A 144,179-nucleotide genomic window follows, 5' to 3' on the forward strand; every position below is an offset into this window, starting at 1 on the left:
GTTCTGGAATGGTTTCTAATAATTATCGATCATGGGTTATTTGGTGAATATATTTTAAAGTGAGTTATGAGTCAGGTTACTTATTGGTTTAATTTTATTATAAAGGACTCGAGCGTGTGCACTTGGATTAGAACAAATGATCGGAAGTCGGAAACGAAGCTAAGTTTGGGCAAGCACTCCATTTCCAGGTAGGGTGAGATGTCCCTTCCTTGTTAGAGGCTTTTCGATATACGTGGAATGGTCTAGTAGTATATTATGTTGCCTGCAAGTATGTTTTGGTTGTTCATTAGCCGATGTCTCGTGATACCTGTGTTTTCATAATTGATAATTATTGATTGCTAAAACCGAGGCTAGACTTGTATGTTGAGATACTGTACCCTTTGTATGTTTGTACTTGTGACCTGAAATGTGAATGAGAGCTAGACACGTAGATTCCTAGGGATCCCACGGTGTCAATAATCGTGAACCTCCGGAGAGGGCCGTGCTCCTATGTTTGTCGAGGAAGAGTGAGTACAGACAGTGAACCAGTCATAGAAGACTCAGGGCCAGGAAATTGACACTTTCGCTACTTGTAGTTACAAGGACTACAGAGTAGTTGGTCAGTTCTCGAAGGATGACGAACCAGGTCGGTCACCTATTTGTTTGAGTTTAGCCGGCATGTAAGTATCTCGGAGCTCCAAGTTGTGTGAAGCATGCTGCATATGTTTTATAAAAGTGAATAAATGTTTGTGGTTGCCTCTTTTTAAAATATTTTCGATAAAATGTGCACAATATTATGTAGTAAATATTTTCAAGTATATTATCTTTTAAACCTAGCATGGTTGGGTCGGCTCCTATTGGGCATTCGAGGACGAAAGCTCACCCCTACAATAGTGTGCAGGTTTCGAGCATGTTGTCGGGAAGCGTACAAGGGAGGCACATGGCCCGGCTTGGCGTATTTCTCTTTGACTTTATAAATTAAGGTCTTAGTCCTTTATTGGGTTTTTAAGTCTCTTATTTATTTACTTTTATTTGTTTTCTACTCGTTTATTTATAAAATCTCGGGAGACCCGCAACCCTGGGGCGCGTCTCTCATACTTGTATTTACTTAGTGATTTGTCATTTTCCGAATTGGGCTCCTATTGCAAGCCCAAAACTCTTAGCCCACTTTAAATTCTGCTTTTGAAAATGTGTTGTTTGGTTGCTAGAATGACTTGTCCAAGAAAGTGTTTTGTAAACCAACAGTTTGAACCCAAAAGGCCTTACGATTTCGGGTTGATGAGTTATCGGGATGTCATTCGTGACATGTCGGTTTCTCATTGGCTCAGGGTCGCGGCGCTGTGGGACCCCTCTCTCGGGTCACCACAGTCGATGGTATTGATGCGGCCCATTTGTTTGATGCTATCGACCACGGGTGGCGGTTGGCGTATCTTGAATTACTCCATCTTACCATCGCGGTACAAAGTCTCAACAGCTGTCTTAAGAGCGTTGCAATTGTTGGTGTTGTGGCTGCTGTCCTCATGGTATTTGCACCATTTGCCGGTGTTCCTGGGCTTTCCTACCCTTGGGTATTTTCTTGGGGGTGGTGGCGGAATCTGGTCCTTGCACTGGTCGTATATTTCTTCATACGAGGCTGTGAGGACTGTGAACACTGCATACCGCTGTGAGGACTGTTTATTACGGCTATCCCCATGAGATGAGCGGTTGCCCTTATTGTAATGCTGGTCCTTCTGCCGCTTGTTCTGGTAGGTGCCATGTTGTCATTCTCTCTTCTTATCAGTTGGCGGGGTAGCAGAGGTTTTGCTAGCGGTCTCCTGATGGCTGGCGGAAGGTTGAATGGACTTGGTAGGCATTGGCGGCGGCGGCGGCGGCGGGGTTTCTCCATATGTGATGAATTCTGCATGTGCATGGATCACAGCCTCGCTCATGACATCCTCATATGCGGCATTTGGATGATTGTAATTGAGATGATAGAGAAATGGTCAATTGAGGAGTCCTTGCTTGAAGGCTGCCAGCGCCATTGTCTTGTCGAGATCGTGGCACTGAGATGCTGCCGCACGCCACCTGGTGACGAACACCTTCAACGTTTCCGCTACCCATTGCTTGAGGTTGAACAGCTGAGTTGTGTTGTGATGTCTGGCGGCCAACAAGATGAACCGCGAGAGGAAAGTGTTTGATAGTGTGTGGAATGAGTCGATGGAGCCTGGTGGGCATTCGAAGAACCAGCTCATTGCCTCGCTGTCCAACGTTTCGCTGAACAAGTGGCAGAGGGTGGCGTCGTCAAATCCCATATTGTTAGTGACTTTTTTGAAGGTGTCCATGTGGACGAAGGGGTCAGACATGCTACTGTAATGTGACATCTTTGGTGTCTTTGCGTGTGCTGGTCTGACGGCCTGCAGGATCCTGGCGGTGAATGGTCCTGGTCTGGATGTAAAGAGCGGCGGATTTAGGGTTGGCGCTGGGGTGCCTGCCTCCGCCCAGATTAGCCTTTGCTCTAATTGTTGCATCCTTTCCAGGATTAGGGCGGTTGTGTCGCCAGCGGGTCTCGCTTGGAGGTTCCGCTGAACTAGCTCCCGCCTGGGGATAAGTGGATTATCTTAAGTTCTGGCCCTGGCAGCCGGGCAGTTGGTGTTTGGCTGTGATTCTGCCTCCTGCTCCATCATTAGGCTGGCCCATCACTTCTAGTAGGTTCAGCGATACATGCATCTGTATGACTGGTACGGGTACCATTCCGCCTGTATTGGGTCGACTGCTTCTGGTGCTCCGCGATTGCTCGCTCTGTGCTATGTTAGCGTTTGCGTCCAACGCCTTTTTTAACTCGTCGAACTTTGACATCAGTGTGGCCACCTGCTCTTGGGCCTCGGCCTTCTCTATGCGCTCCTGTTAGAGCTCCTTGTTTGCCTTGTGGAGGTCCGCCAATGCCAGCTCATACATAGCGGCGAGGTCTTGGACCGGTGGACGACTACTGCCCTGCTGGGTCTCTGCCGCGAGGTTTGATGGGGTATTGAATAGTGCACGGTTAACGTTTACCACTGGGTCAACGTTAGCTGCTAGGTTTGTGGGGGTGGGGGTCGGCGGACTGGTCCGCTTGCTGCTGAGCGTTTACCCCGCTATCGCTAGTCATGGTAGTTGTGGTTGATCACCTTTTGTTCAAGGATTCCCACAGAAGGCGCCAATGTTAATGTCTAAAAGTTCAGCGGTAGCTGAACCTCGGTCAACGCTGGTCCGATGGGCGGACCGCTACTTGTGATATTCAGAGCTTTCGTTTACCTGTCAAGTAAAATACAAAGGGTGTCAGAGGGAGACCGCGTTAGGCGGTCTTCTCTTCTCTGATGCCTAAGTTAGTCAATGTATTTATGTTGACAAAGTAACAGTAGGTAAGTAGTAAATGCGTAATTAATGAGGAGAGAGGAGAGGACCTTTTATGGGTGAGGAGGGAGCTGATCTTCTCCATGTTTTCAATGTGGGACTGATATGCTTCAGTTCCCAGCTTCTGGAGCTTCTAATGCTATCTTGGCTTGGCGCTTTAGTAGTGATCTGCGGGTACGCCGGGGCTCACGAGGTACCCTATTTGGCTGTGTTTCCGTAGGTCACCCCTTTGGAGGGTTTTGGTACCGCTTGCGGTGGCATGAGCATGGCTCATTATAGCTAATTATGCTTGCAAATGCCTATGTAAGTACAGTCATAAAAAAGGTTCCAATCAAGAACAAACTATGAACACTTGCATAATTTTGATTACTTCCCTAAATTACTTAAACAAGATGAATGCACCATTATTAAGTCTTTAGAATAAACAATCAAGGTATAGAATACTATCTTTTTAATGAATTATCCTAAGCATTAAGCACATGTGGAAGTTTGATCAAAACAAGAATGGAACGCCTACCTAGCATGCAGTCATTTTTATTGTTTGGTTTCACCTATTGTCCTATAGATTTTACAACCATTGAAATAAGCATTATTAACCGTTTAGGAGATTAAACCACCTATTTCTAGCTGCACTTCCAAGTTCATAATCACTACAACAAAAAATGATATCGATTGTCGCAAAAAGCCTAAATTTCTCGCTTAATTGAAAATACAATGATTTTGGATTGTCGCAATCAGTTGTAGCTTAATGTGTTTTAATGATTGTCAAAAGTGACAAAATTACATGGTTGTTGCTTTTTCAATAAGCAACGCAATTGATTCCTCACATATAACATCTTGCGAGACATGTAAATGTGTTACCAAAAATTATATGTGACATTTTATATTTGTTACTATTTGTAATATACGACGCTTCGTTTACGTCTCATAATTCATCTGTGAGGCTTGTATCTTTGTCCCATTTTGAATATGCAATGCAATTTGTTCATTGCATATGACATCTTGCGGGACACGTAAGTGTGTTACAAAACGCTATATGTGAGATTTTATGTTTGTTGTAATTTTCAATATACGAGGCTTCGTTTATGTTGCATATTCCTTCTGCGACTCTTATATGTTTGATCAAAAATTTATATGCGAGACTTATTTTTGTGGCAAAAAATAATTGTGATGTTTCATTTTTGTTGTATATATTAATGTGACACATGTGAATTTGTTGTAGAAAATTATATGCGAGACTTCTTGTTTGTCTCGTATAATTTCGTTGAGCAACTAACTGACTCGCATATTGAAAAAGCGACAACCTTGTAATTTCATCGCTTTTGACAATTAGTAAAACACATAAATTGACAACTACTTGCGACAACCCAAACTCGTCGCAGTTTCAATGAAGTGAGAAATTTAGACTCTTTAGAACAACTTTTTCAAGATATGCAACATCGACATAGTTGTCAAAAATATAAAATGCAAGATTAAATATTTGTTGTAGAAAATTATCTGTGAGACATCTTGTTTGTCGCATAATACGTATCCTCTCAAGGCATCAAGGAGGCTTAAATAAATGAAGCAGTGAGTACAGAGATGCGCATATGCAATCTTGGATGTCCAAATAAAAAAATACCAACTTCAAGCAAATTTTTCAAAGAGCTTTATACAAAGAGACCAGTCTGCAAAATAGAAGCTCAAAATCTTGAATATCGTAAACTAGCGAGACTAGACGAACATTGAAAAGACGAGATACAAAAATATAAAGAGATAGATAGACCATACAAAGTCAAAGGCATACCTAACTTCTCGAAGCCCATCTTAATCTGAAATTTAACATGAATAAATTATATTAAACTCAATAGTGTTATAAAGTAGAGAGAAGATAGAGAGAATAGTTGGGAGGAAGTAGAAGTGTTCTCAATCAGTCTCATTAGCTTCCTTTATATAGAGGTAGGGTTTACATCAAAGTACATAACTAATGAGTATTTACGTGGACAGCCACTTAGATAATAATATCTACAACACTCCCCCTTGGATGTCCACTAATGAATGATGGTATTTGACTCGCTTATTGTTACCTCGTTAAAAACCTTGCCAGGTAACAAAAATCCAGTGGGACAAAAATAACCCTGGTCGAAGGACAAAAAGAGTACAACGTGCATATGTCCTAGGTAGCATACTTCTGGATACTCCCCCTGATGAGACTCTCCCCTGATTGTTGCAAGCCTCAATTATGTATGCGATAAGCTACATGTACCATGTATAGTGGTTTGATGTGTCTATCACTGAGGTGAGACCATGTGTGCTTTGCATATAGGGGCTCATCACAAATTTTCATACCTGCAAAGTTAAAGCAATACTAATAAATTTATTAGTATTCACTACTACAAAAATCAAAACACACAACACTCATCACACAACAGAACTAAAATATGATGTTGTGTGTTAACAAGCACTCTATCATACAACGTACAATTATGTTTCTGTTGTGTGAATATAAGGAAATTGAAAACTTTTTTTTTTAAGAAGATATTGCACAACTGAGTTAAGAAGTTTCCGTTGTGTGAATGTGAGGCCTAGATGGAGGGAAATGGGCACATAATTCCCTCCCAGAAGGAGCTCAATTTGAATTATTCACACAAGAGTTTTTTTAATATCTGTTGTCTAATGAAATGTTGCATGAACTTTGAAAAATCCTCTAGGTATACCTAGTGCAAGTTGCACAAATTTGTACAACAGATTGTGATAGTGCTGGTGTCTGAGCATGGAAACAAATTGCACAGCGCGGCAAAATTTCACTCAAATGAAACCTATAATCACAGGCGGAAAATTTTCCCTCTTAGCCTGCTTTGTAATCATATGCTCATACAACGGTGCTTTAATTTTCTGTTGTTGGAGAAACTTGGAAGTCCCCCACGTACTAAACAACTTAAGTAGTCTTTATTGAAATCAATAGTCTCGATTGGGGTTTACTCCCCATTTCTTCTGCCAGCTCCCGTTCTTCTTCTTCTTTACTACTACCTTTCTTCCATTCCCAATATCCCTCTCTCTGTCTCTCTCCCTCTCTGTCTCTCTGTCTCTCTCCAAATCTCCCCCAAATTTTCGATCTTTGGCCCTAAAGCTTCGACCTGTCTTGAATCAACCATGGATCTGGTCCCGGAAGAACTTCAGTTTCTCTAAATCCCAGACATTCTTCGAGAATCAACCTCTTCCCCCAAACAGTCCCCCAAGGCCTTCTACCTCATAACCCTAACCCTAATTTTCCCTCTCTCCTTCGCAAACCTAGCCCACTCTCTCTGAAGGTAGTGTTCAGTTGGAGGGTTTTTCCCTGGAGGTTTAGCAATGGTGTATTCTCATTAATCTGATACATGTTTTCATGTTAATGGTGGGTTTTTTCCAATTCCACACTTAATTTCAACCCCAACCTCCCATCATCATGGACCCCCTAAATCCCTAAATCCTGCACCTTCACGGGGAACCAACTACGATGGCCTCGCTTCTCAAGCCGTCTAAGTGGGTGATTCTCAATCCCTAAACCTCGCTTCTTCTATGTCAATCTCGTCAACTCGATCTCTCTCTCGCTCTCGTTCTCGCTCTTTGCTAGTCTGAGTTGCAACAGGAGCTAATACGCAACATCTATGGAGGTTCTTTCATTCTCATAAGTAGCTTTTTGTTTTATGCAGAATCAATTTGGCTCAAGCTGATTTTGCTTCTATGTTCACTGTTCAATTTCTACTACAAATTAAGTTTTGAATTTTTATTTTTGTTGCTGCAGTTTTGAGAAGTAGAGCTGAGAAGGCAGGCAATTTTCTGGATACAGAGTCTATTTTTGGTCCGGTGTTTAATTTAACTAATTTTTCCCCTTAATTTCTTCCCTTTGTTATATTTCTGGGTGATATAAATTGAAACAGTTGTTCACGTAGTGAAGAAAGCTCTGTATCCAATCGGCAATTTCCCTTAAAGTTTTGATCTTTATCATTCTCATTAGGCAAAGCATTCTTCTTTGATAATTTTCAGGTACAATTGACCCTGGAGAATAGTGTACAAGAAATGAAGATTCCACTCTCACATATTCTTCATCTCCAGTTTCGATGGAGGCTTAAGGTTTTTTGTTTTTTTTTTTCCTAGTTATTTAGTCATATTCATATTTATACTTATACTATTGGTGTTTATTGTTGTGGTTGGGTTTTAAGATTCATTGACTTTGTATTTGATGTGAATTAATGACAGATGAGTAAAATGCCAGATGATGTTCTTTGCTTTCAGGTCAAGAGAGGTTGCTATTCTGTACATATTCTTAAACACCTTTGTGAAGAGGAGACCTCACGGATTCCAAATGATGAAGAACCCAGTTGTGATGGCGTAAGCAAACTTGCAAACCATACATTCAACCATATGGTGAGAAATCGATTATAATCTAAACTCTGAAACTTATTTTTGACACACTCAGAAGGAGAGGTTTGGTTTTGAAGTTCATTGAGCTTTTTTGTTGTATAGTGTACTTACATAAGCATTCACAAGCATAATTAGCTACAATGAGCCACACTCATACTACCACTAGCGGTACCAACTCCCGCCAAAGGAGTGACCCATAGAAACACAGCCAAACAAGCTATTGCCTGAGCCCCGGCTAGCCTCTAGATCGCTGCTGACGCGTCGCCACGCACTACGCCAAGTCGGTATTAGTAGCTTTAGAAGCTGGGGACTGAAGCACATTAGTCCTACATCGAAAACATGGAGAAGATCAGTTCCCTCCCCACCTATAAAAGGTTCTCTCCTCTCTTCTCATTGATTACGCAATTAATACTTACCTACTGTTACTTTGTCAACATAAATACATTGACTAACTTAGGCATCAGAGAAGAGAAGACTGCCCAGCGCGGTCTCCCTCTGACGCCCCCTTGTATTTTACTTGACAGGTAGCGGGAACTCTGAGTATCGTTGATAGCGGTCCGCCCATCGGACCAGCGTTAGTAAAGATTTAGCTACCGCTGAACTTTAAACATTAACATATGGTATTAAAAAAAAAAAATCCTTTTTCCTCCGAGTTTGATGAGTTTTTTATCTCTGCTTCTTATTACTCACTTACTCTGCTTTTCACTAGCTGATCGTTCATGTATATGGGGCTTATTAGTTCTTAACTCAACATGTCTTATTAAGTTTTAAGGGACAATTTGTTTTCTCAAATTAGCATGACAGATTAAAAAGTAAAATCTACATCCTAAATTTGAAACTTCTGACTATCAATAGCTACATCTTCTTCCTTCAGTTGACACCTATAGTTATTTGATCTATAACTTCTTATGTCATACTGAGATTTGGTATATCAGTGAGAGATTCTATCTTTGTGAAGGACAGTGTTATTGACCTACATGTAGTTATTATTTTATAGTAATAAGCAGTTACATAAACTTTTTTTTTTATAGAAATCAGTGTGTTAAATTCTTCCCTTCTGTTTTGGTATAGAGTATAAGTTTGCTCTTGCTCCTATATGTTTTTTTCTGGAGAAATGGTTTTGAATTGCTTCGAGGTATAGAAATGATGCAATAACTCATGAAAGCTATGTATGATTCCAAAGCAACTTTCAACTGTATAAAAATCTCAAGTTGTTTTAAATTTGGGAAAACTACAAACTTCCTTCTGCCATGAAATTACAGTAGAGATCGAAAGTTATTGTGAAATGGTTTTTTTATTTTTCCGCTGTGTTTACTTTGCACCTGAAGGGATTCGCTGCCATTTGATATTTTGCAGGGCAAGCATTACCCCTGGAGCTGTATTGATCGTTATGGCTGGAAGATTCAAGGGTAATAGGGTTGTCTTTTTGAAGCATCATTCTTCTTGCTTGCTTTTGGTCACTGTTAAGTTATTGTTTTTCTTAACTATGTGAGAAATTGTTTTTACTTTTGGTTACCAAGTAGTGCCTTTCGATGAATGTTACATGTAGTCTGCTATGTTTGAGTGTCATTGTGGATGTATAATGTATGTAATGTTTGCAAATGTAGTATTATTAAGCTGACCACCAGCAGCATCGGGCGGGCCACAATACCTAGTTTGTTATTATATATATATATATATATCTCTCTCTCTCTCTCTCTCTCTCCCTCCCTCCCTCCCTCTCTCCTGGCCACTATTGATATATTCCAAGTTTGTTTGTACTTGTTTAGTTGTACACCTGCTAGTATTTAATAGTTGAACTGGTTGGTTGTGTGTGCAATGTGCAATGTGCAGTGATCCTGCGCAATCAAAGACTGCATTTGTTACGTTCAAGGATGCCAAAGCTCTTGAAATCGCACTCTTGTTATCGGTATGTACTCAAATTGCTCTCCTCTCTCTTGGAATTGAAGTCAGTGTGCCTAGTAATTCTATTCTCTTCATAACAATGTTTATGTCTTTACTCTTATTTAATTTTTTTAAAAGTTTTTTCTGGGGTTTTGATTTTGTGTTTGGGAGTCATCATGCGTCTTCTTCTGTTTGGCTGTAGGTACAAAAGAGGAGCTCGACAAATCAAATTGCCCTGCAAACATCTTTACCATAGTGAATGCATCAACAATTTTTTTCCCTTTTTTTTACATTGTTTAGATATGCCTAGTCTGGAACGTTGGCTAGTTCACACAATTTAGTTCCTTATATTGATTAGGAAAAGTACTATGCTATCCTCATATAGATCGATTAGGATAAGCACTCTGCTACTCTATTTGTTTAATTTCTTTTTATCAATCTTGTTATAAGAGGTAATTGACTGTACAATGCTATATATTAGGCTTGTGAATTGTGACAAATACAAGTTCTGCATTGTTTACTTCTATCATAGTTTGTTTTTGTTACTGATCGATCAGTCTTCATATAGTAACATTCGTCTAGATCAATTTTATCGTGAATATGGCTTTCCTTTCCAGCTGGGTGGGTTGGTTTTGGGATCTTTGTTGTTTCAGACTGAGTTTGTGTATATGTAATCAGCAACATAAAGAAGTGGTAATAGCTTAGGCTGATAGCAATCTGTCCATTAGGAAAAGAATCTCTAAATCAGGACTTCTCTACATAAAACTGTCGAACCTGAAAATTTTGGTTGTGCTTGTCAAGTTCATTGAGTATGAAGTACATTACCTTTTTTACAGAGAAAATAATTACCCACACCCCATCTACATCTATCCGAAACTTTATATTATGGGGGTACAGTTACTGCTGGCAATGCTTTTATCATAAGATTATCTATATATGTGTCTGTGTTTAGGTACTTCTCATAAATCATAATGGTCTCTCATTTTTAACAGTGCACAATGGGTTATGCTTTTCTCTTGAGCACTGATGGTGCAGCTTCATTGGTGCTAGTGAGTGGGGAAAAGACACTTGAACTTGGGTTACATGCTCTTGTTCTTCATTCCTCTGGAAAACCAACCCCTTTGGTACTATATCATGCTCTTCTGCTACAATATGTGCTAACTCGTGAAGCTTCACAATAAGCTTGGAGGTGATGCAAATGAGAGTATATATAGTGCACATGATGCTTGATAAAATGGCACAAGAAGGTTTTGTTGAAGAGAAAAGATATTATTTCAGCTTTTGATTCATGTGTAGCTAGCTAGGAATGCTTTCTTGTTTGGTACATTACCTAGTCACTTGAATGTATGGATGTTTGAAAAATGGTAATGGAATGATATGGATTTGAGTACTTTTTATGTGGTAATTACTGTCCAATATTTAGTCTTACAACACAATGCAAATCAATGTGTTGTCTAAATGTAAAAGAGTTCAAAATTGAGGCTTTTCCTACAACAGTCACTGGTTTGTTACCCAATTTGGTTACAATATTCATACCACGTACAGCTAACCAAATAGAGTAGTTGTGTGAACTAACAACCAACAACAAAAGAAAACAAAGTTCTGTTGTGTGAGATTCCTAACACACAACAGAAACCAAATAGGGTAGTTGTGTGAACTAACAACCAACAACAAAAGAAAACAAAGTTCTATTGTGTGAGATTCATAACACACAACAGAAATGAAATCATCTCCGTTGTCTGAGTAATTAACAGACAAGGGATATAATTTCACTTCAGTTGTGTGTTATTAATCTCAGACAACAAAGAATGAGTAATATCTGTTGTGTGTTATGAATCTCAGACAACAAAGAATGAGTTATATCTATTGTGTGTTATGAATCTCACACAACAATGAATTCTTTCTTCTGTTGTCTGAATGTACCAACACATCCGCGCGCATGCCATGCCAGGCACATGCTTGCGCAGAATTCACACAACGGAAACATATATTCTGTTGAGTAAAGTATTGTCACACAACGGTGAAATCACCGTTCTCTGATTTTTCAATCACACAACACTCATTTAGACCACAGTTAGTTTGGTCATTACACAACAAAAAATCACCGTCGTCTGATGACCTTTTTGTAGTAGTGAAAGCTAGACAATATAATGAAATTGACACATTTAATTTTGAATAGTTTAAAACATTGAAAAATCATCATGACATACCTAGCCATACATATCAATATCTTTATGCATTGATACGTCTCATCTAAGCTCTTCAAGAGCTCTAAATAATTCATAACTTTGCGAAAGTTAGAATATGTTGCAACATTATAATCATAATTCGAATTAGAATTCGAATTCGATTTCGTAGTCTTGTCATAGTACTCATCGAGGCAATTTGGATCGCGTTAACTATAACGCAATGAGTACATATAAGCTAGCATAAGACTCTTCGATTCCATGAATGAGCTTCAGGCTCTTTCAACCTGTCATGGACTTGCATTAGCCATTTTAGTACTTCCGTCAATTAATTCGTTAAAGTATGGGTAAAATCGTAAAACACCTATTTTTCATATTTCTTTTACAAATTTTTTATTAAACTAAATTAAAATAAATTAGACTAGGTTAAAAGAAAGACCTAGAATTGAATTTAGTGAATATCTAGATTTACCTACCATCTCTATTGATTAATCCTATTAATTGTTCGAGAAAAAAGTTATCTCCAAATTAGTATATATTAACTTTTCATAAAAAAAAATTAAAAAAAAACTAAACAAAAATAAAAGTACTTAAATAAATTGACCCAAGTATCTTGATAACGGTGAAGAATAAATTGGGTATTATTTATCTTTTTTTTATGTGTCAAAATATTTTTTAATTATAAATATTCAATATATTAAATTCCATAATTCTAATTATAACTGAAAAAACTATTTTACCCTTATTATTTTACTCACATGAGTGTCACATGACCGCCACGTAAGCATTTTAACGGAATAATGGACGGAGGTACTATAAGAGCTAACGGAGGGATAGTACAAGTACCACTAGACTCCCTGAAAATTTGTAGGTACCAAAAAGTGCATTTCGTGATAGTTCGGGTACTATATGAGGATTTTACCCTTTAAATATTCAATTTCATTGGAAATGTCTCTTTCCAATTTGGCCAATAAAATACTTTGTCGACATTCATAATGAAACGTGGTATAGCATAAATACAATCTTATGATTTTTGATATATAGCCACCATATGTAAATTATCATCAATGATCATTAATCATAGATCCCACACATTCTTATATGCATGCATTAGCTGTAAGAAGCTTATTGATACTGGGTACCCATGCCACTTCTGGGGCATATATTGTCACTTCTAGGACAATCATCTCTCATAGATGAATTATGTAGAGAATGTAGATCTTGTTACTTATAATCTCTTGTAGAGTGTTATAGGGCTTGTATGTTCTTCCCTCTTTGAAAGCTTAAAACTTTAAACCTAGTGGATACATTCCACATAAATTCACGCCGTTATTTAAATGACAGTAGTCTTGCCTCCCCCTAACGGCGGGAAGACTGTCTTATTTTGACCATGCTCAAAAGATACATTCAAAAATCTATCGCTTTCTTTGGATTGAAGATGTTCATTGGCTGGTGGTGAACCCAAACCAAGTTTTAGGTCAAAAATGTTTTGTCCATTAGCATCAACCATATTGATTTATTATTGTATCACTAAGACATCATTTCCTAATGGCGTACTTACACCCTTTGTATGTGTAGCCATTTAGGAGCTGTGATATTGTTTAATGACATTCTCTTCAGGAGAACCATGTCAATTGGATACACTTGCATCCCACCAATCAAATGGAGTTTACATTGTTTGTATTAATATGTTTGGTCTCAGAGACTTTAATCCAAGCAGATGGTTTTTGCATTTAACATATAATTTTATCACTATCTTTAATCAAATCACTAGCTAGCTTAGATATTTCCCAAAATCAAAATGAGACAGTGATAAATATCTCACACCAATTCATGTTGTTCTTCTGGAACAATCTTTCTCCCCCTCATGGCGGGAGGATTGTCTCATTAACGTGACAATTCGCAAATATGCAGTAAATAAATAATTTGCTTATGAGTAAGGTTAGCAGTCATTAGAACTTGTAAGTGATTCCATGCAACATGGTAGACAAAGATGACATAACCGATAAAGCTAAAATAGTGTATTTGCTTTAATGAACTTCTGGTTCATGACATTATATGCCTCAATTTACTGTAGAAATTTGATACAGCATATATGAGATAGCAAAAAGTCTTCTCCAACTATATAGAAGGCACTTAGTGCAACAATATTTCAAATTCAGTAACATGATAGTAGTTCATTTGGAGCCATAAATCAAGATCTACAACTCTTGATATGAATGTTACTTTACCTTTAGTAAACATCAATTGTGAAATATTGAGAATTGCAATAGACCAAATTCATTTTGAACTATTGACAAAATGTATACTCAAAATTTCGAGTTAAAGACTACAATCCATAATAAAAAAATAACTTTATCACGTGGAGAACCTCAAGTTCTGTGTCACATATAAATGTGTAATCATAAAGAAGAGGGACTTCAGGCCCTCATATAATTGGATATCCAAGAAACTTGAGATTTCAAATTTTTTTTTAATTTATAACCTCTTAAGGAACATCAGGTTCCTAGATAATTGGATTTAGAAACATTTTGTTTCAATGAAAACTCAAGAGGGTACAATAAATCTGTGGAATAACACAATAGTGCTTTCAATTTGCTTATTGTAAGCAAAAGACGTCAGGCATGTGAGATGAATCTTAATGTTCTGATTAGTCAATGAATTTTAATTTGACTAGTGCCATTTTGAAAATGGCTTGATAAACACCCACCATATAGTGCACCATTGATAAGAGCATATTTATGTGATGTTAATAGCGTTAATCTCCATACTTTCTTTGTTAGTTTAGTGTATTTTCTGGTTATTTACTTTGTTTATTTGTTTTATAGGTATCTTGGAGTAAAGAAGAAGAAAAGAAGTAAAAGAGGGATTGAAAAGCAAAATCGGGAAATCTACCTGTGCAGATCAGTTAACTTCGACAGAGCACTGACACCAGCTCAGAACGATCCAGAGAATTATCTTTATATTGATGGATAGCCTCGGATGTCTAGTTTCCGAATCTTTTTACGGCTCATCAATATCATTTTTCTAGAGAAAGTTATAGCCGATTTAGTACAAGAGGTCAGGCTGCGCGTGAATCTGAGGTTGGACGGGAATTTATGTTTCGAGGCCCAAATCACACCAAGAAGCCCGAGGACGAGTTTGTGCTTCATATTCCGACTCATCATGGACAAATGGCACGATGTGAATGGTTAGAATAAGTCATCAAGTTCAAGAGCCAATAGGAAAACTCCACCTAAGCACGTGAACCCTAATTCTTTTAGGTTTTGGATTTCCTAACCTCTAAGCATATAAAAGGAGATCAATCTGCAGCAGCTCTCTCTCTCTTCTTCTTCCTCCCTTTTTCATTATTTTGTGTTTTTGATTCCAATTATGTGTAACTAAATTTCCAGTAGTTAGGGGGCAGTTGAAGCCCCTAGACATGATCCATAACATACTTTGACATTCAATTTGTTTCCTAATTAATAAAGTTGAGGTTTTGTTTACCGTATTTCTCATTGATGAATTCTATGTTTGTATGCTTTGGAGGCCTACTTAGTATGCATGCTAGGGTTCTAATACTTTGATTGTTTGATGCCTGGATCAATAGTTGGATTCCTCAAATTGTCTAGAGAAGTAATTGGTAGTTTTCATTAGCAAGTAAACAAAACCCTAGGTTTAGCAAGGCTCTAAGTTATTTGTGATGCCTAGTGATTGCTCAAACTCTTTTCAAACTTAATGATCTCTACATGTTTAACTAATAAGCGTACCTTTAGGTTGCATTGCTTGGGAATAGTCTAGGTGTAGAGCACTTCCTGCCTAGCGTACAAGGTAAGAAAGGGTAATAGGTTGTGTTCAAGCGTACCGAGCCAATCTGAGCGTCTTCAACTAAGTTATTTGGAAGTAAATTGGACAAAGAGTGTTGTGTGTGATTGTTGGGGGTGGATACTTCCTTCCTAGCTAGTTTCATCATCTTGATATCAACCAATCTCAAATCTGTCTCAGTTTCGTTTCTCCTTCTGTCCTCTGTTTTCACGTATTTTACTTTCACAGTAAACGAAATCCAAAAATTCCCAAATTTTGTGCTGGACGCCTTGGGTGTCTAGTACGTCTCTATAAATTTTCATATTTTTCTGGGTTGTTTTGGTTAGGTTTTTAGTTTGTTTTTCGACTGCTGTTCAGTAGGAGCTACAGTCACGTTTTTGTGACTTTTATTGAAGCATTTAGTTTAACTTAATCCTCTGCGGGAGACCCTTATTTCCCTATATTACAATTGACATATTTGCAGGAGAATAAGGAAAATCAATAGCTTATAAATTTAGCTATCAACCATAGGTGACACACACCTAATTTTTAATTTCCTCACATGTGTGGATATTAGGGCAGTATTTATATTGACTCCTGATTTCTCTCTTGCCATGATCCACTTCTGGTGGCATTTCATGGTGTAGCCATGTCAATCGGCTTTCTTACTATACAATTAGATCCATGAGACGGAGAGATTATACATCTCTGGTAATATTGGAGGCATAGAATGCAAAGAGACAATAATGTGTGCTCTTCTGGAGCCATCAATCAGATATGTAAGATCTTAGATGATTAGCTTCATGATCATACCTTATAAGTGAGGGACTTTAGATTGTCATCTAGTGAGTATGATCATTGAGGAACTTCAAGTCCTCATGTAATTAGGATCAAGAAACTACAGGTTCTGATCTCTTATAATTACAAAATTCTCGATCACGAATTTGGGTTTAATGGATCACTTTCTCAAAACTTATGATAAGGAAAAAATTGATACTGACATAATTAAATTAAAGAATTGACATACCTGAATTCAAAGGGTATATTCATACTCATTCATCATAAACCAACGGTTAAATATCTGCTTACTTTTAAATTGGTGTCAATATAATTCCCTCAAAACTTCAGGTTTGAGGTTGACCGAGATTAAAGCTATTTGATAAATTATCCATGTATCCACTCGAAACTTAAGGCTCGAGTCTGCACAATTAGAACTTTAGGTTCTAAGGTGGAATGCTTTAAGCCAGCATAAAGAAGAATGTATCAATCGACATATGAAAATTTACTCGAAACTACTAGTTCGAGTTGACATAAAGTCAAATAAACTATGAATGAATTATATGTGTAATCGAAACTTCAAGTTCGATTTTTTTTTTCTATGAATTGCAAGTTCTAAGATTTCGTAATAATTCGAAATTCAAATAAATTTAGTGCTCGAAACTTCAAGCTCGAGGTAAATAAATTTTGTACTTGAAACTTCAGGTTCAAGTTTTTACTGTTAGAACTTCGGGTTCTACTGTGGAGTTTTGAACTTCTGGTTCAAAAATGTTACACTCGAAATTCATATGTTCGAGATATAGGGCTGTCGGCCCATATGAATAACAAATTTTTTTTTAAAGGATAGGTACTGTTATGAAATTACATAACAGAATAGGAAAATTGCAGGGAAGAAAAATAAATAATGGAATATATTTTACAATGGAAACTTCTGGTTCCATGAATGAAGAAAATACATAGAACTTCTGGTCTGGTCAACTTCACAAATATGATAATCTTGTTTCTCTCCTCTAATTGCACAAGAACATAATTTTAGCTTATGGAGAACGTAGCTTCCAGCTTTAGCCAAGTGTTCAAAATTGAACTTCAAATTCATATTGTCGTATGGAGGAGGGAACCCCAATACCAAAAATTTTGAGAAACTTCCGGCCCTCTTATAATTACTGGGGATCAAAAATATGTGAGTTCATATACTCGATTATATAACTCTGAGGATCTTCTGGCCCTCGTAATTGTATAAACTCTGGGAAACTTCATGTCGCAATATTTCACAATATAATCCTTAAGGAGCTTCAAGTCCTCTTGTAATCAGATCAAGAGACTTTAGGTCTCGATCAATTTTGATTACCAAAATAAGGTGGTCAGATCAAACAACAAATCAATAAAATAGAGGCCAAAATAAAAATTACCTTGTTCGATCAGTTAAGTTCACCCATACGGTTTGTAGACCAAAGGAAATCAATTACTTTGATACAGACCAAACAAATTTATTTCCTCACTGCAAGTCTTGCATATGTGAACGGTGGTCTAACCGTAACAAAGCATATATCCATGATACAGAAAAAAAAAATCAAATCTGTTTCGAATCGGTATCCATATGTATCCATATATATATTATCTATAAACAATCAGATCTGTAAAACATGAGCCATGAAATTTCATTAAAAAAATTGGTAAAGCACGCAACGTAAGTGCTAATACCATCATCAATATACATTTAAACTATAATTGAATTAGCACTACTAGAATTCTGTTCATTTACATCAGTCCAGAACCGATGTAAAACTAAATTCTGACCGATGTCTTTGTGGCTGATGTAAAAGATATAGACATCAGTATAAGCGCGTTTTTAACCGATGTCCTAGACAACAATCAACATCGATTCTTAAAAACAAATTGATGTATAATCATTATAATCATCATAATCTTATATGTTAACTATATTTAATTCTTCATATTTTCACATTTTATGCTTAATAAAGTATATCTCGAACAATACCTAAGTGAACATTTAAATCGATTACAATTTTAGAAATGATGTCTAATACACTAGTAGACATCAGTCTCCAAAAAATTTTGTTTGTTCGTGTCCATTTTTAAGTGCATCTTGCCGCTTTATTCTCCTAAGAACGATGTATGTACCTTTAGGCAACATCAGTTAATCTATTAAGAATGATGTTTTATGTTACTAGGAACATCGCTTTTCGTTAGTTGAAACGATGTCTAGTAGTTTTGTAGACATCATATTTGGGTGACATTTCGTTATGTTCATAATCATGAGACATCAGTCCAGTTTTAGGTACTGATTTGTAATCTCTGAATTGACATCGTTTTCTTTGACATTAGTGTTTCGTTTCCCATTTATATACATCAGTTCATACATATAAGAATGTTGTGTAAATAATTATGTAGCTACTGGTGGTGGGAAAAGGCTAGTCCAATGATGTGCAAAAATACATTTCTCATCATCCAAAAATTGGAGCTTTCTATTAATTTTCTCATCTTCATTCATGATTCTACATAATTCACAAAATAAAACCCCAAAAACATATTAGCAACCAACTACATCAGTTCTACATACACCAAACTTTCCTTCAAAGCAAAAACTAGCCTTACTCAAAATCATGTTAGTAGCCTAAAGTCTTACACCAAACTCTGCATATAATCAACCACTTCAATGCGCATCTCGTCAATTTCCGCTTTGCTATATGATTCGCGTGTCTTGACCGCCCACGTACTAGAACTGTATAGACCAACATATAAGTCACAATCATTGGGTAAACAAGTTAATATTTAATTAACCCAAAAACAAAACCAAAAAATCAAATAAACTGCAGCACTTGAACTAAAGATGGATCTGCACAACTACAAGTCACATCCAATACTAATATACCAAATGTAAACACACATAAATTAATGACAAGAAAATTATAGATCCACCTATACTGAATGGCAAAAGACCGAACTAGTATAACATGAGTATTCGTGATTTTGAATCTAGTATAACATGAGTATTCATGATTTTGAATCTGCAAATGGAACAACTGAAAACATAATCCTGAAGAAAAAGTCAATAGGGGAAGTGCAAAGAAAGAATCAATCAAGTAAAATAGGAATAAAGACAAGCCTCTTGGACTATTTCATTGACAAAATTCAAGCCTCTGGGTCCAATGGCAGATCCTGCTAGTAAGTATCCAGTAATGGACCTTAAAACATTCGAAAGTAAAAGAAGATAATTTTTTTTTTTTGAAAAGAAGCAGATCTAGAAGCAAAGGAAAAAACTCTGTACAAATGCCAAGGCCTAACTCTTGAGTTTAAACTCTGGAGCTTTGACACTATCGCTGCTGTTCTGCTTTAAACCTACACAAAAGAGTTCAGTTAGCCCCAGTTTTTGGTACTTTGTATGGTTACGTTCACAAACAAATCAAAAGCATTTTGTGAACTAAATGTTTCCAGGGGAGTCGACAGAGTACCAATTCAAAAAAAACAAAAAAGAAAAGAAAAGCACAACCAATGCAAAGAAACTAAAAGAAATAAATAGGGAACTCACCCTCAATTTAAAACTCAGAACTATGGCATTTTCTGACACTGCAGTTGCTGTCCTTGTTTGGAGCCTGCAAAGCAAACAAGTTTGTCAAGATTAAATACAACTGAGTAGCAGCCAACTCCAAGATAAACAGATGGTCTAAAAGAATGACAAGTAAATTTCTTGGTTGCAATGTGTCATGATGCAAATGAAATGCAGAACCAAAAAAGAAGAAGTTGAAAGTCACACCATCTTGAAACAAGCCCTTCGATCCACTGTTTAAAACAGAGAATGTTCCTAGGGACGGAACCAGGCAAAAGAAAAAAAAAAAGGGTTTTTAGTACCCATGTCTCATATTTTTCAATGGCAGTCATCTCAATGTAATGAGACTAAGTCAACAAGCACTTATTAGAGACAAACAACTTCACCTTTAGATAAGCATTTTTCGCGCAGGACTGAATGGTCTCCATATGCAGCCAACGACTGATCCAAGGGATGTCTCGAAGTTCTTGCATGAGCTGGGTACTCCATCCATCTGTAATCCCAGTCACAATCTGTAATCCTTGTACTGTTCAAGAAACGCAATATTAGTGCGACAAAAATGTACATGTAGGACAAGGGAGACATAAACTAAAAAATAAAGATGCATGCACCCACATCCCCACACCACAAGAACACACAAGCAGGCACACAAATTAACTTGAGATATGTGAACTGCGTGCTTTCTTATGGCATAAACACTAGTAGACAAAAATTATAATAGAAATATAACATATATATATATATATAGTGTGTGTGTATTTGTTACCGAGAAAAGAAAAAATAGTTTCCACCATGCTTATAATAACAACATGACAAGCTTAATCTTACAAATGATCCCCCTTCCCACTTCACCACATGTTTTTCCATCATAGAAAGACAAGCATGAAGCCTTCTTACTGACCTTGTTGTTCTTGGCCCAAATTTTAAAATTTGATTCCAAAATACAAAACAATGGGAGGGTAAACCGAAACAACGCCCTTATAGGCAAGGTTAATTGTCTGATCCCGAAAAGAGCAAATTCTTTCAAAAATAAACAAAAAATTTGCTTTATTTTGGCTGCAGAAAACACTACAGAAAATAGAATGTTATTGAGTTATGAACTTTGCAAGTTGCATCTTTTTCAGCTATAAAAAACTCAGCCCCACAAATCCAATTCATTAGTCCTTTTTGCGTTGGTGTGTGTTTTTGAGGTTTATACCATACCAAATTTCAAGACCAAAAACCCTGATCTCATTTGGGTTCCTAACCTTCTCATAAATCAAACACAAATTTCTACAAGAATCACAAGTATCACCATCATAAAGAGACTCCCTAATTTGGTAATTGTAAAAGTTTCAACACTAAAATCTCATCTTTCCCTGAAGTTTCTCACAAACAAAAACAGAAAGCCCAAAAAAAAAAAATTTGAATCAAAAAGAAGAAGAAGAAAGCATACCTCTAAGAACAGCACCACACTGATACATAGAGTAATCAGCTAGCTGAGGAAGAAGATTCTCACACTTTGGGCATTGAACCAACCTCACTTTTCCACCTGAGTCCCCCATTGCTCATAACAAAAGCAACCCAACAAAACCCATAAACCCAAAACAAACAAAATCCCACTGTTGACAGTCAAAGTTAGCAGAGAAAAAACCCAAAACAAAAACAAATGCAGAAAAAATGATTCAAGGGGTTTGAAATTTGGAATTTGGCGTCAAACATTGATTTAAAATTGAAGCAACTCTTGCAACAAGCATTACATTCAATAAGCATGCAAGAGTATAACACTTCAGTGACTACAATGAGAAATGCAGTTCTAGAAAGATTCAAAAGAGTACCAACAGTTTAGAGATAGTAACAGTTCTGGCTTTCTGTATCTAATCTTTATAAGTAATGGGCATCACCCTTACCTTACAGAGTTTCATTGAGTGCGAGTGAGTGTATATAGCTAACTATACACAGATGTGTACACAAACATACAATCATCCACAACTCCGATGCAAAATAAACCAATCGTAAAGGGAAATTGAAGAGCATATAGTGAATAAGGATAAAAAAGGGACCTGTTTGACGGACTCGGCAATCTCGGGGCCATACCGTCGCCGGGGAAGATTGAATTCAATAGTATACCTTCAAAAGGATGCTCAAATATTGAGTCCACAATCGGGCGTACAAGCTCCAGCCTTAAAAGGATATCTCTGAATCCTGAGATGTGAATTCCAACATATCCCCTGCAGAAAACCAATAATAAACAAATTAGACTCACAGATCACTCATACAATCAGATATTATGATCAAATTTCCAATTCAAAATCAACCAGCCAGAAATAGTTGAAGAATCTTGGGATCAGAAACTTACTTCTTGGCTAATTCGCCTTTGACTTTAGCAGCAGAGTCAGGGGCCTTCTTGTCATCCTACTCCTAAACCCAAATCCAAGTAAAACTGCAACATAAATAGAGATGAATCTCACTTTATTTACTCTATAACACAGTGCCAGCAATTTCAATAGACAAGGAACAACAGAATCTGCATATTAATAAACAAAAAATTGCAAATAACATGTGTAAGCAAGATAACTAGCTTAACATGCACACAAGCGACAGAGACCACAGTTATGAACCTTATACAACACAAGGCTACGAATAAACTTGACTTCTTCTTCACTACAATGTCCCTCTTCTTATTTATCATCAGGGAACTCTTTCACAGAAATAGGAAGACATATTCGATCTTCTAAGTTCATCAAGTCTTTAGCCCCCACCTTCACGAAAATCGAAATCAGAAACAAAACTACCCCATATAATTGCAACAAAAGCTCTGAGCTCTACCCATTAGTCCATTACAGAACAAAACAAAAGTTAATACAAATTTCAGATACCCTTAACACATTGATCCATGTCAGATCCTTCTCTTCGAACCTGTGATAAATAATCAAAGAAAACCACTTTCCAATCACCATTCAAGAACCCATTTCCAAAATGTAATGAAACTTCAAAAGACTTCAACCTGTCTTAAGCGAAAGAGCTTCTGAACAAGGCTTCTGGGAATCTCGGGGCAGCACCTGGTGACCCATTTAAGCGCCGTCGTAGCTGAGGAGGTGGAGGGTTTAGTATACACATCTCTGAGAGCTCTCGTCCCAAAGCGGCGCCGTTTACGGTGGCAGTGAACGGAGGTAGAATGAACCACTTTTTGCGGCCCTTTTTTTTGTCTTCGTGAAATGTTTGGGTGGTGGCGTAAGATCGGGAGTAGTGGAAAGGTGAGATGAAGAGCCTATCGCCGACGGATTCGGCGGAGGAGGAGAGTGGAGCAGAGGGCGGAGAAGACCAGAGCGAGCCTCTTCAATTTCTTCGACTCTGCCAATCTCAGATCGAGGCCGGCTCAGGATTCAAAGCTGTTACTTCAATTTCAGATCGAGGTCGGGCTTTCGGCTCTTCAGATTCCGGCGTAGAATGGAGGAGGAATTTTCGTGAAGTTGATAAGGAGCTCGAGTTTGGGAAGGAGGAGCTCGAGTTTGTGATGCTGGGGTTGAGAATGGATATTAGGGCTTGAGGCAAAGTGAGAAAGTTTTGGGGTTGGGCCGAGTGCTTTTTTTTTGAAGTGTGAAAATTTTAAGTTTTCGTCCCCACGTCCTTGAATTCATTAAAACACTTAGCGCGTTCACGAAAATGAGGTTCCCGCAAATTTTCAAATAAAACTTTTAACACCGGTCATTTTAAGAACTGATGTTAATGGTATACATTTAAATCGGTATTTTTCTAAAACGATGTTAACTTACTTTTTTATATCATGTGCAAGTCTAACCGATTTAAATGATGTGATGTAAATGAACAGATTTCTAGTAGTGTAGACTGCATATGAAGATCATATTTTATATGATAACGACTTCTGGAGTCAAATAAGTAATAAAAGAATTTATTTGATGAAGGCTGCATGGATAGAATCATCGGGTTGATCATACCATGATCCTTTAAATCTTGAGCAATCTGAAATATAGCTGATGAAAACGATAATCATTCAATTGTATTGAAAATCATTTTACTTCAAAAAGATATCATAGTGCTGATGATAAATATCAATCAAACAAAACTCATAGATCAAGAGTTATAGTCAAGCAACAACGTTGCACCATATGACTCATGGATCATCATAGAGTTAAAAATAAATAAATAAAGCACTCAAGAAAATAGAACAAAACGTGTTGATAACATGTTATAAAGTAGAGAAAAGATAGAGAGAATAGTTGGGAGGAAGTAGAAGTGTTCTCATTCAGTCTCATTAGCCTCCTTTATATAGAAGTAGGGTTTACATCATAGTACATAACTAATGAGTATTTACGTGGACAGCCACATAGATAATAATATTTACAACAAATAGGGCTTTTCTTAGGATTGTTTCAGGGATTTTAATACCCAAAAAATTAAATTAAACCTATAAATCCAAATAGTCAAAATTATAGCTCCCAATTCTTTTCAAGAATGAAAAAGAACGAAACCTATTTTGCCCCAGAAACTAAGCTAGCACCACACCAAAAATAACATAGTGTTATAAAGTAGAGAGAATAGTTGGGAGAAAGTAGAAGTGTTCTCATTCAATCTCATTAGCCTCTTTTAAATAAAGGTAGAGTTTCCATCAAAGTACACAACTAATGAGTATTTACGTGGACAGCCATATAGATAATAATATTTACAACACTCCCCCTTGGACGTCTACCAATGAATGATGATATTGGACGCGCTTATTGTTGCCTCGTTAAAAACCTTGCCAGGTAACAAAAACCCAGTGGGACAAAAATAACCATGATCGAAGGACAAAAAGAGCACAACGCGCATATGTCCTAGGTAGCATACTTCTGGATGCTCCCCCTGATGAGAATCTCTCCCTGATTGTTGCAAGCCTTAATTATGTATGCGATAAGCTACATGTACCATGTATAGTGGTTTGATGTGTCTATCACTGAAGTGAGACCATGTGTGCTTTGCATATAAGGGCTCATCACAAATTTTCATACCTGCAAAGGTTAAGCAATACCAACAAAGCTAGACGATTTTCAATAAGCTTTACCTCATATAATAAGATTAGAAACAATCTCATATGTTCAAATTCATACACAAAGTAATAGCTAAACAATATAAATAAATTGACACATTTAACTTTGTATAGTTTAAAACATTGAAAAATCATCATGGCATACCTAGCTACACATCAATATCTTTGTGTATTGATATGTCTCAGATAGGCTCTTCAAGAGCTCTAAGTAATTCATAACTTCGCGAAGTTAAAATATGTTGCAACACAATAATCATAATTCAAATTCGATAGTAGTCTCGTCATAGTACTCATTAAGGCAATTTAGATCTCGTTGACTAAAACGAAATGAGTACATATAAGCTAGCTTTGGACTCTTTGATTCCATGAGTGAGCTTTAGGCTCTTTCAACCTTTCATTGACTTGCATTTGAATCATTCATGTATTTGAATCCCTTGAGGATCGATAAGCAATACGCTTATAATGACACCTTACTTTTGAGATTTTGCTTTTAACAATGTGTCTTTAAGATCTTCATAATATACGATGACAATGTGCCATAAATCTCTCGTCAATATAACAACTATATGTAACACTGTACTTATAGAAAAGTGTCATTCGTATAAGGGAAGATATTCATAATCTCATGTCTTGATAAATAGACATTTTGTCATAGTGATTTATCTTCAGTTTTGATAAATACCCTTTTGTACCATGTAGGGTTAAAGGTCTAAGTATTTCATCACGTTTCAAATATTCAATTTCATTGGAATTGCTTCTTTCTAATTTGGCCAATAATATACTTTGTCGACATTCATAATGAAACGTGGTATGACATAAATACAGCCCTTAGTGATTTTTGGTAGCTACCATATGTAAATTATTATCGATGATCTTCAATCATAGATCCCACACATTCATATATGCATGCATTAGCTATAATAAGCTTATTGATATTGGGTACCCATGCCACTTCTAGGGCATACATTGTCACTTCTCGAACAATCATCTCTCATAGATGAGTCATGTAGCGAATGTGGATCTTTTTACTTATAATCTCATGTAGAGCATTATAGGGCTTGTATAATCTTCCTTTTTTGGGAGCTTAAAACTTTAGACCGGGTGGATACATTCCACACAAATTTACACCGTTATTTAAATGACAGTAGTCTTTTCTCCCCCTAACGGCGGGAGGACTGTCTTATTATAACCATGCTCAAAAGATGCATTCAAAAATCTCTATCACTTTCCTTGGAGTGAATATGTTCATTGGCTGGTGGCGAACCCAAACCAAGTTTTAAGTCAAAAATGTTTTGTTCATTAGCATCAACCATATTGATTTATTATTGTATCACCACTACACCAATTTTTCAATCAGACGACAGTTTTTCACTGTCGTCTGATTATATACTTTGCTGTTGTCTATCTCAATGCTATCTGATACATGGATCAGACAATACCAAAAAACTGTCGTCTGATAAAGTTTACTACAACAGCGACTACTATGCTGTCTGTTGTCTGAACACCAAGAAAAACAACAGCGGCTTATATACTTACAGTTGTCTGAATGCTGTGCCAGACAACAGGGGCTTATATGCTTGCTGTTGTCTGAAGGCTATGCCAGACAACAGGGGCTTATATGCTTGCTGTTGTTTGAATGCTGTGCCAGACAACAGGGGCTTATATGCTTGCTATTGTCTGAAGGCTTAGTCAGACAATATGTACTTGCAAATCCCATTGTCCATCCATTACTGATACTATAGATTTCTCCAAAAAACTGTTGTTTGTTGTTTTGCTGGACAATGACTTTCTCACTCTTTTAGTCCTTATAGTATTATAGTTAGATGGCTCATACAACAGTTTTTGTTAGGCATTTTGTGATGATCAATTATTGGACAATAGTTTTTAGCTGGATTGAACGGTCTGATAAACATTCAAAATGACATCACATCCAAAACACATTCATTTATGTTAAAATCCGATACATTCATCCATATATCCAACAAAGTCATTACATCAACAGAACTAGTTTTCTAACAAAATTTAGTAAAATGTTGAAACCAACCAAGTCTTGAAGAACACACTTTGTGATGACAATGAAGATGCCAGCAGAAGTTGCATCAACAACAGCCTTTACTTTCGCTGTCACTCCCCTATGCCTTGATGCCTCTCCTTTATGTATGTATGAATGATGAGAAGTTAGATAAACACTTTTTTCACCCAATGCCACCTGGTTGACTAAAAGTTCATTTTAAAACAAGCTAACAGAAAACTAATACAAATCTCTTAACAAGGCATGAAATGATCCAACAGGTATATGAACATCAGAATTCTAGTTTGATCTCACAATTTATTATAGCGTCAATTTCAGAATCATCAACTCCCATGCATCAGTTTAGTGAATTTTGGAGACAGAGAAATGTATATAAGCCTCTAAACAATTTTAACGTCATACCTGAAGCCTGTCAGATTTGCGAAAGTGACGGCTAAGGCGGCTACAATTTGGCATCCGAACAAGAAGAGTCATAGCATTCTCATCATCTGGTGCTGGTTCACAAGGAAGTGAAGCACTTTTTGCATCTAGCCTTCTCTCAAATTCCTGTTATCTTATCTCGTGAGACAATAGATCATAGACCAAAAAAACAAAACATCTAGCAAGTGAAAACTAAAATGGTAAATCACTCCATCATAATGGCACAGCCTATATTTAACTATTACCTACAATCTGGAAATCATATCTTAACTACGTGATAGAGGAAACCTACCAATAACCAAACATCCAATAAAACTTCACATATTGGTTGACTGAAGTAATACCAGCACTCAAGAGATCATATCAAGCAGTCGAGTTACAGCTTCGTATCTGCAGATGCAAACAGCATTTTAACTAAGTTATCGTAGACAGTGTGGTAAACTAAATCCAAATGACCTCGGATCTTTCACACATTTGACATATCCAAAACCTCCACTGACATCAATAATTCCACCGTCAGTTCTAAACTATATGGATCTTACGAGCATTAACATTCATTTTTATTTTTTGGTTATGAGTTCTTAGCATCTGACACAAATAAACCACATTTGTAATTGCCATTGGGATAAACATGAATCCCTATAATTACATATGTTTTATAAGACAAATTATTCTCACTTGTATTGTATATTAGCATTACATTCAAAAGCTTCCTGAGCCACATAAGGACATCAAGGACACACGACAGAATCAAGAATGCAACTGTTTCCCTGTATCCTCGTAATATTTAAGATTTTGGCCTTCTTATCTACCAAAATGTAAAAAACGAACTTAAGCAATTTACCAAATTTCAGTAATGTGAATCCAAAATCAATTGTAAATAGATTATTACTCTGAAAACAATATGGTAAAATACTGAATATAATCAGCAGTAAACTACCATTGTACACTACCATTGGCTCGATTCTTTTGTTGACATCTCCCTTCAACTGACAAGTTGCAGCTTCATGGACAACATTCATTTCTTTCTCTTTATCAGCTAAGTGGGATGCAAGATACTCATCATCCTGCAAGTAAATATTTAACAATCAAGTGCTGGACAATACAGTCACAAACTCATGATGGTGATTGCAAGTAGGAGATTAGAACCTGTTGTTCTCTGAGCAATTGCCTTGCTGATAGAGAGGATGAGGAAGAGGCATGTATAGGCAGATTATTAGGTGTATGGAGATTTACCAAAAAGTGCAGTCTCAAGCATAATTGCTTCGTCAAGCTCTTTTGGAGATAAGCTTCCCAACTACAAGTATATATGTGATAAATTTGACTAGTCTAGCAGTCAACTTTCTTTTACATGGGCTAAATATATAAAAAGTAAGAACAGAGATTATACCACATCACTGTGAGCTACCAGTTTTCCCTGTTGAAGATGACTACCACCATCACGCTTAGACTCTTCACTAACTAATTGCTGCTCTACAACTTCAGCTCCATTTTGCTGTGATGACCTTCCTTGCTAGAATCCACAATTATTTTTCATTAGCAAGGGGAGTCTCAATAGATTGTTTCACTAAAGTTTCATAATGTACTTCGTTTGATAGATGTATAAGCAGAATTTATACCTGACATGCTTTTTAAGACAGATAGATAAGTAAGAAAAGCTAAAACAGTTACATGCAGCCTAAAATATTAATTGAGACAATGTCTGCCAAAAATTAGAGAATGTTTCTTCTTATTTGTATAACATGAGACCTAAACCCTCCATTCTGCAGTGCATACAACCTGAAATGAAACTGTTTGAATGAAATTCTGATATAGTTATTATTACAAATATCTTTTCTACTATTTCTAATATTTGTATATGCAACTGAGCAACTCTACCATAAATAGAAGGTATACCTTCCGTGTACTATAAACTCCTGGATCTTGATTCTTGTCGTTCAGCTGCATCTCACGTATTGCTTTCTCTTGTTCTGCTGTCTGAACTCACTTCAAATTACAAAAAATCAAGGACCTCAAAATAAGGAAGCACCCACCTCCCAGAAAAAGAAAGACAGATTAAGAACCTTCAAGGACAACGAAACTGCACGATCAAAATCTGAATTTTCTTCAAGAATTTTCTCAACCGAAAGCCCATTACCAGGAGATTCCTGAATGAAAAAAATCTAATAAGAGTCATAACTTTAGAAAAAACAGAAGATATAGGCCAAGACAATTAGATTGGCAGGAGCATACATTGGGAGTACTGTTTCGCACATTCGGAGAACCCATTTCAGCTTCTCATTTTGAAGCTTCAAATTTAGCAACTATAGGGATAGCGCAGAAGGTAGACAACTGGATTAGTGTGCAAATTAACATGGTATTTGTCTAAGGAGACCTTGCCTAAGGAGAACATGTCTCATAGCTGCGTCAATGTACTCATTGACTGGCTGACCAGAAGAAATCATGTAATTATATAAACAAAAACAGTATTCAACATTCAACAACCATTCACAGAGGCCAAAACAGATGCAAATGGAATTCAATTAATCAATCGATTCAATTCCCATTAACAAAGGCCAAAACAGATGCAAATATGCAATTCAATCGTTTTGATTTTGAACCCAAGAACGAAAAAAAAAATTCTTCAATTTTCTTGGTATGTCTAAGCCACACAAATGTGCATAAAATCTTCACAGTGCTCTTAAGATTTTGATTCATCACATACAGGGATATTACATATATGTTTATTAAGCTATAGTTTACTCTGGGAAGCTCAAATCATTTATGCCTTCAGTGTAACAAATAATCATAGTTACAAGAGAAGTGAATATATGAAAACAAACAAACCTTGATCCGGTCATTGCTACTAAAGCCATCAAGTTGATTAAGCAATTCAGGCATTGTAAGCCATCAAGTTGATAAGGCAAAGGAAATCTGTAGAACAAACATTTAAATCTAAGAAACATCACAAACAAATAATTCAATTTTTCACAATGCAAGGACATTATAACTTTAAGAAACAGATTGTACAAAACTATATGTCTAGCTAGCTAGCTAGAACATTAGCTAGCCCTTGGGACTTGGGAGCAGGGACGGAGCTAGTAAACACAGACACAAATAGTTTAAAAGGGCATCTCTGCAGCAGCCTTATATAAAGATCAAAGAATATCTTTACTATTTCAAGTTTGAATTGTGCATTCCAATCTTGAAACCTTTCAAACCTCAGCACAAAGTGTTACAATTAAGTTAAATGTTTGTGACGAACTCCCATAACAAACTTGCTTCAAGTATACCTCATCATCAAAACATTATTTGTTTATAGTTGGGTTAAAGACAAGAACTGGCCGGAGTCCCTTTTCTCATTTGTTACGTTACAAAATCTATAAAATTGCACATCTCAAACTTAGTTCTTACCTGAGGGACTCATGACACCATTGTCAAAATAATACATTGTAAAAATGTACGTTTCCTACCGTTCAGTTAAAAACTATTTGTATTTTACTCCAAGTATATATGCAGTACTGAGAGAGCAACATATATAGAGACATCAGCAAAGAGTGTAAAACCTAAGATTTGTTTCTCTTCATGTTCATTATTGCCTAGACCGATATAGCTCAAGAAATCACACACACTCTTCATCACTTACCGTAGAAAATAATGAAAAGTGAAGAATCTGCTTGATAATGGGTTCCAAACTCATAAGCTATCTGAAGCATTTCTTAATTATATTTAATTTTAGTTCATTTTCTAGTTTTATACAAAACTTTATCGAAGCTTGTCAGAGTTCTTCAAGGCTCCTCAAAGAGCCGGTATTGTTGTCCTAGCCTAATTGTATGCGATTCCAATTGTTATTCATGAGTCTAAACTCTAAAGCCATATCTTGTGAAAAGAAAAATGTGATAAAGACTGAACACATCACACATGGTAAGTAAGAAAGCTGGTTTTAATCACCAGCTAGCATTACAGTAAAAGGTACTGATCATTTTTCATCAGCTAATCTGCAGTTGATACTTTAAAAGCTAAACAGCATATCTGGCACATAAATTAGGCTAGGCTAGCAAAGCAAATTGGACACTTTTCCATTTACATCCCCGATATTCAAAACCACAATAACTATGCTTAAAGCAAGAAACACCGAGACTAAAAAACCTAAATCCCACAGAGAAAAAGGAGCATACCTCAACAATGTTGCCGACCAAGCAGGGCAACTGCTTATTGAGCTTAATCTTTTCCTGATTCTCCTTTATCTTTTCCTTGTATGAATCCAGCTCCAAGTTTGTTCTTTGCAATTCTTCCTTCAATCCCACAGCAAAAAGTCAGACAAATATACACACAAAGAATCCTAAAATTACTTCACAAAAAATACTACATGCTTATCCTTTTACAACTCAATAAATAACAAAACAAAATTTCACAAAAACCCACAAATTCCAGGGTAGAACAAAATCAAATTCGAGGGCTTTTCACCCTAATTCTCCGAACTGAATCAATAATTAAGGAAACCCTAACTCCCACTAGTTGTAACCCTAGACTAGTAGAAGCGCAAGTACAGAGAGAGTTAGAGAGAGAGAGAGAAGGGGCCTTGAGAATTCGGATCTCGTTGTCCAGAAGATGGGTGGCCCTGACAATGTCGTCGGTGGTCATCGCGGCCAGCTGATCATCCTCGAAGCTCATATCCTCAACCACCATATTGGTCGCCATAATCGGATTTTCAGATTTGCTTGAACGAGAGTGAGAGAAGAGTTTTCAGAGAGGTAGTTTTGTTGAGTGGAAGAGAGAGAAAGCTGAGAGGGAGAGTGGGAGAGATAGATCACTGGTGAGATCGGGGAGATGAAGAGTGATTTTGAGAGAGAGCACGAGCTCGGGTTTTGGCCTAATGGTGGTGGGAAGTGAAAAATTGAAAATTTGGCCAAGTCAATTAAGAAGGGCGCCAAGCATTGAACCCTAAAACTCAGACAACAGCAATTTCAGTATATTGTCTGAAAGAGAGTCGCACAATAGACAACTGAAAAACTGTTGTGTGAATCAATACAATCAGACGACATCTTTTTCGATCATTGTATAAATGGTAATTGCACAACAGAGAAATAATAACTGTTGTCTGATTAAAAACAATCAGACAACATCTTTTATCAACCATTGTATAAATGAACCTTGGACAACATCACGTAATAACTGTTGTCTGAATTGACTCATTCAGACAACATCAAAAAAATCAACCATTGTCTGAAATGCTTTTGCACAAGAGCCAAGAAAAAACTATTGTTGGATTCGAAAACTTAGACGACAGAATATTTCTTGCTGTCGTCTGATTATTTCAGACGACAGTTAAAATGTTTGCTGTCGTCTGATATGTGTTGTCTGATTCCGAAATTGGTGTAGTGCACTAAGACACCATTTCCTAATGGCGTACCTACACCCTCTGTATGTGTAGCCATATTAGGAGATGTGATATTGTTTAATGACATTCTCTTCAGGAGCACCATGTCAATTGGATACACTTGCATCCCACAAATCAAATGGAGTCTACATTATTTGTATTAATATGGTCGGTCTCAAGGACTTTAACCCAAGCAGATGCTTTTGCATTTAGCATATAATTTTGTCACTTTCTTTTATCAATTTACTAGTTTTGATATTTCTCGAAGTCAAAATGAGACGGTGGATAAATATCTCACCCCAATTCATATCGTTCTTCTAGAACAATCTTTCTCCCCCTCATGGCAGGAGGATTGTCTCATTAAAGTGACAACTCGCAAATATGTGGTAAATAAACAATTTGCTTGTATATAAGGTTAGCAGTCACATCAAAACTTGTAAGTGATTCCATGCAACATGGTAGACAAAAGATAATGTAACTGGTCATGCCAAAATAGTGTATTTGGTTCAAGGAACTTCAGGTTCATGACATCATATGCCTTAGTTTACTGCAGAAAATTCGATACAGTATATATCTGATGGCATAAAGTCTTATCCAACCATATAGGAGTTAATTAATGCAACAATATTTCAAATTTGGTAACATGATAATAGCTCATTCGGAGCCATATATCAAGATCTATAACTCTTTATATGAGTGTTACCTTAGCTTGAGTAAATATTAATTGTGGAATACTAAAAATTGGAATGGACCAACTTCATTTTGAACAGCTGGCCAAAATGATATACTCGAAATTTCCAATTAAGTTGAAAACTATAATCCATAATAATAGAGTGACTTTATCATGTGGAGAACATCAAGTTCTGTGTCACATATAAATGTGTAGTCATAAAGAAGAGGGACTTCAAGTCGTCATATAATTGGAGATCCAAGAAACTTGAGGTTTTAATTTTTTCAATTTATAACAACCTCTTATGTAACATCAAGTTCCCAGATAACCGGAATTTAATTTCAATAGAAACTCAAGAGGCTACAATAAATATGTGGAATAACACACAATAGTGCTCTCAAGTTGCTTATTATACAATGAGATCCATGAGAGGGAGAGGTTATACATCTCTGGTAATATTGGAGGCACAGGATGCAAAGAGACAATAATATGTACTCTTCTGGAGCCATCAATCAGATATGTAAGATCTAAGATGATTGTTATATTAGCCCCATAAGCCTAAGCCTCAGTAATGTTTTTTGGACACCATGGATAAAATTGCATTGCCTGAAAGTCACTCAAAACATAAAGTTTGAAGATGACACAAATCAAATTTGCAAGAATTGAATAGTGGATCTCATAGGATATACACGAAGCTTCTGGTTCGTGTTATATAGGTAAAACATGTCGTTCAATTATTGTATTGTTTTTTTATGTAGATTAACATCAAATGCATTTTGAACTTCTGGCCAAAATGATTATTCGAAATATCGAGTTTAAACTTTATGACCATAACTTATGAGTGAAGGACTTTAGATGGTCATCTAGTTAGTTTGATCATTGAGGAACTTCAAGTCCTCATGTAATTAAGGATCAAAGAACTACAGGTTCTGATCTCTTTTAATTACAAAATCCACGATCACAAATTTGGGGTATACTCATACTCATTCGTCATAAACCAACGGTTAAATGTCTACTTACTTTTAAATTGGTGTCAATATAATTCCCTCAAAACTTCAGGTTTGAGGTTGACCAAGATTAAAACTCTTCGATAAATTGTCCATATATCCACTCAAAACTTAAGGCTCGAGTTTGCACAATTAGAACTTCAGGTTCTAAGGTGGAATGCTTTAAGCAGGCATAAAGAAGAATGTATCAATCGACATATGAAAATTTACTCGAAACTTCTAGTTCGAGTTGACATAAAGTCAAATAAACTATGAATGAATTATATGTGTAATCGAATCTTCAGGTTCGAATATTTTTTTCTATGAACTGCAAGTTCTAAAATTTCGTAATTTGAACTTCGGGTTCAAATAAATTTGATGCTCGAAACTTCAGGCTCGAGATGACTAAAGTGAAGCTTCAAGTTCACTTTTAACTAATTTATATTTTGTACTCAAAGCTTCGAGTTTGAGTTTTACTGTTAGAACTTCAGGTTCTACTATGAAATTTTGAACTTCTGGTTCAAAAATATTACACTCAAAATTCATATGTTCGAGGTATAGGACTGCTGGTCCATATGAGTAACAAAAAAATTAATTTAAAAGATAATTACTGTAATGAAAGTACATAACAAAATAGAAAAATTGCAGAGAAGAAAAATAAATAGATAAACTATGCAATAAAATTAACTGTGGAAACTTCTGGTTCCATTAATGAAGAAATTATACAGAACTTCTGGTCTGCTTAACTTCACAAAATGATCATTTTTTTTCTCTCCTCTAATCACATGCACAAGAACATAATTTTATCTTGTGGAGAACGTGGCTTCTAGTTTTAGCCAAGTACGTTCAAAATTGAACTTCAAATTCACATTGTGGTACGGAGGAGGGAAACCCAATACCAAAAAAAAAAAATTAAAGGAACTTCAGGCCCTCTGATAATTGGGGATTAAGAAACATTTGAGTTGATATACTTGATTATATAGCTCTGAGGATCTTCTGGCCCTCATAATTGCATAAGTTCTGAAGAGCTTCATGTCAAATTTTCCAATTTACATTTCATGATATTAGAGGAACTTCAGGTCCCCATATGATCAAGGATCAAGCAACATGCGATTTTGATCATTGTATAATTCTAAGGAACTTCTGACCCTTGTGAAGCTTTGAGAAAATTTCATGTCACAATTTTGAATATGTAACTCTTGAGGAACTTCAGGCCCTCTATAATCGAATCAAGAGACGTCAGGTCTCAATCTACTTTGATTAGAAAATTCACAAGTAGATATAGGTGTGAGTTCACCATATAAATTTTCTAAATTGAATGAAAGAAGAAGGTGAATCAAATGGTCAAAAATAGATAAATACATATCTGAAATTATTTCAATTGAAAGACTGGATTTTTGGAAATTCTTATAGCCTGGATTACCCAAAGTTTATACTTGGTGAAAAACAATCGAAAAAATTGGCATCAACAGAGATAAGCCTAAAGTTATAGTGCATATCCAAAAAAAAATTCACTGGCATAAGTGTGTGTACAGTCACAGACTTGAGATTAACATCAACTGCGAAAATCAATTATGCCCAGACATGCGTGAGCTTCTGGGGCTTATGATAAGAGGAAACCTAATCTCAAAATGAATTTGTAAGTTACATGATTATGTAACTATGGTATAGCTATTAATGAAACAAACAAATAGAATAATAAATAAATAATATTTAATTGGAAATTGTATATAAATATGAATCATTCAACTTGCATGTATTATCAAACATGCTTGGCAACGAAAGCGTTGTATGAACAAGGTATATGGAATAGTAGAAAAAATGGATTATAGGTGCAGCATATAAAGGGATCCGAATCGATAAAAATGAATAATTGAGGTATTTGACGGAATGTCATCAACTCATCATATAGAACCTTAATTTTAACTCGTAGATTATGAGTTATGGTAAAAAACAACACAGTTGCACCAAAAACTCATAAATCATCATGGAGTTTATAAGGAAAAAAATAAATAAATAAGAGCAAGCATGCTGATAACGTGTTATAAAGAAGAGAGAATAGTTGGGAGAAAGTAGAAGTGTTCTCATTTAGTCTCATTAGCCTCCTTTAAATAGAGGTAGGGTGTAGGTACAACTCTTGTACCTGTCGGATTGGCATTCCCATACAAAGAGTCTCTTTACTGATCTCGGAGAATCAGGTATACATGCATTTACATCTGAGTCAGTTTTTCGTGGAGTCAGTTTTTAGGAAGTTGGTTTGGGCTTTATGGAATTACATTCTTAAAAGATTTTCTCTGATAAATAAATGGGTAGTTTTTAAGTCCTAGGTATTCTAAGATTTTGTGGATATCTTGGAATAAAAACTCTTTCCTAATTCAAGTCGAATTAGGGTAGAATCTTTGTTTGATTGAGTAGTTGCCGCATATAAGAGCTAAAGAAATACACGGTCTGTAGTACACATTTAGAAACGCAAGAATTTGTGATAGGGTCTTGCATGTTTGTTTGAGTTGGTGTCTTCACGAAGAGTCAAAACACTTGGTCCATGTATAAGTGTCTATGATCTTGGTTTCATATGGATAATACTCTCTCGAGATCAGTAGAGAGACTGTGAGGAAAGAAGAACAAGATTTGAAGATCATTCAAGGGAAGGAGTTTTAGAAGGAGGACAAACTTAGAGTTAGCTTTTGTCTAAATCTTATAGCCGAGCAAGTGCTATACAAGTTTGTACAAGAACATATCCTTTTGAATAAGATGATTATTATTTTGGGTTCTCAAGAGTAAGAACTCCGCAGTGTTTTTAATATCATATTTGAGGTTTTCACTGCGTAACCAAAAATCTGTGTTCTGTTCGTTATTTTTTGGTTTCTGCCTAGTAGGGATTGATCCGTGCACTCTAATCCCCATTCTCTAGAAAATCACATTTTGTCCTTGTATTTTCATAGGATTTACATCAAAGTACACAACTAATGAGTATTTACGTGGACAACCATATAGATAATAATATTTACAACACATAGAATATTTTGTAAAGTCCCTTACCATCACATAGACGACCAAGTCTAGAGAAGGAAGTCTGGAAGCATGATACTTTCTTTTCCTTTAAACATGAAACTCATATCAGTAGTAACAACAGTAATAGATAAAACTTTCAAGATCTCTTTGACAAAATTAACAAATAAAAAGCTTGAAAGGGAGAAAAGACAAGTCGACGAATGAAGAATAAGAGCCTCTCTTTCTACTGGGCAATTGAAACCGCCGAGGATATTGGCCTGTTGCAACTCATACTCGATGATGATCGTGGTCTAGGCTTGATCAGGAACGTGGTTCCAAAGATCTACGGCATTTTCCAAGCTCTTTGTCTTCTACACGATCGCTGACTCTGACATTAGCCCCTGTTCCTCCTTGTCGTTTCGCAGAGGCACTCGCCTTCTACCTTGAGACGCCTTCTCTGATGATCTATGCCTTTGTTTATTAGGAACTCTAAATGAGTTGTTGTACACTTGTGCGAGCAAGAACCAAGTCGGCGTATCTTTCTTTTTCTTTTCTTTTTAATCGGTTTTCATTTGGGTATGTAAAGAATTTGGGTTTTAGGGTTTCAAGCCACGGTTTCACTTTTGATCCCGCTCACCTTCTCCATGAAATATACAGTTTTTACATTTTAAACATTCAAAAATTATTTATCTTACAGTAATTGAAAAAAAAAAAAATTCTATCTCAAAATTGGTTTTATAACTACTTTATGTACTGCCCAGTACCGTTTAGTCTAGTGGCATAAGTCTTCCCTTTATAATTGGGAGGTCGTGAGTTCGACTCACATTAGACTAGTTGTTATATATGAGTTACGTTGTTCATTTAATCCAAAAAAAAAAAATGTACTCTATGTACTCCTTGATTATATGTTTGTCGTTATGGAATTTGCTCTTTCATGGTATAAGTACGTCATATTTTAAAACATAATGTGAAGATAATTTAAGTAAATAACAAACAGAATTTGGGGTGGTCACAATGAGTTTCCTTGCTTTGCTAGTTCCTCTTGTAGTGGAGACTCGTGCTATTGCTGGTGTGTGCATGCACTCATGGGCTGCTGGTGGTGGGATGGCCTGTGCCATATCCGTGTGACTTCATGGTGAGTGGACTGTCCTTGATATGGAGGTAGATCACTACAAGAGGAATTGATATCGGTGACAACAACCCAAAGTTGTTATAAATAGTGTTGGTGAAATTATAATAAAAATTATAATTTCTATATGAAAAACTCGTTGACAATAGGCTGAAGCGCGGGTATCTCGCTCTATTTAAGGAGATTCAAGCCCTCTGCGGAACAATGCCGGTGCACCAGAAATCTCTTGACTTGTCCCCTCCAGGATACAATAGCCCAACAATAATTGTACGGTCTCACACCAATCTGCACAAATTGGAGGAACCCAAAGCTCCACCAAAAGAACACCTTTCTTTGGCCAAAAGAACAAAAAACACTTTTGAGGTTTTTTGAGAGAAAGTTGATGGGTGAATAACAGAGTAAGAGTTTGAAATATTTTAGCATGCAACAAATGGTGCTATTTATAGGCTCTTAGGACACTCCTTACAATTAATAGGGTAGTAACCAAATGCCATAGGTTACAAAAATTAAAAACCCAAAATAAATCAAAATAAATCACCATGAGTTACAAAATAAAATTCAAAATAAATTCAGAATTTAAACACACAAATAAATTCATAATTTAAACACAAAATAAATTCACCCAAATTTAATTTCAATAATAAATAAAATATTAAAATGTTACAACATTCCCCCATTCATTTTAATATTTAAAAAAAAAATATAAACCAAAGTTACCGGACAAAGACGAACCATTATGCGTCATGAAGGTGTGCTCTGCATTGAACCTTCACTTAGTGAAACAGCAATCCCTACTCCAGAGTTGATAGTGGTCTCAGACTTGAACTACAGCTGCTTAAGGGAAAATAAGAACTACTGCTCACACATAATAATTCAGGTGTTAATATGAGCTTTAAAAGCTAGCACGTTAAAGGCTTTGTGCTTATCCCGGTTTTCATGAGTGCATTTCAAGAATAAGCCCAATTCTCACAGAGATCAGCCCCACTCTCACACTCATATAGGTAAAATCTGTCAAGGATGCTCTTGTAACTATGGCATCCCACTCATATGAGCTACATATTTTATTAAGAGTTTTAAGCGAACTCAACCTTCATATACATTACAAGATTAATGCACTTACATCATAAGGATGAGTAATAAAATATAGTGTATTTTTCTTACGGCCACCTTATGATTCGTTTTTCCCATTGAACCCAGTTTTTAGGATCTCTAATCACCGTGTTGGGTGTCCTCATATATGGTTCATGATGATACGGACTTCAATCCCATCCCCCTCGATGTACTCCAGACCTTTTCTCTTGCCAAGCCCTTAGTTAAAGGATCTGCAAGATTATCACATGATTTAACATACTTCACATTAATAATTCCATCACTCAAATATGATCTCACAGTACTGTTCTTTCTTCTTATCAGTCTGAATTTACCATTATAATAACGGTTATTTACTCTACCAATAGCTGCAGTGCTATCACAATGAATCAATATAGGTGGTATAGGTTTTTCCCACAAGGGAATCTCATGCAATAAATTTCTCAACCAATTTGCTTCTTCACTTGCTGAAGCTAGAGCAATAAGTTCAGCTTCCATGGTTGAATTAGATATTATTGTTTGCTTCTTTGATTTCCAACAAATAGCACAGCCACCTAATGTAAAGATATAACCAATGGTAGAGAGAGAATCACCTGACAGAGTATTCCAATCGGCATCACAAAAGCCTTCAAGTACAGCAGGATATTCTGTATAAAATAATCCATAATTTTTAGTACCAAGCAAATATTTCATAACATCCTCAATAGAATGTCAATGTTCTTTACTTGGTTTACTTGTGAACCTGCTAAGTACTCCAACTGCATTTGCAATGTCAGGTCTAATGCAGTTAGTTGCATAGCGCAAAACTGCCAATTATGCTAGCATATTCCTTTTGATTAATCACATCATTTTCACTCTCAACAGGAAATAAGTGAACACTAAAATCAAAAGGAGTAGACACATGCTTATGGCCAACATAATCATATTTTTTCAAAATTTTCTCAACATAATGTGACTAATCAAAAAAAATACCATCACATGTTTTTGTTATTTTCATGCCCAAAATAACATTAGCCTCACCAAGATCTTTCATATCAAAATTGCTCTTAAGCATAGTTTTTGTCTCATCAATTACATGCAAATTTGAGCCAAAAATTAATAGATCATCCACATAGAGGCTAAAAATAACATGTGAATTTTTCTAAGATTTATAATATATGCACTTGTCACATTCATTTGATTTATAACCATTTTCAATCATGCATGAATCAAATTTTTCATGCCACTGTTTAGGAGCCTGCTTTAAACCATAAAGGGATTTAGATAACTTACATACCTTGTGCTCTTGACCAGGTTCTATAAAACCTTCTGGTTGGTCCATATAGATCTCTTCATCTAAATCACCATTTAGAAAAGCTGTTTTCACATCCATTTGATGAATAATCAAATCATGAATTGCAGCAATAGCAATCAATAATCTAATAGATGTAATCCTTGTAACTGTTACCTCCATGAGTTAAAACTCCCTCAAATTCCCACAAGTCTGTATAAATTAATTCCAATAGCTCGGTATGCCTTTTAACATTTTTGTGAGGCCTTCTAGTAATTATTGCTTTGCTGCAAGTCTCACATTTTTCAAAATCTTTTTGCATTGAAGGAATTAAACCCAAGCTACTCATAATTCCCACATATCTACTATTTATATGACATAAACGTGCATGCCAAAAATTCAAAGAAGAGAGCATATAAACTGAAGTAGATGCTTTATTATTATTCTCAACATTCAATTTGAACATGTCATCACAAGCATAACCTTTGCCCACAAATACACCTTTTTTGGTGATTACATATTGGTCAGATTCCATAGTTTGTTTAAAACCAGCCTTATTAAGAAGATAACTAAACATCAAATTTTTCTCATGGAGGGTGTATGCAACACATATTTCAAAGTTAGCACCATACCAGAAGTAAATTTGAGTTCCACCTCACCAGTTCCAAGCACATGAGTAGTATGTGAATCTCCAAGCATAACTATTTTGGGCTCCTTAAAAGGAGTGTATTTCTTGAACCAATCTTTATCATAACAGATGTGCCCATTAGCATCACAATCTGCCCACCATCCTTCAACACTTTGAACCATATTTACATTAGTTATCATTGCCACATATGGTTCTTCAATGACGTGAGCTTGAGGAACAGCCTCACGTTTTCGATAATTGCAATTTCGAGCAATATGCCCACTTTTGCCACAAACATAACAACAAGTATATTATTGCTTATTTTCTGAAGGAGGATATTGGTTCTTATTCACATAGCTTGGTTTGCCTTTATTTTGTTGGTGAGGTTTACCAACTTTTTTCATATTTTTCTTCTTTAGCTGCATATGGGAATTTTTATGAAAATGACCAATGGGCAGATTATTATTGGAAGATACTAAATTTACCTTGGAGGTGTCATTGTTTGTATCTTGCATAAGAACATCTTGACCTCTTGCTTCCTCCTCAACGTGGATGCGAGTCGTCAAGGTCTCCAAGGAAATCTCCTTTTGTTTATGACACATGGATTTTTGAAACTCTTTCCATGAAGGTGGAAGTTTATCAATGATACCAGCCACCACTAGATTTTCACCAATTTTGACACCCTCAGATGTAACTTCTGCTACAATCATTTGGAAGTCTTGGACTTGCTCCGCAACCGATTTGCCATCCACCATTTGATAGCGGAAAAAAAGGCTTGCAGCATATTTTTTCGCACCAGCTTCTTCGGTGTCATATTTGCTCTGTAATGCTTTCTAAATTTTCTTGACAGAAGAATTTGTTGTATCATAATAATCATAAAAATGATCAACAAGACAGTTCAAGAGATAGTACCGACAATTATACTCATCTTTTTGAAAATTTTCAACTTTTTCATCATGAGCAAGGAGTTTATCATCCCTCATGCCTTCGGTACTCTTCTTTGATGGATTCTTCTCCGTTAGCACATAGGCAACTTTGAGAAGATTAAGGCAGAAGAGAACTTTTCCCTTCCATCTCTTGAAAATGTGCACCTTTAAAGTGGAAAGGCTTGTTGAGATCTCCCATATTGTCAAATGGCTTCTCTTGAGTACGCTCCATCTTTACTGAATCTCCTTAAAATTGTTGGTGAAATTATAATAAAAATTATAATTTCTATATGCGAAACTCGTTGACAATAGGCTGAGGCGCGGGTATCTCGCTCTTTTTAAGGAGATTCAAGCTCTCTGCGGAACAATGCCGGTGCACCAAAAATCTCTTGACTTGTCCCCTCTAGGATACAACAGCCCAACAATAATTGTACGGTCTCACACCAATCTGCACAAATTGCAGGAACCCAAGGCTCCACCAAAAGAACACCTTTCTTTGGCCAAAAGAACAAAAAACACTTTGGAGGTTTTTTGAGAGAAAGTTGATGGGTGAATGACAGAATAAGAGTTTGATATATTTTAGCATGTAGCAAATGGTGCTATTTATAGGCTCTTAGAACACTCCCTACAATCAATAGGGTAGTAACCAAATGCCATAGGTTACAAAAATTAAAAACCCAAAATAAATCACCATGAGTTACAAAATAAAATTCAAAATAAATTCAGAATTTAAACACAAAATAAATTCAGCCAAATTTAATTTCAATAATAAATAAAATATTAAAATGTTACAACAAATAGTCTAAAGTTGTTGTAACAATAAATGGCAATTCATATAAGTAGTCACCTAATGTGTTTTTGGGGAGAAAGTTCTAGTTGTCACATAATCATTAAGCGACAACCCGCAAAAGTCGTCGCCTAATTGGTTTTCAGCGAGGCAGTTTAAGTTGCCACATAAACATTAAAGTGACATCCCTTAAAAGTTGTCGCCCAATTGATTTTCAGAGAGAAAGTTAAAGTTGTGAGATAAACATTTACCGACAACTCACAAAAGTCATCTCTTAATTGGTTGTCAGCGACAAAAATCTAGTTGTCTCATAAACATTTAGCGACAACCGGCATAAGTCATCGCCTAATTAATCTTTTCCAATGAAGTTAAAGCCGTCACATAAACATTAACCGACAACTCACAGAAGTCGTTGTCTTATCACTCTTCAGCGAGGAAGTTTCATTTTTCACTTAAACATTAACCAACAACCTGTAAAAGTTGTTGCCTATTTGGTCTTTTGTGAGGAAATTAAAATTGTCACATAAACATTAACCGACAACTCAAAGAAGTCATTGCCTAATTGATTTTCGGCGAGGAAATTCAAGTGTCACATAAACATTAACCAACAATTGGTAGGAAAAAAATCATCACCCAATTGATTTTCGGCGAGGAAATTCAAGTTGTCACATAAACATTAACTGACAATTGGTAGAAATCGTCGCTCAATTGATTTTTTGGGAGGAAGTTCAAGTTGTCATATAATCATTAAGCGACAACCCATAGAAGCCGTCGCACAATTGTTTTTTTGCGAGAAAATTAAAGTTTTCATATGGAGATTAACCGACAACTCACAAAAGTCGTCGCTTAATTGGTCTTTGGCGAGAAAGTTCTAATTGCCACATAAACATTAAGTGACAACCCGTAAAAGTTGTCCCCCAATTGATTTTCAACGAGGAAGTTATGGTTGTCACATAAACATTAACTGACAACTCACATAAGTCATTGCTAAATCAGTCTTTAGTGACGAAATCTAATTGTCACATAAACATTAACCAATAACCCTCAAAATTCGTCGCCTAATTCATCTTTTGTGAGGAAGTTAAAGTTGTGACATAAACATTAACCGATAATTAATAGAAATCGTTGCCTAATTGACATTTTACCAGGAATTGGTGTCCCATAATGTTATATAGGCGACAGTTGTCAATTTCACACAAATACCTACTTTATGCGACGAATTGGTTGTTGCTGACGAGTGCGTGTGCGACAACTGAAATTTCCTCTTATTTGCCTAGCTTTTGCGACGAATTTCAGGTTGTCATAATGAAACATTAATGTTCTATGCATGCGTTCATAAACATAAACAAGTAAGAGATATCCATAAACCAAAATCAAATAAACTATTTCACAACAAAGTAGTTTCGAAACTAAGAATCAAAATATTGTCAAAAACATATCTTAGGACTTCAATCCTCAGCCCTAACAAAAGTAAATTAGCTATACATTGTCTTAAAAATCACAAGCATAAAACATAAAAATAGAAAAAAAGAAACAGATGGTGGCGGAGGAATAAGAAAGAGTCAAAGAAGAGAAGCTGAAGGGTGTAGTGGTCTTGAACATATTGCAGAGGCTCTTTATATAGGAGATACACAGCCCTAGTTTCCTTCTCCAATTTTGCTTTGCAAACCTTCCTTAGTTGCTTGAGGTTTCCTTTGATTGGTGCACAATTGAATTACTTTCAAACCTTTGTAATCTTGCCATAATCTTGTGGAATTCTTCTATGACTCTCCTTGATAATTTTAGCATCATAGACCTTCCAAAAAGGCACAAGAAATCAGTCCAAAGAAGATCGATTCTTGTCAATCTGCCCTGTTTTGACTAGGATTCGTTTTTTGTCTCTGAAGCTTCCTTCTTGAACTAGGTTTGCCTTGCTATTGCCATGTTTATGGATGGTTCTCAACTTCTCTATGCTCTATGGCATCATGTCATCTAGAATGATCAATTATTTTTGAGAAAAACTCCAATTAAGTCGCTGGAAAACATCTCCCAAGAAGCTTCGTGAAAAGCTAACAGTTTATGCCTTATCTGGAAGCCTAATTTGCACCTCGTTTCCTACTATCTCGTTGATGATTCTGACCAGTTATTTGTCTCTAGTTGTAGTAAAACATCATATCTTGAAGGAATGCTGGCATTTTCTTCAAAGGTGCGCTTGAAAGAATGCAAGAAACGCTCTTCAAAATTGTTCCCAAAAAGCTGATTCTGAAATTGCAGTTTTTTGCTTTGCGGCAACTGTTTTGCACAACAAATTTTGGGGACTTTTCTTGTAATTTCCGACCAAAGGACTGATAAAAATGAGTCCTCTGCATCAGTACTTCATGGTTCGTGGCTTCATTGCTCCATTTAGGCTCCTCTTTCTCTTTAATTGCTTCACAAACTACTGAAAAAGAAAACAGAGTTAAAATAAACTTTTTAAAGGAAATAGCTAAGAAAAATGTAAAGGTTTGCACATTATATTTTGTCAAATTTTATGGTCCTATCAAAAGTACAAAGGCATTTAAGTTCGAACACGTGAACTATAACCCGAAGACTACGTCAATCAAGACGAAACTTTATCAGAAACCACCCAAGTCTCTAGAACACTTTTAGGATCAAATCACCCAAATAAAAGGACGATCCAATGGTTGGAGCCTCACGAATCGAACATCCTATGAACCGAAACCGAAAATAATCCAACTCTTCCAAATGATCGATAAATGGTAACACAACATATATCCACATGTTCATATCGATGAACACAAGATAACAATGCAAAGATCAGCTCCTGGGGAGGTCAGACGCACCGCCAACCAACTTCACATAATGCAAAATCCACTCCAACCAACTTGTAGATCGCATCAAGGGGAGCAATTTTCATACCTGACACTAAGGCTGATTCGGCCTAGATCGGCTGGGATTAAGCTCGAAAGCTTTTGGCTGTCAACTTTCAACCATCGATTCTACCGTCTACGGTGAGAATCGGGCTGAGCCACCACACGAGAACCTTTGTTGGAGAAGAGGGCTACAAACTCAAGTGGTTTCGAGCCTTGTCGCCACCAGAGAACGGAGATAGAACCAAGTCGGGTTCTGTCATTCTGTCGTGCTTTGATCCACCATCTGTGGCGAGAATCAATAGGAGAAACTGCCACAGATGGGTAGAGGAAGTCGAGATGAATCCAACGGTGCCGGTGGCGAGGCTGGAAGATGCCAGAAAAGCAAAATGGGTCTGGTTCTGGTCAATTGTTTCCGATCGGGTCAAAGGGTTTCCGAGGAAGAGAGACAATGGAGAAAACTTTCTGATATTTTGGGAAAGTTTCCGAAATGAGAAATTGTGAAGATTTTTTTGGAAAGTTTCTATTTATAGCAATTTCTCAAAATAATAAAAATTTCCGCTGATCATAACTTCTTCAACACCATGGTGGAACAAGACTCCATATAAGGCCTTCATGGATGTAATTAACTAATTTAATACAGTTTTGGTATTTTCATACAATCATCTTGCCCTCTCACGTTATGTCTGTGCTTGAAGATGAGTGCACGGTAGCTATGGATGAAGAATTGAATCCGGAAGAGCTTGATTCGGTTTCTCGTGCTGCCAAAGGACTCGAGGAGACTAATATTACCACCATCAATACTATTCCTGATGAAGCTCAGATGAAGCCCTCTCCTGATAATGTGCTTTTTGTGGGTAATCTGAATCCACGCTTTACTGACGATGAGTTGTTGCACCATGTTTTCTCATATTTTGGAGGAAGGGCAACTGTGAAATCGACAGCTACAATCCATGACGGCAACACTGAAAAAAGATCATGCCATGCCTTCATAGAATTTGAAACCAAACAGGCATGTGAACAATCATATTTACGGATAAGAGAAAGAAACACCGAGATTGATGGCTATAAAATGTCTGGAATATAATGCATTTAGTCCCGGTGTTGCAAAGCTTTGGCCCAACTACAATCAGCAAAAGGGCAGGAGCTCTGATGCCTCCCTAAATAGTGAAGCCAAAATAGAGGAATAAGAGTTTTGAAATGCTCGCTGGTTTAACAGAGTAGATCTGTCATGTTGGTTGTTGCTGCTTTCTTTTTTTTATTGTTGAAAACTTTTACTAGTGGTTTGAGGTTTCTGGGATCAAATAGAGAGTCGGAATATGTTCTGGGATTTGTTCATTTATGATGGTTCTCGAGTTTTACAATTTGCTTCATCAATGTATGCTTTTATATATATTAACTGCTTTAAAGTATCTTATAAAAGTATGAAAACCCGATAAAGGCTTGCGGGTTACCCGGTGAAGAAGGGTGGAGAATAATTAAGTTGAAATACATTGATTAATTGATAGCAAGGATCGTGTACATTTGAAAGTGAACAAAAGCACAACACAAGCAAGCAAAGAAAATTCAGCCTTGCACTCAAGAAATAATGGAGAGGCATCAAAGCTATCAGCTATGCAATAGAGAGTAAAACCATATAATATATATACAGACATATATTGTTCAAGGATAGGCCATTCCCTCAGTTGCTACCAAACCAGCTCTATCAACAATCAATATTAGTTGACAAGTTTGGGTCCTATAAACAATACATAGTCGTGATGTATATATATGTCCTTCCAACTTTAAACAAAACCAGCTTAACTTGAGCTTTAGTCAAACAATTCCCAATCTTGAGTTATCTTGGTAAAAGATTTCAATGGGGTTGAGGCATGCAGGCTTCCAACCCCCAATTCAAAACTCTCCCAATTTGTAGTCACTGAGACAGAGTTGCTACTCTTGCTGAATGGATTAGAGTTTCTTGCTTTTAGGTTGTCGAGTGTATCAACGAAACTTTGTACACGACGAACCTATCACAAAAATATACATTGTGATTCTCCATTAATCTATATAAAATCGTAGCAACTTTTGAAATGAAATCTCAACTAGTCACTTCTAAGGCTTATGCAGACAATCTTCAAGATATATCTGAAGTATACTCCAATTTTCCAGTTCTAGACCACCTGTGTCATGAGCTAACTATATTGCTAATTTCATACACTAGGAATCTATTAATAACATGATGCTAATATTTTCAAAGAATAAATGATCACAAACCTCTACCCGCCTCTGTACTTTTGCTTCTCCATCTGCCTCAATGGAATCCAATTTGAGCAACTCCACCATGAGCAACTCTGTTAAGACCACAATCTCCGTATCTGCGACCTTGGTACCATTGCATAGTGTTGTCTCCATATCCACAATCTAAAGTTATTGACAAATTAATTAGCTTATAAGATGCCATACACAAAACGAACTTAGTCAAACAGCAGATTGCAACCTTTTGAGAGAGCTTGTCAACTTGTGCTCTAACTTTGGCAACCTCTTCATAGGCTTTCAGTATACCTTGATTTTTGTTCATTTCTTCAAGCTTCTTCTCTTTGCTAGCTGGGTCTTCCAATAACATAATCTTAGACATATCTTTTACACCTGCGATGTGCAAGCATTCAACATCATCCTTCTCTTTTCCTCTATACAACAACCTCTGCGCCTCTGGCTCTAATCCAGTCTCATTTGCAAGAATTCTCTTCAGATCGCCTTTCATTTAACCAAAATTGAATATAAGTACCGGAATGCTCAATGATAAACTACAAGTATATATCATAGTCTATCCAATTACATAACATCCAAAATGCCAAGTCCAACACAAAAATGGTAAAGCAAAAGACCAAAATGAGAAGTAAAATGTGTATCAGAATTCAGAAATGATACATGTTTTTAAAAGAAAAAAGCAAAAAAAAACCATGATTAGCAAAATTCAAGAACCAAACTTTAAATAACCCAATTCCTACAGTGGAATGTATATACATATTTTTCAAAACTAACCATGCATGCACACAGATTCTTGATAAAAGAACTTCAGTTTTACCTTTTATCACTTTATCAAGTACAGCAATTCTCGTACCAAGAAACGTTCAGACATTTAAACGATAAAAGCAACCATATTGGCATCAGATTTTCCATCAATGAAACAAAAAGAACCCAATTTGAATACAGGGATTAATTGATCCCAAAAATCAGGAAATGCCTACAACTATGAATGAGATGATTACCAAAAGTTGATCGACAATGTACAGTGACATCGTGGTAATAAGAATCATGAGAAACCTTGATCTTGATCATAGGCCCAGAAGAGGCATCCCCAGTGTCTCGTTTTTGGACAAGCATGCCACCGGGTCTGAGCTCCCAATCTATCTGCCTTATATACCCATCTTTTTCCACACCGCGTTTTGATATTTTTTTCATTCTCTACCAAATATAATTATATCTGAAAATCATAAAAGAAAAGGAACTGGGAAATCGGAAAAGGTGGAGTTGGTTGAGAGAAAAGGATCTGCGTGACTCTGTGATGGGTTTGAGGGTTGAGTAAGCAAAAGAAAAGCGAGTTCAGGACAGGGACATCTCTGTGCAGACACCAGAGGTAGCGGTTGGTCGGTACAACTCAAAAGTTGGTAAGAGAGAGAGAAAGAGACTACAGCTCGAACTTGCACACTCGTGCGATTACGTGGTGCCCGGAGACGAATAACTGGGCTAAGTTATGGGTTGCATGGACCTTTTCAAAGAGCTTCTAACGGCTTTGGGCTTGGCATGTCAAGTTAGTTCTGGGCTCTCTAGTCTTCGGGGTAGGGAATATTTCCTTTTTGTTTTATTTTTCTACAAGTGACATGCCCACATTTCTTACCGGTGATATCTTGAGGTTAATGAAAAATTGATCGATTAAAAAAAATAGTGGTTTTTTTTTTTTTTTGAGGGGGCATAGAATTGTGGTAGTTGGTTACTTTTTCAATTTTACACTTTTGTTTATTCATATTTTATTGGCTTAATTTGATAATTATATTTTGTAACGGTATTACGAACACTTCAAAATTTAGTGAAGTCTTTAAAAAAGGCCTCCATTCATATTAGAAGAGATTTACTTGTTTGTAATTTTTTTTTTTTTTGCTTCTTACTATATTACTATAATAACTCTTAATGCAGTTTAAAATTTGATGAAGCTTCGCTTTATAGTGGAGAGATAAGAGGATTTTGCTAATTTATCGGTAAATGTGTGTCCATTTTATTTTTTTATATTTCTATGAGAGGCTTGTGGCCTGCAGCTTATTCAATGCAATTTTATCTTACTTTACAAGGATTATTTTTTTTTTCCAAGGAAGTTTAAACTGAGAAATAATTTGTTGGAAAATATCTGTTTTTTTTTTTTTTTTATCACATCAACAACTCATATAAAATAACTAGTGTATCGTGATTCAAACTCACGACCCGAAATGGAGACTTATGCAGTTATGCCACTGGACCAAATGGTACTGGGCAAAGTTTGTCTATTTTAATTTTACATTTTTATGAGAAAAATCTATGGAAAAGGTGTCCCTATTTTTATTTATGAATAAAAATTATAAATGGTTCCTGTGATATGGGATCTTGTGGTTTAAAAATGTTCAATTTCACCTTGTAGTTTGTCAATTTAATCAATGTTGATCCCAATGCTACTTTTGACAAAAACTCCCTCATGTGCATGTGCAAGGATAAGTTTGTCATTTCAATTTAAAAAATATATATAAGAAATTAAATTAAATTAAATAGAATCTGAAAAGTGAAACTAAAGAAAAAAATCAAATGAATCCCGTTCTGGAATTCTTTTTTTTTTTTTTTTCATTTTCCATAGCTATTTAATTTATTTTCTCTAGTTCTATTTTTTTTATTTGAGATAACAAATTTATCCTCACACATGACTTGCACATGAGAAATTAATATTTTGGACCAACTTTGATCAATCTCCAATCACAAGGGCAAATTTAAACATTTTAAAACCACAATGTTAATATTGAGCATCACCCCAAATAAAAGGTACTATTTATAATTTTTAAGCTTTATTTTTTAATTTTTATGAGACAGATATTACTCACATATTTAACAACCAATGCAGAACTTTAATTTAGTCCAGTGGCACAAGTTTGCTTTTTATAAGATCATGAGTTCGACTTTTGTTCTGATAGACCAAAGCTAATGTTGCACACTACATTTGTCAGTATATGCTCAACTTCTTGTCGAGGTTGGCGCCATATGGTGGTGTGTAGCCAATTGAGTCTGTGCTTTATCTACACTTGGCTTATGGGTGAAGATCACTAGAATTACACTGGCATTTCAAACGGACAAATGCATTCGTCTGATTGTTGAAGGTAGAATTACACTGAATGTGGTCTTCGCTTTGAGAACCTGGTTGGACGGTGCTTGAGTTGTGGTCTGATTGCACATGTCGGGCTGCCCTATTCAAGACTTCTATTGCCGAAGGAGTTACGGCTTCGACCATGTGCAATGCTTCCTCCTACTGCGTGTTGGAATCTAGCGCAAGCCCTCATTAGGGCCGCAACTCTTTCTGAGACTGCTCCGGTGTAGATATGCCAGAGATTGGTCCACAGCTTGTTTTCAAGGAGCATATTTATTTGGTTTCAAGTTACTCTAGCGTCAACATCTGCTGTACCTAAACCTAGGAAGAAAGATGTGATTATGGATCTTAAAGCCGCAAGCCCTAGCCCTAGCGCTACACTTTAAGAAGAGTGCATGAGAAGGTGATCAAATCCTCTCTGAAAAAGGCAAACCCTGCTGAACCCAAAACCTGGTGCAATTATTAAGTTTGTTATTTTATATAATTGTTTATTTTTTCACTTTCTTGACATGGTACTCTATACATCCTTCAACACACCCTCCTACATCATAAATTGACAGCTACCTTCTACCTAAGTCGTATTCAATATGAAAGGAGAAATCAACAACTGTCAACGAGCTAGGTTATTACAAAATCATAACTTTGTACTAAAAATATTCACACGCCCGTTGGAATTTTTATTATTATTATTTTTTATTTGCAGGAGAACGCCTGATGGAAGTTGAGGTGCCAGAATTTGGGTGGTTAAGCTTATTTTTTATTTTTTTCTTCTGTTTTTATCATTTTGTTCAAGTATATCTGGATTGTGTGTCTAGCCTAAACTCTAGTTTATTCTCAAAGATATCTTATTCAATGTATGATTCAATTTCCTTGTAAGACTCTTAATTATTCTCTGGTTGTAAATCCTCTATATAAAAATGCCTCTATTATTAATAAAAGACACAGCTTACAATTTTGATTCCCTAAAACACGTTATTAGCACGAAACCTTAACACTGAACCCTAAACTCGTAGCCTTCAAATCCTAAACTCGTAACCTTAACACCTCAAAGCCCTTGATCCCAGGAGTCTAGAACCACTTGCGAATCCCCCAGAACTAGCCGAAAAAGCCCCAAACCAGCTTTCAGAAAACCTGAACCGTTCAGGTTAGCCTCGCTCCTCTAGCCTTGCCTGCCTTCACGCGCGCCCATGCGCCCTTCTGCCCTTCCGATTAGCCACCCCCACCCCCACTCCCTGCCTCTGCTAGCCTCGCCTACCGCATACCCTTGTTCCTGCAAGTTAGCCTCTCTGCCGACATCCCCACGCACCCCTATGCTTAGCATTAGCCTCACCAGCTACAGCCCCGCACACCTTTGTGCCGTCAGTTAGCCTCACCACTGGCAGCACCCTTGCAGCAGCCCTCGTGCTCTAAGGCATCTAGTTAGCCTCACCAGCTAGAAGCCTCCGTGCACTCAAGCACGAAGCAGCCCCTGCATAGCTGACTCCTCGTTGACCCTCACCTCTGGTCACAAACGATTTCTTCCCGCCACCTCCTACGACCGTTTTCCTGCCAATTTTCCGACTACTTCAAAACAAGGTAATTTTTAGTAAACGTTCCCCCTTTCAGTACTTTCAATTCATCTTCTTTTTCTCGGTGGACTTGCAACCTTCCTTCTTCTACCCCCCTTTCTTTTTCATAGGGGAGACCTAGGCAGAACTGTGGGGATGCTTACTATCTCCAAGTTTGGAGCTTGTTGAGGCTTCCAAACTTAGAGTTTGTTGAGAAGATACAAACACATCATTGTTTCGATCTAATCCAATACCTCTTAGAATCGAATTTCTTGAAAGCGACAATGCTCATAAATTCCTAATTTCTTAGGAGCGACTATACGCTCAGAAATTTTTATTGTTTTCGTGGTGGCTTTTTTCGCTCTGAAACTAACCCTCTTTTCTTGTTGTTTTTTCAGGATGAGTAACCTGAATAAGTTGGACTTTGCTTCACTGGAGACAACAGGCTCTGAATATCACAAGTGGGTTAGTGATGTCCACCAGCATCTTAAGACTCAAGGAATTCTGGATACGATTCTTGAGCCTAGTCAAAACGTGCCTACTCCTAGAGAAGCTGCCACTTTGGAAGCGAATAAAGCTAATATGGAGGCAAACAAAGCAAAACCCATTATTCTCATGACACGTCACATGAATGACTCGCTCCAAAATGAGTGCCTGAATGAGGAGGACCCCAGAAAGCTGTGGGTCGAACTTGAAGAATGATTTGGCAACGTTCATGACTCTTTTCTTCCTAATTTAGAAGTGAGATGGAACAATCTCCTCTTCTGTGATTTTAAGTCTATACTTGACTATAACTTGGAAGCCCTTCGCATCAAGTCTTTGATGGAATTCTGTGGAAAGAATATCACTGATGCGATGGTGATCGAGAGGCCTCTCTCTACCTTCCATGTCTCTATAATGATAGTTGCCAAGAACTATCAGATTGATGTCAATGCAGGATGCATCACAAGATTTTATAAGCTAATTGGAGCAATGAATGTAGCTAAGAAGCATGACAACATTTTTATGAAGAACTATAACTCTAGACCCGTGGGAACCAAGTCTATTCCGGAGTCTAATTATAGTCGTGCCCCTAAAGGAGGGAGCAAGGAGCGAAACCCTAAATCTATAGATAATTCTGGACGTTCTGGTCTATATTCTCGCCCTAAAGAGAAAGGTAACCACCAAGATAGGCGAGCACGGAAACGTGGAGGACAACATGTGAAAAGAGAGGGAGGCAAAGCCTCTAGTTATGGTGGTGAAGCCACCAAGGGTAATAACCATCCTAAACGCACCCCAAAGGCGCATCAATCAAGGGAACCAGACTATAAAGATGCTTATCTTCGATGTGGAGCGTCTGGATATTGGGCAAAAGCTTTTAATGCATCCTAGAATGTTGTAAACACTTATAGGATGTATCGTGAAGCAAGGGAAGAAAATTACATGGAACAAGAAGATCAAGATGGTGATCTCGATCTGAGGGTACGTGGAAGACTTCAAAGGTCATGCCAAGATCATCAAGAGATTGGCGATTTTGTTTTAAGTCTTTTAATTTTTTTCCAAGAGATGTAATAGGCACTTGCCATATAGTTTTTGTAGTAAATGCCAATGGTTAAGTTTTTCTTCAACTAGGCTCATCCAAAGTAAGTGTGATGTCCAGGAAGGTTTTGAGATTAGTGGTACTTAAGCGAGCCTTTCTCTACCGATATCTCTCTACTCACCTGGTCACATTTATTTTGGAGTTACCGAAAGAAGTCATACGACTACCATTGTTTTGCATTAGCTAGTACTTGGATTAGAATTTCTTTGGTAAAAGAAATAATGATGTAATTTCATTGGCTTATGAATAAAATTTTGAGTTCATTTCATTATGACTCCATTTTAATTCTGAGCGTTTCTTTTTTTAGGAATGGACTATGGAGAATTGCAATGTCTTGCGGATAGTGAGATTACGCACACCATTCTCTGCCATAGGCAATTACTTTTGGAGATGTTGCCTACATATTCCTTTGTGACTATAATGGCTGGGCAATTAGGATTGGTTCAAGGACATGGAATGACCCAATTCCTCTTGCCAAATGGCACATTGATTACTGTCGCAGAAGTTCTCTACGCTCCTAAGGCAAATCGAACCTTATTGAGTTTTAAAGATATTAGAGCCATCAAATTCCATGCAAAAACTCATAGAGAGAACAGAAAAAAGTTCATTTGCATTACCTCTAATGATTACAGATAGAAGCGCATCTTAGAGAAGCTCATGTGCCAATCTAGTGGACTTTATGTCACTACAATTCACCCTATTGAATATAATAATGTGATAAGAGAAGATCTCCTGGATTCTGACATATATTGGCTTTGGCATGACCAACTAGGACATCCTGGTTGTGATATGATGATTCGTATACTAAAAACTTCACACAGACATCCATTCTTTCAAGTGAAATGAAGCCAGAATCAAAGATTGATTCCTGGACTGAGTGTGACCACCGCAGCCACTGCCGTCCACCGTCAGCCTAGGGCAGCTATTGTTCTCCCTAATGATGCCATGGTTGGCGTCTCCCATGGCCATGACACCATCGATTATATTTCTCATGGTTATGATGCCATGGTAAGTGATGTAGTCACCAATTTTGATTCTAATAGTGCTTAAGATGCTTAGGCCCAATCAAAATCCACATTGGTCGCTTCAAAAACTCCTCGCTCATTTTGCAAAGCATGTTCCTAGCCTTAGGAAAATTAGGACCGAGACCGTTCTACGCAAAGGATCTAAAAATACTCATTCCATTCCTGCAGAGAATCCAAGGGGATATCTGTGGACCAATTCAACCACCTTGCGAACCTTTCAAATATTTTATGGTATTGGTTTATGCGTCGACACGCTGATCACATGACGCGCTTTTGTCCACTAGAAATGCTGCATATGCTAAACTCCTAGCCCAAACTATCCGTCACTACCCAAACCACCCTATTAAGTCGATTCGTCTTGATAATGCTGGGGAGTTTACATCGAAAACGTTTGATGACTATTGCATGTCACTAGGGATTGATGTTGAGCATCCAGTTCCTCATGTACACACCCAAAATATCTCGCGGAAGCTGTCATTAATCGCCTACAAATGATAGCTCGGATATTGGTTATGCGCACCAATCTCTCTGTTTCCGCTTGGAGATATGCAATACTGCATGTAGCTACGGTAATTTGTCTACAACACACTACCACCCAACCTTATTCTGCATTACAGCTAGTGACTGGGTACGAGCCTGATATCTCGCACTTACGCATCTTCGGGTGTGCCATTTATGTGCCTCTTATGCCGCCACAACCTACTAAGATGGGTCCACAGAGACGAATGGTCATATATGTTGGATATGAAGCTCCAACTATCGTCCGCTACCTGGAACCCTTGATAGGCGATCTCTTTATCGCTATATTTATGAATTGTCACTTTGATGAGACAGTTTTCCCTTTGATGAGATAGTTTTCCCATCGTTAGGGAGAGATAAGAATACGAATATTCAGCAGGAACGACAGGAATTATCGTGGTCTATCCCCACTAGAAATAATCGCAGGAAATGTTTTGATAACATGGATTCCTATTTCTCAATGATATCCCATGATCAAGACAATTGGCTGAATCCCATGAAACCCTTGTCCAAACTTGTTGAAGTGTGAAGAATTATTGAGCTTCAGAGTATAGCAAATACTCTGCCTGCTGCATTTTCTAATATTGCCAAAGTGACGAGATCACATATATCTGCTGCAAATGTGCTTGCAATGATTGATGTCCCAAATACTAGACGTAACGCTGCTACTGAGGTACCAAGAGATGGTGCCACTACCCATAGTGGTAGTGATGTGGCACCTATGGCTGCAGGTCCCGCTAGGAATAGCGGTAGACCAATTGATTCGAAGGATACTCGTCTTAGAAAGAGAGCGAATGAGGCACAAACAAGTCCTTTGATCATCAACACTCAAAATCCATCCCATGAGAATGTTCTAGATTATGGTTATGTCCAAGAGACATCGTTTAGGGACGTCTTAACATTAGAACCTATCCCTGAGAACGTAGAGATCTTTGTGAATTACACTAGTGTACATGGGACGTGAGAAAGAAACTTCATCATCATTGATTATGTATTTGTGTATTCTGTAGCATGTGACATTATTGAGACCGATGACATCAAACCACGCTCCATTTATGAATGCCAACGTAGAGCTGATTGGCCAAAATGGAAAGATGAGATCCAGACAGAACTAAATTCTCTAGCGAAAAGAAAGGTATTTGGGCCAATCGTGCTGATACCGCCCAATACCAAGCCAATTGGCTATAAATGGGTATTTGTTAGAAAGCGTAATAAGAGAAATGAGGTTCTAAGATGCAAAGCTCGCCTTATGGAGCAAGGCTTCTCACAACGCCCTGGAATCGACTATGAGGAGACATAAACTCTGGTAATAGATGTCATTATGTTCTGCTACCTTGTCAGTGTTTCTGAAAAACTGAACATGCAGCTCATGGATGTGGTTACTGCGTATCTATATGGGGATTTAGATACAGAGATATACATGAAGGTCCAGGATAGACTTTAGTTACCCAAGTCCAGTGGCTCTAAACCACGGACCACATTTGCAATAATGTTGAACGCTCGCTATATGGATTGAAGCAATCCGGACAGATGTGGTACAACTATCTAAGTGAATACTTGTTTGGGAAGGGATATGTTAATAATGAACCATGCCCATGTGTTATCATAAAGAGAATAGGTTCCGAATTCGCTATAGTAGCGGTTTATGTTGATGACATGAACATATGACACCCTTAAAGAGTTAAGGGAAACCGTTGAGCATTTGAAATCCAAGTTTGAGATGAAGGACCTTGGGAGAACACAGTTTTGTCTCGATTTAGAACTTGACCACCATGAAGATGGTATCTTGATTCATCAATCAGCCTATACCCAAAAGATGCTTAGGTGTTTCAATACTAACAAAGTTAAGCCTTCAAGCACCCCAAGGGTCGTTCGTAGTCTTGTTCCAAAGAATGATCAATTCTGTCCAAAAGATGATGACGAAGATGTGCTAGAGGCAGAAGTGCCCTACTTAAGTGCAATAGGCACATTATTGTATTTTGCTCAATGCACAAGACTGGCCATCTGATTTTTCGTGAACTTGTTAGCTAGATATAGTTCCGCCCCAACACGACGCCATTAGACTGGTGTTAAAGATATCTTTCGATACCTAAATGGTACGATTGATATGAGCTTGTTCTATCCCTACAGAAAGATGATAGATTCGGACCCATCACATATTAGGGACGCCACTAACTTTGGCATGCTTTGCCTATCCCCATTACAAAACAACATTAGTGTTTTGGAAGGTTTGTTGATGCTGGGTACCTCTCTGACCCACACAAAGATCGTTCCCAAACTGGTTATGTATTCACCATGGGTAAGATCGCAATATCTTGGAGGTCTACAAAACCGACCCTAGTCACTACTTCTTCAAATCATGCAGAGATTATTGCTCTTCACGAAGCGGTTCATGAATGTATATGGCTTAGATCCATAATTATGCATGTTCGAAGCAATTGTGGTTTGAAGTCTACCACAGATGAGCCTACAAGTATTTATGAGGATAATGCTGCTTGTATAGAACAAATGAAACAAGGCTACATCAAAGGCGATAACACCAAGCATATATCGCCCAAATTCTTTTATAATCAGCAACAACAGAAGCTTCTCAAGATCAGAGTGAACCAGGTTCGATCTGAGAACAATGTGGCAGACTTGTTGACTAAGTCACTGCCTAAATCCACTTTTGAGAAACATGTTGCAAGCATCGGTTTACGGAAGTTATCTGAACACCCATGATTGTAGTCATCAGGGGGAGATGTCTACATGTTTCTCAAAACGTGAATGGTGAGTTGTACTCTTTTTCTCTTTCGACTAAGGTTATTTTTGTCCCACTAGGATTTTGTCACTTAGCAAGGTTTTTGACTAGGCAACGAGAGGAGCACCGTATTTGGGCGACACAAAGGGAGTGTGTAAGTATATCTGGATTGTGTATCTGGCTCAAACTCTCTGAGTTGTAATATGGTTAGTCTTACAGATATTCTCATAAATATCTTATTCAATGTATGATTCAATTTTCTTGTAAGACTCTTATTCTCTGGTTGTAATCATCTATATAAAGAGGTCCCTATTATCAATGAATGACAGAGTTTATTCTCTCATAATTTTGATTCCCTAAAGCACATTTGATATTTTTACTCTTTTTGATTAATTTAGTTTTGAAAAGTAATTTAATAATAAATATATGAAAGGTATTTACATAAAAAAATAAATTTATTATGGTTTATCACAGAAGCGCTTTTATAGTATAGGAGACTAGGACTCTAGGGGAAAGCACTATCTGGTAATCAGTTTTTGAGTTGTCAGCAATGTTTGGATATCATTAGCTATGTAAATTTTTGGTGCAATTATATTCACATACTTAGCCGTCTTTGCTAGGGTTTCTCGGTGTTCTCAACATCGATAAATTGCCAAAACCTAGTTGATCTTGCATCGATTTTTTTTCTTCTTTCTTGATGGCAGAAGGCATGAACGGGGTTCACGCACCGCTCATCAACTCGAATTCAACTTTGGTTTCGTTGGGCGAGGCGGGGACTACAGAGTTCCAGGATGGTTTTTGGTATATGGCTGGCAGACTGTTGGCCCCAAAAGCCAAGTTCCCAGGATTCAAAGGAACGATTGCTACTATTTGGCGTATCAGATCGGGGCTCATTATCTAAGATGCAGGTGAGAGGTTTGTCTTCCAATTTGACAGTGAAGCGCTGCGTAATCGCATCCTACATGGGGGTCCTTGGTTTTACCACAACACTATGTTGGTGGTAGGAAAGTATGATGGACTCAATCCAGTGGAGGAGGTGTCGCTGAATATGATGGAAACTTAGGTTGCGGTGAAGGGCCTCCCTTTTGGTCTGAGAAACAAGACTGCGCTCGAGTTGGTTGGGGCGTCCATTGGGACAATGGTTCGAGTGGATCAGAATGCCGTGAAGAGGAAGGAAGAGGAACAGAGGATCAAGGTTGTGTTCGACATCCGGCTTCGTATCCGCATACGGAAGGTGATCGAGTTCTCTCCTGTGGTGAAACCGGAGCTTTCCTTAATCTATGAGAAGGTCAAAGGTTTTTGCCATGACTGTGGGCTGTTTATCCATGATGCCCAAGGGTGTGATAAGCAGTTGATCAAAGAGAAGGAGGAGGTTAAGGCTATTCCACCGGCGTCTGCTATGGCTGGTTTGTCTATTACCTCAGGGTCAGAGGCTGTTCGTTCATCATCACCGCATGGTTGAGCTTTAGAAGATGAGAACTGGACTCAAAGAAGCAATGCCGCTCTAATTGTTATGGAGCAAGGGTCGGGCTCTGGCGGCATCGTTGCTGAGGTTACTAATGTTGGGTTGGGAAGTCCTGCGTCCCTGCGATCTCTTGGACCTTTTGGTTCCAAGATGATGGGAAATCCCATTGTTTTGGATAACGTTTTGACTGAGATCAAAGCTGTGGATATTTGCAGTTGTCCAGTTTCGGGGGTGAGTCTCATGAGGCATCATTGGATTTGGGTCGGCTTCTGAATTGCCTCGGACAGAGGCTGACCATGTGAAATTTTCCTCTCTGCAAATGGGACCAATGGGGAGGAAAAGAAAGGTTGTTACCAAGTTGGATCGGTTTGGGAAAAAATACTTGGCTTTTCCTACTTCTACACTTGAGGTTGAAGATAATGTCTCGCTGATTCTACAATACAAGAATGGTAGGATGTTGGTTTCACCAAAGAAGAAGAAGATAGGGCGTCCTAAGGGGAGCAAGAATAGAGTGAATTCCACTGAGGAACAGGATGAGAAAATTATACGTAAGTATAAACATCGGGGAAAAGCTTTGAGTTTTGATCAAAACATTGAAGAGTCTTTCCCTGAAAAGGTTGATTCACAGGTGGCTGTGATGGAGGGGGCGCATGAGACTGCTCAAGTGTTAAAGTCTACTATTATGAAGGGATCAGTGGAATGTGATGGCTCACATTCCGCCAACTTTATTGTTTAATTCAGTTTGGGGTCGCAAAAACCAATGCCTTATTTGAATCATTTTATGTCTGCTTCGAGGTTTCTAGATTTTTGTTAGAATAAAAGTGCTTGAATTTACCAAAAGGTGGGTGTACTTGGGATTTTTGGGATTTTATTCTTCTAGATTAGGGTTTCTTGAGGTTCTAAGGAGCGATTCTTTCTAACGACCTCATAGGGGTGTTTCGTTTTTGTACTGCCTGCTGAATTATAATGAAATGGCTGACCTATTTGCATCAAAAAAAAAATATATTCACATACTTCATGAATTCTCGATTTAGTTGTGCTCAACTACAATTGGATCTAAATCACATGGTGGATAACAATAAGGTAGATGAAATTTTTTTTTTATTTTCATCACCCTTTGGATTTAGTTCCAAGAACATTTGAGCAAAACTAGTAAAAATTTCATTGAGGTAATGAATAGGACTCATCATAGATGTTATTCTACAACATATTCTACCTTAGATTTGGTTTCAAATTACTCTTGGAGTATTGTTTTGTGTCTCCTCCCGAGCTCCACCACTACAATTTTGGAAATTTAATATTTCTTACTCAAAATACTCATGTTATTAGGGCAACTCCAACCCTTTAGTCAAAAGCCAAAATGGCTACCCCAGCTATTTTTTAGTTGCTCCAACCCAGAGAATTGTAGAGTCAAAACTCGAGTCATTTTGACTAAGAAATGGAGGACGAAAGCCATATTGGCTCTGTGGGACACGTGGTGGGCCTCAAATGACAACTACCCAAAAGGAGATGCAAGCTCTTAGGCGCCAGGTGGAGAAGACTTCAGCCAGTCGCGCTACGCGACAAAAAAATGGTCCAAATCTTCACACGCACAGGAGACACGTGATAAATGTGGCCAACACTGGGCCCCGCTAGGGCAAAAGCAATTGTGGGCTTCCAAGGGTCAAAAAACGAGTGGCTGAGATTTACTCTGCATTGATTCAATTCAAAATCCTCCCAAATTAATTGGTACAGAAATCAAAAAATTAGATATATAATTACTTAATTTCTAATTTGATAGTCAGAAAAATGCGATGGATTAAATTCAACGGCTAATAATAAAGTAACAAATTTTTAAACGAAAACAATATGCAAAAATAAAAGAAAATTTTCTGAAAAATCAGAAAAATATTTTATTATGACGATATATTATATAAAATAATTATATATGATATTCAAATTCATATTGTAGTTAATTGATTATCTGAAATGATAAAAATTCTGAAATAGTTATGACTTTTAACTAAAGGGGGTTGGATATGCAAAATCTGAATGAATAGTAATGACACTAGATGTGTCAAATTCTGGAATGGATATGACTTCTGACTAGAGGGGGATACGAGAAATATTGAAAAATACCCTCTCATCATTTTAAGTTGTACATGTGGAGTTGCGGTCCACTAACTTCTATAAGTTTTTATTTTATTTTTCATTATAGATAGACCCTCTAAAGTGGTAGTGAAGACAGTTTAGAGGTGAACTTTAACTTACAAAAGAAGTTATCGAAGACTTTTTTCTACTACTTTCTTTTTTGATAAGCTTTTTTCAACTACTTTCTTTTTTGATAAGCTATTTTCTACTACTTACTTTCTTTTTTGATAAGCTTTTGTTTACTACTTTCTGTTTTGATAAGCTTTTTTCTACTACTTTCTTTTTTGATAAGCTTTTTTCTACCACTTTCTGTTATCATTATTTTTATGTTAGCTAACTTGATTGTAATTTGCCAAAATCACCTATAAAGCTAGGAATTTACTTTTGACTCATGATTTTCATGTTTGAAATTAAGAATGGGCTTTAAATTAGCCAATTTGCTCACAAAGTATTTTTGATCAGCAAATATAACCCATTTATTGATGATAAAAAAAGTTACGAACACTTAAATCGTTATTAATCAATTCCATAAGCTCAATAGAAGTAAAGAGAGATTTTTTCTTTTCTTTTTTTACCTGAGAAGGAAACAGAGATTGCTCACTTAATGCAAACTTAGCAACATAATGAGCTGCGAAGTTGCATTCACGGGGTTGGAAGAGTATTGTGTCTCCACCAGTTGCCCATGAGCACTATAATGTCTTCAGTGTTTGCTCATAAGTTTACCATCATGCTACAACAATCAAATTTTAGGACCAAACCAAGTGAATTTGAAACCAAGAAATGCAAGGCTTGAGCTCACTCTAAATTACCCTAAATCAGACAATAACTTACCCTCCAATTTCAGCTTTACTCTAATTTCAAACCTCACACTTATCCTCCAACTACTCTAAGTTATAGTAAAGTTTGGATTGTTTGGGCAATTTAGAATTTAGGGGTAAGTGCGAGGCTTGGACTTTGCCTAAAATCCTTAAAATCATAGACTTAGTAGACATCATGTTGTCATCCATGGCAATTGGCAAACCATGCTGAACCCAAAACCTGATGCAATTAGTAATAAATTTGATATTTTATATAATTGTTTGTTTGTCACTTTCTCGACATGGTACTCTATATATCACCTCAACGGATCCGGCTCCTCTAAAGTGAGCAAATCATAAATTTTGTAAAGTTCATAAAATCTCCAACCTCAATGTAATCTAATGGCTAGAAAGATATCCACGTCACTTAGAATTCTTTGACTTTTTTTTGGAAGAAATTTTGTTTTTTACGTTAATCTTATTTAATTAATTTTTATTTTTGGGCCAATTCAATATTCATCTTTTGCTCCCTGCGTTTCTTTATCTACGCATCAATGGATTTCTCAAAACAGAAAAACTAGGGAGATCCATGGTCATGGGTGGATAAAAACTAAATAACAATTGCAATTGTCTTCTCAAACCAGTATATATACTCCACACATTAAGACTCTTGCATGCAGCCAACAGATGACACACAAAAATATAAATTAGGGATCAAATTTTTCCCCAAAACCAACAATTATACATGGCAATTAGAAACCCACTATCGATAAAAAAATAAAAATAAAAAAAAATAAAAAGTAGGGATGCAAAGCACAAATCGTAATGAGAGTGATAAGAAAGTAGGTTCAACATTCATTCACTCTCTTTTCTGGGGTTGGATTCACGAACTGGTAGGCCAAAATCAATGACTGCAGTTTATTTTCTAAAAGAAAAAACATAGAATTTTTACGTTAATGTAAAACATAATTTGTTTTGGAAAGAAAATGTGAAAAAAGAATTTGATATTAATGTTAACTGACGTGGATATCTTTCTAACCATTAGATTACATCGAGGTTGAAGATTTTATGAACTTTACGAAATTCATGATTTGCTCACTTTAGAGGAGCTGGATCCCACTTCGACACTCTCTCCTACATCAGAAATTGGTGATTAACTTCTACATAAATCACGGATTCGATATGAAATGAGCAACTCTCATTGAGTGGTAAAAGTGACTAATTATTTGTTGGGCTAAATACCTAGATTATTACAAAGTCAGAGATGTAAGATTTTGACTTTGTAGTCAAACGCTCAATGGGTGTGGAAGTTGAGGTGGAGAAGCTGGATGGTTAGCTGTTTTTTTTTTTTTTTTGGGTCATTTGATATGTTTACTATTTTTGATTTATTTGGTTTGTAAAGTAGTTTTTTTTACACCCTCTTTTCAGATTGTTTGCTGTATCTCAAAGGCTTTCTACACTCAGAGATTAATCTGCTGAAGGCCCAGACGGTCAACAGGGCATTGCAGCCCCTCCCCTAACCAAGTTTATAATCAATAACACTAAACCAACTCAACGTTTGAACGCATGATGCAGAGGTTTCACAACTTAAACGTTCCCGTGAGAGGACTTAGGCTAGTTTGAGATTGTTGTGACTTTAAAAAAAAAACTGTTGCTGTTGTGTTGTGAGAATAATCAGCTGTGAATTAAAACAGTTTCGTGTTTGGTAAATAATATTTTTAAAAGTGCTGTAAGTACATAAAATAACTGTAGAGTGTGTTTTGATCCACAGCAGCTTCTAAAAACAACCTCTATGCTGCTTCTAAAATCTGCTGCTAGACTGCTAGTGACATATAACTTTCAATTAAAGCTGTTTTTTATTTATTTACCAAACACAATAAAATCTAAAATTTTGAATAAAAGCCAATTTTTTTTAAAAACGAAGCAATCCTAAACAGGGTCTTAATAAATACACCAAACCGCTTAAAGTTTGCTGTGATTTTTTAAAATAATTTTTTTTGACACCCTCATTTCAGATTCTTCACGGTTTGTAAAGTAATTTGATAATTAATTAATATATGAAAGGTATTTACGTTTTAAAAAAAAGTTTATTATGGTCTGACAAAAGCTATAAAAGCGTAGGAAGCAGAGTAACGCTGCAGAGACTGGGAGGGGAAAGTGTTTGTGGAAGAGTGATCGATCATCCCCAATCTTCGCCATGGTAAACCCAGAACCCCAAACCCCATACAGACTCGACTACAACGCCAACTTCCGCGACTGGAGAACCAAGCTCGACTCTGTCCTCGACCAGAACCAAGTCAAGTACGTCCTCACCGAACCAAAACCCCCCGAGCCCACAGGCGCAACCCCTCAGAACGACGTCGCCCGCCACCAGAAATGGCTCCTCGACGACTTCACCGCCCGCCACGTCATCCTCGGAGCCCTGCACGAAAGGGTTTACGTGTCTTATCACCGCCACAAAACCGCCAGCTCCCTCCTGGAAGCTCTGACGGCCCACTTCACGAAGCCCTCCATGTCCCGGAGACTGGTCAAGTTCCGGCGCTACATGGAGCACAGATTGGCCGAGGGCAAATCGGTATATGAGCACGTGTCGGAGATGGGTTCCATGGCTGCTGCGCTAGAGAGTGAGGGAGTGAGAGTTTCGGAGGAGTTGCAGGTTTTGATGCTGATGAATAGCTTGCCGGACAGGTGGGATGAGACGGTTGGTGGGCTTATAGTGAACATGGATGTAGATGGTCCAGATGAAATGGGTCTCGACAAGGTGAGCAAGAGGCTCATAGACTTGGTTTTGAAGAAAGACCAAGAAGACAATCCACACCTGTATGCTACTATAAAGGTTCCAACTTTCTCTTACTAACCCTCCTGACTAAATTTCAAAGCTTCATACTTTACTCACGAGTTTTGTAATTAGTGTAGGTTGCCCGGGAGGAGGATCTGGTGGAGCAGATTGGAAAAGACTTTTATTTTGACCTTGTGGATCATGAAAAAGTCAGAAGTTTTTGTATTCTGAAGGAGACGCCATTTTACCGATTTAAGGTCCATTAGTATTATTTACATTTTGAAGATTTATTCCTCTTCTATCTACATTGTCATCGATTCTCAATATGATCTGGATTTCATTGTTGTTTCTGCCATCTTTTGCTCTGCAAGATATCAGCATAGAGTTACAATGCAATTTCATTCAATTTCTCTCTGAAGTCATTTTTGTTCGAGGAAATTTGATAAAAGGTCTTACACTTTAACTAAGATTTCAAAGTACCAGCTAAAGCTCTCATTTCATGTAATGTAGCCTTTGTTACATGATAACATTTTATTACGAGCATTATTTTTCGATTAGGATAATGTTTCTATGGCATAAACACTGAGTAAGAGGTCAGCTGAACAACTGTGTTTCAGAAATACTATCGACTCTTAGTGCTAGTTTAAATACAAGACTGTCTCTCACAATTTTCTAGTGTTTTTTCTTTTCTTTTGTGGTGATGACTTGGTTAATTAACATTGATCTCATTTTCTTTCTGCACTCACTATTGTTTTCCATAATTATTCATCCAGGAGGAGGTCGCTAAAGAGTTTGGCATACCAGTACAATATCAGCGCTACTGGCGGTGGATGAAGCGTCAAAACAATACATATCGCCCAGGCTATCCATTGACGCTTATGGAGGAAACAGTATCTGTAATTATCTTATGCTCTAATATTTCTTCTTTGTTCTGCTTTAAGATTCTTTTTAATGCATTTGTTGTGGATCAGAGATGAGGTTTGGCTTATCTGTTTGATGATTGTCATGTTGTAGATGTTACTAGTACGTACAATCTGATGCCTCCAGGTAGTGTGCTTTTGAAAAGGAAAGATAAGCTATATTTTCTGTCTTAAAACTTGTATGTTAGTTGAGTTCTTTCATGTTGTATTAGAGCATGATATCTTGTTGCCCCATAAAAAATTTACATCCAACCCGTACAATCGTGTAGACCTTCTATTTACACATTTGGAGGAAACACAGTCCATAGTTCTTTATATGCTGCTAATGTTTCTTCTCTGCCCTGCTCTGTTTTAGTTTTGTTTCATTGATAAACTTTTATGGGATAGGTGAAATTTCTTTCTTTATCTCCATTTGGTGGAGGCTTTTCATGTGTTCCATGATGCTTCTGCGTACTAGCTAATAAGCTATATTCTCTGTCTGTCTTTGACTCGGGGTTATTAAAGCACTTCTTCCATGTTGTTTTAGAATAATGCTCCATCATCTTGGTTGCTGCATAAAAGTTTAAATCCTTTGTTTTTGCACTATAGTTATGGTTATTTGCTACCTTGGCCAAAGAACATGGGGTTTTCATCCTTTGTTACTATTTTTCATTTATTGGTTGAGAAGTCTGTCAGAGAACATATCATATTTAAGGTTACCTTGTTTCAATGGAAACATGGTCTGCTCGTCAACTTGTTTCTACAGAAAATGCCGATTTTGAAGGAAAAAAAAAAAAAACTCTGCTCGAAGGCTTTTAGAAAATGCTTTCTTCAGCAGTTCAGCTTCTGCATAGGTCAAGGCATCATGTAAAGATATGTTGCTGCTTTCTAAGGAAACAGTATACATAATGTATAAAAAGTGATAAAAGAATTCGTAAGAACATTTATTTATATCACCATCTGGAATCAAGAGTAAGTTTTCCACGTTCAACATATGATGTGGTTTGCTGAATATTCTTCCTTGAACCATTTTCTATGTAAACAATTGTTAATGAAAAGGAAGATAGGCATTTCCTTAGGTTTTTATCAGGTAATATTTTGAATTTTTTTAATGAAAAGGAAGAAATGTTTTATCATCTCTTATGTTATGTTGATGCCTTGAACGAAGCATAATCTAGAAAAGTATTTGTAAAGCACTTTAAAATTTGAACAGTACAATTTTGCAATAAAAGAAGTTCCTCGCAAACTTACTTCCAAAAAAAGTGCATTGTTGACCTAGCTTATGTTCTTTTATCTTTGTGCGTCTCTATTCATTTATGCACATAACTCAATCTTGTTCTTCTTCATCCCATTGTAGGTTAAAGAGTTGATTGATAATCGTTCAGAAGTAAACTTGTTCTTAGAAGTAGAGCTTGGGCTGGTAATACTGTGTTACAACTAAATACTCATCCTTGCATGGATTAGCTTTGCAACATTTTTTCCGATTTTCTACATATTTCCAGGATTTACACCCTATTGCTCCACCTGACAAGACAAGAGATGTCATTCTTCTCTTCTTTAAGCTTTATGATCCAGAAATAGAAGAGCTACGGTACTTATGATTTTTATTTAATTTAGTTTATCTGTTTGGCTCTTACTCATAAAAGTGATATGGAAGAATATCAGACATGATACCAGCTTGTTGTATCCATAATGTCAGTTATGTTGGAAGGCTATTTGTCAACCTCACTGGCAAACCTACTGAAATCTTATCGAAATTAAATAAGTTCGCTGGCTATGCCCTGGACCAAGAGATAGACCTTTATGAGGTTAGTATCAAATTACATCTTTATCAGCTCCTGGTCTCATTTTGCAGGTTACTTGTTGATTAGCTCTACATTGCATATGTCGATATACATAAAAGCTGACATTTAGTGAGTAGAGTTGGCTGCATTTATGAGTTTATGCTTTGTATCTATGTATATATAGGAGCAGAAGCTGCTTGTGTCCCCAACAGTAAGCATGGTTTCCCTTCCTTCTATCTGAAAAGCTTGGTTAGACCTGGTAGCATTCTAGTGTCAGTAGCTTATTATTTGACTTTTTGTTGCTTGTATTCAATCTTTAAAAGAATCATGTTATATTACTCAATCAAGAATTGAATTTGTCTGATGTCAAACTCTCCATCATTGGCCTTTGTTATTTACTGCACAGTCTACAATGTTGATCTGGAATTGTTGTAAGCTAAGGTATCTTAATGGTGCTTTGATGCTTAGGAATATAAGTTTCAACCCACGGTTGTGTGTGATCTCATTGACAAGAATCTTACATTTCGAGCCAGTCAGGTATTATCTAAGTATTAAATGTTCATGGACGTAATGCTGCTTGTAAGCATTTATTTTCACATATTCTTTTGGAGATCTGATTAGTTTTATTTGTTGTCGTTTATGCAGCTTGAGGATGGAGACATTGTCTGCTTTCAGAAACCAACTCCAGTAGAAATTGGTGTATGTTCCCTGTATCGAAATGTCCAGACTTTTCTGGACTCTGTGCCCATACCTCATTCCTCAAGTAAGCCTTTCAAAATCTTCTCCTTGCATACTTGAATGATATCATATTTAGGTACTGTGTTTGCTCTGGTAGCTGTGTGATTGCAGAATTTTGATTTAGCTGTAAGTGAAGTTTATCTCATGCCTAGCCCTGTTCCTAAGAAAGCATTTTAAAGTAGAAACTTTCTTTCTTTTTAGGTATAATTGCCAAAATACACCCTAAACTTGGCAATAATTGTCAATTTACACCCCCAACTTGTAATTGCGAAAATTAGCCCCCTAAACTTTGCGGAAACTGCCTATTTGCATCCCCTTTGTCAAATTCAACTTTTTTATCCAGATATGAGTCACATGCCATGCACATGAGGGGTGGTGTCGTCATTTTGTATTTATTTCTTTGAATAATAAAAATATAAATTGAGAGAGAGAGAGAGACAGAGAGATGATGATGATGATGATGTGTGAGAGGGTTAGATAGGAGTTAGAGACCCATCATCTTCCTCCTTGCCTAGTTTGGCCCCGAGGTGATTGTGAGATTGTGACTTATAAAATAATTTAAGAAGCTATTTCTGTTTGGTGACTTATAAAATAATTTAAGAAGCTATTTCTGTTTGGTAAAACAAAAGCCAGCAACTTAAAGTGCAATCTCACACTTTCCTATGCAACTTATGGAAGCTGCAAATACCATGCTTCTATAAGCTGGGCTTTTAAAAGCTGATTGACTTTGGTCATTTTATATACTCCCAGCACTTGTATTAAAGTTTATCAAACACTTGAACACTACTTTTTGTACTCACAACACTTTTAAAAGCATATTTTGCCAAACACTCAGCCACTTAATTTGTAAGCCGATTATTCTCCCAGCACGGCTAAAGCTGATTATTTAAAAAGCACAGTTACACCAAACTAGGCCTTAGACGGCTAAGAAAAAGAACCCTAAATCTATTCACAGAAGAAAAATCATAGATTCATTGGAAAAGTCAATCGATTTAGGCTTTAAACAGAGACTCAAAGATAGATGTGGTCGTCCTGAGGGACACTGGGGATCCTCCACAGTGCGGTTAGTGATGAAATTCTCTTTTCTGTGCTCTTACCAACAAATCTCTCATCTTTTGTAGGATCTGAGGCAAACACCTCAGTTGCATTCTATGTAAGAGGAAGAGGAAGACGAAGAGGAAGAGGAAGAGGAAGAGGAAGATCTAGTTTGGTAATTGTTAATATAGTATTTCAAATTATTAAATATATTCTTGTGTATATATGGTTCTTTGACATGCGAAAACAAAGACGGTTTCAAAATGAAATACATTTTGAACCTGGTTAAAAAATGAAAAACAACTTGTTCATTTTTTTTTAACCTTTAATTTTGTTTCAGTTTATGGTTATGCTGACTAAATTAGCCAAGGAAATATATATATGCCCGGCAAGCTCTTGCCTGTTCAACAGAAGCTTTTGCTATGTTACTTTGTGGCTACTGATCACATTCTCAAGTAGTACGTCAAGTATATATCTCTAACTTAAATTGACAATTGGTTCATGCAATTTCTATAATTAGGAAATGAACTTTAGGCTGAGCGTTCTGGTTCCTCATCTGTTTCAATTTTTTTTTTCTTTTGTGCATTCGAACAGAACTTATGTACTTATTAAGCCCGACCTATACCTTCAATTAAGCCCGAGATAGCATTGATGTCTCCGAATGCTTCGGAGATGAACTATCCACAACTCAGCACACTCATTTTAAACTTCTTTTGAATTAATATTTGACTTTTCTAAGTATGAAAATGTTGTTTTGCACCAGGGATTGTTTACGGGAAGAGGAAGAGGCAGAGGAATGAGCAATGGGAGTGGGCTAGAGCCACCTGCAAGGGAAACTACTATTGACAACGAAAGAGGCAGGGAAGAGGTGTAATTAGAGCAAGGGGTAGAGGCTCTACTAGAGGTAGAGGAAGGGGACCTCAAGGCTCTGTATTAGATATTAATAACCTGAGCAGTGCTATCATGTTCTGATATTTACTAAACTAGTAATTGGATATCTATAGGTAACTAGAGGAAGCGATGCAGTGAAAGAAAACTTGAAGAAGAAGAAGAAATGAAACTGTAAAAGTAGAGAGAAAAATGGGTAAGAGGATCCTATATATGTATTTCTGATGATGAGAGCTAGAGGGTTACAAGGTATTTACAGTAGTGAGTTAAGCATACGGATGGTTTACATGTGTTAAGCATCACATATTCACATAACAAACCATGCACACTACCTAATGACGAAGTCATGGGTTCGAGTCACCGTGGGGGTAGGAGTGAAATCCTTTGATCCTCTTTAAATAGAAAGAAAAAAACCATGCACACTTAACAAACTAATTAACCCCTTCAAAAAAAAAAAAAAACTAACTAACTAATTAACAGACTAATTGCTAATTAACGAGACTAATTACAATTTCACTAATGAACCCTAAATATCAGTATATAGTCCTACCACCCCTCCTCAGCTTGATGGGAGTAAGCAGCATCAAGCTGGAACACAGATATGAGTTTTGAGGTCAGCAGAGGCCTGTAGTGAATAGGTCAGCCTATTGATCATAGCCAAAGAATTTCTAAAGTTGTATATGCCATGCTCCCATATTCTGCTTTAGTAGAGGATCGAGATACAGCGGTCTGTTTTTTGCTACACCAAGAAATTGGAGCATCATGAAATAGAATCACAAAGCCTGTGGTTGATTTTCTGTCATTTCAGTCCCTTGCCCAGTCTGCATCACAAAAAGCTTTAAGATGAGGCAAACTGTTATTGTGATCACCTCTCCTGAAATAAATGCCTTGATGCATAGTGCTCTTGACATTTCGAAGTATCCTCCTTGTTGCATGGAGATGCACATCTGTGGGACAATGCAAGAATTGACACACTGAATTAACAACATAAGCAATATCTGGCCTTGTGAATGTAAGATGTGACTCTAGCTAATGTCCCAACAATTTTGCACTGTGACAATATTTCTGCACTTGCCTTGGCTACCAATCTACTGTATCACTCTAAGCTCAAGCACATTGAAGTGGATGTTCACTTTACCAAAAATCAGGTCAAGGCTGGGTCTCTCAAGCTCTAAACTGAGTGACATCTTGTGATTGCAATGGAACACCAGCATTCTTCAAAAGTTTAAGGCTTGACTTGCATCTTGCGATCGGTGACAGAAGTTTGGAATCCAGCGGTCGGCGAACAGAGTCCGATGAAGTCTCCAATGGCTTTTTAATTATTCGGAGGGAAAACTTGTCTTTTTACATTTAAATGGGGTAAGTAGAGTAAGTGAGCATTTGTTAGGCCAAATTTAGGTATTTGACTAAGAGCTTTTTTTTATTATTATTATTATTAGAATATACTTTATTTATTAATAGAGGATGGAACAAACAGACATAATTTGAGGGGAAAATATGCAAAACTTTAACCTAGCAGTATTCAATATAACCTTCTTCTTTTTTTGTTTTCTTTTTTTTTCCTAGATAATGATTAATAAAACCTCTCCCAATTAGTATTGGAAAATATCCAATATATCAGTGAGTCGGAGGGAATAACTGCCAAGTAAAACCCTTGAAATCTCATAGAGTCCGTCGTCAACCGTTGAAACCGCCAGGCCCAATGGATTCTGATTCTGAAACCTCCCTCTCAGCGATGGTATACCCAGAACTCAAGACCACCCACAGACTGGACTTTGGCGTTAACTTTCATATCTGGAGACAAAAAATAGGCTTCGTCCTCGTCGACAACAAGGTCAACTACGTCCTCACCGACCCAAAACCCCAGGAAAACGACGTCGCTCGCCTCAAGAAGTGGATCCACGACGACTTCATCGCCCGGCACCTCATCATGGGAGCCCTAAACGACCACGTGTACATGTGCTACGAGACACACAAGACTGCCAAGTCCCTCATGGACGCTCTCACCGCCACTTACACCCAACCCTCGATGACGAAGCGGATGTACAAGCTCCGCAACTACGTGGGGCACAAGATGGCCGAGGGCAAATCCGTCCATAAGCATATTATGGAGATGGCCTCGATGGCTTATGATCTCCAATGCGAGGGGTTGAAGATTCAGGAGGAAGTTCAGGCTGTGATGCTGATGAATAGCGTGCCGGAGAGTTGGGACGAGATGATGACCGTGGTGAGGTTGAACATGGATTTCGATAAGTCTGAGTCGGGTGAGCCAGATTTCGGTTTGCAAAAGGTGAGCAGCAGGCTCAGGGAGATCGGGGCTTTGAAAAAGTTGTGTCGGAGGCAGGAGGAGGAGGAGGAGGCCAAGCAGAGGAGGCCGCATTTCAATGGCCATTGCCATACTTGTGGAGAATATGGGCATCACCGTAATCACTGCACCATCGCCATGAAATAGGTACCCATTTGGCTTTGATTATTGCTTCTTTATGCATGAAAGTAAAATGGTGGCATTTGTGTGGTGAATAATAGTAAAACAGTGTACGCATTAAGTTAAAATTGGTTCTGTAGAAATCTCATTAGGGTTTGTTTGGAATTTGAAAGAAGGGATTTGGATCTTAGTTAATTAGACGGTCGGATTTGTTTGAAGAAATTTTCAAAAGCACTTGATCCAATGGATTCTTTCTAAGATTTTAATATATTTGAAATAAGCAAGTACTATGTACTTATTATAATGGATTAGCAATGACTATCTAACATCTACTTATTTTGTTCTATAATAAATCAATGTAGTCAAGGCAAGCAATGTAGAGTTAGGGTTATATCATTGTTATTCAAGAATGTGTTGTAATGAGCAATGGATTTTAATATTTTCTTGTTTGATATTTGTTTTTTTAATTTTTTAATTTTCTACTCATTACAATATACATCCATCAAATTCTGGTTACGTTCGAGGGGAATCGAAGTTCTAATCTAACTTAATTCTGACCCAATTTCCAACTCCCCTTCACCATGATTTAGGATTCATGGTAAAATTCATGGTAAAGCATGAATTTGAACATAAATTTGATTCTCATTTTTATCCCTGAAATATTTCAATCTAGATATTTTTTTTCTCATTTTTTATCCCTGAATTTGATTCTCATTTCATGGTAATATGCTAATGAATTCTTTTTTTGTTTGTCCGTTTTAGGATGACTGACAGCATTAGTGTGGACGTGGAATTTGATCAGCTGGGAATTGATAATGATATCTTACCTGCTCATTGCTTGATGCAGTTTGAGATCGACTTGTTTACTTTTATTCTCGTTTAGGCTTTCTAATTAGTACTTGGTGTTGGAATTTGAACATAAATTTGCTACCAGTAAATTGACATTTGCTAGTTATGCTATTAAGGAATGGAAAAGTTCGCATAATGTTTAAGATATGTCTGTTGAATTGTTGGGATATCTCGCTTAATTGAAGAAAAACTTTACATTTCCGGCCTGGTGTATGCTCTCTTAGTCTCTCTCTCATCACCCAATACAGAATGGATAGTGAGGATGGCTATAGCTACTGTACAGACAAATGCAGAATTCTTTGATTTATTTTGTTGTAATGGGATTTGGTTCCTTGATCAAACAATGAGCTGCCTGTCAAAGTAGAATTAGTGCATGAATCATTGAGCAAAGAACTAGGAGATATGTTCTTGTTACTGCATGTACAGATTTGTCATCTAGTTATGGTTCATAAGGTTCGTTTCCTACTGCCCTGCCAAACATGGACTGGAACTGAACCCGCATTTTGGACCTGGAACCATACGAGGGGGGGGGGGGGTGTGTGGTGTTACTTCATCCAAGCCTCAAAGAAAGTTGACGGGACAAAGGTAAGATGCAAACGCCGGAACAGATTATAAAACCCCTACCATAAGCCTACTTTTTTATAATCTAGTTAGTCCAGCAACATCTAGTTAAAAATGAATCAAGTAAGCATTAACATCTTTTAAGCGTTGCAATGGTAAATCTAAATTAGTTCAACTGTGTTGCTTAATAGTAACATAAAGTCGGACCAACCATGTTAACAAATCCGTTGTAGTCTAGTTGGTCAGGATATTCGGCTCTCACCCGAAAGACCCGGGTTCAAGTCCCGGCAACGGAATAACTTTTTGCAAAAACTCGCTCCAATTTGCACCCAATCTGATCATCAGCCACATTTGACGCTGAACATTTTTCTTTCTTTTAGCCAGATTAATTTGCTCTTTTTTTTTTGGCCAATAGTCCTCATCAAGTAAATTGACTTTGAAGATGAAAAAGAAAGAATAGAAAGAAGGTAAAAATTTGAAGACAGAATCAACTTCCATAAGATTCTCTGAAATATCATTCAAGTTATCCGTGGACAGGAGAGGCATATTGTATACAAGGTGTTCTTCATACTCAAAAGAACTATTGTGGTCAGATTATGACTAAATCTCCAGTCAGATTATCTGTGAATGCTAGAAGCATACTCAAAATTCACCTTCCCTTTCCACAGACATAGGAACCTATGAAGATATACAACATGCACCACTTCCCAGTAACTTGTAGAGAACACCAGGGCTGAAATTTGATTCATGACTCTTCCAGTGCACCATTCGAGTACTCCTCACCTCCAGCACTTGATGTTCCATTTGGTAGCCGGCTTGTGCTGTTGGAATTTGAATAATTGGAGTATGTGGAACCAGGGTTGCCTCGTGTATGTCGAGTCTGTGCAGCCGTGCTACTTCTTGTCACCTTCAGACGAGCCTTTCTACCCTGTGGTGGAGGAAAAACAAACATCTATCAATTTCCATCATAGCCAAAGTAAAATAGGAAACATTAGTTTTAATCATAAAAATTTAAAGAAAGATGTATACTACAATGAGATGGCATAGGCTCACCTTTCCCATACACTTCTCCAAATGAGGAGCAAATCTTCCGGCCATGATAGTTCGACCACAATTCATGCACTCAAATATTTCATTGGCTACAGGAGGATGAGTCTGTCCAAATATGTCAACCAGGTACTTGCCATTTGCTTCACTACTATTACTAGGATCAGCTACCCTTACCCGTGCTTGGGCTGAAAGCCTCATTTCTTCTTCCTCTTCTTCAAAATTACGATCAAGTCCCAACTTTGCTATTCGGTGACACTCAGATGCAACATCAACAATAATGGAATCGAGTAGATCCCCAAAAATATTATTAAGCTGCAAGCACAGGCCATAAAAGAAAGGAACCATGAGAACTATACTGTCAAGTGTCAACCGACCTTTACATGAATAGGCTCTATAATTTACAATTTCAAGTACTTAATTATATTTGGATATCAGAAAGGACTGAATGAAACTCTAGTCTTCCCATACACAACAAGAAAAGCCCTATAATGCTTTAACTGGCAACTGGTGATGATCTATCAGGGACAAACTTTGAGCATCTTCTATATATGTATACAAATAAATTTCCCAATTTCTCCCACTATGACATTCAAATTCATAGCTTGGTTTTCGATTGTTGTGCTGCATTTTGATCAAGAACCATACTTATCTACAGAAGACAACCGTTGATACATGCGAATTCGTTGTTTGTCGAAAAGGATGTGACCGTAACAAATTCCACATACAATGGACAAGATACCAAATTCAAAACTCCACTATAGCTAGTTGAAACATAATCAAGAATTTGGTGAAAAGATGCAATCTTTGACACCTTACCACATTGCTGAATCAGACCCAGCAAAGAAAAACCAATAAAAAAAATAAAAGGTGGTTCCTTTGGATGAAAATGGATACATACCTGTGCATCAGAAGTTGAAGACGTACTGTCTTCATTAGGAAGCGACATGCTTTAATAACCTATCAAAATACAGGGTTTTAATTTAGAAGAACCAAAATCAGCTGCAATCTAAAGTCTGCAACTTCTCTGCGTATAGGAAATCTCAGCGTGATCGAGATGAGTTTATAGATCTTAGAAGAAAAATGTTTGCTTTATATGCGTGAAATAGAGATGGAGAGAGAGAAGCACTTACTGTGAGGAAAGTGAAAGCAAAGCTGCTCCGAGACCAAGGCAGAGAGAGAAACAGAGAAAGATTTGATCCCAAATCGATGGGGTTTGGGACGAAACGAAGGAGGAGGGGGGCAATCAAGTGCGCCAGGGATGCATCTGTTCTTTTAGATCAACGAGTAGGAGCCTGCCAGGTTATCCTTTTATAGTTGAAATTCCAGATAGCAAAAAAAGAGTTCCATTGCCGGGAATCGAACCCGGGTCTCCTGGGTGAAAGCCAGATATCCTAACCGCTGGACGACAATGGATAGTTGTTGTAATTCAACAAAATAATCAAAACATTCCAATGTGTTTAGGTTACAATGTTTTTCACATGGTATAACAGTAAAATTACTACCACTTGGTATAACTTCTTTTACACAAACGTAGCTTTTATTGAAGTAGACAAGGGTTTAAAGCCAAACTCTAACCACATATTACACCAAGGTGTACATACTTAAATTATTGATTTTCAAAAATTGGGGTAAGCTAAGAATCTGATGCACATGATAGTAAGTGTTTTAGAACGTTAGCTAGAGACTCTCTAACGTGCTTAAGATATGCGAACGTGTCCCTCATGAGCATTTATATGGACAAGTAGATAGTTGTTTTATCTCAAAATGATGATACATCCCCTTGGAAATTGAAATAGATTCTCTATATGATTTCCAAAGTCCAATTCACTTACCACTTCTTGCTTTGAAAGCAACATTTCTTTGGAATTTCTAAATTGATTATAAGGTTTACCACACTACCCACACCTAAATATATCTAGATCTCTCGACTTGCAAATTGCCCTGAGTTTGAGTATTGAATTGATGGGCAACCCAAAGATTAAAATATATGTATTTATATATCTATCGGAACCTTGAAAAATGGATATATCGGAAATATTTGAGAAAATATATCTTTTTTGAAATAGTCAATTTATTGGAATATAATATAAACACATATGAATGTCAACTTCATCTACATCCAAAAAGAGACTCTAGGTGGTTGAAAAGTCACTCGCTGGTCTATTGTAATCAGACTAAGACATATGACCCATATAATATGAATTGTAGTGATGAACATGATAATTATAAATCCCTTTAGAGCTGCCGATTGGTTCCCTTATAAGGCCAGGGGATAATAAGGATGAATCCAATTGGATGATCGATCATGTATTTCTCCACATTGATTATATCCATAAGCGTTATAGACTACACAATACCAAATGATTCATATAATTGCACCACATTTATTTACACTTTTGTGTGGATCATAACCCAATAGTTTGTTCTCTTTGTCTGAAACTTTAATATAATTGAGATCAATCCCATATAATTTAGAAAGATGACGTGAATGAGTTGCTTTTAGAAACATTTTGTTTTCTTTTGCTGAAACTGCTTCATCATGAATTCTCCTCTCCCAGATTTGTCTTCAGGGAATTTTTCTCACCTGGATTTCACTCTTCACTCGGATTTCTCTCGAATGGAACACTTCCTACCTAAATTCGCTTTGAGGGAATTTCTCCTCACCCATATTCGCCCTAAGGAACCTAACTAGGATTTCAAATATAATTTCGTCTAATAGTCAGACATCTCTTTGTTTTTTTTTTCCTTTTTTTGCTAATGAGTCGGACATCTCTATTAGGTGATTTGATATTTGATCGAGTTAGGGGTGGGAGGTTTTATGTGCGAGCATGTATATGTAGGGAATTGCTAGCTTCCTAAATAAATGTATAGTTATAACTAGGTCGTACAAGGTGGCAGGGCAAATTGTTACATTTAGCACATGTATTACTATGAAACTTATGACTAGTAGCCTCATATTCGTGATGCAAGTGTCATTGTCTCTGGATAACGTAGGAGTTGTCTTCTCATCCGCTCTCTCAATTCAGTTTTTTGTTATTGTATTTTACCATAATAACTTTGTTAGATAATTTCATAATGAGCTTTCATTTTTATTCTAAATGGCATTTTAGGGCATTTTAAAATTTGGTGAAGCCCTTGACACCAAATTTTAGCTTCACTTTATAGTAGTAGAAATTAGGTGGTATAGGAATGAATACATAATTCTCTTAGCAGGTATCATACCCAAGGTCGCCAGGCCAATCCTGAGATTTTGGAGGCCTGGAGCGAAAACTGTAACGAGCTCTTCAGTTTTTCCTTGTTTGTTGTAAGGTTTAGACCTCTAGTTTGGTATTTCAAAAAAAAAAAAACAAGAATGTTTACTCCAAAAAAATCACTCATGAGAAAATATAAAATAGACATACTTTTGTTGATGAATTATTCGTGGATAAAAGCATCCCTAAAAAAAAAAAAAAGGAATGTTTCGAGAAATAATTGTCGGTTAATGTCTATATATATTACTACAACAGAAAAGCTAATTTGCGAGGAACAACTTCCTCGCTGAAAATCAAAATTTCCTTGCCATAGTGTTTTGGCGAGGAAAATATTTTGGACGTCAGTTCCTCGTAGTAGGCTCGTCAAGAAAAGTTTCTACGAGGAAAATACTATTTCCTCGCCAAACTCTTTTCTCGATGAAAATACTTTTTTCTCGCCATTATTCTTTAGTTAGAACTTTTTTTATCGCCAAAACTCATACTTTTTCCTCACTGAAAAATTTTGAGGGCCAAATAATAGTCGTTAAATATATTTCCCGATGAAATAGATTTTATCGCTAAATTATTATTTCCTCGCTAATGATAAGTAATAGTTTAGAAATTATAAATAATAAAAACAAAAAAAAAAACACTTTTTCGGACGAAAATATTTTTGTCTTTATAAATAGATAGCTTTGGGTGATGAAGTTTTTCCTCACTAAAAGCTATCTTCAACAGGGAAATTATTTCCCTTGTACTATGTATGCTTATAGCGAGGAAACCATTCCTCTCTAATTGTACTCAATGACGAGGAACTTTACGTTTGTCATTGTAGGTTCTCTTGTCCATAATGAGAAAATTCTTTTTATTGCAATTGTTTAGTTATGGTGAGGAATAATAATGCAGATAATAAAGATGAGTAGACAAAATAAATAAATATTAAAATTAAAAGTAATAACTCAAAGTATTCCCTTACAATAAGTACTAATTCAAAGTAGTTATATCAATACTATATACTAATTCAAAACAGTTTAGGGATCCTCCTCAATTTTGTTTTTGGCATCCTCCTGATCACTTCCCTAAATCTTGGAATCTCTTCTTCCCTTGCACTTGGAACTCGTCACTAGAAATGAAAGTTCTCTTTTAGAGATTTTGTAGAGAGCTTTAGCACCTGCAGAGCATGGCAACAGGAGCCCACTTTCGGATCAGAGCCTGCAATTAAGATGTAAAGATGAAGTTTAGCCACACATACTACTCCAAATGAACTATACATATGACCAAATGCTTGACAAAAACATCTCACTCTGAAATGCTCATAACAGATTGGAGAAATTTTCTCATTGAAACAAACACAGCTATGAAAGAGACTAAATTATACAAAAAACAAGAAAGCTGCAGAAATTAAAGAAGAGCAATAATAAATAAAGACAACCCTAAATAAGCTTAGCAATAGCAATAGCAAAAGCATACATCACCACCATCAGGCACAAGTGATAAATATTGTGAACCCCCACAAGCACAGAAGGTTGTTTTAGTAGATAAAGAAAATTCCACTGTCATGTAATGCCTCATCTACTAGTATGCCACCATAAAACACTAAAACCGTACAAGTGATTTGGTATTGAAACAAACAGTATAGTACTGGAGAGCTTGCATGCAACATTGTTCATACAAGTACCATGGGAATCATATTAATTAAACATAACGATCCAGAGCAATTCCAATCTATAATTTTGATGTCACCAAGGAAATTGGTATAGACTACTTTGTATCATATACAAATCAAATAAGACTAATCTGTAACACTAACCTGTTGATTCAAGTCTCTCGCCTTATCTGCATATGCACGAGACTTTGATGTTAAACGATTAGACATTTGGCTGACCTCTACAAAATTCAAATTTGGGAGCCATTTTATCACTTATACAGAAGCCAAAACCTTCCCTTTAGAAGCAAACAGAAAACTTACAATCCAACTTTTCACCAACGCCAAGAACTTCCTGAACATTGCAAGTCATTATTTGGTGGAATTCATAGAGTTCATTATTCAACTTTGAAATAGTCCGCTGAGTATAAGTGTCGTGGTACAATTTCTTAGTTCTCTGTATGAATGTATCTTTCAAACATAAAAAGTAAAAGGAAATCAATCTCAGAAAAAAGAAGCACCAAAACATAAAGCAAAATTACATAATTTCACATAAATATGAAAGAGTTTAAGTTATGGCAGTAAACCTACTGAATTTAATAAAAGCATATATGGTCTTGCAGGTGCTAAAGCTCCCTACCTAATGATTAAGAAGGTCATGAGATTAGCTATCGAAACTTTCAATAGCAAAAGAGTGCGTTATACTCCATATGGTGGATCAAAAAACCTGTTTTTGAAATTTATTTTTATGTATTAATGTAATCTGAGAACTAGGACCTTTTAGTACTTCTTTACTCTATTATCCTTGTTAGAAGGAGTCCCACAAATTACTCTATGGAGTTAAAATAAACAAAAACAAAGCATTGTAAAGTGGAATTGGCTAATGTGTTAGCAATGTCCAGAGCTTGTCATTATGAAGGAACCTGTCACAGAGAAAATCAATCCAAAAACACACAATGATTCAAACAACTCTTGCACTTAATACCGTAAAATTCATGCTCCGACCCTAATCTTGCAAAGTAAACAGGCAAATATTAAATTTTCAATAGCAAAAGTTGGTACTTACTGAAAGCCTGACGAAATTATTAACTTGCAGCATCATACATCCATTGATCACATATCCATATGCAGAAAAGAAAAGAAAACAAGTATTATTTGGTATTGAAATACAGAACATAAACATCATTGAATTGAATTGAAAGCTCATCGAGAAAGGGACGTACCTGACTAATTGAATCGAGGCAAGATTTGGTGGCATCGACTGAAGCCATGTTTGGTAAATGTTGTAGGCAAAACTGCAGCTAATTGAATCGAGGCATATCTTTGCCTCCCTCCCTATTTCAATTCAAGACGAAAAACAAAGACAAAAAGAGACAAAAAAACTCCAACCCAATTACAATTCACCAAACACTTCTCTCTTTCTCACTCACAACTCAACATTGCCATAAGCCACAAACCAGACAATCCAAAGCCCACTTGATTCGAAAGCCATTAAAGCACAAGAACAGAATAAGAACCCACCTTTTTGCTATTAATCAAAAACCCAAAAAGGAGGAGCAATCTTTAAACCCCAGGAGAGTCATGAGCGTGTGGTGTAGGGTGTATCGTAATCGACACCATGATCAACACTGCCAACCACTTCGTCGTCGACCAACAACAACGCCCCGTCACAACCCTTCAAGCCTTCATATCTTTATCCTTGTCTGTAAGATTGAATTGGCTGTTATACTGTATAGAGAACCTAATAAAAGACTTGAAGTTAGAGACATACCTAAAGGGAGGGACTGAAGTGAAGCCAAACTGTCAATACCAGCTCGGTTCTCCAGTGATAGAGCAAACCCAACGAAAAATTGAAGGAAGCCTTTGTTTTGGTTGATTGAGATCTCCCCGATCGCCATCAGGAAGCCTATTGATCACCCATGCAGTCCAGTTTTTCAGTTTGCCCCCAAATCCCAGCCGAGCACTCAGACCCATTTCTTCTGTTCTTTAGGGTTTTTTGTCGTGTTACTCTTCTGACTGATTTTTTATTTTTATCTTTGGGAGCATTTTTGTTGTTGTATTGCCGCTTGAACTTACAAATGTCCCGCTTTTTATTTTTTTATGTTTTCGAAACCCGCCTTCTCTAATTCTTTTTCTTACCTCAACAATATAAAGTTTAGATTTAGGGTTTAGGGATTAGGGGTTAGGTTTTAAGGCTAATGTTATGATAATGGCTAACTAAATGATTATTTTGAAAAAGATTTTGCATATACAACCTATGTATGAATATCTAAATATTTTCCATAGACAATATATATATAAAGATCTAAAGTTTGAAGGGTTAGATTGTCAAAATTAAATTTCATAGTGTGTAGCGTCTAGAGTACGACCCCCTATGCAATCATATTTCTACAATCCAAACCATTCGACTTGTAAGACACCACTCCTTGATCATCCATGCAAAATTTCAACTCAATCGGGAACCAATTAACTATTTATGATCATGATGATAATAACAGTTAATACTAAACAAAGTATGTTCGATTAGTTATTTCTTCCAAGGTCAGCACCTTAATGAAATATGAGGTGTCCTAAAAAAAATCAGTTTGGATCTTCAAATCATAATAGTCCCATATGTAATTTCTTAACATGTGAAGATGTCATGTATACAAAGTGGACGCAAGATTAATGACAAAGAAACGCGCGGATCGAGAATATAAGTCATATATATATATATACACACACACACACACACAGTCTGGCTACAGTGCAGACGTCCGTACCGTGCGGACGGTACGGATTTCCTGTTTTCCCCCACTTTCCGTTCACATTTTCGCATCTTAACCATTCAGTTTTTAGGTCCTAATGTATAGATCACCTCTGCAAAATTTCAGCCAATTTGGTGATCTTTAAGGCATCCAAAACTGCAAATTACAATAATGTACACGAACGGTTCCTGTTCTACAGATTCAGTTCGTTCGTGTAAATTGCAGTTTTGGATACCTTAACTATCACCAAATTGGCTGAAATTTTACAGAGATGATCTATACATTAGGACATAAAAACTGAACGGTTAAGATCAAAATATGTGATGGAAAGTGGGTGAAAATAGGAAATCCGTAACGAAATTTCGGTTCGGACATCCGCACCTGAGAAAAATTATATATATATATATATATGACCCTTCTAATGAGAGATCCTTTTTTTTTGGCTATTTTAAGGGATCACTCACTAGAAGGGCCTAAAAACTGAACGGTCGAGATGTTGAAATGCGATTAAAAAGTGAGTCTAAAAAGCGATCCCTTAAAATGGTAAAAAAAAAAAGATCCCTTAGTGGAAGGGCCCTCTATCTATGTGTGTGTGTGTGGATATATATATTTATATACACGTATACGTATACATTCAAGTAGTATAGAGATGAACTGGAATTAAATTAACTAACCATGCAATCATTCCTAGTAGTCCTTTGATTATAGAGAGGTCAGGTGCAAGAGTCAATTGAGACATTCAGAAGAGAAAGTGTTGTTTAAAGAATTCCAACTATTGTATTTATTTTAAAATATTTTCTGAAAAATTATAATTGTCAGGACTCGACCTCTGGACAGAAATAACCTTAGAAGATTTGAAAATTAATTAAATTAGGAGGGCAATTATGATAATTACAAAAAATATTTTTATTAAGAAAATTAAATAGAAAAGATCCCACAACCAACTTTTCTCTCCAACTAATGCAATAACTATTTTTTTTATTTTTTTTCTCCAAAAAAAAAAAACTTTTGTACATGCAGAGCACTTTGTAAAACACGGACTTTTAGCGAGGAAATCATACTTTTGTCGCCATTGAATTTGGCGGATTTTACATAATTTTTTGCCAAACTAACAACGACAAAATCGTTATTTCCTTGCTAATTGCTTCTTTTGACGAGGAAATAGTTCTTCGTAAAACACAGACATTTAGCAAGGAAACCATACTTTTGTCGTCATTGAGTTTTACTGGTTTTACATAATTTTCCTCCAAAAAAATAATGATGAAATCGTTATTTCCTCGCTAATTGCTTCTTTGACGAGAAAATAGTTCCTCGTAAAACACGGACTTTTAGCTACGAAACCATACTTTTGTCGCCATTGAATTTGGCGGGTTTTACATAATTTTCCGTGAAACAAATAACGACGAAATCGTTATTTCCTCACTAATTGCTTCTTTTAATGAGGAAATAGTTCCTCGTAAAACACAAACTTTTAGCGAGGAAACCATATTTTTGTCGCCATTGAATTTGGCGGGTTTTATATAATTTTCCGCCAAACAAATGACAACGAAATCGTTATTTTCTCGCCTATTGCTTCTTTGGACAAGGAAATAGTTCCTCATAAAACACGAACTTTTAGCGAAGAAACTATAGTTTTGTCGCCATTGAATTTGGCGGGTTTTACATAATTTTCCGCCAAACTAATAACGACGAAATCATTATTTCTTCATTGAATGTCGTTTTCACGATGAAAAAATTCCTCACCCAAGTCTCATATTTCCTCGCTAATAACATGATATTTTGGAGACCAAACTATGATAACTTTTAGTGATGAACAGAAATCTTCGTCGTAGAAAGTGGTTTATAGTGAGGAAAATATATTTCTCGCTGAAAATCTAATGACATTTAGTGAGGAATTGAAATATTCCTAGCAAAAAGTGACATTTACTGAGGAAAATAAATTCCTCGCAAAAAACTTGGTCGCTAAAAAGATTTTCTGTTGTAGTGTATGTGTGTGTTTGTGGGTGTGTGTGTGTGTGTGTGTGTATTACTAAAAATTAGTAGGAATACTTGGTGTGGTGAAACTAAACTAGCTGTAATTTAAATGAAGGGTTATTATCACAAATGGTACCTGAACTTATCCTCTATTTTATCGATGGTACCTGAACTTCAATTTTGATCACAACCAGTACTTGAACTTTTTGATTTCATTTTAAATGGTACCTAACGCCACATTTGATCACTATTCCGGCCAAAAAAGCCAAATCTAAAAAATAAAAAATAAAAAAATAAGTTTAAGGCAAGTCTATTACCAAAAAATCATCACTATATATGATCGCAACCCTCAAAATCATAAAAAAATCATCACTATGATCACCTCTCATGCCGTTTTTAGTCAGAATAGTGATCGGAGGTGGCTCTAGGTACCATTTAAAATGAAATCGAAAAGTTCGGGTACTGGTTGTGATCAAAATTGAAGTTCAGGTACCATCAATAAGATTGAGGTATAATTCAGGTACCATTTGTGATAATAACCCTTAAATGAATGTTCAACCTGTAATGGTAGCCTAACACAACTTACATCGACTAAGGAGGGTTGGAAAACCTCATAACGATCGAGTAATCCAAAAAATATGAAACTATGGCTTCCTTTATAATAACAATGTTAAAACAGTAAGTTAACTAGGAAAGGATCGATGCATTTTTAATTTTTGTCTGTAAAATAACAACAACAAACGGGAAACGTACAGTGGGTTGAGTTGAGAGGGATCAAAGCTAGCTAGGGTGCTAGCTCATCCTCTTTTGTTAACATTATTTGTCCTCAACTCAGCTTATACATGAAAATGTAGTAACTCACTTTGGAGCACCGTCAGTACATAGCCATTGACCCACAAAAAAGCTCCTGCAGTTGATATTAGGGTTGATGGAAAGGAAGGATTTGACACTCAGATGGAACATTTGAGCGACACTACCGCAAGTATCACCTTTCTCTGCACCATAAACGGAATTGCAAACCAGGGTAGGAGTGTCTTCTTTGCAAGTCCAACTGCATGCATGTAGTCTTTTATGTATTAGATAAAGCGGACGGAAAATGAATATTCATATAGAGAATTGAAGAAAATACATGTCGATCGACGATACAATTAACAAAATTACTAATTATACTATATGAAGATGAAAAATTCTAACCAGCAAGTCGTTTACTCTCGGCTACTGAAATGATGACAAGAAGAGAGACAACTAGAAGTAGAATCAAGTTAGCCTTAGCCATATTGTACGTTCCTCTTCGATCTTTTTAAGCAAAAGAACTCTATTTCTTTGATTCTGTAGCCTTTGGGTTTAGTTATATATTTATAGAGAAATGTGCAGGGACATTGTAAACTATGATTCCTTTCGTTCATTAAGAGGCCGGCTTGTTTTTACTACATTGGATTGCCATGGGATTTAGGGAAAAATTTTAATTGCATTGGTTTGCTCAATATATTGCAGCCTACTACCCCTATGTTGCCTGTGTTGTTGTCTTTGCTTTTAATATTATGTAGCAGAATTTTTGTCAAAAAAAAAATATTATGTAGCAGAACTTAAACATGCATTCTCTCTAGACCTGGGCGTCTGGACCCGAAAGACCGAAAGCCCGACTTGGACAGAGCAAAAAAGCCCGATTCGGTTCGGTTTTGATATGAAAATACTCAGTTCGGTGCAAAGCCCGACCCGAATGCATTATATCGGTTCGATCTCGGGCTTCACATTTTGTGAGACTGAAAGCCCGAATGGCCCGATTTCCCATCATTTGCTACTTGTCCCAGTGATATTATGCACATGCAGCACTTCACTTTATCTCCCTCTGTGGTGATATTATAATATATTATTGGCACATGCAGCACTCCACTTTGTCTCCCTTTGTCCGTTGTTTGTCTCCCATTATTATAATATATATACAACCCTTTTCTCTAATTATTGAGCTCACCACAAAGGCATAAACACTTGAGCTCACCACAACCCATTTTCCCGATCTCAGCCTCTCAACCCCGTTTCAGAAAACACTTGTGTTCTTTCCCAATTTCTGAAAACCCAGTTTATGTGCTTCCCAGATTAAAACCCAATGACACTAACCTTAAACCCGATCTCAGCCTCCCTGAATCCCATCTCTCGAACCCAACTCAAAGCCTCAGTTCCTCAAATCTCCATCTCAGTCCCTCCCTCACCCTTCTCTCTCTCTCTCTCTGTCTCTCTCTGTCTCTGTCTCTGTCTCTCTCTCTCTCTCTCTCTCTGTCTCTCTGTCTCTCTCTGTCTCTCTCTGTCTCTCTGTCTCTCTCTGTCTCTCTCTGTCTCTCTGTCTCTCTGTCTCTCTGTCTCTCTCTCTTTCTCTCTCTCTCTCTGTCTCTCTGTCTCTCTCTGTCTCTCTCTGTCTCTCTCTCTCTCTCTCTCTCTCTCTCTCTCTCTCTCTCTCTCTCTCTCTCTCCTCTCTCTCTCTCTCTCTCTCTCTCTCTCTCTCTCTCTCTCTCTCTCTCTCTCTCCTCTCTCTCCTCTTCCGGAGGGGAGGTCTAAGCCCATGATGCTGTCGTGGGGCTGGAGCACAGCTGTGTAGGCGGCGAAGTTGGCTTGGGAGTGGCAGAGGTTCTCGATCTGGTCGATGACGGCGAAGGAGGCGATGAGCTCGATACCGTGGCAGTGGCGACATTTCTCCTTCTCTATCAGGTCGTGGATCTATGGGTCCATGGTCTCCAGGTTGGTGTTCCCCCAAACGATTACTGCCTCCATTGGAGAGAATGAGAGGAGAGAATGGGGAGAGATGAAGAAGATGAAAAATGGTTGTGGATTTACAGGCAAAGCTGGGAAACTGAATTTTAGGCCCGAAAAGCCCGAGGACCGAACCGACTCATTTGGGATCGGTTTCTGTCGGTTTTCATTTTTGAAAAAGCTCGAATCGACCCGAACCGATTGTTTCGGGCTCGGTCTCGGTTTTACCAAATTTCGGGCCCGACCCAACCCGAGCCCAGCCCTAATTCTCTCTGTCTTATTTTACACTATATTGTTAAATACATGAGATTTTGGAAGCAACTAAATGAATGTATGCGATAAACTGACATGTTATTGTGTTCCTGTTCAAATTCTAGATATTATAGTTTTTGATGCAATATCAAGTAATTTATGGTCCAATTCTCTCAAGACCTAAACTAGAGCCCTCTGTATAGTTTTTCTTCTCCGTCCAGCGGCACGTCTCAGCGACGTCGTCGTCGGACGGGACGTTTTTGTTGGCGCCTTGTTTGGCTGCTATGTTGGTCTTTATTGAGATTCTGAGTCTGACATCCATGCTAAGGATGAGGAAGGAAGGTTGTGATGGCCATCGGTGCTTTCAGGATCGAAGGTGTTGGACGGGTTTGAAGGGAGAGAGCGGTCGGCCGGCACTGGTAAATAGTGCGGGGGTTAGGATCGGGGGTCTGTGCGGCGATGGGATTCGTAGTGTGAGGATCTAATTGGAGATCGAACTGATCTTAGCAGATCGGCGGTGTCTAACCCTGATCCGTTCTGGTATGTGCCTGTTTGGGGTCTTCATCTCCGGTCAAGTAAGGGTTTTGCCGCTGAAGGTGGTGCTGCGACGGTGTGGAGTGTCCAACGGCGCACGTGGCCGGATGTGGGTAGTGGTGCGGCAGCAGGGAGAAGGCCAGATCGTTTATGGGCCTGGCAAGCCTCCCTCACATTCTTGGACGGATCATGGGCCTGGAATCTAGATTTGGGCCCAATCTGGGCAGCTTGGTTTTTTATTTTCAGTTATTTTGTTGTTTCAATGGTAATTTATTTTCTGTTTTCAATAAATCCGGACCACCTTATGGTTCGAAGGTGTGGGCGTTGTCCCGGTCTGCGCACCTTGCATGCCATGTCTGCTTTAGATAGGCGGCGAGTTCCTTGCTTTGTCAAATGGTCGCAACCTCCTAGTGGTAGAATGAAACCAAGTGCTACCAAAGTGTATTTCCGGTGGCAATATAGTGGGAAAGCTGATAGTAGTAGTGATTTATGGCTCCGCGTGAGCATTGTCTTTCCGCTATGTCACCATATTTGTAAAGCGAATAGAGTATAGCCTATAGAGCACTCTGCGCTAATTGGTGCATGTTAGAATTCATATTCTTAGTTGAGACACCTGTTATTATCTCGGGTGATTCTCTTAGTGCTTATTGTAATTTGGTGTTTAGGCAATATGTCCCCCCCATGTATTCTTTAGTTTCATTAATGGTTAAGGCTTAAGGGCAGCCGTACTGGCCCTATTTTCAAAAAAAAAAAAAAAAAATTTCGATGCAGCTCGAATTTTTTCATCTCGTTTGTTCTATCGTAGAATGGTTCATTTAATTTTCTGGTAATACCCCTCATTAAGTACTAAAAAGAAGAAGAGAATTTATGAAGAATGACTGATTTCTAAAGAAGGCATGGGACATGGTTTGAGGATGGGAGATGAAAATTAGGCTATACAAAGCCATTGATCGACAAAGATAGCGTTGCAGTTGATGTTAAGATTAATTGATAAGAAGAAGTCAGAATGCAGATTGAACTCTTCCATGACACCAGTTCAAGAGTTAGCAGGCTGCACCCCATAAACAGAGTTCATGCTCATCATAGATCATTTATTCTTCTGGCACCCAAATCCTGTAAAGGAACATATTCAACTTAAAACCTCTCTTTTTTTTTTTTTTTACACAAGGGGATCAATTAAGCTGCCCCAAAGCTAGCCCAAACGGCAAACAATAATAATAGAAAATTACACATAATAAAAACACCTAACCAGTCTGTTGGACAGGTCCAAGAAGACATAAACTAAAAAGGAAAATTAATTTCCTCCTGGGCTCCAAAAGAGCCAGAATCAGAAAAACAATCCTTAAAACAATGAAAACTAAAGCATATGCCTGATAAGAGGCCCAACCCACTACCGAAACCCTTGTCATCCAAACCGTGCCGCCTGCCACAAACCATCGTCGAAGTAACGCTATAAACAGAACAACCAGAAATTCGGTAATGGTGAACCGTTGCCATTCAACTCCCACAACACAAATCAAAAGAAAACCAACAACCAAAGGGATGAGATCCCTCATAACAACATCATTTCCTCCACCATCAAGACCAAGAAGAAGCCATGGCTGCCGAAAAGGATCAGAGATCCAAAGCAAAGAACCAGAACAAGAACAGTAACAATGGAGAATGGGGGTGAAAAACCCATGCGTGAGCACCCATACTCGCCTAGGTAAGTGACTTGCACTTTTAAATTGCAGCCATGAGATACCTCTTGGAGGTTTAGGATAGAGAGAAGAGATCTGATATGGGGTTGGTTGATTTTTGACCTGGAAACCTGAGGGATCATCTGACAGTGAGAAGAAAAATAGAGAAAAAACGAGGAACAAAATCCTCCCTCGTTGGATATAGCCAGGAAATACACCACAGAGGGTACGAAATCACCACAAGGGTGAGAGAAAGCTCGAAAAGCTTGAGGAAGGAGACTATGAACAATGGAGATGGAAGGACAAAGACGAAGAGTCCAAGCCTTAGCTAGAGAGTCCTCCCCCAGTTCTTCAACTGTCGATCTAGATCCGGATGGATCAAGATCTGGGTGAGAGAGTGGGGGGAGGGGATTTGAAATTCAGATTGGGTTTCTCTCTCTAGGTTAGAGAGAGAGAGAGAGAGGCTTTGGTTTTCGAAAAGTTTGGGTTTGTTTTAATCCTCTTTGATTATGAATCATGTAAATATCCTCGTAAGTCTCGAGTTAGCTTTTCTCGTAGGGTACTTCTAAAATTGATTTATATATATATATATATATATATATATATATAGATTAAATACTTGTTACTCCTCAAACTTTTGCCTGAAAAACAGTTTAGTCCCTCGCCTTTCAAATTAAACTGGATAGTCCTTATCCTCTCTAATTCTCACACAACAGGTCCAAAAAAGGTCTAAAATGACTATAATACCCCCAAGATCCTTTTTTAATATTTTTTTTTCTCTCTTTTCTTTTTCTCTTTTTTATCTTTTTATTTTTAATCATTTTTTAATTTATTATTAATTTTTGCTTATCTCTCTGCTCTCTGCTCTCTGCTCTCTGCTCTCTCTCTCTCTCTCTCTCTCTCCGCCCCCCCCCCCCCCCCCCCCCCCCCCCCCCCCCCCCCCCCCCCCAATTCCAGCTCCGATCCCATTTCCAACCAGGACCGAGCTCCAGAACCAGTCCACCACTTAAACCCCCAATCTCTCACCCTCATCTGCCTCTTCTGCTCCGTCGAATCCCAACCACAAATCCCAACCCCCAAATCTCGAATTCAATCGAATCAATCCCTTAGTTGAACACTCATACCCAGCCTTCAATCCCATACAAATGATTCAATCCTATACAAATTTCGACGTCTTCGGCAGCTTCTCAATAAACACCACCGTCTTCGGCACCATGAAATTCGGCAGCTTTCCTCTGCAGTACTCTATCATCTCCTTCTCCGTCGGCCTCCGCCCCACGTCATCTTTCAGGCTCACAAACGGAAGCGTGGGATCCCGTACTAGTAGCTCCAGCCGTTGGCGTGGAACATCGGAAGCGTCCAGAGATAGACGGGCTGTCTGGGTACGGCCCAGTCGAGGAGAGAGTTGACGGTGATGATGAAGAGCCCTCTGTGGCAGTGGACCACTCCCTTGGGCGAGGAAGTCGTGCCGGAAGTGTAGTTCAGCGTCATCGGGTCCCACTCGTTCTCCGGCAGGGCCCACTGGAAGTCCGGGTCGCCGCTCTCCACCATTTCCTCGTACGTGGAACAGAACAGGGATGAGTCGGAGGAGTTGGGATGGGGTGCGGGTGCATCGTCGTCGGCGATGAGGACGAGGAGGGGGGTGGGGGGGGGGGAGAGAGAGAGAGAGAGAGAGAGAGAGAGAGAGAGAGAGAGAGAAGCAAAAAAAAAAAATTTAAAAATGATTAAAAATAAAAAGATAAAAAAGAGAAAAAAAAAAAGAGAGAAAAAAATATAAAAAAGGATCTTGGGGGTATTATAGTCATTTTAGACCTTTTTTGGACCTGTTGTGTGACAATTAGAGAGAATAAGGACTATTCAGTTTAATTTGAAAGGCGAGGGACTAAACTGTTTTTCAGGCAAAAGTTTGAGGAGTAACAAGTATTTAATCATATATATAAACAGCTAAAATTATACCTTTTCACTATGAGCTCTTCACATTTAACGTGTTTCTACTTTTTACCATGAGCTTTTTGACCTCTTGAAGCTTGAGAAGAGAGTTTAGAGCTCTCTTAAAGTTTCAGAGTCAGAGAATCTCTTATACTCTTCAATCATTCATACTTTAATCTATAAAATTATCTAAAACTACATGAAACTCAAGACATAAAATCACGACTACATAGTAAAAGTGGGCTACATTTCTCAATCAACTTGAGAGGACACCTTGTAATTTAGCGACAACACAGAAAGAATACCAATCTAATCATCCTATGTAGTATGTTAAGCAATTGAACTTTAAAACACGACCACGACGCCGTGTTTTCTTTACACCGTGTAGGAACCCCACGCGGTTTCGTACTTTCACGAGTCCAATGACTTGGTTTCATACTTTCTTTGAGTCTAAGTCACTATCAAGCCTTCATGAAAGTTTGGTCCAGAATGATGGGCCAACCCCATGGCCTATCCCTAAAAGCCAACACAAAAAACAAAAGGATAACAAGTATTCAAGCTTGGCCCATAAATCATACAGGACAGAATGTCATCCTCCATTTATGGTAATGAGACACCGCCCTTAGAGAAACCCTCTAGGTATTCTGGGTTCCATACAAGCAAGTAATTAATAGTCAAACATTTCACACTGACACATGGTAGAATAATTCTCCATAACTTAGCAAAGAAGAGAGAGATAGCTTTGTGGAGATGATATTAGCTCTAACGGCAACATGGGCAGCAGCAGCAGCAGCACCTCATCACAAATTTCCAGCCATGTCATCAGCACCTGCCATGGCTCCTAATAATCAAGATGAGATTCTGTTCTCGGATGATAAGCACTATGCTTTGCATGGAGAGATCATGTTGGTGGTGCTTATTGTTCTCTTCATCGCTTTCGTCTCCTGCCTTGCCGTGGTCACTCGTATCCGACGAGCTGGGGCAGTCGAGGAGGACTTGGTTTCGAAGAACCTGTGCAACTGTTACGGATTGCTAGGCAGTTTGGTGAGGAAGAAGAGGAACAGAGGAGATGAGGATGCTGCACCAGAATCTCCACTGAGGGCTAGTAATGAGATACCAGAAAGTCTACCTCATGAGAAGTAGAATAGCTGTATGTATGGCTAACCTTTTTGGTCCTTTACTAGAGGCCTAGAGCTGAGGCCATGAGCCTTCTATATCTGAGCCATTGTTAAATGCCTGTTTAACCCTTATACCCAATATCTTGTGTATTTGTTGTATGATTTTTCTGGTATATATTGCTACTTCAGTCGCCTCTTTTCATCAGGACCATTAGTTTTTTATGATTTTCTTTGTGAGGTGAGAAAGCAATGAAAGGTACAGATAAATTTGAGTTGGTAGATTGAAACTAATCATTTGAAGGCTATGGTTCCAAATTCACGGGAGGATCTTTATCTCTTTTAGCTTTTGCATTCCGAGCCAATTCTGGAATTTGTTTACTTTACAAGTCAAAATTGTCCATCATATACATCTCAAAAAATCCAAAAAATCTGAAAAAATATATGCTTGGTGCCTCTAGTATAGTTGAATGCGAAATTCAGGGAAAAGACTAAATAAGAGAACCAGAAAGAAAGAAAAATATATTGCATTGATCACGCTGAATGTTTCACATTACAAGAATCACATCCGTGCAACCTGCATCGACATCTGAATTTCACAGATTTATAGTATCAAGGTTTCATCCTTTATTTGGTACCATTGTCTGTCAGACCAAGGAGAAACAATGCTAGAGTATACATAGCATACAACATCCAATCAAGTTCGCCAAATACAATTTGATTGTTTTCCCTACAATTTGCTATCTACAAGCTAGGACTAACCAAATCAGAAAATGAAACTGCCAACTAGTATAGAAGTAAGCGGAACTGTTAGGTTGTCATCAAGCACGGTGCTTATGGGAAGTGATTCTACCAGTGCTGAGGCAAGAGACACAACCAAAAAACCCAAAACCATATCCCAGCTCTTGTCAACAAAGCCAAACTTGGAGAAATAGTACATGTACCTGTTACAACATTACCAAGCATTAAGTAACTTGCTATATATGTTCAGTCCAGGCCTAGGTGAGGAGTAAAGTAAGCCACCAAAACTTACCCGATAGATGATAAAAAACCAGCAGATGCCATTGCCACACTACCAGCTATAGATTTGTTTCTGTTATACGGAAGTTTTTGAGTACCAAAACGCCTACCAACAACGTCTGCTAACCCTGTAAGATGCACATGCAAATATTTGTAAGCATTCCTTAGAAGTTAACTGAGAGAAGTTCTGAGCAACTCTGTAGTATAGCAATTTAACAGCTCAACACAAAAGAACAGACAAACTGAATCGATTAAATGTACCATCTCCAGCACACAGATTGCATATTATTGCAATTGCAATGGGGGAAGTTCTCCAATAGACTACACAAGCCAAAGTTACGGTTGTGGCATAGTAGAGTGGTCCCTTAAGAAGTTCCCTGATGCATGGAGTAAAGGTAAAGGTGATTGTTAAATCATATATGATAGTTTGTGGAACCAATCAATGGCAAAAAGCAGGAGAAAAACTTTGTTTTTTGTCATTTCTCAGACATGGTTCACTTGTGCAAACATACTTAAATGTTAATAATGGATATATTATAAAGGTCTTGTACGTCTATCCAGTGGAGAACTTGTGAGCAATGTACTAGTTTTACACTAATAATAGAGTATTTTGTGTCTCATAAGAAACAGTCGAGCAGGTGAGGTTACTTCATTCACGAAGAACTAATGCTCTAGGTGGTGCCAATTCCAAGTATAGAGTTACAAAATCTGGCTTCACGCCTACATGGCAGACATAATTCAGATGGAAATCCCCCAAAGTATGTATTAAATGATTACCTATAGTCATTAAATCTGCTCATTGACTTCACTGTTGCTTCGTCTTTCATTATTCCGAGTCCCAGTAGAAGCATTCGTATAATATTAAGGCCTGGAATAAGAGATGCTAAAAGTGCTCCTTGGTAGCCCGAACTGTAATTACATATAGTACCTATAATCAGGCAGATCTACCATAATGTTATTACAATGACTACTTTGGTCATTACATTACCTGAATAGCGGCCAGCAAAGCATGAAAACGAGGCCAATGCTGATATGCACTAGCTTTCTGTTGAGTTTCTACAAAAGATGAGATGACCAAGTTTAGATGTATAGGCTATTAAGACAAGTTCCGTTAAGAGTGTAAAGCTATCTTTATCATTATGATTTCTGATCACTAAATTACAACTATGAAAAGATCTTTCCAACACAATGTAGGATCACACTTCTCTTCACTTGTATGAGTTGTATCTAATAAGGAAAAACACCATCAAAAAGTAAGAACAAAAAATTTACATGTGCACTACAGTATATGACAATCAGGTTCCTACACTACAGTTTATGACAATCAGGTTCCGTTGAGAGTGTAAAGCTATCTTTTTCTGATCACTAAATTACAACTATGAAAAGATCTTTCCAACACAATGTAGGATCACACTTCTCTTCACTTGTATCTAATAAGGAAAAACACCATCAAAAAGTAAGAACAAAAAATTTACATAAGCACTACAGTTTATGACAATCAGGTTCCTACACTACAGTTTATGACAATCAGGTTCCGTTGAGAGTGTAAAGCTATCTTTGTCATGATGATTTCTGATCACTAAATTACAACTATGAAAAGATCTTTCCAACACACTGTAGGATCACACTTCTCTTCACTTGTATCTAATAAGGAAAAACACCATCAAAAAGTAAGAACAAAATATTTACATGAGCACTACAGTTTATGACAATCAGGTTCCTACACTATAATTGAAATCATTGTAAGCCATGTCACTTTCTTAAATTTATCATAAGAAGTCCCTACTAAGAATGAAAATTAGATCAAGGACAGATTCCGGGCAATCAAAAAGATGGTTAGGTGGATGATCAAAGGTTCATCTCAATTGATCACCCTCTTGCTTCAGGTTTAATGCGAAACAATCACTGGTAGCATGGCAGTCGATAAAAAATCTGCAAGCATTTTCAGCATCGCTAACTAGCACAGAGGTAATGAACCCACCAAACACTCACTGGTTAAGCTTTTACAAGTGACTCTTCAGCCACTGTTTAGAGAGGAAAATACTAACAACCCCTACTAAGAATTAAGCCAAAACAATTACACAATCTTGATCCTATTCTTCACTTCTGCTATACTTAAGAGATTAGCCAATCTTAAAACCACTTCATCAAGTGTTTGAATTATAGTTGTCATTAGTGAACAAGATCAGTGCTTTCCCACAAACCAATCAAAACCCAATAATCCCAACACAAATTCTTAGGTAGCAACATAGTACAACATAAATGGGCACTTAAACAGAAGCCAAAGATAAGATTTTGACCTGATCGAAGAACCCAAACTTCGCGGTTTGTTCCCACAACAGGAGAAAGAAAACAGCAACACCACCGGCAACTCCGGTGGCGCAAATATCAGCCAGGACCGCGTTTTCCGGAAACATAGTGGCGGGAGCTGACGTCACTAGGCGGCGGCGGCGAGGAATACGAAGCTCAGTGATTGGGTATCTGAGTGTGGCAGCAGGGAGAGAGCAGGTAGCGTCTGAAATTGATGTTCGAGTGAGACGAAGGCGAAGACTAGAAGTGAAGTAAAATAGTCGTGGAGAATGGTCCAACTGAGGGAGCACGGAACATAGAGTAGCTACCCCTACTGGATCCAAGGCCCGGCACGGGTGCATTTCTGGCTCTGTTGAATGCCTCCAGCTTCTTATTTTTAATTTTTCCGGATCAACTTCCCTTCACTCTGAGGTCATCTGCTCTGCGCTGTTCCTTGTTTTTGGATTACGTGGCGACTTACGAAAAAAAAAGAGAGAGAGAGAAAGAGGTTATTTTAAATCGAATTAAACCATAGACAAATGCTAATATGCTATTCGATCGAATATTGTAAAATTTTAATTAGGGTGCGGCTACCACCACCGTATTAACTATTTTCTTCACTCTACAAATTTTCAATTTATTGAAAGACTCAAATACCCTAATTTAAAATTATAATAAAAGATAATATCTTATTAAAAATAAAAATATTACACCCTACAAAATACATACTTAAACTTCATTCTTAATATCTTCATTCATGGTTAAACCTTAACTCTTTCTTTATTAACATTCATCATCTTCAATCGTTCTCATGATATGCTAACAGAAAAAGAATTCGACATGCGGAGGAACCCAATTAGAAAAAGAATTCGAGTTAAACCCTTATACTATTGGAAAATGGTATTTTGGGTACTGTAAATAAGTGAACTAAGTAAACTTAAAATTAAAAATATATATGTAGGGTGAGAAGAAAGGGATCGTCTACAGTACATTAATGTACCGATACATCAAGTAGACTAGGTTCAATACAAAGGTAGACTAGCTCAGTACATTGATAGACATGCATGGTGTTAGTCTACCCTTGTACCGAGCTAGTCTACATCTGTATTGAACCTAGTCTACTTAATGTATCGGTACATTAATGTACTGAAGTATTTTCCAAGAAGAAAATGTAGGGTAAAGAAAGTAGTTAGTAGGGCGGCAAAAGTCACACCCTTTTAATTATTTTGTATTCAGTTGTGCACAACTACTACACCTAACTCATTTAACCACATCTTTGTTGACTAGCTTTTTTTTTTTTTGTAGATTGTAGCAGTAGCTTCGTCTAAACAAGTTCAAACAACTACTTACAAGGATGAAAAAACAAAATAGTATAACATGATTGTCCATATTTTTTTTTAGAGTAAAACCCACCAATAGAGTCAAAATTTTCTTGCACCGGACAAAATGATACCCAACTTTCAAAAGTGATCAAAATGATACCTAAAGTTTTAAAAACAAATCAATTTGATATCTCAGTTTATTTTTTTTTAACTTATTTGCTAAATCAAATGCAAAATCAAGCTCAAAAATTGAAGTGATTTGTGGTCAGAGGGCCACCAATCATCTATAACCCAATCTTCTTCCTCTATAGAATTAAAAAAATCTTCCATTCAATTTCAATTCTACCATCGATCATAGAAACAAATAAAGTTCGGATGTTTCCCAAACTTTTAAAGAAACAAAGAAAAATGGGAAGAGAGAGAGAGGTAGAGATAGAAGAAGAAGAAGAGAATTAACAAAGTAAAATAAAAAAATAATTGAAAAATAGTTTTTTGTGTAAAATATTATTATAACCCCACAAAATACTGCATCACACGTGATCAATTTTAACAAAAAGTTACAAAAAAGTAAACCGAGGTATCAAATTGATTTGTTTTTAAAACTTTAGGTATCATTTTGATCACTTTTGAAAGTTGGGTATCAAGTTGATTTGTTTTTAAAAATTTAGGTATAATTTTGATTACTTTTGAAAGTTTGGTATCATTTTGTCCAGTGCAAGAAAGTTTTGACCCTAGTGGTGGGTTTTACTCTTTTTTTTACACTTTATGCAATAAAGGAATGGGATATTGAAGGCAACATGAAAGTTAGGCAGTCAAAGGTGATGCTTTTAGACCGGTCTTGTGGAGTAAGTTGGTCATACGACGGACAAACCGATGGAGATTGTCACACATCTCTTTTCAGAACCAACAGAAGATTAGGTTCTATTAATAACGAACCAGCTACCCAACTGCAATCACTTGTCAGAATCTATGATAACAACCCTAACTCAAAAGAGTATGACTTATTTGAAATCTAAACATAGATTCAAAAACTATCAAAACTAAAGACTCCAACAAAAATAACTAGAAATGAACATAAGACCTCCATAGCTCGACAACCACCATCTACCCATCTAAACTAAGGATTAAAATTTTTGTATCTATGTATTTATTGGAATTCAGAATTTTGAAAAATGGAGATATCGAAAATATCGGGGATATAAGAGAAAATATATCGTTTTTGAAAGAGCCAATTTATTGAAATTACATATAAATACATATGAATGTCAACTTCATCTACATCCAAAAAGAGACTCTAGGTTGTTGAAAATCCGCTCGCTGGTCTATGAAAATACAATAATCAGACCAAGACATATGACCCATATAGTGCGAATTGTAGTGATGAACATGATAGTTATAGATCTCTTTAGAGCTGCCAACTATTTCCCCCATAAGGGGATAATAAGGATGAACCCAAGTGGATGACTGATCATATACTTCTCCATATTGATTATATCCATATGCATCATAACCAAATTGATTGTTGCCTTCATAAGATTCATTTGAGATCTCACTGCGCTCTGTGCCTAAACTGATAGAGTCAAAACTTAAGGCAATTGAAGAAATATCAGATGGGGTACTTTGATCATCAGTTGCACCTCTAGTCATCATCCCATATCGGGTCTTCTCTTGAGCACCATGACCAGCTGTTCTCACTCCGTGGTCTTCATCTTGGGTGGTATGATCAAAATTACCTTTACAGGTAAATTGGAATCCTCCATCCAAAAAAGATTGTCCATATTTATATCTTTCACCTCCACCACCTGTTCCGCTTCCACCCTCTCCACCATCATCAGAACTATCTGGAGTTGCTGTACCACCCCACACATCATCACTATCTGAATTATCTTCTGGGTTTTTAACAACTTCTTCAGATAAGACTATCTCTACATTGATTCCAGCATTAGTTGCAGTTTCTACAACTTGTGGAAGAGGTCTTCAGCTTCATCATCGAGGTGTGCAGGCATAATCCAATCATGAAGTGGATCAATGCCATTATCAAGCAGCTCGCTTGCAACATGAAGTAGATCTATATAGTTATTTTCATTGACCATATTATTCTTTGCCTGTTTATCTCACAACCACAACTTCATGTTGTAGTAGCAGTATATAAGCTTTTCCAACTTCTGATATGCCAAATGGTTCCTTTGCTTGGTATGAATAATAGCAAATGTACTCCAATTTCTCTCACACGCAGAAGAAGAAGTTGTTTGTGCCAAAATACGCATTACAATTTTCTGCATGTTTAGTACAGAATACCCACATTGTGCCCACCTAGATTCGCCTTGAGGGGATTTCTCCTCACTCAGATTTACCTTTAGGAGATCTCTCTTCACACAAATTTTCATTTAGAGAATTATTGAGTTTTTTTTTTTTACCTCAAATTTTACAGATATTTCTTTACTTTATCGGAGATATATGGAAAATGTCTAATATATCGGGGATATTTGATGATGTCGGAGAAATTTCACAGAAACTGTAGAAGATAAGATATTTACCCCCCAAGATATATCGGTCCGTCGAAAAAAGGAGATATCAGGGGATATATTAGAAATATCGCAGATATTTAAAACTTTGGATGTCAGAGAAATTTCGGGAGAAATGGTAGAAGATAAGATATTAACCCCCTAACATATATCGGCTCGTCCAAAAAGGGAGATATCAGGGGATATATCAGAAATATCGCAGATATTTCAATCCTTGATCCGAACCACACCACACTTTGTCCAAAAATCGCAGCGATGAATTGCCACCTCCAACCTCTATCACCACTAGTCTTAATTTGAATGGCACCATCTCAATCGCGAACAACACTTAACGAGCCACCAATCGCAACAAGCTCATGCAACCTCTCCAAATGAATTGTGATTTGCGCTTGCAAATTCACTGATTGCGTTATCCTAGTCTCTAAACTCTATCTTCAATTATAGGAGAGAAGGGAAAAGAACCTGAGCTAGCCACAACAAAACTTATCTCAGTACCCCAGCCATCTCCACCACCGCTGCATCGTCAACATCTTCGACCTTCCACCAGCTTCAATGGCAGCACCACCATTGATGCATAGCCTGCCATGGTCGTCTCCTATCCCCATTGCTTTGGCCAGACCCCCTACACAGATATGGGAGATCCTCACCGCCAATACTGATCCCGCTCAACCGTGATCGATCCTATCCCCCTGCTTCTTTGCCGTCCACAGCGAAAATCGACTGCATCCCCCATCAAGCCGCCAGCCATCAACAATCACCTTGTCTACTAAATCTGATGCCATATCGATATTGGCCGCTTCCGAAACCAAGCCACTACACCAATCCGAGAAAACCAACCCCACCCTTACCGGAAACCATGGAGATCTCACCCCTCATGTTCTCAATCACCAAGACCAACACTCCCGTACAATGACCACATCCAAAAAATGTGTCGTCGGACAGAGACAAAACTCTCAACCAAAGCTCGAGCGCGTAGGTGCGTTCTAGGGTTTCACTCTCTCTCTAGGCCATTTTTTATCATAGTGCTACTTCTCAAATTAGCCATTACTTTATGCTGCGCTTCGATGAGAAAATTATAAATTCTTGGGGAATTTTGAAATGATGGAATCCACAATTTCATCAATTAAAATTTAATTAATTATAATTTTCATTGTTTGGTTGCATCTACTTAGAATTTGGGAATTTAGAATATATAATAAATTAAGAAAATTTAAAACAAATTTAAAAAAGGGAGTGAAATCCACACTCCTCATTTTTCAATGCACACTCATTATTTCCCTTTTTGATTTAAATTCTTAGAGCAACTCCAACAGATTCCCTATAACTATCTCTATTTTAGGGAAAGTGAGGAAAGAGAAAATCAAATTCCCTATATTTACAGCAAACTCTAAAATTTTAAGGAAGAATATGGAGATTTTAGAGATTGTTGTAAAATAGGGAATCTGTTGGAGTTAGAGAAGAAAAAGAGGCTAAAGCTTTGACTTTTGCTTCCCTATAATACAAAAATTATAGAGAAACTGTTGGAGTTGCTCTTATAAATGACAAAACTAATTACTAAAGACAAAAATTTAAGTTGCTAAAAAATGAAGCACGGAGTGTGGATTGTAGAATGGGGATTCTTAATTTCACTTCCTTTAAAATATTAAAAATGAAAAATACCTTGTTTTGGAAAATAATAAAGTAATAAAAAGAAGAGCTAAATACTGTTTACTACCCTGTGGTTTAGGTCCAAAATCAATTCAGTCTCTGAACTTCTAATTTGATCAAAAACACCCCTGCAGTTTCAATTTTGATCTAATAGGTCCAATCTGTTAGTTTTCCTATAATTGAGTAATTTAACTTGTTGACTTGGCTTATATATAGCCTATGTTTTATGATGTGGTGTTGAGATGGCATGCATAGTCAATTTAGGAGTGGGTCTCACTATTAGAAATCTATCAAATAAAAAAAATTTCATCAAATAATCCAACTATAACTCTATAAGTTGAACCCATAGAAGAATATTAACGAATTGGACATATTAGATCAAAATTGAAAGTACAGGGATGTTTTTGATGAAATTAGAAGTCCAGAGACTGGATTGATTTTAGACCTAAACCAGAAGGTAGTAACCAGTATTTAGCCCTAAAAATAAACCTTTGCAAAGAAATTCAAAATCACACCTATTTTGATGGAAATTAAAGTGAGAAATTTGGACAATCAATTCCATCATTTCTTTCCACAAAGAAATTCATAACTTCCAAGTTTAGAATGCCAGATGAGGTAATTCATATTTAGGAATTATAAATTTCCATTTCCATTTAAATTCCATCTTTTTTCTTCCTTCCTCCAAACACACCTTTAGTGTTAATTTGCTATCATAAGTTTTATTTCAGCCAATTTGTTACCTTAGCTAGGTTTTCAAAACTAACCAATTTACTATTCTTCCATCAAATTTGCTACTCTAGGCTTTCAAGAATCAAGATTAACAAATATGCTTCCTTAAATTTTCAAAATTAATCAAATTTGAACAGAGAAATTAACGAATTAATATGATGAAATGGTAGTAAATTGGCTAATTTTGAAAACATAAGGTAGCAAATTGTCGGTGAGCAGTGGCCTGTTGGTTAGCTAGCTTAACTAACACTGTGGAGGTCACCGGTTCAAATCTCACTGACATCAGAGATGGGGTGGGGTGGGGAGTTACATTGTCGTCCAGAGTAAAAAAAAAAAAAAAAAAAAAGGTAGCAAATTGATAAAAATAATACATAGGGTAACAAATTGGCTAATTGTGAAAACCTAGGGCAACAAATTGGCTAAAACCTAAGGTAGCAAATTAGCTATTTAGAGTATCTCCAACAACTTTCCTATATATGGACTCAAAAGTTGAAATCTCTGTAATTTTTATTTCGTAATTCCAAAAATTTTTCTGTCATATTCTCTATAATTTATTATTCATAATTAAAAATAGTAATTTTTAAATTTAAAAAACATATTCAAATAATTAATTATGAAAATTAATATAATTTGGAAATAGAAGAGAGAAAAGAGTTAAACATTCCAAAAATTTGATTCCCTATAATTTTAGAGTTTGCTATGAATATAGAGACATGTATAAGGAACCCGTTGGAGCAAGAAAAATGCATATTTTCCACTCTAAGGAAAAAAAGAGTAATCTGTTTTAGAGAAACGGGAATTGGGAGAAAATCGTTGTGTATTCTCATCGATAATAAGGGTTTCTTTATAGAGAGGATTACAAGGCATAGTATATGAATCATACAAGGAAAGGTAATCATACATTAAATAGGAATCTCTAAGATTCTCCGAGATTATCTAATTAACCATATTACCACTAGGTCAAGTAACCTAGGGCTTGGACCAGACACAAAATAGAGATTTACTTGAACACTCCCCCTTGTGTAGCCCAAACGCAGTGCTTCTCTTGTTGCCTCGCTAAAAACCTTGCCGAGTAACAAAAATCTAGTGGGACAAAAATAATCTCGGTTGAATGCGAAAAAGAGCACAACACACCCTTCACGTTTCAAGATCAACATGTAGACATCTCCCCATGATGTATGTGTCTCCCCCTGATGGCTATGATCATGGGAGTTCAGATAATTTCCGCAAACCAATGCTTGCAACATTCTTCTCGAACGTGGATTTGGGCAATGACTTAGTGAATAAATTTGCCACATTGTCCTCATATCGAACCTGGTTCACTTTGATCTTGAGGAGCTTCTGTTGTTGCTGATTGTATAAGAACTTAGACGATATGTGCTTTGTGTTGTCGCCTTTGATGTAGCCATGCATCATTTGCTCAATGCAAGCAGCATTATCCTCATAAATGCTAATAGGCTCATCTATGGTGGATTCCAAACAACAATTACTTCGAACATGTGTAACTATGGATCTAAGCCATATACATTCACAAACTGCTTCGTGAAGAGCAATAATCTCTGCATGATTCGAAGAAGTAGTGACTAAGGTCTGTTTAGTAGACCTCCAAGATATCGCGTTCTTACCTATGGTGAATACATAATCAGTTTAGGAACGACCTTTGTGCGGGTCAGAGAGGTACCCAGCATCAACAAAACCTTCCAAAATACTTATGTCGTTTTGGGATGGGGAGAGAGAACGCATACCACTTTTGGTGGCGTTCTTGACATATGATGGGTCCCAATCCATTGATCGTCTCTCTGTAAGGATAGAACAAGACCATATCAATGGTACCACCTAGGTATCGAAAGATATCTTTAACACTAGTCCAATGGCATCGTGTCGCCACAGAGCTATATCTAGCTAACAAGTTCACAGCAAATGAGATGTCTGGTCTTGTGCATTGTGCTAAGTACAATAATGCGCCTATTGCAATTAGGTAGGGCACTTCTGCCTCTAGCACTTCTTCGTCATCATCTTTTGGATGGAATGGATCCTTCTTTGGATCAAGACTACGGACGACCATTAGAGTGCTTGAAGGCTTAATTTTGTCAGTGTTAAAACACCTAAGCATCTTTTGGGTATAAGCTGATTGATGAATCAGGATACCATCTTCACTGTACTCAAGTTCCAAACCGAGGAAAAATCGTGCTTTCCCAAGATATTTCATCTTAAACTCGGATTTCAAGTGTTCAGCGGTTTCCCTTAACTCTTTAAGGATGCCAATATGTTCATGTCATCGACATAAACCGCTACTATTGCAAATCCAGAACTTGTCCTTTTTATGAACACACATGGGCATAGTTCATTGTTGACATATCCCTTACAAATCAAGTAGTCACTTAGACGGTTATACCACATCCGTCCGGATTGTTTCAATCCATATGGTGAGCGTTTCAATCTAATCGCAAACGCACTCCGTGGTTTAGAGCCACTTGATTTGGGTAACTGAAGTCCATCTAGGATCTTCATGTATATCTCTGTATCTAGATCCCCATATAGATACATAGTAACCACATCCATAAGCTGCATGTTCAGTTTTTCAGAAACTACCAAACTGATAAGATAGCGGAACGTAATAACGTCCATTACGGGAGAGTAGGTCTCCTCGCAGTCAATTCCAGGGCGTTGTGAGAAGCCTTGAGCCACATGGCGAGCTTTATACCTTACAATCTCATTTCTCTCATTACGCTTTCTAACGAATACCTATTTATGACCAACTGGTTTAGTGTTGGGTGGTATTGGCACAACAGGCCCGAATACCTTTCTCTTCGCTAAAGAATCAAGTTCTGCCTAGATCTCATCTTTCCATTTTGGCTAATCAGCTCTACGTTGACATTCATCAACGGAGCGTGGTTCGATGTCATCGGTCTCAATAATCTCACGCTCCACTGAATACGCAAATATATTATCAAGGATGATGGAGTTTCTTTCCCACCTCCCATGTACACTAGTGTAATTTACAGAGATCTCTACGTTCTCAGGGATAGGTTCTGACATTGAGGTGTACCCCAATGATGTCTCTTGGACGTAACCATAATCTGGAACATTCTCATGGGACGGATTTTGAGTATTGATGATCAAATGATTTGTTTGTGCTTCATTCGCTCTCTTTCTAGGGCGAGTATCCTTCGAACCAATTGGTCTACCGCGCTTCCTTGAGGGACCTGCAGCCATAGACGCCACATCACTGCCAATATGGGCAGTGACGCCATCTCCTGGTACCTCAGGAGCGGCGATACGTCCAGTATTTGGGACGTCAATCCTTGCAGGCACGTTTGCAGCAGGTATGTGTGATGTCGTCACTTTGGCAACATCAGAAGACACATCAGGCAGAGTGTCCACTACGTTTTGGAGCTCGATAATTTGTCGCACTTCAAGTTTGGATGGTGCGGTACGGGTATCGAGATGAGACATGGTGGGGACAAACCACGACAATTCCTGTCGTTCCTGTTGAATATCTGTGTTCTTATCTCCCCCTAACGAAGGGAAGACTGTCTCATCAAAGTGACAATCCGCAAATCTAGCAGTAAAGAGATCGTCTGTCAAGGGTTCAAGGTAGCGGATGATAGTTGGAGATTCATATCCAACATAGATGCCAATTCGTCTCTGTGGACCCATCTTAGTACACTGTGGCGGCGTAATAGGCACATAAATGGCACCCAAAAATGCGTAAGTGTGAGATATCAAGCTCGTACCCAGTCACCAGCTGTAACGTAGAATAAGGTTGGGTGACAGTGGGTCGTAGACAAATTAGCGTTGATGCGTGCAATATTGCATATCCCCAATCGAAACAAGGAGATTGGTGCGCATAACCAATGTTCGTGCTATCATTTGTAGTGGTTTGATAGCGGCTTTCGGGGGACCATTTTGGGTATGAACATGGGGAACTAGATGCTCCACATCAATCCCTAGTGACATGCAATAGTCATCGAACATTTTCGATGTAAACTCCCCAGACGGATAATTGGATGGTCTGGGTAGTGAGCCCGTAGACGGATAATCTGGGTGAGGAATTTAGCATAAGCAACATTTCTAGTGGACAACAGTGCGACATGTGAACAGCGTGTCGACACATCAACCAATATCGATCATAAAGTATTTAAAAGGTCCGCATGATGGTTGAATTTGTCCACAGATATCCCCTTGGATTCTCTGTAAGAACAAAATAAGTATTTTGGGATCCTTTGTGTAGGACGGTCTCGGTCCTAATTTCCCTAAGGAGCAGGCTTTGCAAAATGAGCGAGGGGCCTTAGAAGCAACCAATGAGGATTTTGGTTGGGCATGAGCGTATGTAGCGCTATTAGAAGCAAAATGTGTGACTACATCACCCATCAGGGCAACTCCAACCATTGGGTGCCATACCAGAACTGGGCTGAAAATGAGACTTTTCATCTCCAACGGGCCAATTTAGGGGGATCTGGTTCTGGAATTATAGCACTTGGCCCTAAACCAAGTCTCATATATGAGACTTTTTCAGAACCGAGACCCGTGTACAGTGTATTGGGGCCACAAGTTGGGTTGTGGCAGCCCAAGGCCGGACGAAACGCGCGAGAGAAGAAGAAGATAGTGACGCGCTGGGCTGGAGGGAAGAAAAGGGATGAACGCGCGCGTGGTGCGCTGGAGGAAGAAGAAGACTGCAAATCAGCTGCTGCTGTGGGCCCCGCCTGACGAAGCTGTCCCCTGCCGACCGTTTTGTACTGTGCAACGGTCACGAGAACGACGGCTCAGATCTGTCCATTTTGAATATGGACCGCTCTGATGTCGTCCCAATATTTTTAATTTTTTTTTTACTATAACGGTTATATATTTAATCCAAGGGGTCAGATTGGAGGAGAAAAAATGATCAATGGCTCTTGTTAAATTGAGGATGATTAATTCCATTTTTAACCGAAAAATAAAATAAAAATTATCAGAAAATAGGGAAAAAAAAATATACCCGTTGGAATAGTAAATATTAGGAAATTCTATAAATACCAATTCATTCTTTCCTAATTCCTCACACCAAACATCCTCCATTTCCTTCAAAATTATTCATTTATTTTGCCATATTGTTGTTCTTAAATTTTGTTTATCTTGGAAAAAATGGCTCCTAGAAAGGATTCTTGGAGGCACAATGAAGAAGTTATTCTTTGCCAAGCTTGGATCACCGTTGGTGGTGATGGTGCTGTCGGAACCGATCAAACGTCGGATTTATTATGGAATCGTATTGCGGAGGAGTACAATGCACACAAACCGACGGATTGTGTAACTAGAACACCTTCTAGTTGTAAGGCTCGTTGGAAAAAAATCAATCCAGCATGTATGAAGTGGCGGCAAGCTCTTAACAAGGTCGAGACTTTTCAACGACGAAGCGGTGAAAATATGGAGGACGAGGTAATTTATTTATTTGTCATGTAGTTGTTAAAAATAAATATTGTTATATAGTTTATTACTTGATTTATATTAAGCTATCTTTTTTTGTTCTAATATTTTATTTACTTAATATTGTATGTAGCTCATGAATGTTAAGTCGACATACTACGACATGGAAGGTAAAGATTTCTTGTTTGAGCATTGTTGGGTTTACTTGAAAAATACAGAAAAATTTGGTCATATGCCAACAATGGAAAATACCAACCACAGTGTTCGTACTCCTATCGACTTGGATGACAGTGGAACACTGACAAATGAGGAGGGTGCCACTTCATCAAGGAAGGCACGTCCTAAAGGACAGAAAGCTCAGAAGCTAGCTAAGAAAAAAGGCTCCCAACAGGATGCGGGTGACCTACGAAAGCAAATGCAACAATTTCAAGAACAATGCGAGCGTGAGTACCAACAAAGGCAACAACAATTCGAGGAAGGTCAACTAATTGAGCAACGCGCTGAAGATGCCCGCACGATGATGGTGGATCCATCAATATTTACTCCAAGAAAGAGGAGTTATTGGGAGAGGAAGCAACAACAGATAATTGATAAGGAGGCAGGAAACTCAAGCATCCCAGAACAATCTCAAGATCCTACACCCCCGGAAGGAGACGACACAAGCTTAGCCACTTATGATCCAGTTCATGAGACATCTTGGATGTAATCAATATTAATTTATATTATTGTGGTTGTTGTTGCTATTTGTTAATTGCTTTGATTTATTTGTGTTTTAAGTTATGAAAATAAAAATTATCTTATTGAGTAGATCATCTTCGTAATAAAGCATTGAACTTTTTATTTTCATAATAAAGCATGAGCCAATTGAGTAAAAGCACACCATACAAAGTAAAAGCACACCACACAAAGTAAAAACACACCACACAACAATACAACCAAACTAGGTCATGTCCACTTATCATGACAACATGGCCACTTATTGAAAGCAATAAATTAAAAACTCCTCACTGGCGGTTTTGATCAGCTTGTAGCTTCATGGTCCATAGGTGATCGACTAGATCGTCTTGGAGGTTTTTATTCATCACTGGACATCTAACCTTCCTATAACGACGCAAGAATTGATTTAGTTGTTGCGGATTGCGATCAACATCTGTGTCAATTACTGGTCTGGCATATATCTCTGCTTTTCTTGGTCTGGTTGGGATATCATCCGGATCAAATGGCTCTGCTGCATCTTCATCATGTTCATCTTCAACAATCATATTGTGCAAGATAATACACGTCATCATGATGTATTGAAGGTTCTCTTTACTCCACCCACGAGCTGGTCCTCTTATGATTGCCCAACGAGCTTGGAGAATACCAAATGCTCTCTCCACATCTTTTCTGTATGCTTCCTGCATCCTTGTGAAATGTTGTGTCTGCGGACTCCTTGGGTTTCTAATTGCTTGTACGAATGACCCCCATTTAGGATATATGCCATCAACTAGGTAATAAGTTTGGCCATAGTGCCTATTACTTACCTGGTAGCTCACTTCAGGGGTTTCACCAAGGCAGGCCTCATTGAACAACGGTGAACATCCAAGGACGTTAATATCATTCAGGAAACCTGGAAGTCCGAAGAAGGCGTGCCAAATCCAAGTATCGTAAGAGGCCACGGCTTCCAAGATGATTGTCGGCTTCCCCTTGTAGCCAGTATACTGCCCTGCCCATCCGCTGGGGCAATTTTTCCACTGCCAATGCATACAATCAAGGCTCCCGATCATCCCCGGGAATCCCCTTTCTGCAGCTTTGTCTAGTAGCCGTCGCAAATCTGCCGGTGTTGGTTGGCGGAGGTAAGTCTCATGGTACACATTCCAGATTGCTTTCGTGAAGTGCTCAAAAATCTCAATAGCAGTGGACTTCGCAATGTCTAGGTAATCATCGCAGAAGTCAGCTGTGATGCCATACGCGAGCATCCTCATGGCGCATGTAAGCTTTTGCTCAGTGGACAAGCTGACTCTCCCAGTAGCATCTCTTGTCTGAACAAAATATGGGTCGTAGTTGGCCACATCGCGCATCATCCTGTCAAAGACCCAAGGTTGCATTCTATATCGCCTACGAAATATGTTTGGTTCATACCTGCACGGATCCGTGAAGTATTGAGCTTTGAGTCGAAGATCCATAATCTCTCAATCCCTAGCCTTATAAGTACGACCTTCTGAGGAACCACCCCATTGTGAATCCTCATTTTCCAGCTCTTGGATTTGCAAGGCAGCGGCAGACATCATCATGGCTCTTCGACGGTTTCTCGTCACGGCCTCTTCTTGATCTTTCTGCAACCATTTCGTCAAACGATTCATTGAAGAAATGGTTTGACAAAATCGAAACGAAAAGAATATGGAGATTTGTAGGCTTCAGATATGAGAAGGTTTGTGAATTTGTGAGAGATGAGGATGACAATGACCTCATATTTATGGACGGTTTGCAATGATAACTATTGTCATAAGATATGACACGTGGCGGTCAAAGACTCAACCGAAATTTGGACGGCCAATTAGGGATTGACACGTGGCTCATGAAATCACATCCAAATTCGGTTGTTTGTCATATATGCCGACACAACACATCAAAATATCTTCTAAATAGTTCGCTTGTTTGTCATACATGCCGACACAACACGACAAAAATATTTATTATGAATTTAAAAAAAAAAAAATTTAAATGATAAGAATAATTTTTACATTTTATGATAAAAATTAAAATTAAGATTTTTACCTTATTTAATTAAATTAACATATTTTTAATATAATATTCATAAACATTAAAATCATATACTATTTTAATCAAGAATAGTGAAAATAGCACCCCCATATAGCACCTCATTGTTGGAGATGAGAATGAGTCTTATATGAATAGTACAACAAGGGGGTGCTAAAATGAGAATAGCACCCCCAAATAGAACCTCCTTGTTGGAGTTGCCCTCATGAGGGCAGTAGTGAAACCCTTTGATCCTCTTTTAAAAAAAAAATGAAAAAGAAAAAGAAAAATCACTTTTATTCTCTAAAAGGATAAGAATGGAAAGTGTGGTTTGGTTGATTCGAATACTTAACCCCTATACTAAAGCACCAAAAACGACGGAAGAAACTGCCATTCAAACCCTAGGCAGCTAGTCAGATCGATCGGGAGGCTGAAAACTAACTTGCCGCCAAAGGACAGTGCTTCATCCATCCATGAAGAAAACCAAGATCCACCTATCTAATACTAACATTCTCCATCTTCCGGATCACATAATCGTGGAAATTTTCGGCAAACTCCCAACCAAAACACTTGTCCTCTGCAGGTTTGTGTGCAAAGCCCTGGCTTTATTTCTTCAAAGATCCTCACTTCACGAAAGAACTATTTTCAAGAACACCCTCGCAATCATCTTGCGTTTTGGTCCATGAGTACTACTCTCGAAGCACCAAAAACCCTAATTGGAGGGTTTACTTCTTGGTTGATTTCGACAAGGCCTGGATGAGGAGCTCGAATAATGTGGTAATGAAGCTTCCTGAAGATCTAGAGGTCAAGTATTGTGTAGAAGTTGAGGGTTCCTGCAACGGACTCCTCTACATATCCAGTCCCATTACTTGTGTCCTTGCTTCTTCCCGAGCCTACTAAAAATGAGAAAATCGTTATTCCATATGTCTCAGGTTTCGGATTTAGTCCCGTCAGCAATATCTATAAAGAACTGTTTATCTATACAGTTCGTGGATCTGACGTAGGGGAGGTAATGGTTCTGACTCTCTTCTCATCTGGTATGTGGAGAAGCGTTGGAAGTTCTGTACACCCTAAGCGGAAAATTCAACCATACATGACTTATCTGAATGGATGTCTTCATTGGGCTGTCCCGAGTAATGGTTCGATCACTTTTGATACGTGCCTTTGACCTTGAAACCGAGCATTTCCAAGAGTTACCACTTTTTGCTTTGAAACAATCTAATTATCAGTTCACCCTTGGAGTTTTGGGAGGTTGCCTCTCCCTAATGGGTTGGACAACACGAAGTAATTATACTAGAAATTGATGGGTGATGAAAGATTATGACGTTAAGGGGTCTTGGACCAAAGAGTATGAAATTACTGGCGTGGAAATTTTGTACACTACACGAAGTATACAAAGGAGGAGGGAATATTGCTGTTACATAGAGATAAATTCTGGGGCTTAATCTCCTGGACAGAACGGCCTTGAGAGGGTTAAGGTGGAGGGGATGCCATCAGTGATTCAGGGGGCATGTTACTATGTTCCAAACTTCCTTCCGCTTGAAGGTATGATGATTGTCAAACCCTGCTTATCAATATATTGTTTTGATGTTTAGTGGTCTTGACACCTTCTCATGTTTGAAACTAAGATAACTACTTGATGATGAAGAAGTAATTATACTAGAAATAGATGTACATGGTGACATAAATACTAGAGGATTCATATTTTACTTTTTTACTAAATTATGTATATGTATAATGAAGAGAGAAATAGATAGTCTACTGTAGTGCACCAAATATATACATAACAATATATTTTTGCAAAATTTTCAAAGATGCATTATTAAATGCATTCAAACTTCGTTCCACTTAGTTATATCATTACTGGTTAGAGATTGAAGGTACAATAATTGTCAAACCTTGCTTATGAATCTATTGTTATGATAACTACTTGATGAAAGTGTAATACTAGAACTAGATGTGGTGACATAAATACTAGAGGGTTCATATTTTACTTCTTTACCATATAATATATATGTATAATGAAGACAGAAATAGATAGTCTACTGTAGTACAACAAATATATACATAACAATATATCTCTGCAAAATTTTCAAGGATATATTATTAAATGCATTCAAACTTCTTTTCGCTTAATAATACCATTACTGATTAGAGCTTGAAGGTACGATAATTGTCGAACCTTGCTTGTCAATCTATTGTTATGATGTTTAGTGGTCTTGGCACCTTTTCATGTTTGAAACTAATTAGATAACTACTTGATGAAGAGGTAATACTAGAACTAGCGTGGTGACATAAATACTAGAGGGTTCATGTCTTACCATTTTACCAAATTGTGTATATGTATAATGAGGAGAGAAATAAATAGTCTACTGTAGTACAACAAATAGATACATAACACAATTTATCGTTTCAAGGATACATTATTAAATACATTCAAACTTCATTCCGCTTAATATTCTTAATAATATCATTACTGGTTAGAGCTTGAGTTACGATAATGATCGAACCTTGCTTATCAATCTATTGTTATGATGTATAGTGGTCTTAACACCTTTTCAATGTTTGAATCTAAGATAACTAGCTACTTGATGAAAGTAATACTAGAACTAGCATGGTGACATAAATACTAGATAATTCATATATTACTATTTTACCAAATTTTGTATATGTAAAATGAAGAGAGAAATAAATAGTCTGCTGTAGTAACCAAATATATACATAACAATAAATCATCATTGCAAAATTTTCAAGGATACATCAAAATATTAAATGCATTCAAACAACTACTTTCCTATGTATCTAAACCAGGGCAAGACTTTAGATAAGTTGTTGCATGCCACAGGAAACAACAAAGAACATAGTTGCACTCCGTTATGGTAGTCATGAATATGTAAAGGGATGATAAATATCCAGAAAAACTAGTATTCACAAACGAGAAAAGAAAAGAAAAAAGATATACTCATATGTAAGAAGTAAAACAATCCACATACTCTTGTTAGAGTAGAAAGTAAACAAAATTACTCATAAAAAATATTTGATGATTTAGTCAAGAAAAAAGTTTAATAAAAGATTGTACATCTGGTACTTGTTTCAAGTTTTACTAAATTTCATTCAAGTGCGACTTATCTCAAAAAAAAATGTCTGTGTGTACTCTAATCCAAATAAGAATTTCATTTTCCCCTTTACACTACTATAGGTGTCCATTGCAATGATTTTGGTTTATTTACCATAATAAAATTATACCAACTGCGCCTCTAGACTCTTGGATTATAACCAGGGCCCCTGACCCACTCTACCAAACCCAGCCCTTTGCCCTAGCATCTACTATAAAAGGGACATGATAGCGAACCATATTCTCATCAGTTTGCTGCTCATTTCCAACTTATTTGGTTCCAAGCTTTGGTGAGGTTAGTTTATTCTTTTATTGATGAGTAACAAAGTATGAATATATTGGTTCTGTTTTGCCTCTGCTTAATTTCAACTAATATAAATTTGGCTAGCTATTTTGTGCAATTTAAACAGTTTCTCCATATGTAAATTTTTCTTTATTTTAAAGAAGAATGAGTTTTTTTTTGCTCCAACAGATTCTCTATATTTATCCTTATTTTAGGGATAGTGATATGAGAGAATACAAAATTCTTAAATTTACAACAATCTCTAAATTTTTAGAAAAGAATTATGGAGATTGTAAAATAGGGAATCTATTAGAGTTGGAGCAGAAAAATTATGGAGATATTGATTTTTGCTTCCGTATAATACATAAATTATAGATAAACTGTTAGAGTTGATTTTAAATCTTTTTGCTTATGCAGGTGTATTAACAAAATGGAGGGCTTTAAGGGTAGACCACCATTGCGGCCACCACCATCACCATCCTCATCCATATGGTGTCACAATGAAATCCAGGGGACTGGAAACCCAATAGATAGAGCACTTGCTCAAACCCCAGAAACTCAGCAGCAAGTGCAGAATGTTGATCTTTTGGAGGTTTCACGAGTTGAAGTACCAGACTCTGCTCATGATAAGAAACTCAAAAGGTTTGATTATGATACGTAGTATATGTCTGTTTCTTCTTTTTCCCATATTAACAAAATATTACCGTTGAAACATATGCTATTTTCACTAATAGTTTGTCCTCCTATGTACGTACGTGCTCCTTTCGTTATTGCCTCCACTTATAATAAAAGTTACTAATTAGGTATAAAACCTCAAAAAGTTTGATACATAGTATGAGTATGTTTTTTCCTATATTAACAAAACATTACCATCGAAGCATAATGCTATTTTCTCTAATTGTTTGTCCTCCTATATAAGTACGTGCTCCTTTTGTTATTGCCTCCGTTTAAAATGAAAATACTAATTAGGTATAAAACTCAAAAATTTTGATTACCATACTACGTATGTAGACATGTAAATTGATCGAATTTTGATCTGTATCCGCTCCGGATCTATGGCTATTGAACGGGTTTTGATTGAAAATTTGATTTGTTGATCCATTAATGGTCGGATCCGTTAATCTGTTTATTTAACGGATTAAACACTGATTTAAGTTGATCCAATCCGTTAATTTTACGGTCTGTTTTTATAATAATTAAATATTATTTTATTAGCAGTAAAATATTATTATCTAAAATATTAAATATTAAATATTAAGAAATTTTTATTAGTTTTAAATATAAAATAATATTTTATATATATATATATATATATATATAACTTTTGCAGAAACCTAAATGGTCTTCTGAAGTAAGCTTCTAATATTGGTAATATGGGATAATTAAGGGCACTGTGAATATTGTGAATATGAAGTTGAAGCTTATTTATGTCTATGTTCTTTTGTTCTCTTATCCAAAAATATCAACGAAGTATTGTTTTAGAAATTTAGTATTTTGGTTACCTTAGTTTATAGTTCTAAGGAATATTTTGGTTATGAAATTCAACTTTTGGCTTTTGGCGATCCTCTTCATTTTATTTTAATATTTTATTAATGTTTTATGAAATATCGTGATAAAAATTTAATAATATTATTTAAAATTTTAAAAATATTTGTTATTATAAACGGATCGAATTAGCGAATTAGGTATCTGTTAATTCCGCTAGATACTGATTAAGATTGAGCTATCAGTAATCTACTGGGTTATTGGATCAGGTTGAGTTCAAAAAAATTATTAACAGATTCAGATCTAGATGGATCCGCTCCAAATCCAGTTCATTTACAGGTCTAGTAGTATGAATATTTTTTTTTTCTCTTTTTTTCCCTATATTTACAAATATTACACTATAATGCTGTTTTCACTAATAGTTTATCTTCCTACGTATGCACGTGCTCCTTTCGTTATTGCCTACGTTTAAAATGAAAATGCCAATTAGGTATAAAACCTCAAAAAGTTTGATACATAGTATGAGTATGTTTTTTCCTATATTAACAAAACATTACCATCGAAGCATAATGCTATTTTCTCTAATTGTTTGTCCTCCTATATAAGTACGTGCTCCTTTTGTTATTGCCTCCGTTTAAAATGAAAATACTAATTAGGTATAAAACTCAAAAATTTTGATTACCATACTACGTATGTAGACATGTAAATTGATCGAATTTTGATCTGTATCCGCTCCGGATCTATGGCTATTGAACGGGTTTTGATTGAAAATTTGATTTGTTGATCCATTAATGGTCGGATCCGTTAATCTGTTTATTTAACGGATTAAACACTGATTTAAGTTGATCCAATCCGTTAATTTTACGGTCTGTTTTTATAATAATTAAATATTATTTTATTAGCAGTAAAATATTATTATCTAAAATATTAAATATTAAATATTAAGAAATTTTTATTAGTTTTAAATATAAAATAATATTATATATATATATATATATATATATATATAACTTTTGCAGAAACCTAAATGGTCTTCTGAAGTAAGCTTCTAATATTGGTAATATGGGATAATTAAGGGCACTGTGAATATTGTGAATATGAAGTTGAAGCTTATTTATGTCTATGTTCTTTTGTTCTCTTATCCAAAAATATCAACGAAGTATTGTTTTAGAAATTTAGTATTTTGGTTACCTTAGTTTATAGTTCTAAGGAATATTTTGGTTATGAAATTCAACTTTTGGCTTTTGGCGATCCTCTTCATTTTATTTTAATATTTTATTAATGTTTTATGAAATATCGTGATAAAAATTTAATAATATTATTTAAAATTTTAAAAATATTTGTTATTATAAACGGATCGAATTAGCGAATTAGGTATCTGTTAATTCCGCTAGATACTGATTAAGATTGAGCTATCAGTAATCTACTGGGTTATTGGATCAGGTTGAGTTCAAAAAAATTGTTAACAGATTCAGATCTAGATGGATCCGCTCCAAATCCAGTTCATTTACAGGTCTAGTAGTATGAATATTTTTTTTTTCTCTTTTTTTCCCTATATTTACAAATATTACACTATAATGCTGTTTTCACTAATAGTTTATCTTCCTACGTATGCACGTGCTCCTTTCGTTATTGCCTACGTTTAAAATGAAAATGCCAATTAGGTATAAAACTAACAATGCCAATTAGGTTTAAAATGAACATGGTCAATTTTTTTTCCACTTAAAAACTAACAATGCTGTATTTTTCAAGACTTGCATATAAAGAAGATGCATATTAATTACGGTACGTATACACCTTCAAGATATGCATTTTCCTTACTGTTTTTACAACTTGTTAAGATGGATCTTGAGCTGTGTACAGGATTCTGGCTACCAGGGAGTATTCAAGGAGGTATCATATGAAACAATTCCAGCATATTGGGAAACTGGAAACAGAAAGCAAAGTGTTAGAGGTATTGTCTGTTATTACCGTCATTAATTTACTAGCCTCATACCCGTGTATTAGAACGTAGAGGTTTTCTTCTCACCTACTTCCTTAATTTTATGGTTTTTGTGTTTTTTTATTTACCATAATAACCTTGTTAGATAGTTTTATTATGATTTTTTATTTTTCTTCTAAAGGATATATATTGTGGACATTTCAAAATTTGGTGAAGCCTTTCACACCAACATTTGGCTTCCTTGTTAGTAGTGAAGATAAATGGGTTTGGTTTTGTGGTTTAAAATGAGTTTATGTTCATATAATTCAAAACTAATTGTACGTGATGATCACTTGCAGGCAGAAATAGCTCTCACGTCTCCAAGAATCCGATTCACACAACGGAAAAATATGTTGCTTCAAGCAGAAAATGATTCAATCAAGCAAAAGATTGCAACTTGTAGCGGAAAGCTTATGGTGCAACAAGGTATTCTCCCTCTATTCTAAGTTTCTAACAGGAAAAGGCAAGGCAAGTGAGCTTCTTTGGTACCGTTTCTTGTTTTTCAAATAATAATAATAATAATAATTAATTAATTTGACTAACGAAGATATAAACTGTTCTAAACTTGGATACGAAACAACTCCTAGCAAACTACTCAATATTTGTGTTAACATCGCTATTTGAATGCACTGCACAGCTGAACATGAAAAGTTGCAAAAGGAAGCAGATTCACTCAAGCAGCTCTTTCAGGTGATGAAGATGCAAGAAGCAGAGGCGGCTTTCAACCCTCTAGCCGGGCCTGGTCCAGCCCCACTGGGTTGTCAGGTTTTTGGTCCTAACTCTGAAGCAAATTATCAACCCTTCAACCCTCTGGAAGGACTGAGTTCGGAAACTGTTGATTTTGGCCAGTTTTATGAAACTGCTGCGGCTGATCAGTTCAATTTTGAACCGCCTGGGCTAGATGATCAGTTTAGCAGTGATCCTGTGGGGCTTAACCGCCAGTTGGATGAACCAGTTGGCTTCTCTGAGTTCACTGATGAACTGGCAGTGGTCGTCAGGCCCCACATCTTGGCTAACAAAGGTGCTGACCAAGTCGGAGCTGGGGCTGATCAGTCCATTGAAGGCATGAACTTAGATAGTTCCGATGGTTCTCAGAAGGCAGCTGGATCTTCCTCCGACCAGTTTATGTGAGCTTCCGACAAGTTCTTGTGTTTGATGCTTAAATTTGGACGTTTTGTTGTTGTCGTTGTTTTGATAATAATTAAACTCTATTGTGGCTGGGGTGGATTTTATTTCTCCTGAAGCATGTTCTTGCAAATAATTAAACTCTCCTGAGTTTTGATTTTCTTAGGCATGATCTAAAACTCTCTTGATATATGTGTCTCATTGCCTTTGAATTTGATTCAAATCCGAACCCTAGACAGATGAATTATAATCCTGCTAGGTTAGACCGCGTGGCTCTATATTCTTTTCTTTGGTATGAGTGTGTCATGTGAATCTCGATCATCATAAGTCTAATTTATAGAAGTCTATGATGCCATAACTTAAAATTAATAAAAATAAATAAAAAATAAAAAAAATAAAAATCTTCCTCAAGAGTTATGACTTATGACTATGATTTTATCCAAAACTATAGATTATAGCACATGATTTCTATCCATAATTCTTATATCTCACCAAATTTTTTCTTCCTCAAGCTATAGTTTCTATTCACTTCTCAAACTAACAGAACTTAAAAATCACAACGCATTTGTTTTTCTTTGAGAAGTCAGAAAACATTAAAATTCGCTTGAGGTTTCAGCGTTCTGTCAATTGGAACATGTTTACAAATGATGAACTTATGATGCAGGAGAATTTCAAGAAAAAATATTGTTAACAATGGTATCATGTTTCGGCATATCATTGCATTCCACGAGTGCTCTCATGGCACATTCTATCGTGTCAAACCATACACAGGTCAACTTCTATTCAAATTGTTATTTCAACATTGGTACAGTATGATCTTTAGAATATGTTCCAATCGATGGAATACTACAATTTCTCTCCGATTTTTTATAAGAAGTTTCAAAGTCAAAAAAAAAAATTCATGAAAACATTCCATTCAATATTTTAGTGTTCCACAAGTTCAGGCATCTTCTAAGAGCCAAGCTCTATTAATGCTAAGCTCATAACACGTGTGAATTTCATAATGATACATGAAATTCATAAGATAACTTCATGATCGACACGCCCAAATATGTCAAACTATGTTCATTCCTATTTTTATTCAAATTCTTCCATGCTATGAAGTTACACCAACATTTTCAATTAACATCACTCAGAAAAAAGAAAAAAAAAATGAATCCAATTTTGTTAATAAGTTTCCTAATTTTTGAATTTTGGAACAAAATTATACTTCTAGTGCCCAAAAAAAGTTTGATTTGTTTTTTTATTATGATAGATTGGATTTTCTAGACTCCTCAGATATGTTGATGTTTCTCCTCAGTAACAACTTAACATACACAACATACACGAGAACTATACTCGGTATTTTTTTTTTTTTAACAACTATAAATTATATGTTTATGTTTCCCAAGCAAAGTAAGAATTTGATAAATGTGAGAACCATACTCGTTAATTATTTTATTTTTTATTTTTCTATTGAACAATCATTATTTTATAGTCAAAATATTAATTTTATTCAACCATTTACCTGTTTATCCTTTATTATTTAATTTAAGTTTAAATTAGAGATATGATGTGCAAAACACTAAAATTTGATTATTATTTTTTTTAGTAGAAATAGGTCAGCCATTTGATACAATAAGAAAAAGAAATATTAAACAGTAACCTGCGCCGATGGAGCCGTTAGAAAGAGACACCGCTAAACGCAATACCACTCTACCTATTGGGTGAAACTCAGGGGTGAGTAAACTAATAAGAGATTGACAATAAAATTTTCTGCAACATCTATCGGTAGACTCACTGATAACCTTCGACCAATAAGCCCCGCAGTTCCTCACAGGTATCGATCCCAAGAAAAATAACCAATTAGATACCAAAACGAAAATAGTCATAGATCCCAAGTTTTTATAGAAAAATCATCAGGATCCCAAATCTGAAAGATGAACCCAATTACTTCAGCTCTAGTCCACCCAATAAGGCCTAAAACCAAGTCGGAAAAGTAGACTACGGCCCAAGGCCAATTAGAATTTCCTAGCAGCTAATCCAACAAAGCAGTTGCCTTTGCCGCCACTGCCACCGCACCAACTTGAAACCTTGCTTCTCGCCTACCAACGACACAGATCCATTAGGCCTCATCATCCTACCCTAAATTTTAGGGCTTAGGGTAGGGCCGGGCTGGGCTTTGACCAAGTCAACGAATTTTAGGGTTGGGCTGAGGCTTCAATATGTAAGCCCTTACCCGCCCTTAAGGCCCATTCCGTAAGGGCCGAAAGGGCTGGGCCAGGCATACCCTTTTAGATAGGGTCGGGCCGGGCTTTACTTAAAATGAACTCAAATTGGAAAAAAAAAAATTCTTCAATAAATGCAATTAAATAGAAGTCCCTTAAAACTTAAGAAAGTAGTATAAATACTATGAAGTCTAATGATATCAATTACATCAAGTGAAACTGAAACTTTCAATTACTTCTTGAGAAGAACAGAGATACAAAGAGCAGTCTGATACTATGATGATATCAATTATTTCTTCAAAAACCAAAAAATACAAAATAAATCATTCTTGTGGACTTGAAGATTCCTGCAATTATGTCAATGAACTTCCACCATATATGCTCTATTGTACTCAGAATTTCCTGCAATTCAATTAGACTGAACACACCAAATTAGACTAAACCACCAAAGAGCCCAATCTTTCCTCCTCTGTCAGAGTCTAAATATAGTCCATGAGAAAGTGAAAAGACCAAAAAGCATTTACAGTCTTTGGCAATTCAACTATAAGCATCACCACCCGCTCAAACTTAAGAGTTCTCTGTTTTAAAACAGAAAAGTTCACCCAAGACAGTCTTTACCCGGAACTGAAATATATAATTATCCTTCAAAAGAAACTACCTAGACAACAATTCCTTCACATTTGTATACAAAATTGGTTTCTTAATCACTTTCTAACTGTATTACTCTTAAGGAGTGATCAGTCTCTGACAAAATCCAAACAAAACAACATTCATTCACAACATTTATTCGCCCAAATATATTTACAAAACACTCAAATGCATAACAATATTTCAGGTTTCAGAGCTTCTTCCTACTTACTTTTCCTATTATCAATGGGCTCTCTGATAACATTCATAAAGATTCCTACCCAGTACCCATTGTTCCACTCCATACCTTGAATCATAACAAGGTAAAGACACAAGAATATGAATATGAATCATCCAAACAGAGTTCATGGTTTTGATTGCCTAAACATTTTAATCCAAGGCATTGGATTGTTCTGCAACACTGCTGCCTTGTATTATGATAATATAAGAAAGAACAAAAATAGATTGAAATAAAAAGTTTAAAACTCACCGCAGAGACCTACTTGAAGGGAAAGCCAATGAGGATGTGGAAAATGGAGATCGCCTAGGTTTGTTACCCTTCTGGCCATTTTTAGTACCATCCTGATCTAGAATTAACAGCATCGTCTTCGTCTTCCTCTTCATCCTCTTCAATTGATTTCTCATCTTGGTTAGCCAGTGGAGAAGTATCTTCTTCATCCTGCAAGACCATTTCCTCGAGCTGGAGGCGGAGGAAGCATCGATGCTGGAAGGAAGGCGGCATCGATGCTGGAGGCGGAGCCGGATTAGGGTTTTGGAAGAGAATGGGGAAGTGGAGAGTGGCGTCGTGGTCGTCTTCGACTCCTAAGCTGCTATAATTAAGAGTATAGGATATTAGGTTGAAGTTTGATGACCTAGACGGCTAGATAAGGATAAGGAGTCTTGGACTTGGACTAATAATCTGGGCAAAAATGGACCATTGGGCCTCAGACATTAATTGGATTTATCAAGGACATACCCATTTTCTAAAACTAATACATATTTTATTTTTTAATTTCTATGTAATAGAAAATAATAAAAATAAAATATAAATTTTAGGGCCGGGCCAGGCCAGGCTTCATTTACTTGACCCTTACCCTACCCTATTTGAAAAAGGGTCGGGCCGGGCCAAGCAGGCTTAGGGCCCAAGGGCCATATGATGAGGCCTAAGATCCATAGTGCTCGAAGAGGAGACTCTGACACCTGCATCATTAGGCAATCGGGCCAGGAAGAAGCCACCCACTACAACTCCTTGAAAAGAGACAAACCACAACTAACTCGAGCCAAACATCCGGCAACAACAACACCAGAAACATGCCGAAAAGAGATCAGGCTAAACCTTGACGACTATCAATAGTTTGAAGTGCCTCAGCCACTACCGAGATGACCCAAACCGCTAAAACCGCCATGGTAGAAGGCACCCAATCCCACTATCCCCAATAACCTATACCACCTTCAATCATTGCCCAATCCAGCCAATGAACTATCGGAGCTAGACGACCACCATCTAAGAAACACAACAACCCTTCAAAATCTCCAAACAAAACTAACCTTATGACTTCGAGAACGGCAAGGGTTATCAAATAAAGGCCGAAGCTTGAAGAAATCTCCATGAGAAGTTCAGGTCGCGGCGCCGCTACTCCCCCACCCTAGTAGAGAAAGCTTGGTCGATGATGTAAAGTAAAGGGTCTTTGACCAAAAGCCCCAAAATGAGCTAAAATTATCTCACTTACCCCAGCAACAGATTTTTATTCCCACTAACCCAATTTAAAGAGAAATGACAACTTTGCCCTTTACCTAATTAAAAAACTACATGATGCCACTATGTCCTCTCTCCTCTCTCCGCGCTGCCAGCAACCCCTCTCTCTCTCTCTCCCTCTGATCTACACCTCTGATTTCTCTCTCTGTCTCTCTGCGATCGCCGCGCTAGAGATGTAGTCTAAGCTTGAAGACGATGAATAAACTCCGATCAGAGCTCCAGCCACTCCGACGTTATCGTCGTCGTTCGATTGATCGCTGATCCCAAGCCTCTGCAGCCTCGCCTTCGTCGCTGTTATCGTTCCGGCACTCATCGTTCTAGCCCTGGAGGATTTAAGAGTAGTTGCCCAGCCCCACCATGGTCGCCGCTAGACAGAGCCTAAGTTTCAGTGATTACAATCGCCGGTGTTATCTTCCTCACCGGCGAACTTTTCTGGCATGAGATAATACCTGATCATCCTCGTCAAGTAGCTCATCATGGTCTGGGGAATTTCGTTACCATCATCTCTGGCGAAGACATTGTTTCAAAGGGATTGGGCAGCAGGGAAGGTTTGAAGGAAGTCGCTTCAGCTGGGTTTGTTAATATAGCTTTGCATTGTTGATTTCTGAGGTTAATATTCTTCTTTGGATTGTTATAATCTTCGAAAGCTAGTGGTCTGATGAGGGATGAGACTTAGGTTGATGATGAAGTCTGGTGGTTTTTAGGAGTAAAGCAACTAGAAAGAAAGAGAGAAACTATAGATGAGAGTACCAAAGGCAGAGTAGTACTAAGTACTGCAATTTGGGAGTTGGGAATCGGCTTTCTCGGTTCGGTGCCCAAATCAATTTCTTTCATTCTTTTTTTTTTTGGGTAAAATGGGGGCAGAAGGTCAAGAAGGAATGAAACAGGGGAAAAAAAAAGTTTTATTGAGGGGTAATACATGTTTATTGGAAGGCAATAGAGGTCTGTTAAATGTCTATTGGGGGGCAATAGACGTTTTGAATTGATGTAATTTTCTCTTGTTTTTTCTTTAATCAAAGTTTTATTTGTCTAATTTGAGGAAGATTAGTTCTCATTCCAGCGACCAAAAATTCTATTGGGAGGCAATAAACGTCTATTAGGGGGCAGTAGACCTTTATTGCCCTTCTATTGAGGGAGGTCTATTGCCCTTCTATCAAGGGGCTATAGAGGTTTTCAGAAAATTCTGGTGGGCGACGGTAGGTGACCGGATTTCGGCGAAAGTTGGCTGGAATTGGGCAAACGTTGGCCGAAATCCGGTGAAGTCTCCTATGGTTTCTCTCTCGTCCATTTTCTCTTTCTCTCTAGTAACAAAGGGGTGAGGGTAAAATGGTATTAAAAAAATTAAAAAAAAAAAAAAACTTAATGGAGTATTAGGGAAGACCTCCTTAGAGTGTTTTGGGTAAGAGAGAATTAAAAAAACTTAATGGGGTAAGCGGGAAAAAAATTCCAGAAATGGGGTAAATGGACAAAAACCCTAAAGTAAATGGAAAAAGAAAACATAAAGGAAGAAGAATAGAAATTCTAAAATTTGATAAATGGATGCACCTAGAGCACAAAGTAATAAAATAAGAGACAAATTTTTTGGGTCCAAATAAAAGATGCTCTCACCTCTCGTTCTTTTGAATGCGACCACCAAGGCTGGTCCTTGGCGTAGGCTCTGTAAAGAAAACCTTGGCCAAGTCGCTAGGTTTTTTCTTCTCTTTCATGTAAAGAAATCTCTACGCTTGAACGACCCCACAATTCAAAACTCCTATTCACGATGACATTGGTAGAAGCAATGAATGCTCGTATTCCTTTGGCCCGGGTGGTGATGGAGGATGGAGCTTCGGTCAATCTATGTCCAGGAGGTAAAACCACCGTCATTCAAACGACTTAATCGTTCATGATCGAGTGGCTCCTTACTCATAAGGAGTACAACAAAAGTCATTTCAAGCTTGTTTCAATCAATATTAGCGCATTCCAAATAAAGTTCGAGTATAGGAGTAAGGGAGATTTTTTCTGATACCTATCAAAACCAAGCAGGACAAGGCAAAGGTTATGAGACCTAAGAGTTTTGAGAATGCACATATTATGCTACCGGATTATGATGTGGTGGTTAGTATCCTAGAGGCTCTAAGATGGTGTTTTCATTATTGGATCAAATTAAATAAGCATTCCTCCTCTATATGCGACACGTGAAACTGCAACAACCATTGTTTCTATTCCGGGAGATCAGTTCATAGAAATGCATGGATCCAAAGGTGTTGGATATTAGGTTTATTAAGGTTAGGATTAACCATGCCAACCCTATCCTATAATGAAAGAACTAAAGGAAATAGAGAGAAAATGAAAGACAACAGAAAATTTGAAGAAGAAAATGGGGCTTCATCATCTATAGAGATGAGTTCATACAGGTACTTATAGTTAGCTAAGGAGTTGCTAATGACTTACATGTGGCATAGCTAACAACTAAAATAGCTTAATCAACAAGTGATTACCACATACAGCAACAAAGAAATTATTGAATGAACTAGTAACTCTAACACCCCTCCTCAGCTTGATGGGAGATCTAGAACATCAAGTTGTTGCACTGCTGATTGTTGCTTTGCTGAAGAGATCATGCTAGATACTTGCTTTAACCAGGAGGAATCAGTGGCAGTGAATGGCATAGCTTCAAAGGATAAGAGACCTGCCTACAGTTCAACATAGTAGTATCTAGAGGAGTTGCCATAAAGGTAGTCACTGGGGTAGAATTTACAAGGCCATTAACTTCAGATGTGGTAGTAGTAGATATACAAGGCATAATGGCCAATAACAGGGAACCAAGTAAGTCCATCGCAGCCTTGTTTGAAGTAGTAGGGGCAGCTGAAACAAAACCAAATGGATCACCCGACACAGAATTACGTGGATCAAATTCATCAAAAGGCTCTAGACCCTGTTTTGCAGATGATGCAGAAGTAACTGGAATAGTAGTTGTTTGGTTTGTATTATAGCTTGCAGGAAGAGGAGAATGCATAGGAGCAGAGGAAGCTTGAACAGTGGTTACTTGGCTTGGATTACTGGGTGTGGGTGGAGAAGAAGCTCTGGGTGCAGAAACTCTAACATCAACAACAGGGACACTAGCTTGTGCCTTTTGGTCATCCCTTATCTTGTGAGCCCCCATGACTTGATCAAATTTATTGACAACTGTTGAAGCTTTACCAACATTATACTTTTGTAGTACCTCAAGCCACTGAGAGTTGCAATAGACATCCTTATCCTTACATGAAACATATGGTTTTTCGGATGCACTATAACAAGTAGCAAAATTAGAAGATGGAGAGAGCTCATTATTGCCTGCATTTGTGTTGAAGTTGCCACTGAAAATTCTTGTATTTTTAGACTACATCAAATTGTGTTGTGACATAGGTCTATGAGAAAAACTTCCAACAATATTTGGTTGTGTCATTCCATTGCCTTCCATTAAATTCTGAGCAGGATCTTGAGGGTACTCAATGAATGAACTTGATGCAATATTTTGTGACTGAAAATTTTTGTAATGACACTTATATGCCGAGTGACCAAGTTTGTCACAAAATTTTTGTAATGACACTTATATGTCATAAACTTGACAAACAATGGAGCCACCAAACCCTTGCTTTGAATTTTCAGGTAATTGAACAACATATTGTTGTGGTAAGAAGACATTACCATTATACTATGAAACATATCCTTTGTAGTTTGAAACATGTTGCTAATGTTGGGGATAGCAAGGATTCTGATGTGAATAACTTGTTCCAGTCCTCAAATTATGTTGTTGCATTCCTTCATTGTAAGACATATAACCTCCCCCTCCATTTTGAGCAACAAAAACAGCAGGTGACACCATACTACCAATACTAGCAGCAAAGCCATTCTATTGTAGTCCTTGATTTAAACTTGGATTACTAGTAGGCATACCATTCTGCATAGTCTTTGTAGATTAATCCATAGTAGATTCCTCATCAAGTAAAAGAGAACGCAGTTTGTTCATTGACATAGTTGTGATAAGAGCTTTGACCATGATTTTGATATTCAAGTACTCAGACGGAAGGCCATTGACAGCAATGATAACAATCTCTTCATCGGGAATATGAATGCCAACAGAAGCTAATTGATCAGTAAAGTCCTTGATACGCTGAAAATACTTGTTTATAGTGTCATTACCTTTCTGAATTGTGTACAAGTTTGTTTGGAGTTGCATAGCGGCTGTTCTAGAAGAGACACCATATCTCACTCTCAAATTTTTCCAAACTTCACATGAATTATTGCTTCCAACCACAAAAGATAATGCTTCACTAGATAAAGTGGCAGTGATAAGAGTCATCAATGCTTTATCATTCTTTTCCCATTATTGAAACTCCCTTGTAACTCCAACATTCATGCTACCATCGGTCACCAAGAATTGAGGTGGAGAAGAATATGAACCATCAATGAATCCTTCTAAGCCAAGGGTTTTGACCATATTTTCCATTTGAAATAACCAAGTAATGTAATTGGTATCATCCAGCTTCACAGACAGTTGATTGTAAATGCTCGAGAGCTTATAGATAAGTGGCTGATTATTGTTATTCATGACTATAAGGTAACAAATATCAATGCTTCCACTTCAAATGATTACGACACAATCAATAAGAGGTAGCAAACTTCATCTTTCATAAACCACATAACAAGAGATTTCCCATTATTATCTTCACTAAGAAACAATTCATCCAAACAAACCCCAAAATATGCCACCAATCACTAGTACAAAAATTGAATCAGACGACAGCTAAAAATTGTCGTCTGATACGGAGCTAACTGTCGTATATCTTGCTGCCGTCTAATGAAACATGATTTAGAGAACCGTTGTCTAAAGAACTCGGCATCCATGTCGATAGCATGTCGACATCATTAACTATTGTGTGAACGTTACTCAGACAACAGGCAACTTAAGAACCTGTTGTGTGATTGTGATTCAGAAGTCTTTTTTTTCTCTTATAACCGTTGTGTGACTGTTATTCACACAACTAAAATATTGATAGCATTTGTGATCTGTATTACTCTCAGACAACAGTTTTTATTGTATGGCTGTTGTGAACATTGTGTACGTACAACAGAAAAAGATATGTTTGCTTTCACACGACATACCGAAAACATGAGAATAAATTGACCAAATTAATAGTAACTGATCAATATATAGAAGAAATTGTTATGATCCACATCATGCACCAAAATGGATTGTGCAAAGGTAATCTTTTATCCACAAAAGAAGTACATCTAATATTACTCTCCTAGCAATATACATCCAGAAATTTACATAAAAGAGTCTAGCTTTGCAAGCTTTGCTGCTCTCATGGCCTTATTAATTGGAGTCTAGCTTTGGAAGCTTTCAAGCATTAATTCTGTAGGAGCTTTTTGCTCTCTTTTTGTAGGACCTTTTTGCACTTACTTTCATTTACTTTGCTCTTTGTGCCATGAGAATCTGTAATATCAACACAGAAAAACCAAAGTTAGCTTAATAAGCTAATATCCAGTATGCAAGATAGATGAGAAATTGTACATATAGTCAACAGAACATACAAGTAGACAACAATAAGGCATTAAACCTCAACCAATAGTAATAGATACTCCTCTATCTAAGGTAATACAAAACTGATGCTATATAAAACACGAAGCAGCAATAAACCAAATTTCTTCCAAGTATAAAAGAAATTTATACTATTCTGGTCCTAAGTGTGTGTGTGTGTGTGTATATATATATATATATATATATATACAGATCTTATCCCAAGAGAGGCATCGCTTTGAAATTTCAGAGCGAGGTTAGGGTTCAGGGTCACTTTTCGGTCGCATATCTACATCTCAACCGTTCAGTTTCTAGGTACTAATGTATAGATCATCTCTGCAAAATTTCAGCCAAATTGATGGTCGTTAAGGCATTGATAACTCCCTTAAAGCTAGTACGGTTTAGGTTGGACAGATTCAGTTCGTCCATTGATTTAAGCGAGTTAGATACCTTAAAGACCATCAATTTGGCTGAAATTTTGCAGAGATGATTTATACATTAGTACCTAAAAACTGAACGATTGAGATGTGGATATGCGACCGAAAAGTGACCATAAACCCTAACCTCGCTATGAAATTTCAAAGCGATGCCTCGCTCTGGATAAGATTTGTATATATATATATATATATATATATATATATATATATATGCAAACACAAATATCTATATTATACTACATATATACAAAATACATATGTCTGTTATATATATTATTTACAGAGCAGAGAACTAATAAAGAGTAGTAAACCCAGTAAATGTTCAAACTTGCAATAAGCACTCATGTTGAGTCATAGTTATCATATGCTAACCATAGTTTTGAAGCTCTAATTAGTACACATACCCATTTGGTTTGATAGAAATGTTGTCTTTAAACTTTTCCTCCTATTTAGCTAATTTTGAATAAGCTGAACAATAAACATATAACTTGGCCAAATAATGGTTTTATACCTTTGTTGTTATTATAGGCTGCCCCAATAAAATGGATGAACAGTGACCATGCCATTTAGTATCTCCTCCAAGATAGTAGCTGACATAGTAGTCTTAGTTGGCACCTCGAGTTTACTGATGTGTAAACCATAAGTACGTAAGACCCCATCAGAAATGTTTTCACACTTACAGCCAAGAGACTAAAACTTTGGAGGTTAATAAGCAGTAAATAAGCCAACCAAACCTATAAAGGGCAGCAAACACTTTATTTATAGCACCCAAAACTTGAAAGATCCAGCTCCAATTCTTGGCTTTCTGATTCAATAGCCTGGGTAACAAACAAAGGAGTCATGTTCAGCAACAAATACTCATGCTAAGCCAAGTAAAAAAAATGTATCAACAGAATGCATATTAAATGCATGCTAATAAAAGGAACATATGCAATGTCAACAGCCATACAGTGTGGAATCCGATTAAAATACAGGAAATTGAGCCTTCAATAGTCCAATATTTTAAGCACCCCAAAAATATCTCACCTCAAAGCCAGATGTGTCATACTACCACCGTTTGTCTGCATTCTTGTAGGATGGTACCTACAATTATGTGTCATACTCCATGCTCAGTTTAATAGACACTAGCTTACATACGCATTGCATACAGAGAATGAAACTGAAAGTTATTGAAACCTAAATGACATTTTTCAATTTTCTGCAATTAACAAGATGTGTAGATATTTTGCAATATCACATGTAAATCTCATATTATAAGGTGCATATAATGTTTCTGAACAATCATTCCATTTCCTACTAGTGAGAAGTAACCTGGAATAATCAATTATAAGAAGGGGAAGGACTAGCTAGACAGTTATATTATACATGTTTAGTTGTCTGTACAAGTATCTGCATAACATACCATGTATATGTGAAATTGCTGGACTCCATCCTTGGCTCACAGACTCCTCCACAGCTTGGACCATATTTTCAGCCGACTCAGCAAACGATGCTAGCTCTTGCTTCTGTAACCTGCATTCAGAGATGGCATTTTCATTGTCAAAATTAGCAACTTACAACATTGAAACCAACGGTAGCCAAAACAAGGAAAACCAGATCAAATAACAGGAATAAAGGTTTAATGTTCTGGACCAACAAAATTATTTAAAACTCAACAAAATTATAGATAGATAGAGAACCTTCGGCATGTATGAATATGTTATCTCTCCATATGTCCCAAAATGACTGCAATAGAGATTCAAAGAAACATCACTTTAGTTCTAGACCATGGCAGAAGAAAATTGATTAAATAAGTAAAGGAACAAATCAATAAATGACATTAATACCTCAAAAGTTCGCTTCTATCATAGATTGTGGGATCCTTGCAACAAATATCCTGGTAACTTTTCTTGCAGGTGCTCTCATCTCTTCCTGCAAACAAAAAATATTAGCACAAAAAAATTTATGCCACTGAAAATAAAATGAAATATACATACAATCACAAGTAACCAAGAAAAAAAAAATTATGAGAGTAGCATTTCAAAAATACTAATGCACAAGACTTTGAGAACCTTTGGGGTAGCCACTTTAACTTCCAGCATTCGATTACCAAGAAAATTCTCACTTGATGACACACTCTGCAGCTAGAAAGATGTTAGCAATTAGGGATTTTGATATACTGAACGTGGATCTAACCAGAAGCTATAAGACAACTCAGCTTGGCATCTTCAGCTGATGCAAACTTTACATATCCAAATCCACGAGATCGGCCAGTTGACCGCTCCTAAAAGGCATGAAAACAAAAGTCATAATAGATACTTCTGAGGTCCCAACATAAGAGTCAAGAATGCAAAAATGCATCAAACTCAGAACATTATGGAATTAATTTATTTCACAGATTACATATTTCAACGTAATCCACACAAGTATCTAGTAAAGTGGCATAAAAGACACAAAATTTTCATCCAGATTAGTAAACTAAGCCCCAAATAACAATGCAAGGTACAAAAAGTAACAATCTTGGACTAAAGGGTTGAGTATTGGCTAACCTTCATTACAATACAATCCTCCAATTCCACATTTTTGCTCATATACTCTCTCAACCCGTCTGTATCAATATCCCATGGAATGCCCAAAACCTGAAACACAATCACAAAAGTCAAATGAAACCAATCAATAACCAATCCCCTCATCCATATTCCAAAACCTATAAATCTATAACCCATTATTGATTCAGAAACCCTACTGCAGCAAAACAGAGAGTAAAGCAAGTGTTGGATTCAAAGCACATGCACTTTGTTCTATATGAAAATAATTATTTCTAGGATTTTACTTTTTTTCAAGGGAGAATTTTCAGATTCACCAAAAGGAACATGAAACACCTAAAGCATCCATATACCCAAGTTTCCACCATCCAAAAAGAAACAACACTAAAATTCATAGCAGTCATCATCCAAGTACACAACTAAACCTAGATTACCTGAATGACCCATTTCAATGACCAGAGGCACGAACCCTTATCTTCCCAAGTACTCGAACTGAATGCCAGTAATCTTGCCATAGCTCAGCTTCTTCAAACCTGGAGCTCTGACAGCGACGGGAATCAGCTGTATGTGTAGTTGCTTCACCTTCCCAGTGTTGGGCTTGTGGGTCGGATTCCACCCAACACGCTCGGCCGGTTGAGTCAGCTCCGAGTTCTGAGTCTTAATAGATTTCGCCAATAGTGCTTCACTCCAAGGGAATTGGCTCGATTTGGAGAGGCTGAATCGGCTCGATCTAAGTTCTAACAACTTCACCGGCTCAATCCCATTCGCGGTCAACAATCTCACGCAGAGAGATGAGATTGGTTAGAGAGAGAATGAGGGTTGGCTAGAGAGTGAGGGTTTTGGTTTTGGGTTTGTTGAGAGTGAGGCAAGGTCGAGAAGGGTTTTTGGTTTTGGGTCAGTTTTGTTATTTTTTTTGCTTAAGTGTTAGGGTTTCAACCAGGTTTGTGAGGCCCTATCAAGTTGGACAAGGACTCACACAACATATTTGTGTAAGAATGTGGTCTGAATGTAGCCATTTAAATTTGGGGTTTGTCTCATATCAATATGACTCCCGACGTTTGGGAAGTTGGAGAAAAATAGTGGTGGGAAATCTCCCTCCTTTCTGTCAAACTTTTGATCAGACCACAGTTATATTATTTCTCATCGGATGATCAATACATGTTGGACAAAATCTGGGGTTTCATATGGGGTTTAGCACCACTTACATGGTGGGAAACTTGGAGCCCAATTTTTTTAAGCATCACACAACAGTTTTTATACGGGCCGCCACTTGGTTTGGTAATTACCAAACCGACCGAATTCCAACCGATGTTTTAAGTTTGGTAAACCGACTTTTTGGTAACCGAGACTGATAAAACTGAAATAAAAAATTACCGAAAAAGTTGGTTTGATTTTGGTAAATACCGAATCTACCAATTATCTAAATATTAGCTTTATATACTATGATTTTCAATACACATATATGTATATTAAGAAATAAACGTAAAATTTTTCATAATTGTATGAACATTACTACATATACTACATTAATAGTACATGTATTTTAAGTAACCTAGTCAAAGATGGTTAAATAATCTAGTTTTATTGAAAATGACTCAAACTTGATGTCATATATACAAAAGAAAGCTATTATATATTAGGAGATAAGTACAAAGTTTACGACTATAAAATTGAATAACCTAGTTTTGTTCGTTCTAATTTTAAATACAAAGAATTAGTTGTTCTAAAGTTGGTAATACCGAAAACCGAAATACTGAATTTGGTAGTTATGATTAAAAACCGAAAATTTTGGTTGGTAATTGGTAACTCAATTTTGAAACCAAAAGCTTTGGTTTTGAAGTTGGTAATACCTATAACCGATTCGAACCGACCGAGTGACAGTCCTAGTTTTTTCTTAAACGTCTTATGAACTAATTTCTAAGTCCCTATCAGACGACTGCTCTTACAAAAACGACGTCTGAAAAAAAAAATCAATCACACGACAATAATTGCATAGCGTCGTATGAGAGGTATCGCCTGATTCGATTTTTGTAGTAGTGAATTATCTTCACTTAATCAACTAGACCATAAGGCTTGAATCCGAGTATGAACAAGAGAATATGAGAGCTCAAAGTAACTAGAAGAACAAAAACTGTATGCTAGAGATAAAAATCTTCAAGAAAAGACCAAATCGAACACAGGAAATAAACTGAAAGCTTCAAGATCAATTATCTCTTGCACAAACGAGAAGCAACAATTCTGAGTCTTGAATTTCTTCAAATGAAAAAGCTAGGGTTTCAATCTTCACTTTCAACTTTCAAACCAAATCACTAAGAGAAACTTGCTTGAATCACTAATGCTATGCTACTTGAGCTAAATTCTTCAACAAATCATCAATATATTTCAACAAATCTCGACAAAATCAGAATGCAGATTTACAAAATTGAGCTTATCTGAAATGAGAACTCTCTGAAAAGGTGATCAAGAACTGAATCCACTAGAAGAAATAAGCACTACTTGAGTAACAGAGACTTCTGATGAAGATTCCGGTGCTCCGATGATGAATTCTTGTCCCAATCAGAACCTGGCTTTGAAGTCATGAAAGAACTAAAGGAAATAGAGAGAAAATGAAAGAATTCGAAAGTAGAAAATTTGAAGAAGAAAATGGGGCTTCATCATCGATAGAAATGAGTTCGTACATGTACTTATAGTTAGCTAAGGAGTTGCTAATAACTTACACGTGGCATAGCTAGCTAACAACTAAAATAGCTTAATCAACAAGTGATTACCACATACAGTAACAAAGAAATTATTGAATGAACTAGTAACTCTAACATATAAGATAGGCTATTCACTCTGGATGTGGGAGTGGAGGAAACTCTACCTTTCGAGTATGAACACCTAGCGGGTTGGTGTAAGCAATGTCGATTCATTACCCATTTTGGTCTTGAATCAATTGGACAACATGTGCCTAAATAGTCTGCGGTTTCTTCTTAATTTTGAAGCTTGCTAGTTGCTGTGCTTCTGTTTCTGGGGTTAGGTTTGAAGACCACTATTATTGCGATAGCATCAACTTTGAGATTTTCTACTCTTGTTCCAAAGGTGTCAACAACTGATCCGTTTGGCAATGTTCAACAATTTGCAAGTCCTAACCGTTAGCATAGAACATACAGTAACCCTAAGAATAATGATGGATATGGTTCTAGAGAGAGTGGAGAATGGTAGTGAAGTTATTACTGAAAAAGCCTTGGTTCTGGGGAAGAGACATGTTGAGAGATCCTGCTTTTTGTATCCCCAAAGAAATTGGAATCTGCTCTCAAGGTTCGAAGCACCCACTATACCACAAAGTTAATCAGACAATTGTCGAACGACTGTTGTCTGAATGAAAAACCTGCTGTTGTCTAGTAGCCTGATGTCTGATTGACTTCATTCAGACAACTGTCGATAACAGTTGTCTGTTTCTCAGTCACACAACACATATAAGTAAATATTTGTTGTCTGAATTTATCCAAAATCTAATGTGTGTTGACTTAGACAACAGCTTGTTATTTTGGTGTTGAGTGAAATTACTTTAGGACAACTATTTTCTGAATGTTATGTTGTGTCTGATGAATCTCCAACAACAACAATATGTGAATGTTGTTGTCTGAAATGAACCTCAGACTACACATACTTTTTTTCTGTTGTCTGAAATGTATTTAAGATAACAGGTTGCTAGATGTAAATGTTGTCTGAAAGCATTTAAGATAACAATGTGCTGGATGCATCTATTGTCTTGAATGAACCTCAGACAACACGTAATTTTTGTTTCTGTTGTCTGAAGTTCATTTAAGATAACATGTTGCTAGATGATAATGTTGTCTGAAATCCCATTAAGATAACAATGTGTTGGATGCATGTGTTGTCTTGAATGAAACTCAGACATCAGTGATAGTTTGGTTATGTCGTTGCAAGGAATTGCACACAATGTCTCCTTTATTAAAACTGTTGTCTGAATGTTCCTCAGACAATAGATATTATGTGTTTGTAAATTTATGTGTTGTCTGATGATATTGCACTACCACAGTTAGTAGCCTTATATATGTTGTTTGAATTAATAAGCACAGATGATTTCTGGAAATAGGCAAATATGAAATACAAATTAGTTCAAATGTCATTTACTAGCACATCATTGTCATATATTGCCAAAACACACCGAAACTACAAATAGGATACCCAATTGTATGAAGTATTTCTTACATATCAATTCAAAGTACTAGCTATTTCTTACATATCAATTCAAAGTACTAGCTATTCATGTCCAACCAAAACGTAACCACAAACTTTGAACTGAAATAACAAGGTCTCCAAGAAGTACCAACACAAATCTTACATATATGTTTTAACCACAAACTTTGCCCACTCAGTTCTGACCACCCAGTGCAGCATCAATGCATATCTTCTTATATACTGTTAAAGAGAAAGGACTTCCTGCAAAAACAATACACTTGTTCAATAGTAACTATATTGTAGAATAATTAAGTGATACTTGAGCAACAACTAATGTAAACTAGGCTTATATGCACCAGCATCTGTAGGTACTCTTTAATTACCTTATGAAATAATATAATCCAACAAATGGTGTTGTCTTACATTGTAAACTAAAAGCTGATAACAATACATGGATATATACTATCAGTGCACCATCAATAACCAACTCACAAAAATACAGCTAACTTAAAGAGCCAAATTTGGAAGAAGTAAACTTACGAGTGTTAGACAGCAGTTATTACAAAACAACATTATTTGCAATCTCGATTGATAGCCTCATCTAAAATTACCAAGTCTTCTTTGAGTAGCATGCAAGTGTCAAGACCTGAATGTGGAAAGAATTAAGATAATAAGCTACTTAATGGTTGCAATAGAAAACTGGTATAAAACTTAAAACTTAAGAGTTGTACCGGGGCATATAGTTGTTTCAATTTTTATCATAGAAATTTAGACAAAAGAACCAACTAATAGTGGTAATCATAAACTTCTACAAGTGCCAATAGATACACTAGACAAAATTTACCTGATCTCCTTGGCCCATCTTATTTCAACCCAAGATGAAAGATAAAAGAGTAAAAAAAATCATAGAGCTCTGATCTAGAGTAAAAAACTTTGTAAGGTATAAATGATCATGCAGTACCTCTGAACTCCACCAAATTTTGTAGGCTCTAATTGATTCCTCAAGGACTCCTCCATAGAAAGCCCACTGCAAGTTCAAAGAAAAAAATCATATAGGACAGAACTCATCTATAGTTCATAAATCATGTTTCAGTTGGATGACCTAAGAACCTACATCAAAGATGAATACACAATAAATGAACAATGATTTTGTGAGGAAAAAAAGAAAAGAAAAACTAATTTCAAGTATAAATATAACCCCAAACCATGAGGCACACTGAGAAGAATCCCAAACACTGGAATGGTGCAGGTTCTGAGTTTAAAGGATATACCTTGGTACCTTCCCTAAAAAATGGGACAAAGGAAAAAGTACCGTCAAGTATATAAGTTGTTGCAACAAACACCCCACCAGGTCGTAGTACTCTGCTAATTTCAGCAACCTTCAAAAACCACAGCTGCCAAATTACTCAAGGAAAATACTAATTACCTAAGAACCAAAAAAGATGGGGAGGAGGAGGGGGATGGGTGGGCAGCATTGACATTATAAGAATGAATAGAAATTAGATAGTCGATATGGAATTCCATCATTCCATATGGTCAACTTTCTTTCTCATAGATTATAATGGAAACAATACTTCTATATCTAACATATTGGACATCCATAGTCTCCTTTAAAGTAAAATCCGTGTAGTTTGCATTTTAATCTGGAGAAAGAAGTAACTACAAGTTTAATGCACTAAATGTTTGCAGTAAAGCTCATCTCCTCTCATGATTCCATCACTATCTTTACATCGTCAATTTTACTCGGTGATCATGCGTTTCCACTAAAAGACAAAAACTATGAATACGTAAGAAAAACAGCAGAAATGATGGAGGAAAATGTCAAATCACCAACAAACTTATTTCTTTACCAAAGTATCAAAAACTGTAAAGTAAATTCTGTAGAGGACCTTGAAGAAGCTGAAATCCCCAAACTGAACTAATTCTCTAACTCTCTGTACTGTTTCCTTGAAATAAGAGAAAACAAATTTTAGTCTTGAGAAATAAAATGAGAATCGATAGTCCAAGTATTACTCAAAGGTATAATAAATTTTCATTAAGATATGCATTGAAGAACCAGATGCATTCTTGAAAGACACATGCATTCAACAACAAAGCTATCATTCTACATGATGGTCAAATGATAACCATAAGAAGTTGCCGATTACTACATTCCAAAGACATATCAAATCCTTCCCATATAATAATAAGCTGTTATGGAAGAGAAAACCGAGCAGCACATGGGATAACCAAGATTGATATCAAGTGCAGTGATAATACCTAAGATTGACAATGGTAAACTTCCTTGGGTGAAATCATTGTGTGCCTGAGAGCAACATGAATTCTGCACATGAAAGAATATAATATGATTTACATGTGAATAATGAGACCATATGAATGCAATCAGCATAGCATATCCATTATATCATACAGAAGGGTCAGCATACCAAAAGGGTTTACTATATGCCAGTGAAGCAATTCGATGGTAAAGTTACCAACATAAGTCACCAACTTGCTGTGTCAGCTTCGGCAGCTTTCTCAAACACTCTTCCAAAAGCCTCTATCTGTTCCATATGGGTGTGCTAGCTTCATCCACAAACCCTTCCATCTAAAAATCATCATTTTTCTCTTTCAGAGCACTTTCACAAGCTTCTCTGCAACATCAAACAAATTTTATCAACTAGCTAATCGCTAGACTGAGGGTTGGTGAATACCAAATAATGGACCTTTGATTACGTAATTAACAATATGATTCACGATCCTTTCCTTTTTCTTTTCTTGAACTATCCATGTTTTTTATTTCATATTGCTGATAAGCAAAGTTATAATTGTTTAATTTCATTCATGTGTTGTAAAGAAATTATAACCATTGTTTAAAGCATCAACCCTGGGTACTTCTTCCAAATTCTTTTAAATCTAAGCACATCTCACTATGCCCAGATCTGGAATCTCACCATCAGAAACTCAATCAATGAGAAACAAGAGTATCAGAAAACCCAATCAATACACCCAATTATATCAATAAACCCAATCGAAACCCAATGAAAAAATGGAGAACTGAACTGAATTTGAAAGAGAAGAAGAACTTACAAGGAGGGAAAGGGAGAGAGAGAGAGGTGAAGTCGCGACCCAGGGAGACTGACAGAGAGAGAACCAGTGGTGGAGGGAATGACGGCACGCGCGACGGAGAGAGACGCGGTCGCTGACAATGTATCGAGTGAGTGTGAGTGCGATCGAGGCTGAGAGGCTCGATGAGGCTGAGAGCGATGGTGAGTGAGACTGAGAGAGCGATTTGGGAGGGAGAGTGACCTAATTTTTTAGCTAAGGGAGGGAACACGGGTTTTTGATTTTTCAGATAGGTTTTGAGTGTTTTGAGCGGAAAAAATAAATGTAAATTAATTTTTTGTTTGTTTTTTTTATTTTTCAGATGACAGATATTCTTGTTGGTGTTGTCTGAAATCTCTCAAATTTACCAAATGACGATGTGTTGGCTGAGTAGAGGTGAAGCGACCGGTTTAAAAAATCTGTCGTCTGATTAACTCAGACGACAGCAAAAACTCATGTGTTGTGTGATGAGTGTCGTGTGATTAACTTATTCTTGTAGTGACCATAGTGGAAAATGATTGGCAATGAAGCCTCTGTTGAGAGGACAAGAAAGAAGAAAAGATGACGTCCAGTTGGAGCTTTAAACAAGAAACCACCAACGATGTCTATGAAGGCAAGAACAAACCAAAGGAGGTTCTTGGTCCTTTGACTCTTTTCTGCCTTAATTATCCAGTAGCTACTCCTTCATAACAGTGCCAAAAAGAAAGTGTGATTTGATTCTCATTAAAGTTGGTTCATGCTTGCATTGTTTTGAAGCTTTTATCATTTACAAAATGACTACAAAGTTGTACCACAGTTAAGTATGCAGGTCCTTCTAGATGTCTAGGAGTTTTTATCTTGTAGACTCGATTGTTCTGGTTATATGACGAGTGTGTCACACCCCGACTTTTAAATATAATTAAAAATCAATATAATCCTAGAATTATAATTGTGTGATGGTTTCAGTCATCAATACCAAATATCTGGAAAACTTTTTCCTTTTAAACCAAGTACATACCGATGACCTTAACCCACTAGGGCAATACAGACTCGCTCCGTAGAGTCATATATTGTACAAGTTTACAAATTAAATTGCCACGAAAAAATAATAAGTAAATGCTCCTCAGAGCTTACTACATAGCGGAAGTCTTATCAACGGTAAAGTCACAAATTGGCTTTCTACCGTAAAGCTGCAACTTTCAGAACTCAACTTCAGCCATGATTATCCTAACCTGCAGGATTAACCCCTACACCATCGAATAGTGCACCAGGTTGCCACACAACAAACCCAGTAAGCTTATGAAAACTTGTATGAGTAATTCAAATACAAAAACTCAAACAACTCACACAAAAACAAGGAAACCCCTTCAACACAAGAAAAAGGAACTCATACCATGATTCCGTAAAACAAAACAACATTCTTTTCCCAAAAGAAATAACACAAGTCACATCGTGACAAGATCATATAAAATGTTACCCAACACTTAATATATGAATAACAGGACCACCCCGGTCAATAAAGCTTAAGGAAGTAACTCACGCAAGCAACACACACAATGAATCCTTCCAAACTCAACACCTTTTCCCAAAAGGACAAAACAACAAGTCACCCTGTGACAAAATCATACAAATTATTGCCCCAACAATTAAAAATGGAAATCAAGTCCACCTTACGTAATAAAAGAAAGAATCCCTGAAACTCCCTTTTAAAATACGTACTCATGAGCATCAAGTAACTCCCAGCTACTTCCCATGAAATAAAATATCAACAGACTAGAGCTCTAACTGATCTTAACCACTCACCCGGCCAAAGGTGTGATGTCCCTATATATTTGCCTGAGGTCACTCCCAGCGATCCCGAATCCTCAGGTCACCCGACCTTCAGACCAAAACATTTAAAAGTGGTCACTCAGGACCAAAATGTTACTCAACTCTCAAAGAAGACCTCACAACCCGTGACTCCCAATCTTCAGACCCCCAATCGTCAGATCAAAACATTTAAGCAAGCCGCTTTGGACCCAAAATGTTAAAGCAAGTCTCAAAGGAGATGTCACCATCGTGACCTCCAAATCCTCAGACCCCCGGTCGTCAAATTTAAAACATTAAAATCTCGTTAAAACAACTCACGCTAAAATTAAGAAATTACCCATTCACATAAGGAAGCAACTCACACAAAATCTTGATACTTTTCAAACAATAGAAATTTCAAATTCCTAATACATTGTCTCCCGAAAAGTCACGTCTCAAAACAATAGAATGAAACCATCATACATACTGTTTAAATCACCCATGAATCCATAAAGATATATAAATTTCATGTAAATATACACACACACACACACGTAGTCATTCACTCAAGAATGTCGTTAATACCAACTATAGTTTGCAGTTAAATAAATAACTCTCAAAACGATAAGGTAACTTTGTTCATAAAAGAACATTGTGAGATTACTCACCTCTCAATCCCGCTACATCTTCTTACAGAACCGAGCTAACATAATCATAACAATCTGTCCAAGATAACTTCGTCAAGTACCTAATCACCATACGGTCTCATCTCATTACACGAATCACAAAACGATTAAAGTTCGAAACCCGTTTTAACTAAAACCCGGAAGTAACGCCAATTGAGGCGGAACTTCATCCGAGACCATCTTAAGTCTCTAGAACACTTCTAGGATCCATATGTCAAAATTACAAGTCGATCCAATGGTTGGATCCTCACGGATCGAAAACCGAGCAAATCAAAATCGATAAAAAACCTAACATGCTCATATGATCTCCAAATGCTTCAAATCATATATCAAAACGCTCGTATTAGTGAGTAGATGATAACATGACAAACAACTTCCCCCAACTATGGCCGGATGCACCGCGGTGGCAAACTCAAAACTAGGTTGTTCCAATAGGCCAGAATGGAGCTTACACAACAAGGATCAACTTTAATACTGGGGTTTGAGCCAACTCGGCCTAGATCGTCACCGCAAGCTAAAAATCACTGTTTACCTTAAGGTACAACTCTACATCGAGAATCGATTAAAACCACCAAGGATCGAAAAAGGAGGCTTCCACGAGCAAAACTAGACCGGTTTCAAGCCCAGCCGTCGTCGGAGATAGGATAACCACTCGGGTCTGACGTCGCTCAGCTTTGCCGCTTCGATGCCGTCACCATGGATGAGAATCATGCAAGCCACCACCATAGGGAGGACGACAACACCACAACGAGCAATTCTGGGCTGGTGCAATATCACCGGACAACGCCGGAATCCGCCTGAAATGTTGGGTCAGGTCAGACGGAAAATTGCCTGACCCTAAGGTTTTGAAGAGAGAGAACTGACTTTTCGGAAAAAAAAAAAAAAAAAAAAACTTTCCAAAAATATCAGATTATGAAATTCCAAAATAGAAATTCCTATTTATAGTAATTTCTAAAAATAGTAGAAACTTCCGTTGACCATAACTTTCTCATACGAACTCCGATTTACGCGTGCCGCATGTCCACGAACTCGTATCGACGAGCTCAATGACTTTTGTGAAGTAAGTTTTCAGAGAAACTCATTAAATAAAAAGTCAATATTTTGACTCCTCGAAAATAAAACGTTTCAAGTAATTATTCGTCTGAAATACTTCCACATCAACCCCGAACTACATACTCATCCTAACACCATTGAATAAATTCTGAAAAAAATCCTCAAAAAATAATAACGAATTTTCGGTGTATTACAGAGTGTCTAGCTTATCTCTTTGTTTTTATTACAAAGCAAAAAAAATTATATAGAAAACTGATGTAGGCTTCATTCTAATTTTAATGGATAGATTTTAGTTTTTCTAAAAATAAATAAATTAATAAATGTTTAAGTAAATCCAGAATATGTGTCTAGCCCAAACTCTAGGTTACTTGACCTAGTTGCAATAAGGTTTAGAATTAGAGATATTCTCGAAGATATTCATAGATATCCGATTAATTGTACGATTATCTTTCATTGTACAACTCTGATTCTATGTCCTGTAATCCTCTATATAAAGAGGCCCCTTTTATCAATGAAAGCACGACTCAA

General features: G+C 37.1%; 9 protein-coding genes, 1 long non-coding RNA gene and 2 other non-coding genes across 12 annotated transcripts; 4 read left to right on the plus strand and 8 right to left on the minus strand.

Moving 5' to 3' along the window:
- Positions 1-20,295: 20,295 nt before the first annotated feature.
- LOC121049274 lies at positions 20,296-22,982 on the minus strand. Its single transcript, XM_040505982.1, has 5 exons — positions 22,916-22,982; positions 22,380-22,435; positions 22,268-22,323; positions 21,972-22,139; positions 20,296-20,422 (listed from the first exon to the last, which is right to left on the minus strand). The coding sequence occupies exons 1-5, from the start codon at positions 22,980-22,982 to the stop codon at positions 20,296-20,298; spliced, it is 474 nt and encodes a 157-aa protein (XP_040361916.1).
- Positions 22,983-27,461: 4,479 nt separating this feature from the next.
- On the minus strand, positions 27,462-28,622 carry LOC112201838. The gene is made up of 3 exons (XR_002936931.2): positions 28,557-28,622; positions 28,361-28,474; positions 27,462-27,533 (listed from the first exon to the last, which is right to left on the minus strand). It is a non-coding gene; the product is annotated as an uncharacterized LOC112201838 (long non-coding RNA).
- Position 28,623: 1 nt separating this feature from the next.
- On the minus strand, positions 28,624-32,087 carry LOC121049275 (26S proteasome regulatory subunit 6A-like). The gene is made up of 6 exons (XM_040505983.1): positions 31,968-32,087; positions 31,565-31,681; positions 29,471-29,554; positions 29,304-29,384; positions 28,798-28,920; positions 28,624-28,704 (listed from the first exon to the last, which is right to left on the minus strand). The coding sequence occupies exons 1-6, from the start codon at positions 32,085-32,087 to the stop codon at positions 28,624-28,626; spliced, it is 606 nt and encodes a 201-aa protein (XP_040361917.1).
- A 15,561-nt stretch (positions 32,088-47,648) lies between these two features.
- LOC112165971 (BAG family molecular chaperone regulator 4) lies at positions 47,649-49,713 on the minus strand. Its single transcript, XM_024302700.2, has 4 exons — positions 49,343-49,713; positions 48,571-48,827; positions 48,348-48,494; positions 47,649-48,100 (listed from the first exon to the last, which is right to left on the minus strand). The coding sequence occupies exons 1-4, from the start codon at positions 49,533-49,535 to the stop codon at positions 47,903-47,905; spliced, it is 795 nt and encodes a 264-aa protein (XP_024158468.1). The 5' UTR covers positions 49,536-49,713; the 3' UTR covers positions 47,649-47,902.
- A 10,081-nt stretch (positions 49,714-59,794) lies between these two features.
- LOC112202370 lies at positions 59,795-71,634 on the plus strand. The gene is made up of 13 exons (XM_024343362.2): positions 59,795-59,806; positions 64,796-64,800; positions 65,417-66,091; positions 66,172-66,291; positions 66,808-66,930; positions 68,291-68,353; positions 68,436-68,524; positions 68,633-68,741; positions 69,186-69,254; positions 69,363-69,480; positions 70,577-70,665; positions 71,254-71,394; positions 71,495-71,634. Exons 3-12 carry the CDS (start codon positions 65,453-65,455, stop codon positions 71,362-71,364), a joined length of 1,530 nt encoding a protein of 509 aa, XP_024199130.1. The 5' UTR covers positions 59,795-59,806; positions 64,796-64,800; positions 65,417-65,452; the 3' UTR covers positions 71,365-71,394; positions 71,495-71,634.
- A 3,802-nt stretch (positions 71,635-75,436) lies between these two features.
- On the plus strand, positions 75,437-75,509 carry TRNAE-CUC. Its single transcript has one exon. It is a non-coding gene; the product is annotated as a tRNA-Glu (tRNA).
- Positions 75,510-75,681: 172 nt separating this feature from the next.
- On the minus strand, positions 75,682-77,553 carry LOC112165803 (SAGA-associated factor 11). The gene is made up of 4 exons (XM_024302469.2): positions 77,394-77,553; positions 77,162-77,220; positions 76,267-76,575; positions 75,682-76,141 (listed from the first exon to the last, which is right to left on the minus strand). The coding sequence occupies exons 2-4, from the start codon at positions 77,207-77,209 to the stop codon at positions 75,959-75,961; spliced, it is 540 nt and encodes a 179-aa protein (XP_024158237.1). The 5' UTR covers positions 77,210-77,220; positions 77,394-77,553; the 3' UTR covers positions 75,682-75,958.
- A 51-nt stretch (positions 77,554-77,604) lies between these two features.
- Positions 77,605-77,676, minus strand: TRNAE-UUC. Its single transcript has one exon. It is a non-coding gene; the product is annotated as a tRNA-Glu (tRNA).
- Positions 77,677-94,622: 16,946 nt separating this feature from the next.
- On the minus strand, positions 94,623-97,888 carry LOC112166567 (farnesol kinase, chloroplastic). The gene is made up of 6 exons (XM_024303441.2): positions 97,434-97,888; positions 96,122-96,189; positions 95,911-96,042; positions 95,395-95,510; positions 95,147-95,261; positions 94,623-95,057 (listed from the first exon to the last, which is right to left on the minus strand). The coding sequence occupies exons 1-6, from the start codon at positions 97,782-97,784 to the stop codon at positions 94,880-94,882; spliced, it is 960 nt and encodes a 319-aa protein (XP_024159209.1). The 5' UTR covers positions 97,785-97,888; the 3' UTR covers positions 94,623-94,879.
- Positions 97,889-108,769: 10,881 nt separating this feature from the next.
- Positions 108,770-109,754, plus strand: LOC112164085 (glutathione S-transferase T3-like). Its single transcript, XM_024300325.1, has 2 exons — positions 108,770-109,060; positions 109,182-109,754. The coding sequence occupies exons 1-2, from the start codon at positions 108,770-108,772 to the stop codon at positions 109,752-109,754; spliced, it is 864 nt and encodes a 287-aa protein (XP_024156093.1).
- A 298-nt stretch (positions 109,755-110,052) lies between these two features.
- LOC112164086 (protein ALP1-like) lies at positions 110,053-111,213 on the minus strand. Its single transcript, XM_024300326.1, has one exon. It carries the CDS (start codon positions 111,211-111,213, stop codon positions 110,053-110,055), a length of 1,161 nt encoding a protein of 386 aa, XP_024156094.1.
- Positions 111,214-113,143: 1,930 nt separating this feature from the next.
- On the plus strand, positions 113,144-119,782 carry LOC121049276 (basic leucine zipper 2-like). The gene is made up of 5 exons (XM_040505984.1): positions 113,144-113,332; positions 115,603-115,827; positions 118,534-118,624; positions 118,951-119,077; positions 119,289-119,782. Exons 2-5 carry the CDS (start codon positions 115,616-115,618, stop codon positions 119,780-119,782), a joined length of 924 nt encoding a protein of 307 aa, XP_040361918.1. The 5' UTR covers positions 113,144-113,332; positions 115,603-115,615.
- The last annotated feature ends 24,397 nt before the right edge of the window (positions 119,783-144,179 follow it).

The sequence above is a fragment of the Rosa chinensis genome, chromosome 5 (genome assembly GCF_002994745.2).
Source record: "Rosa chinensis cultivar Old Blush chromosome 5, RchiOBHm-V2, whole genome shotgun sequence".
Lineage (NCBI taxonomy): Eukaryota > Viridiplantae > Streptophyta > Magnoliopsida > Rosales > Rosaceae > Rosa > Rosa chinensis.

Bases quoted from the DNA above. Each gene is read 5' to 3' on its own strand.
- LOC112166567 (XM_024303441.2), bottom strand. From the start codon at position 97,784: ATGCACCCGTGCCGGGCCTTGGATCCAGTAGGGGTAGCTACTCTATGT. The intron at 96,190-97,433 runs GTCAAAATCTTA...CATCTTTTGTAG, and splicing joins AGTTTGGGTTCTTCGATCAG to AAACTCAACAGAAAGCTAGT. The intron at 95,511-95,910 runs GTAATCATTTAA...TCCATGCATCAG, and splicing joins AGCAGATTTAATGACTATAG to GGAACTTCTTAAGGGACCAC.
- LOC112164086 (XM_024300326.1), bottom strand. From the start codon at position 111,213: ATGGATCTTCGACTCAAAGCTCAATACTTCACGGATCCGTGCAGGTAT.
- LOC112165971 (XM_024302700.2), bottom strand. From the start codon at position 49,535: ATGAAAAAAATATCAAAACGCGGTGTGGAAAAAGATGGGTATATAAGG. The intron at 48,828-49,342 runs GTAATCATCTCA...GTTAAATGAAAG, and splicing joins ACATTGTCGATCAACTTTTG to GCGATCTGAAGAGAATTCTT. The intron at 48,101-48,347 runs GTTTGTGATCAT...TTTTTGTGATAG, and splicing joins AAGTACAGAGGCGGGTAGAG to GTTCGTCGTGTACAAAGTTT.
- LOC121049276 (XM_040505984.1), top strand. From the start codon at position 115,616: ATGGAGGGCTTTAAGGGTAGACCACCATTGCGGCCACCACCATCACCA. The intron at 118,625-118,950 runs GTATTGTCTGTT...GATCACTTGCAG, and splicing joins CAGAAAGCAAAGTGTTAGAG to GCAGAAATAGCTCTCACGTC. The intron at 119,078-119,288 runs GTATTCTCCCTC...TGCACTGCACAG, and splicing joins AAAGCTTATGGTGCAACAAG to CTGAACATGAAAAGTTGCAA.
- LOC121049274 (XM_040505982.1), bottom strand. From the start codon at position 22,982: ATGGGTCACCAGGTGCTGCCCCGAGATTCCCAGAAGCCTTGTTCAGAA. The intron at 22,436-22,915 runs GTTGAAGTCTTT...ATTAATATGCAG, and splicing joins AGCTCTTTCGCTTAAGACAG to ATTCTGTTGTTCCTTGTCTA. The intron at 22,140-22,267 runs GTAAGTTTCTGA...GGTTTTCTGCAG, and splicing joins AAAGGCGAATTAGCCAAGAA to GGGATATGTTGGAATTCACA.
- LOC112202370 (XM_024343362.2), top strand. From the start codon at position 65,453: ATGGTAAACCCAGAACCCCAAACCCCATACAGACTCGACTACAACGCC. The intron at 68,742-69,185 runs GTTAGTATCAAA...TTTGATGCTTAG, and splicing joins AAGAGATAGACCTTTATGAG to GAATATAAGTTTCAACCCAC. The intron at 69,255-69,362 runs GTATTATCTAAG...TCGTTTATGCAG, and splicing joins TTACATTTCGAGCCAGTCAG to CTTGAGGATGGAGACATTGT.
- LOC121049275 (XM_040505983.1), bottom strand. From the start codon at position 32,087: ATGGCGACCAATATGGTGGTTGAGGATATGAGCTTCGAGGATGATCAG. The intron at 29,385-29,470 runs GTTCTTAATCTG...AAGTGAGTTCAG, and splicing joins CAGTTTCGTTGTCCTTGAAG to ACAGCAGAACAAGAGAAAGC. The intron at 28,705-28,797 runs GTATAATCTCTG...ATATACTTGTAG, and splicing joins TGGTAGCTCACAGTGATGTG to TTGGGAAGCTTATCTCCAAA.
- LOC112165803 (XM_024302469.2), bottom strand. From the start codon at position 77,209: ATGTCGCTTCCTAATGAAGACAGTACGTCTTCAACTTCTGATGCACAG. The intron at 76,576-77,161 runs GTATGTATCCAT...CTGTGCTTGCAG, and splicing joins CTTCAACTTCTGATGCACAG to CTTAATAATATTTTTGGGGA. The intron at 76,142-76,266 runs GTGAGCCTATGC...CCTCCACCACAG, and splicing joins TGGAGAAGTGTATGGGAAAG to GGTAGAAAGGCTCGTCTGAA.
- LOC112164085 (XM_024300325.1), top strand. From the start codon at position 108,770: ATGGCTCCTAGAAAGGATTCTTGGAGGCACAATGAAGAAGTTATTCTT. The intron at 109,061-109,181 runs GTAATTTATTTA...TATTGTATGTAG, and splicing joins GTGAAAATATGGAGGACGAG to CTCATGAATGTTAAGTCGAC.